The sequence below is a fragment of the Strigops habroptila genome, chromosome 4 (assembly GCF_004027225.2).
Source record: "Strigops habroptila isolate Jane chromosome 4, bStrHab1.2.pri, whole genome shotgun sequence".
NCBI classification, from domain to species: Eukaryota; Metazoa; Chordata; class Aves; order Psittaciformes; family Psittacidae; genus Strigops; species Strigops habroptila.
The window spans coordinates 61692473-61819121 of NC_046358.1; the positions used below are offsets into that span (position 1 = coordinate 61692473).

Sequence of the window (126649 nt, forward strand, 5' to 3'; positions counted from 1 at the left end):
CTCTATTTGATTAGATGTAAAGAGGTTAACTCTGAGTAACTGTTGATAACAGTCACCATTATCAGATGAATATGCCACTAAATCTGTAGTCTTAAAAAAAAAAATCTTCAAGATAACATAGGAGTAATATTCTCTGTTCCACACCACCACGTAAATTGCTTTACTAGCACTGTGAGCTAAGATCTATTTCAGTTTTGCAATTTGCTTTCCATACAGAATTTTTTCAGTGCAATAGGGACCTTCTCTCAGGAACAGAGAGAATTTTTCTCTGTCTGCAGGAATTTCAATTCATGGAGTCTATCATTTGCAGAAGGCACTCAATGTGATATAAACCCACTTCACTGAATCGTCTCTCTAAAGTCAGAAGGACATGGGTAGAGGGAGAGTGTAGACTGGAAGCTGTCTGATATCACTGTGACTGCTCAAAACTCACAGGGACACAGTTCATCTTACATCCAGGAACAGAACTGTAGTGTGGACAGTGTCCGCCACAGGGTGAGATAATCTATGTGATGAAGAGGGAAGGGAGCTGTTGAATAAGTTAAAGGTCAAGAGAGGTTTGTAATACTCTTTACTGTATCACTAAATGCCTGTTTCCTGACAGACCTTCAAGCTTTGGACTTATTTGGCGCAATGAGTTTTCAGTGCCTGAACTGCAGCTGAATTAAACTGAAGGTTTTCTCATGCACTGGCTTTGACTCGATGCAGCGTAAGCCACTTAAGTGATAAAATGATCACTTCAGATAAAAAGGCATCCACATTCTCCTACACAGGTAAATTGATATGCAATAAATAGGATGTTTGAACTCCTCACACTACCCTCATGAATGTGTATTCCCTGCCAGAGCTCACTGACCACCAAAAACCTTTCCTTGTAGTGTGCCCTGGCCTTCAGTATCCACGAGTTCCTGCAGTAATGCCTTTGCAATAACTGCTGTGCACCAAACAGTGCTTGCATCTTTATGTACATACAAAACTGAAGTCATTACCTGCTCTGTTATGAAGGAATATATGATAGAATCATAGAATCATAGAATCATAAGGGTTGGAAAGGACCTTAAGATCATCTAGTTCCAACCCCCCTGCCATGGGCAGGGACACCTTGCCCTAAACCACGTGGCTCAGGGCTCTGTCCAACCTGGCCTTGAACACCGCCAGGGATGGAGCATCCACAACCTCCCTGGGCAACCCATTCCAGTGCTTCACCACCCTCACAGTAAAGAACTTCTTCCTTATATCTAATCTAAACTTCCCCTGTTTAAGTTTGAACCCATTACCCCTTGTCCTACCACTACAGTCCCTAAGGAAGAGTCCCTCCCCAGCATCCTTGTAGACCCCCTTCAGATACTGGAAGGCTGCTATGAGGTCACCACGCAGCCTTCTCTTCTCCAGGCTGAACAGCCCCAACTCTCTCAGCCTGTCTTCATATGGGATGTGCTCCAGCCCTCTTATCATCCTCGTGGCCCTCCTCTGGACTCGCTCCAACAGCTCCATGTCCTTTTTATGTTGAGGACACCAGAACTGTACGCAGTACTCCAAGTGGGGTCTCACAAGAGCAGAGTAGAGGGGCAGGATCACCTCCTTCGACCTGCTGGTCACGCTTCTTTTGATGCAGCCCAGGATGCGGTTGGCCTTCTGGGCTGCAAGCGCACACTGCCGGCTCATGTTAAGCTTCTTGTCAACCAACACCCCCAAGTCCTTTTCTGCAGGGCTGCTCTGAATCTCTTCTCTGCCCAACCTGTAGCAGTGCCTGGGGTTGCCCCGACCCAGGTGTAGGACCTTGCACTTGGCTTGGTTAAACTTCATAAGGTTGGCATCGGCCCACCTCACAAGCGTGTCAAGGTCCCTCTGGATGGCATCCCTTCCCTCCAGCGTATCAACCGAACCACACAGCTTGGTGTCGTCGGCAAACTTGCTGAGGGTGCACTCAATCCCACTGTCCATGTCACCGACAAAGATGTTGAACAGGACCGGTCTCAACACCGATCCCTGAGGGACACCACTCGTTACAGGTTTCCAACTGGACATCGAGCCATTTACCACAACTCTTTGCGTGCGGCCATCGAGCCAGTTTTTTATCCACCGAGTGGTCCATCTATCAAATTGATGTCTCTCCAATTTAGAGACAAGGATGTCATGCGGGACAGTGTTGAATGCTTTGCACAAGTCCAGGTAGATGACATCAACTGCTCTGCTGCTGTCCATCAGTTCCGTGGCTCCATCATAGAAGGCCACCAAATTGGTCAGGCAGGATTTCCCCTTAGTGAAGCCATGTCGGCTGTCACCAACCACCTTGTTGTTTTTCATGTGCCTTAGCATGTTTTCCAGGAGAAACTGTTCCAAGATTTTGCCAGGCACAGAGGTGAGACTGACTGGTCTGTAGTTCCCCGGGTCTTCCACCTTCCCCTTTTTGAAAATAGGGGTTATATTACCCTTCTTCCAGTCATCGGGAACTTCACCTGACTGCCAGGATTTTTCGAATATGATGGACAGTGGCTTAGCAACTTCATTCGCCAGCTCCTTCAGGACCCGTGGATGGATTTCATCAGGTCCCATGGACTTGTGCACATTCAGGTTCTTAAGATGGTCTCGAACCTGATCCTCTCCTACAGTGGGCCTAAGGTCTTCATTCTCACAGTCCCTGCATTTGCTTTCCAAGACTTGGGTTGTGTGGTCAGAGCATTTGCTGGTGAAGACTGAGGCAAAGAAGTCATTAAGAACCTCAGCCTTCTCCAAATCCATGGTAGCCAGTTCTCCTGATAGCTTCTGGAGAGGGCCTACATTGTCCCTAGTCTGTCTTTTATTTGCTACGTATCTATAGAATCCTTTCCTGTTATCTTTTACATCCTTCATCCTTCTCAATTTTGAAAAAAAAATGTTTGATGGAATGTTCAAACCGAAACTAAATAATAGTAATGGTTTCTTCTCTAGGTACCTTGACTAGCAGTTACACTGGGAAGTTTTAGAACGAGAAATGATTCACCTACAGCTTTTTTGCATTACTTTTTTGTTCTTACAGAGGGCAAGTAGGGAAGTTCCAATCGAATATTTAAATTAGTTTAACAGGGGAAAGGCAGCAGACAACCATTACCCTATGACAATGTTCTGGTCCATCGAATATAAAAAGAGTGCCCAGAGGGCAACTAGTGATATTTCTTTCAGTAGTCCTTTCAGTAGTCCTACCTGATGCTCCATCAGCATTATAATGAGGTGCTCCTCTCTGTCTGTAGATTCTGACAGAAGGCTCATTTTCCTTTTGAGAACTGTCATTTTTCTCCAAAAGCTGGGGCGCTTCCACAGAGAGGCCATGGATTCTACCTGAAGATGGAGTGTTGAACAGGTTAGTGTATGGGCCCAGGTTTGAGAGAGAAGTCAGATGAAAATTCCTAATGGTAGAGATTACAAAAATCAAAAGCCAAGAGGCAGTATTTTATAATTTTAATTCAGCTTTTAGCATTTAATTAGCTGCTAGTTCTAGTTGTAATTTTCTTAAGGGAAAGAAGCTCTAAGAGCTAAAAAATCAGTTTGTATCTTCAAAATTGGAATCTTGGGGTTTTTTTCTGTTTGTTTGTTCTTTATATTTAATACTATGTTTTCCTGTGGTTTCCCTGTTGTTGGCCAGCATGCACACTACATGCTTTATGACTTATGGGCTACAAATGGGGAAAGAGAGCAATGGAGAACCTTTAATCTATCCAACTACATTCTGCAAATTTGGAATGTAGTATCTGCACAGGAGGGCACGAAGCCTAAACCAGTTTTCTCCTGTTGTCTTCTGCTCCACAGTTACTGAAGAATTTCTGCTTTGATGAGGGGAATAAGACTACTAAGATACAGTTTTTGGTGGAATCACAGTGGTCTATATTGAAATATGGGGAGTCCAGTGACTTTCAATGTGGAGTGCTACCGGTGGTTGCCCACTGGATCAAACTACTTTCTTAAAATGTTAACAAATCAAAATAGGCATTGCCTAGTACTGTACCAGCATGCCCCAGTCTCTGCAGGTGAAATGCTACATACAAACTAAAAGATAGTGTGAAACACTGGCCTCGCTTTCTCTGAAACTTGCAGCATGCCCTGTGCTGGTCCTAGTCCTGTGCTGCAGGCTGTGGAACTCGCTGCTATGCCAGCATTAGCATTCAAGAGACTGCTGCAGAGCAGACTGGGGAAGTGATATGCCTTCAAACCCTTTTTTTGCCTTTTTGGAAGGAAACTTTTTTAAAAACCGAATCTGTTATTCTTGTTATTTGTATCCCTGAAGTATGGGAGCAAAAGTAAGTGGCAGAGGAGTGGGGCTGCTGTGGAAACACCCTTGAAGTAGCATTGTTGATCGTTTTATACAGTGAGACGTGGCCTTGTAATCAGGTCTTCCCTCCTTTGGTCAGGTGATGGAATATGCTTGAGCTTACTCTGAGAGTACTCTCAACAAGCAACATGCAGCAAATTGTGGAGCGCAGTCATGCGCTGCATGACATGGTACATCATGACCAGACAGGACCTGCAGCAGGGCAGTACTGTGACCACAGACCAATGTCATGATACACAGTTTGAAAGGGGCTTAGGGATTATTTTTTTTTTTAAATCCCCCTTTGTGTAAAAGATCAGGCAACACCTCCTCCCTCCCCCCTTATTATTTAAGGAATAAGGTCTCAAAGGTGGAATTTAAATGATACTTTCTTGTATTGCTTCACAGATACTTAGGGAGATTTTTCCCAAAGTAAAGAGCAAAGCGAGATGAGTGTCCATGATCCCTTCAGGACTCCTCTGCGTGTGTCTCAGAAGTTGTTAGCTCTGCCTTCTGCTTGTGCTAGGAAGTGTATTAGAGATGACATAACTGATTGCGAAGAATCTGTACGCTTTCCATGATACTGTAGTGCTTTATAATTTTTAATGTGCATCTGCTGTGTCTGTATCTTTGATGATACTTACTTTGTATTTGTAAAAGTGAAAAAAAACCCACAAAATCCAGCACAAACTCTCAACATGACTCAGGTTTCGTATATAAAATACGTTTTTAAAAGTAGGAATAGGAAGTATTAAAGTAAACAAAAGCAGCTTGTTCTGTTTTGAATTTTGCCCAACTAGAAAAATCAGTCCTGTGACACTCACCATAAACAGCTTGTTTACTTTTTAGTTTTCAAATTTATCCCTGAGATCCTTTTGTCAAGTGTGTATTAATAAACATACGTTCCAGCCAAAGTAAAGACCTTTTCTCTTCCTGTACTTAGACTTTCATTCTGATGCTGCTCTTGTGAATTAGAGAAGAAGGGTAACAAAATGCAACTCTCTTCCAGAGAAAACTCTCTAATCAATTTAAGGATAATATTTTTTCCTTCTCTTAGCAACTCCAGGGCTAGCACATTTCTAAAGTGGGTACATCTTTGGAAAGCATACTGTTCTGGGGGAAAGGGAAAACAGGTAGTTTGTAAAAAGGAAAAGTTTTGTTCTGTGCTCTTGCCAGAAAATGCTTCAGAGTTTGTCTAGTCATATATTAAAACCAGTCCTCCCAATGGCTGTATTACAGCTTGGTGCTGCTGCTGGACATTTGGTATCGTGACAAAGATGTGACCCGAGAATCGGGTCCCACTCTGGATTTATATGAGCAAACGCGAGGTACCCCTAACTTTCAGGCCACGTACTTCCCTCTATATAAGGACTAGTGAATTAGGTAAATGCTCATTTCAGTACCAGGGCACCAAGACATGGGGGTAGTGTCTGATCTGTGTCTCACCACACAAGGTATTGGACAGAAGGTCTTTGAGCTTTCTAATTCCCAGTCCAGTCACCTACCCAGGCTTCTACCTTGTTCCTCCCTCTGTGCTAGCAGCTCATTTTTGTAGTGCTGGGGACCCTAGATGTGTAAGGACACCAGTACAGGAGGAGTCCTTTCTGACCACACCAGGCTTCTTTTCCCCAGCACTCACTGGGTTGGTTTCTCCAGTGCGGTTCCCTGTTCTCGCACGAGGGCTGAATGCTGGGTTGCTTGTTTTACAGCTGTGTCAGAGCAAGTCAGCTAAAGCTATTTGTGAAACTACGGCCTCAGACTTCATTCCAGGCAAAGATTTCCCTGGAAATGTTGCTTTGATTTGGTGTGGAGGACGACTCATCTGTGGGCCTTTTTGTCTGAAACAGGAATTTTCCTTTGGTGGTTTGCAGTGCTTACTTCTATTGAAAGGGAAAATGGCAACAGTAAAAAAAAAAACCCAGACTTGAAAGGTCTATTACCAAATTTGGAAAAACTTAGACCGTTTATAGTCTTTTTTAAGGTTCATTTTTCTTAATTTGCCATGCTTTTAAATAGGACAATCCATCCTCGCGGGTTTCTCCTTGGCAATACTGGGGACCCTTATTGTTTTCAACAACAAAGAAAAACCTGCCTAGCTGCCACGCATAGCCTAAGGTTGGCCTGAGTCAAAATCACTTATTTAAAATATCTAGGACACTACTTACTCTTAGGGGCCTGTTAGGAGCTTTTATTTTCTGTCAGCTTGATTACTATGAATTATTTGGATTTTTTTTCCGGTTTTTTTTTCTCCTCCCCATTTTACTTGTGACTGTGGAAGTCCCCCCTTCCATTTGCTGCCTTGAAAGTAAAAGAACAAACACCTCTCATCTTTACTTTGCTACTGTTGTGGCTGTTGACACAATTGCTGTGGATTGCGAAACAACAACAAAAAGAAATAGACATCAGCAACCTCCCCGATTCTTCCTTTCCATATATAAGGCCCTAATTGCCCTAAGACAACGCTCAGCCTCAAAGGCTAACCCCGACAGTAGCGTTTCTTTATGTTTTTTCTGGTTGCTGAGGTGAGGTTTTCTACAGAAGGAGCAGAGCACTGCGTTAGTACCTAACGGTGAAAGGTGCGAGAGACATGAAAACCTGTTTAGAGGGTTTGTTTTTGTAAATGGTTGTTGTTTATTTATTGTATTGTGTATTTCGGCAGAGGAAGAGCTGAGCAGCGATGCGCGGTGCGGGGCCGGCCGTGGGTATCGTGTGCGAGCCCGGGGATGGAGGGAGGAAAGCAGAGGAGGAGGTCCCGGACCGGCCCTCCCCGCCTCGGGGCTGTGGCAGCCGGTTCCCCGCCCTGACCCCGGTTGGGCTCCCGCCGGCTTTTCCGCTGAGGCTGTACCGCACTTGGGAAAAGCAGCAGCGATTCCTCCCTCTCTGCCCGGGGGGGGGGGGGGGTGAAGTGCGAGGCGGCGGGAGGAGCTGTGTGTGGTGTGTGTGTGTGCGAGCAGCGCTCCGTGGCCGCCGCGTTTCCTGGTGCCTGCTCCCTGACCCCAGTGGCAGCCCCGCTCACTGCACCGCGCCCGCCCTCGCTGCCACCCCGCACCCAGACCCGGCCCCGGCCCCGGCCCCGCACCCAGGCCGCCGCCGGGCACCGCCGCGGGGTCGGGCGCAGGCTCTGCCCCGGCAGCCCCATGGAGCGGCCCCGCCGCCCGCGCTGAAGGCATCCCCGACCCGCCCGCCGGCGGAGGGAAGGTGAGCGGCCGAGGGTCGGTGTGGGTGAGCCGGGGGGGGATCGGCGGGGGCAGCGGCGCACAAAGCAGCGGGTTAGAGGTGCCGTGTCATGGGCGAGAGCGGGGAAGGGGGGAGGCGGGCAGGAGCTCCAGCGGCCGGGCCAGCCTTCTGCAAACAATAATAAGGGTAAAACCGGCCGCCCGCTCTCCGTGACCGCCCGGAGCCCGCTCGGTCGGGTCGGGTCGGTGCGGCGTTGGCGGCGGCGCTTCCCCGCAGCCGAGGCAGCGATGTCGGCGGCGCTGAGCCTTGCCCTGCCCTGCCCTGCCCTCCTTCCCCCGGCCGTGCCCCGCTGCCCTCCGCCGCCGTCTCCTCTCTCCTGGGCTGGGTGGAGCGGGGGGGTTGCGGCGCTGGAAGCGTGCCGGGGGCGGGCGGCGGTGTGCGGCGGGTGGCCGGGGGTCGGGGCCGGGAGGGTAGGCCGGGCAGCTTTGTGCTGGCTGGGGCTGGCGGGCGGGCGCTGCGCCGAGCAGCCGGCGGGGGACCGGGCTCGCGGGCCGGGGGGACCGGGAAGGGAAGGGGGGGACACGCCGCGAAAGTACGGAGGTGCCGTTCCGCGGCGGAGTTCCCCCCCTTCTCCTTTTCGCCGGCGGGAGAACCCGCTTTGAAACCATGATCCCGGAGGCCCAAGCACTTGGAGACCTTCCGGGGGTTGGGGCGAGGTGCGGGGCACGGCGCGGCTGCAACCGCCGGAATAAACCCCTGCCCCAGTCCCCCGCCGCGGAGTTTATTGCATCCCTCCCCCGAGCATCACACCCCCCCCCCCCCACCTCCCATATAATATTGGTTGTGTGGCGATGGGGGGCTGCAATGTGAACTTTGTTCGCCGCGGCACGTACGGCACAAACCCGCCGCGCTGTCCCCGAGGGCGGGGGGGCCCGGGCCGGTCCGGGGGCTGCGGCACACGCCGGGACGGGGCCGTGGCGGAGCCATTGGCCACCCAGTGCCATCAGTCACCGGGGGGCGAGCCCGGCGCCCCGCGGGGCCGCGGCCGGAGCACAGGTACCAGGGGGGGAATCGCGGTTTGCCTGCAAACTGCAGCGCGGCACGGATGGAAGACCGCGGGGTGACACGCTGTGAGACACCGGGGTGCGGGATGCGGGGGGGCTGCGGCGGGGTCGGGGGATGCGACCGGGCCGGGAGAGGGGATGTGTGTCCGGAATTAACCCTTCCCGCAAGGCTGCCGCTCCACATCCCCTTCCACAGCCCGAAGGCCAGTGTTAAATTCATGAGGGGAAGACGGCGATATATTATTTGGGGGGGACGACGCGTTTTTCGAGGTTGCGTGTGTCCGTGCACACGCGTGTGTAGCGCTGGTGTGCGTAGCGCTCTGTGAAATGTAACGCCACGTTGTACAATTACTTCTCGGCGCCCGTTTTGGTGTGTTTTTTTCGGGGCAGTGGTAAGCTGTTTTAAAATGGGATGCGACCAAGTTGGTGCCAGCCCTTTGGTGGAGAACACGGGTTGTACCTGTGGAACGGAGCAGATGTGGACAGATGTGCACCGCCTGTCTCACCGGCCGTGCGCATCCACGCCGGGAAAGGTTCGCTGCTCCCAGGGTAACAGCTGCGTTTGGGAAAACGCAACATGCTACAGAAATAAAAATAATCTTCATTTAGTTTATTAGTATACTCATAATGGCTTAAAATTGCCACATAAGGCGCAGAAGATACGAAGATACTTATGTCTGTCTTGACAGATGTGGAAAATAATGCAACTTTTATTCTTTTGTGCTCATCTCCTCTATGTAATCTTCAAAGTGTGGTTGCAGTTGGAGAAAGAACGGTAGAGATTCAACCTGTCTTTTCCTTCTTTTTTCTTTTTTGAACCTTGGGCCTACATTAAATTTGTTTTTTAAAGTTTTGAAGCATTCAGCTCCTTTTTGATATCTTTCTACTGAGAAGTTCACAATAAAGAAGGTAATAATGAGGTACTTCTGGTAGGTGAGCTGTAGTACTGAGCACTAAATGGGAAATTAGAGAATTGGCACAGAAGCCAGGTTAAATTTAACTTTTTTTATTCCCTCCGTCCCACATTTGTTTAATTTCACTTTAAAAGGATGCTTTGTTGGGCTTTGTCTTAATTTAAGCATAGAGTTTTATTTTTAAGATTAAAGATTGGAACAATGGGAAGTAATAGCAATATAATCTTACAGAAAGTCAACTTTTAAAGTATTCAATACAGCTATTCAAGTAGCCTCTTATTGTTTGTTTTATGCCAGTTGTAATTTCTTTCTGTAACATGGATTGTTATAAACCTTACAAAATATGCTTATTATCTTTACGTATAATTCACTCTCGTGAACAAATTGGATTTTTCTTCCATGAGTGAACTATAATATGAAATTTAATGTTCTGACCTTTCTTATGCTAGATTAGTGAAAATAGCATGGTTTAGCTTTTCTAAAAGCCCAAGCATATTTTGTTGTTTGTTTAACGTGTGATTTTATATTGTAGCTTTTAATTGCAAAAGAGAAAAGAATATAACGTTAGACATGTAATTTTCACACTACTTCTTAATAGAGTTCTTGCTGTGTAAAAGAAAAACTTAGGGCTTTTTCTCTGGGAGGTTCCCAGCTCTCTGGCTAGCATTCTGGTTAATGACAGTCATTTCTCTAACAGGAACATGTTTTAATTTGTATTTACTTTTCAGTGCAGGGCAATTATGCTGCTCTGTGTTGCACACTCTTGGTAGTTTCTATCTCAGAAGAATTACAGTCCTTGGAACCGGACTGCAGTTTGAAGCAGGTGTTGGGTTTTACTGTTATGCAGAATAACACTAAAATATAATTGTAAGGGAAATTAAGGAAACAGCTGCAAACTTGGTATGGGAACCACTGCGTTCTGATTCGTGAGCAGTTATTGCACGCATTTTACATCAGACAGCGAAGATTTGGTTTAGTAAAGCTCACCTTGCTTAATTTTACTCCTGAAACTATTTGTGCTTATTCTTCTGAGAGGGGGTTAGCGTGGCACAAAGACCAGACCACAACCTTAGTTATTGACATGTACTGTCTCACAAAGGACTCAGTTTTTAAATGGGAAAATTATAGTTTAGCTTCATCTTATTTTTTTTTCTCCTTCAATGCTAAAGAAGATGAAGGATAGAACCCAATTACTGGAATGAAAGTTGCAGAATGTCTTAACCCAACTAACATATGGAAGCCAACATAGGCCTGAGGTTGTAAAATAGTAAAATAAATGGCCTATAGCAGGCCATCTGCCATTTGCAGAGCATTTTTATTGTGCTTCGTGCCAAACTGGAAATTAGTCTTTGCATTAAAAATATATTTTGAATACAAATCAAAGATTCCGAATGTTTAATGTTACACATGGCAAACACATTTCTATCTGGGAGCTAAGAGAAGTCCGGGAAAATCATGCTGGAAAAATATTGCTTAGTTTGATGCTCAGGGCTCGAGTCATTCTCTCCTCTGTCCTGTCTCTTTGTCTTCCCTGCAAGCATGATTTACTTCTGTAAATTACACACCAGATAGGAAAAATCCACTATTGGGTGCGGCAACTAAAGGTATGTGTGGGGGATCAAGTGATGCGAAGTGCCATGATTTCATGCAAGTCCTTGCAGCTGGGATAGCAAGCTCTAGCTGAGGATCTGCCTCCTAAAGAGGCTTTTAAAGAGTTGTTTATCTTAAAAGTATTCTTCGAACATCAGCTGACCAATTCTCACAAAGTCCCTCTGAAAGGAAGGCAGCTGAGGGTATCCTCAGTTTATTGATTGAAGAAATGGAAGCTTGGATTCTGTGAAAGGAACTCAACAGAGATCAGCTTTGGGAAGTTTCTGGCTATTGGGCTCACGCTTATAGAATACTTCCAGTCTTAATGCAAAATGTGTTTAAGAGCACTTTGAAGAAGTGAAAGAGGGCTGTATAGAAAGGGAAGAGCATATTTCTTTCATCTTCTGCAGAAATATTTATGCGTAAAATTGCACTTAAATCTGTCAGATAAATCATTACTGCTTGATGATGCATCCAAATCAATTTAATTGCCAGTGCACTGTAGATATTTTGTTAACATTGTCTAGATGCTTGCCTTTCGCTGGCCACATAAATACTTTGATTCAGAGGTGTTTGGGTGTACCTTTTGCCACTGTAAAATCTTCTGCTTTGCATTAGCTTCTTTTAAGTCTCTCAGATATAACTTATTTTGTAAAGCTGAAAGAGGGCCTTGAAAACAAAGTGTGTGCATGTGTGGAAAGCCATTTGTCCTTCAGGAAACTGGGTCCACTTGTTAATGCTCATGGTTGCAATTAGCACAAGATGTAGTTTAGAATAAAGAGTAGGAGATGTGGAGAGCTTTCAAAATAGATTCTCTCTCCCCCTGTCCCCCAACTCCTTCCCCTCCCCAAGATAAAGCCTTACTTTAAGCATTCATCCTTTGGATGCATTTAATGAAGATAGAGTTAAATGATGTAATTGGAAAAAATGTGAATAGCAACGCTTAGGGAGTTGTGTGATGGGTACATCAAAAATACAGAAAAAGATCTTTGAATGGAAATTGGGAGAGGATAGAGTAATATGTCTGCGTACATTGACATCTCCTTGGAGTTCATAGCAGTGTGTGCCGTCTTTCTCTCCTGGCAGAGGTCTGTGGAGTTGATGAGCTGCTGGGAGTCAGGATCCGCCTGGAACACGATGCCCTACCCTGCTCCTGGCCTTGGGAAGTTGTGAGCTGCTCATGTCCATAAGGAGGAAGGATGGCTCATGGAATTCCTTCACAAGGCAAAGTTACCATAACGGTGGATGAATACAGCTCCAACCCAACGCAGGCGTTCACACACTACAACATCAACCAGAGCAGGTTCCAGCCACCACATGTGCATATGTGAGTATTTGTTGGTGGCATTGCCTTGGCGTGTGTCTGTGTGTGTGTCTGGGTGGAACAAATTGCTGAAGGAGCAGGCTGAGAACTGGGAAAATTGGTTATCATTACATTAGCTAATAGGCGAATTGGTTATCATATTTCTCCTGTGGCATGATTGAGGAGCACCACTCCATCATCTCTTGGAGATAACTTGCCCAGCCGTGACTAGTAGAGCACATTCCCTGAAACTTATCGCTGATGTCACTTCAACTTGCCTGAGGGACCCATTGCTTAAAAATTTAAGCTCCCTTCCCCCAGTCCTTACACTCAGCTGCGAAATAGGCCTAATTGGGACTAATTGTCCCCCCTGATCACTGAATCCTTTGTCCTCGTGGTTGTGAGTGGAACGTGTGCTGCATGCTGCATTCCACCCAATGCACCCCGCAGCACAAAGCAGTCTTTCCTCCCAAGAAATACAAATAACCTCCTTAAAACAAGGTCCCGGGCCCCAGCTTAAACCAACAAAAGCATGGGAAATGGGGGGCTGAGGGCTTCTTACCTCACCTTGTTATTCCTGGGCTTTGTGGGATCACTGCTGCACAGTCCATAGGCACAATAGTTTGTGTTAAGGGCTAAGTACCAGTTTTAACTCTGAATTTCCTTCCCATTGTTCAGTTAGGGTTGATCTTTATCGGTTATTTCTGTGAATGTTCTTTTTCTTTTAGCGTTAATAGAGTGAAAAGCATGTGGAACTAAAACAAAGAAATCTCTTGACCTCCTGTGTGCCATTGTTAGTCAGAATTGTGAAGGATGTCACTCTATTGAATTTGATAAGGATTTTGCACAATAAGGGGGGGAAAGTTGTATGGTACTTCGTTGCATTCTTGTTATGTAGAAGCCTCACCAGAAGAGTCACAGTGTTGGGAGTTCAGCACCTTCTAATAGGATTTCACGTGGTTACAATCTCCCTAAAGGCAACTTTGGGAAGGATGCTGGAGCGGGCTGTTGTGCATGTGTCTTTTCAAGGTGGAAAAAGTTTTCACTAATTGCATTTGATTTATTACCAAAATGACGGTGTAACTATTCTAGAAACATTTCAGTTTCTTGATGCACTTTTCAGAATTTCCATTTCTTGATTCACTTTTCAGACCTTTTGTCAGCTAATCTCTGTTGCACATTTTGCACTCCAGACTGACAATAAGTACAAATGTTTTGTAGAGAATGAATTCAGAACAAACAAAAGAAATGGAGAAAGCAGCTTTAAAGAACCCCTTGTTATTGACATTGATTTGAGTGGGAGTTGATTTTAGGACCAGCTAACTGTGGTGCTCAACATTGCAAAAATAGATCATGCCTGTTTTCAGAAACTCACAAACATTCAGATACATCTCTAGCAATTTGTGTACCTCTTAAATGCTACTGACTTGACATGTCTTAAAAGATATTTTACTTGTTTGGAGAAGCTGTGTAATTCTAGTAAATACTGAAACTATGAAGTACAGTGTAGTGACAGTATTTTAAGGGATTTTTAACTGAAATACTGCAGCTTTCTTAAAATCAGTCATTTGGTTTCACAGAATGATATGGTGTACTAAAAGGGAGATAAAAATTTAGAAAAATTGTGAAGGGATTAGTCTCAGATTTGCAGTGGACGCAAAAAAAAAAGATGTTGCGGTGCAGGAGGCGAGTTCAGGTGTGGGTCTGGGTAGCAGATGGTGGGGTTTAGAAAACCTGTTGAGGAAAAAGTGCTGGGATCCTACCTGGTGTCAAGAGTTGTGGGTAGAGGAAAGCAGGGGAATGAAGATACAACAGTGGCTGTGGGTTTGCATAGTGATAAGAACATAGAGTTATTTCTGGGGAGGAGAGACTAAATGGTGTGGTAGCTTCAGAAGGGGTCCTTATTTGTCTTCCCAATACTTTGTAACAGAAGCATTGTGCACATCTCTGAAAGAGGATGTCATCAAGCCAGAAACCTCAACAGAAAATAAGTAAAAGCAGTATTAACACAGAAACCATCATCTTTTTGCCCTGTTTTATTTTTGCTAGTACCACATTTCTGCAGCTGCCATGATTGTTTAATTTGATTTAGTTTTACAGTCTGCTATGCTTTTTTGCTATCCTAAAGTAATGCATCTATTTATTTATTTATTTATTTATTGTTTGTTGTTTGTTTGAGGATGTTTCATTCTTTTTTAGTGAAAACCTTACTTAAAAATAAATGATATGGGATGATGGAAAATGAGTAAAGCAACACGGGAAGTGAGTGTGGTGATGTGTATGTGACTAGCAGGGCAATATGTTGTTACTAGGCCCTGCTGCATACCATAATCAGTAGCTGGGTGCAGCTCAAGGACAGGGTTCTTTCCTGGAGGAAATAATTTTTTCAAAAGTAATTTCCTTATGGATATGCATCTTCATGTGCAAAGGTGAGAACAGGATTCTTGGTGTATACTGAGCCATTTCTGGGTCTAGAACACCAATTCTGTTAGTTCCTTAAGCTCTGGTGTAGTATGATTTTTGTGTCAGTTTGTCCAGCCTTTGTATTTTATTTCTCTACTAATTAATGTTTGAACAGGTGTTCTAAAGGCAGTTTTTACTGTACAATTTTTTTTTTTTATAAAGAGATACTGTGTTAAATATTTTGTCATCTTGAAGCAGTGCTCCCACCCACAGGTTTCACTTACTTCCTGAAGATGTTACCGCATGTTTGTATTTGAATGCTTTGTAAAAGTAATGTTTACTTTCAGTTTTAATTAACTGCTTCACCTCAGTTCCCTGCTTTAAAGGGCAGCTGCAAAATAGTAACAATTACAATATGCCTCCCTTTGCTTCTTGATGATCGTTATTCTTATGCAAGTCTTTGTACTTTCCCATTTCTTGTCAGGATTTGTGACTTCAAGAAGCAAATGCTGCTTGCTCCTTCAGTGTAGTGCTGCCAAGTATTATGTGAATTCATTTATTTATTTAATTAAAAGAAGGGAAAGAAAAATCTTTTAGGCCTGTTCAGATCCTTGAGATGTTCTGTATGAGGTCGGTGGTGCCCCCAATGCCAGTGAGCAGCAGTAGGATGCAGCTTCAGCAGCCACCACAGTGGGTCTTTAAAGCATTTTAATTAACATGAATTATTAAAGCTCTGTTTCGTGGAACCTTCTTCTCTCACCCATTTTTGTCCTCAGATCAATGGAAAGGAGCTGAGATGAAAATGTGACAAATCCAAATGTAAAATGACTTACTTGGGTTTTAACCAGAGGGAAAAATCTTCCTGTTTGGGTACAAAACGCTGTTTACTTTCGGGGGCGGAGGGGAAAGGAATGATAGAGTGAAATAAACTTTGTGTATCTGTCATGGAAAATGCCTATTTGGACATGCCCAGCTGCTGAGGATGAGGGAGTTTTGTGGTGATAAAATAGCTGAGTGTGAGCTGCTGCAGGCTGAGCCTTGAAGAGGAGTTCATTAGCTTTCCTCTGGTCTCACCAGGATGGCTTGGTGGCTTGTTCTTAGGATACTTGGAGTACATGTTCAAATGCTGTTATGGTTTAAATTCAGAGGCAGGGGAGGAAGAAAGATAAGAGGTTTCTGTGCCAGGCAAAAGTATTCTAAATGAGTTTATTCATACCTGGAGATACACTGAACAATCTGTTACTATATAATTTTACTGCCTTTTCTGTTCTGGAGTAATTCCCCATGTGCATATTCTTATTTTAAAACAGAGAGTATAAACGGAGTTTATATTAGTAGAAATATCTATGTGGTGTTGAATAAAGTATTTAAATATACGAGTGTGTGTAAATGTGCACAATAATAATAGTAATATAAAAATACAGCTTTATAATCACAGAAGAAAAAACTTTCAACTGTGACAAAGCCTTAAATTGATAAAACTCAGAGATCTTATTAGACTACTAACCTTGAGAAATAGGATCTTGCATGTCTTTTTTTCTTGGGGAAACCATCCTGTATTTAATGGGCTTTATAAACTCCCACTGAGGTTAGCAGGAAGTCATGCATTTGATTTGTAATACTCTCAACTTCTGTTTCATATAAGGTGTGTGTGATATTTAGGAGGAGGGGGAAAGAACTGGCATTCATAGAACATGGACTTGACATTTCCTTTCCCTCACCAGTCTCTCAGTGGCATGTGTGGCTGCTGAAGCTCACCAGTTTACAACCCGGTGTAAAACCTAGTTACTCATTTTGCAAAAAAAAAATAATGTAAGCATAAGGTGTAAACATAAATTTTACATGTAAAATGAGAGTAAAAGCTTTTTCATGATGGTGCACTTACATTTAAAACCTTTCGAGATGCTGGAGTGGCGTGTGCTGAAAGTGAAGCGTTCTTACAGTGGGGATATAATAGTCAGGAATCACAGTTTTGTAATTAAACCTCAAATTTAGTCCCCTTGTATTGTGCTTATGTGGTGTAGTCACACTGCTAAACTTGCTTGAAAAATTTAAGTTTCTGACCTCTCTTTTTTGTCATGGTAAAGAGGAATAATACTAACCTACCTTTAAAAACATGTTCTGATGTCCCTGGAAGGTCGATGCTATGAAAATGGAAAGTGTCCCTTTTATTTATTTATCTATCTATCTATCTATTTATTTATTTATTTCTGTTAGCAACCAACAACAACAATGTAGGACAGGTTTAAAACAACTTTTTGTTGCCATTACCCTATTAGTTACATTGCCCTGTCCTAAGATGGAAGCCAGGTCTGGTTTTACTTGGTGATAAAACCCTGTATCTCTAGTGCTTCTGGGAAGAGGCTGCCAGAAATTTTCATTACATGATTTGATTCTTTTTATAAGAGCAAGTAATGATAGAACAAGGGGGAATGGCTTTAAACTGAAAGAGGGGAGATTTAGGTTATGTATAAGGAAGAAATTCTTCCCTTTGAGGGTGGTGAGGCGCTGGCACAGGGTGCCTGGAGAAGCTGTGGCTGCCCCATCCCTGGCAGTGTTCAAGGCCAGGTTGGACGGGTCTTGGAGCAACCTGGTCTAGTGGAAGGTGTCCCTGCCCATGGCAGGGGATTGGAACTGGATGAAGTTTAAGGTCCCTTCCAACTCTTAACTATTCTATGATGCCATGTTAATACTATTACTTTGTAGTTCATTTAGTGGTCAGTCATAATGAATGACAGCTGACTTAGGCTTTCATGTCTTGGTACAATATGCAGTGTGTTCTTACCTTATGGGAGGTGCGTGATGGGATCTGACCAAGGAATGCTTTTTGCAGCAGTGGTCCCCGTTACAGTACCTTGTGCTGGGGCGAGACTGCTCACCAAGGCAGTTCTTTACTGTGAAGGAGTTACACCAGAAAAATGAAGAAACCTTACAATCAGGTTGTTGTATTGTCACTGGAAGCTTGCAATTTCTTTATTTAAAAGGCCAGGGCACTAGGGATATTGCTGTGGAAGCAGCAGAGTCTTGCTTTTGTTTAGTGCTTGAAGGGTGAGAGTGCCATCTATCCTGTGAAACAACTTCTAGAGCATACATTTCCAAGCAGGAAGTTAATACTTCACAGAATTTGCAAGCCCCACACTGCAAATACCATCGTAGAGTTTTGGCTCATGGTTTTCTCCTCGTGGCAGAATGAGGCTGGTCTTCCCTGCTAGCAGTGATCCCTGTGACCCATGGCTATTCCAAGGCCAAGGAAAGTGCTACACCTACCTACCACATATGTTGTTACTTTATTTTACAAATCCTTGTTTGAATATCTTGTTGAACAAATAGGCAAAAGGAAAGCCCTGTAAACACTGGGGATTTAGATGTCTGTTATATGTTAAATTACTATATGCAGCTTACTTGTGTTTGAATCAGGACTATTTCAGAAGTGACTGAGTGTTGGTGGTGATTTTTGTACTCGGTGTTGCACAATGACTTAGAGTTGACATTTCTGATCTTGAGCTACCAGAGGTGGTTTATTACTGAGTTGGTTGCCTCGCATGGGTATCTATCGAAAAATTCAGAAATGGAGAGCCAGCATGTTTCCTTCCCAGAAGAACACTTCAAGAGTTTTGAATTCTGTAAAATGTCATGGCATAAACTGAGAAAATAAACATGCTTATGGATAACAAATGCAGTGAGGCAGGGAGATTGCTTTCAAACATGCATCTCTATAACAGTGAGACGTAACTTGTAAAGCTACTTCTTTGAAGGTAAAGTATTTCAGAAGGTACAAAGAGCTTGTTTGGTGAGATGTGGAAATTCAGGTCTTGCCCATTTACTTTCAGTTTTGATGTGGGCCATTAGGATTGCAATTTTTAGGTGTTACATTGTAGAGGGGAAGTTTTGTGATACTGTGTGTGGTTGTTTTAATTATGAGAAAACTGTAGCCAAAACATGGAATTAGAGAATTGTTTAAGTTGGAAAAGACATTTAAGATCATTGAGTCCAACTGTTAACCCAGCACTGCCAAGTCCACCACAATATAAGCAAATACATGAACTGCAAAAAGTATTAAAAAAAAAAATCAAATCTGCAGACTAAGATCACATAAAATGAAACTGCTAATGTGTGTGTTTAAAAACACTGAAGTCAAACCAATCCTAGTCTGTAGTAAATGTGACTATTCATTTAACAATTTTCGTTTTGGAGCCTTTTTCAAATAAAAAGAGAGCATATGATAATCTTGTACCCAGTAACATTCATAGTGGCTGGTAGTGTGCCTGGAGCAGTACCAAGTGGTTGCAGCAGTAAACTGAAAGTCTGGATTCCAAGCAATAAACTTTAGGTACCTGGAGTTGAGTCATTTTATTTATCTCTTGAAGAGTTGACCGTAAAGTTTGGTCTTAACCTCCGTAAACTTGGAGATTCTCCCAGCACACCAGCTGTATGTGTCCTGCAGGATCTGCTGCATGAAGGGTTGTCTGTGACGAAGTGCTGGTGGATGAGCATTGCAGTTGAATGCTGCTGCTGCTGAGCATTCGGGGTGGGCAGAGAGGATGCCTGGAGAGCAAGTCAACACATAATCCCCAAATACAGTCGTCCTCTTCATCACTCTGATGGATCAAGCCCGTGTTATTACTTTCTCTTAATGCTGCCAAGAGTTCACCTGCGTACTCCCCACGGACAGGGAGATGCTTGCCCCTGTTTTTATGCTCCCTGTTTTATAATGGGGCGTATCTTCTGAATTTAAATCATGAAGTTGAGGGGAGAGACAAATAACAAAATCCCAACTCCCCTGTTTTTACCAAAAGATTATTTAAATTATTGTGCTGTGTGCAAGATTTGTTTTTGTGGCAGGTTGTGGATTTCATATTCCCAGACCCTCTCTTCTTTGCATGCTGCTTGAGATTAGGGCTGCAGAGATTCCACTGGATATTGACAATGAAAAAACAGTACCAGAGGCTTCCTCGCAGCAGAGTCCCCACTTACTGTACTGGGCATTAACTTATATCCAGCACATAAACTTAAAAGCACACGGCCATTAAGTGTAGCACTCCCTTCCCAGGAGGGCAGCAGATGGAGAGGGAATGGGGGAGGGAAGGAGAAAGGAGTATGATAGAGGGACTTTGTCTGATGTATTTGTAAGCCAGGAAACTGGCTATTTACCACGTTTACAATTTCTCTGGTATAAGGAATTGAGTGTAGTGACTGGGAGCATCAGGGTCAGCACATTACTCCTGAATGTTTAGCTATTGTATCAGCTTATGGGAAGGAAAAGGTGGTAGTCCAGTATATCTTTCCCCATGCTCCTTTTATAAAGGGAGCACAAAGGAAAAAGTCATTACTTTTTAATTACTCCAGGCTTCTTTGTTTCTTAAAGCACATTCACTTCTGGCCAGCAGTGAGAATTATCAAAGGGTTATTTTCTTTCCTGTGAATGGTAAAATGGTAGTTTCGGGGAAAATAATTGTTCAGAATTAAAATTTAACGGGGCCCAGCATATTTAATAAATAGGAGCCATGTCCTGTACTTGTTAAATGCAGTGATTAGTGACACTCTGTTGCTTCCAGTGGGACAGGACTAGTCACTCAGAGATGCCAGCTGAAGTGGTTCCCTCAATTTTAGGCTATGATTCTTTCAGGGACTTCTTTTCTCTGGCTATTAACAAGGTACATATAAGATTATTGTAATTAACATAAATTAAGAGGGAAAATTCATCTTTATGGTTTATTGATTTTGTAAATTTCAAGTCAGCCAGGCATTCACTTTTCCTCCTGGTAGAAAGGAGTGAATAATGAAAACTAAATAAATACATAACTATACATTTAAAAAAAAAAATTAAAAAATCTAAAACTCTGGTGTAACCTTTGAAATGTCTTGATTTTTTTTTAATAAATTGTTTTCATTTTATTATCTTTCTCTTGACATTAGTTTGATTTTTCCATCACTTTTGTTTGTTAAACAGGGATGTTTGCAGCTTTGCAAGGAAAGCATGTTTACAAGAGACAGATTTTTTTCTGCTATTATTCTATACCTTTAAAGTTTCCACTTAGGACACCCTCTTAGGGTTACTGGGGGAGAGTTATGACTCATTGCAACTTCTTAGGTATTTTGGAGGGTATTTTAACTGTTTGTCCTCAAGGCAGTTTTTCTGCTAGAAATGTTGTCAGTATGGTGAGGCTGCACAGATCAAATACTGTAATATGAGTGTCAGGCACCCTCTGAGAATTAAAATGATGATGACGATAGTCCTTTACAGTTGTATATGGGTTTCTTTCCCTCTTTTCATCGTGGCCTTTGGTGGTCTGCTTGGCTACTTTGCATGGCTGCTTTGTCAGAGTGCTGCTGTGTTAATGGAAGGATCACACATACTGTTCCTCTCAAACCTGGTACATCATCTCAGCAACAAAATGAAGACCTTTAACTCTTGGAGATTTTTATCATTTCTTGTTAGTTATCTATTACCATAAATACTATGCCTTCAAGAAAACAGGCTGTTTTAAAAATGTATCGAAGTAGAGTAGAGCCTTTATTTTCTCTGAGTCAGAGGAGCAGGGAAATCTCTGGTATTGGTTTCAAGGATTTAAATGGTCTATGTTTAGTGGGATTTTGTTTTCAGGCTCATTCATCTTAGGTATCATTAATATATAGAGCACATTTTCCTGAAAAGAATCCTTGCATTCAGTCTATATCCTCAAGAGGAATATTAATTTAAGTTGAAAATTAACTTTGGATCACGTGGCTTCCTTGATAGTCTGTTCATACCATCATTTAATACTGTGATATGCAAGAGTCACTGTTTTCAGTCAGTATTTCTCTTAGAAAGTTTTAAAGGCATCATTCTACTGAAAGACCTTTTATGAATCATTTTATTCAGTGCTGAACAAAAAAGTATAATCTGAAACACATAGTCCGGAAGTTGGTGGAGGCTTTTTTTTTAATCAATTAGTTCAGATTAAATAGGGGTCTAAAGAAGATTTGGTACAAGAAGTGGCAATTTTCTGGATATCTATTTATAAAGAGGCAATGCAATTTCATTAGGATCCAGACACTTGTCCAATAAAATGCAAGAGGAATGGACTAGAGGTGACTAATACAGAGTAAATGTAAGATGAGAAGTGGATAAATAATCTCAGATAACCAGAGAGAAGATGTTGGCCTGAAGTATAGTTCTTAGCACACCTTGCACATGCAGCAGTATTTCATTTGTTAGGATTTTACTGTCTGCATATGTGTTTAAAGGCAATCTTGCTCTAGCATGAAGCATAGCAGTAATATATAGCCCATTAGTGCTGCAGCCGTAGTATCAGAGTCTGTCTTTCAGGTTTGTATGTGTTTTATTATTTTCCTAACAAAAGCTATTTTAGATTTTGAGCTTCCAGACTTAATGCCTTGTAGTTGTTCACAAGGGAATCCGGCAATGCTGACCAATAGGTTGTACGTTCACATACTGAGGCAAGGTCATTTGAACCTTTTAGTGCCGTGCCCAGAACCTGGCAGCCTTAAAGGCATGCTTTTTTTTTTTTTTTTTTAATATATATTCTTTACAATTTTTCCTCTGTTGGGCTTAGTGTGCTTGTGAGCAGTGTCAGTGCACTGGGAACACATTCTCTTTCTCCACATATGCACACAGAGCTATTGTAGTAACTGTGAGAGCTTCCCTCATAAGTTCCTCACAAATGACTGCCGTCTCTTACCTGTAGGGACTTCACATGGAACCAGGAGGGTAGATTAGTCTCTACCTCCATTCAAACTAGAGTTTCTTACCAGTTGCCGTGGAGGTCTTTGTTACATGAATGTCTTTATAGGAAAGAAAGCACAGTCCTTTGTGTTGTTTTTTCTTAAGGCACCAAACAGCTGTCAGGGGGTAGAATTTCTATTTGTTTAGGATCAGATTAGACAACGAGCTCTAAATGAAAAATCAGGTATCCTGCTACCTATCCCTTGAGTCATCTAATCTTAAAAAATATACTGTGCATTCATAAGGCATCAGCAGTGTCAACAAGTATGTTCAAAGACTGCATGGATTTATTTTTTTTCCTCTCTATTTTCCAAGCAGAAAAAGGCAAAAAGCTAAGAATTAAAATGTTGTTTCCCTGATGGTATAACTTAAGTATATTATGTATTGGCTCCATGGGTGGCTGCTGGAGTTGCCATCCCCAGTGTTCTGATTTTAGCACCCTCCTGAAGGCTGTTACCCTGCAGAAGGAACAGTTGGATGGAGCATGAAAAGGTTTCCGGAACAGCCTTAATTTGTGCTTCAGTGTGTTACTGTAAATGAAAATCAGATTTATTTTACTTGGATACTTCGACTGGAAACAGTGATAGTCAAGAACCATGGTATATGGGTGGCTGTATCGGGGAGAGGTACAAAAGACAGCATAAAATGTAGGCTGTCCTTATTTGTTGACAAGCATGGGTCAATACAGTAGCTTTGAGAGGGCAGTGACACTTGTTAGAAGCGGTGCTCCAAGTACTCTAATAGCAAAGTTACATTAGGCAGCATTTAAACAAATGTTTTTAGATGTTTATCTAACTTTTGCAGTAATTTTTGGTGCAGTACTGTAGAAGGGCTGTGTTACTATACATATATAACTGCCTGTGTTCTTTGAGTGTGGCGGAGTTGAGGTCTGTTCTGCATGAACATTAAATGTTTTCACCCTCTGCCAATTTTTGGTAGTTGTACCATACTATCTCCTAGTTGTAGGAGGTGGTGTGGCTACTGCAGTAGTTGCAACTTGAGATTTTAGCGATGTTGGTTCAGTGGTTCTTGCAGATCTCATAACTGAAAGAGCTTTTAAGAACAGGTGAGTATAGTATTAAAGCAGTGACTACGTAGGGCATATTGAAAAATGTTTTCTGTTTGTCTAACTGATGCTGCTGCCTGTATTCTTGAAATAAAGTCTTCTGATCCATTGCACAGCTACATTTCAGTTTGCTCTGAGGAGCCTTATGACTGTATTTTGGACATGTCTTCTGCAGTGTGTGATTACAGCTGCCAGTGGCCAGTGACCTGACAGCTTAATCAAGTTAGGAGTTCATCTGTACAAAGGAAGAAGAACCCTTTTTCATTAACCCCCATGTATCTTTGGCTAATCAGTAAAGATGGTAGGGTAGTTACAAAAAAGACTTGAGACATTTTAGTAGATATTTCCCCCACTGGGAGAATCTGATTTAGCGATGGCATGGGGGGATACCAGTCCACATGTGCGATTTCAGTAGGTCTGGATCCTGCATTATAAATATGCACTGGATGCAGGGGAGAAAACCAGCACATTCTCTCAGGATGCTGTTAGGGCCAAGCAGAATCTCATTAGGGACAACTTCAAAGATCAGTTCCTCGTGTCCATAAAAACAAGTGTAAATTATCTTCTGTGAGCCTGCTGTTAGCAGTTGCACTGATACATTATGCATGATTCTAGACTGCACATGGTATGAACAAACTGCACCATGTTTCATTAGTGTGCTTCATTTTTATGTAAAGCCTGCCAACTTCTCTGTTTATTGGTGTTGTTTTGGTTAAAACAATGCTTGACTTAAAATTTCCCATTATATTAGCTATTAGTAGTGACACAATGTCTGAAAAGGACTGCTAAGGTTCTACAATGCTTAATGTTTTTACAGAGGAATAGCATATAGACAATTCCCTGTATTGACAGCTTTACTTGCTTTCTCATTCTTCTGCTTCCTGCACTTAGTAAGAAGGTGGCTGCTCCTGACTCTCTTGGAGTGGATCTTAAAGGAGCTTTCTGTACCACTTGGCCTAAATGTTCGTGAAAATAATAAAGAGGGTAGAACTTCAGTAATTGTGCTTTTACTGAGCTATGTACCCCATCATATACATTTGAAAGGATGGTTTGTGATTGCTTCTGGGGAAATGGTTCGAAGTGCAACCTCTGTGCATGGAAGTTTTGCCACAAGTTTCAGTGGGATCAAAAGTTTTTGAGTCTTCATTATCCTTGCAGAAACAGTAAGATGCAGTGGAATGTTTTCCTAAACTGAACTATATTGCTAAAAAGGGATATATACATATATATATACACACACACATACTCAAAAAAATATATATTTTTTTTTCCATTGTGGTATTTTTGCCTTTTTTTATATGGCTTAATCCATGATGGAGCCAAACTAGGAAAGCATTTGCTTGCGCACCCAATCAAGGCTCACCACTTCCTTCACATGTGATATTAAACTGCTCAACAGGTCAGCAATCTGATTTGCTCTGTGGTTTCACAAAGACCTGTAACCTGAGGCTCCTTTAAGCTGCTCAAACTAACGTCCCTTGTAACATCCACTGTAGTTTGAGAGCCGATTCAAGCCACTGCTTATTAAATTCATGATGACAGTGAGTGTGTGGAGCCATGGTTTTGTGAGGGCTGGTTTTTTTGGGGACGGTGGTACTGCCAACTTGAATAGCCCTCACTCCTTTGCACTGCTGTTCTGTTCTCCCACGTGTGTCTGTGTTGGATATGTAACATAACTGGGGTGAGAGGGTGAGATTACTCCAGGGTAACATAATCCCCTGGAGTGAGAGGGTGAGAAAGTCAGGGTAGCCCAGTTGAGTTCTCCGGTCCTGCTCACCATCTGTCCCTGCAGACAGTTGTACTGGCACAACAGAAGGCTGCAGATGCAGGAACCACCCATAGCAAGGTGGGACTGGGGGCTGCAGAGGCTGACACTGCTGCTGAAAGGCAAGGTTATCAGTCTGCATACCTGCACGGATGAGTAGGAGCCTTGTGTTCAGTGGATGGCTTCGTAGACTTCGTGGTTTGTTTGCAGAAGTACTTCATGTGGCATAGCTACGAAATTGTTGGTTTATGTGCCTGGGGTTGAATGGCTTAAAGTTCACTTGTGTAGAACAACGTGCAAGGCACATCTGGTTGGTACCAAGATTCCAAAGAAGGACCCCGTTTTGAGTGGTAGGATAGCACCTCTGACCTTCTCTGGTACAGCTGTGTCTGGGGACGTGTGGGAAGTCAGCATCGTCCCTCTTAAAACTGTGCGGATAGGATGAGTGAAGAATGAATGGTCTTTCTTTGTCACGTGGAGCCCTGGACAGAATGTTCTCTCCTTGAAAATCCTTAATCCTCATTTGAGGCTTCTACCTGAGGCTCCCCTGGAAGAAGGGGCAGTTAGTCTGAGCAGAGGCCAAATCTATTTTGGTGAGGTTTGCTAGTGTAGTTCTAATGTTAATCATGTTAACAGATCCACCTAATGAGGACACAGACTATGCTTACAGTCTTCACAGCAAGCAGCTAGATGGAGGAAAAGCTATGGAAGCAGAAGTCTTGCTCCTTCCTGGGTTTAGTCTTTTTGTTTTGTTTCATATAGATCAGATCTTTTACTGTTATAAAAACATTGCAAAAATAGTTTTCTCTAACTGACATCACTTTCTAATGCAGAGCTGTGTGAATTTTAATGAAATTAAAAAACTCTTAGTTCTTTACTCTGGAAAACTCCCAGCCACTTCAGCTGTGTTTTAAAATCTAATGAGCCAAAAAAGCCTCTTAATTTTTATTTTCCTGCTCACCAGGTGTAATAGAGGAGAATTGAACTGAGCATTTTTTTTCTTATTTTTTTTCCTGTGATTAAAAGAAATGAAAGAATAAAAAAAACCCCACCACATGGTGTATATGTGTTTCTTTGTGTGTGTATGCATGTTCAAGGCCGGGTTGGACAGGGCTTGGAGCAACCTGGTCTAGTAGAAAGTGTCCCTGCCCATGGCAAGGGGTTGGAACTAGATGGGCTTTAAGGTCCCTTCCAACCCAAACCATTCTATGATTCTCTGTACATGTGAATGTAGTTGGTGCTTACCTGTTGCCCAGAGAGAATGTTCACATGCAGTAATAGCTTTGCCGTTCTCTGGAAGCTTGCTTTCTTTTGACATTCTCTTGACTTGGATTTTAAAGCCTGAACCCCCCCCCAACATGGTTTGTTATCTTGCCTAAGGAGTGATGTTTCATTAGAAGTTCAAGACTGCACTGGAAGGAAGTCTTCGTTTAATATCATTGTTTAGGTCTGGCTCTTTGTCTGACCATAGCAGACAATGTTTGAAATGGCGATAAGATAAGAAGTGGCAGTGATAGCCATGCTGCAGGGTTACTGGAAGGGCATGAAACAGTGTCTTGTCATTGGACTTTAGTGGTCTGATTTTTGTAATGAGTGATTGAAACGTTCTTCTCATAGAGTTGGCAGTTAATGTGGCATTCACGTCAGTGTGTCCCTCAGGGAAAAAAATGAAATGGTTGTAGGAAAATAAAGAAAAAAGCAAAGTCTGTGAAACTGGGCAGACCATAACTGTTTTTCGTATGTAGCATGGTCACTTGCTGCTTTTAAAGTTCATAATAAATACCCGAGACCATGTAAAGGTAGAGTTTTGTTCAAGGAAATTACAAAAAGATGGAGTAAAAAAACCCCAAAACCAACAACACCCGTGGATGGTTAGGACTGAGGTATTGGGAAAGAAGGGTGTGAAGGTTGTGAAATACAGCCCCTTGGCACAATAGAGAAACTCGAGTCAGGGCTCTTATCTCTATATATTTAATTCCTTTGCCCCCCCCTTTTTTTTTCCCCTTCCCCCTTCATTCATTGTCTTTGTTTGCTTTTAATTTGTCTGTTTAGGAAGTCTGTTTCATGTCCAAGTTTAGTACTGTCTGTAACAAAAGGATTCACCTAGAAGTTGAACATATGATGCAAGATCAGACTGCGTCTGGATATGGAGAAAACTCTCATTAGAGCAAGGAGGTTCTTATTTTTGTCTTGGTAGGAAGGAAGAAAACCTACTTAACATTTAGGAAAGTTGCTCTGTTGATCCATCATGCAGGTTCTGCTGAAAGGAGCAGCTCACTGCCTTTACTCCTGCCATGCCCCAGTGCTCTCGTTGCTTCACTTTGGGCTCGTACTCACCTGCCCATCCAAGTCAGCAGTGGTGCCATGAGAAGTGGCAAGGTGGGCACAGAAGAATGGCTAGATCTAGGTCTAGGTCTGCATGGCTGTCCTGTGAGTAATCCCTTCTGTGCTGTGATGCCTGAAGTCTTGACTTGTTGGCTCAAGACAGTTGTTAGTGCAGCTGCACTGTGAATGGGGTTGGGAAGAGGTTTAACTGAACACATGCCTGGGAACTAGGAGTGGTTGGAAGGATGTGACCTGTCTGTAGGCTAGGTTCTGGGTTAGTGGGAGAGAAAGACGGCCTTTTTTCCCTTTTTGCTGTCAAGTACCCATGATACGGTTCGTGACAAACCTTTCTGTGCTGACTTTTAAGGAAGAACAAGTCTGTGCTTGTGTATTTTACTCAGTCTTGCAAATAGTGGCCATTACCAGATCTTTGAATGGGATGGATAGTAAAGGCAATTGTCTAGATAGGCTTCCTAATACAAGTTGTTATCTCCCATGAGTCAGAGGTTGGTGGGACACTCATGAAATAAAGAATCACAGGCTGGGAACCATCAGGGAAAATCCAGGAGACAACAGGTCTGCACAGTTAACACTTCCCTCTCTTCTGCTTAGTGGTGTGAAAAATTCCAGCATAGTTTATGCAGTCAACAGCACTTCCCTGCACTTGCTTCAAAACATAAAGTAATCATAGAATCATAGGAGCGCAGAACAGTTTGGGTAGAAAGGACCTTAAAGCAGTTCCAACCCCACCTGCCACGGGCAGGGTCACCTTCCACTCGACCAGGTTGCTCCAAGCCCCGTCCAACCTGGCCTTGAACACTGCCAGGGATGGGGCAGCCACAGCTTCTCTGGGCAACCTGTGCCAGTGCCTCACCACTCTCACAGGGAGAAACTTCTGCCTAAGATCTCATCTCAATCTCCCCTCTGTCAGTTTAAAGCTGTTATCCTGTCCTGTCACTATCTTCCCTCGTAAAAAGCCCCTTTCCAGCTTCCTTATCAGCCCCTTTTGGCACTGGAAGCTGCTCTAGGGTCTCCCTGGAGCCTTCTCTTCTCCAGGCTGAACAAGCCCAGCTCTCCCAGTCTCTCTGCATAGCAGAGGTGCTCCTTTTGATGCAGCCCGGGACACAGTTGGTTTCTGGGCTGCAGGTGCACACTGCTGGGTCCTGGTGAGCCGCTTGTCTCATAGAGTGGCTGCACATTGTATTCTCCTCAGTGCGCAGGTCTGACACCTAGTTAAACTGGTGGCAGGCCGTACTAAATGTCCCAGGGCTGAATTCCCTTTGCACCATACTGCAGTTGTCCCTCCACAAACATGTTCCCATCACTCTTGGACTGGAATTGCATTTTTGCCATCAGGCAGGGAACTGGGAAGTGAGTGGCACATGCCGTGAGTCGGAGACCTTCTTAAATTCCTGAGAGGTTAGATTCCCTTTGGATAGTTGGCTTGGCCAAGTCGAGCGCAGCTAGGCATAGCCCTGCTCACTGATGTCTTGGGGCTGATGGTATGGACACTTGGCAGGTCATGTCATCTTGAGAAATAGTTCAGTGGCAAGTCTGTAATTCAGGCTATTCTCTGGGCATGGTTATTTAGCAAAGGTCAGGGGCACAGTGGCTTATTGGATCATGGAGGTGTTCCTGTCTGTGGCGGGGGATTTTGGAACTAGATGATCTTTAAAGGTCCCTTCCAACCCAAACCATTCTATGATTGTGTTTGGTGTGTGCATGTGTGCAGGAGGGAGAGCAGCATATAAGGAAGGTGACACGGTGAATGTCATCAATCTACATGATAGTGAATGTCAGCCATGTTAATTAGCTGTTCTACAGAAAATACACACCTGTGCTTGTTGAACTAAGTTGTATTTGCCTGCTATCCTGGTGACACGCTGTGAAGGGTATACAGGTATCAGATCGTAGCAGCAGCAAGGTAATTCTTCGGTGAGAAATGGTCTTTGGGGAGATTGTGATGTTTCAGAGAAGAAAATGTCATTTGTGTGGGTGAGACAAGCATAGCTCTTTGGAACTGTGTGATACTCTCTTCATCAGTTAAAGATAAGCATTATTTAAAATAAAAATCTAACATGTTACTTGACAAGGAGAGAAATAGATGTGATCCTTGTTGCTATAGGTAATACCAGTGGAAAAAAGCAAGTGGTGGAGGTGGTTTCTTAATGTACAAGTAGCTGCTGCTGGGAAGCCTCTGTGCGTGTTACCGTTTGGTTTCTACAGCAGCCTGCAGACAAAGCCGGTCTTGAGGAAAAGCTTGGAGCAGTCGGTTTTCCAGAAGGCAGATTGACCAGAGACTCTTAATTCTAGAAGGAGACAATTTTGCGCTTTAGGAGTATGGTTCTTCTCAAGTCCTCACGGTCTGCAGAAGATGAAGGAACTCAAGATTTTACAGGCCAAAGTAAACCAGTAGAGTAGAACTAGATGAAATAATCAGTTCCAGAAGGGATTTCTGGAACAGACTGAAGTCTCTTGCCAGTTTTGCCCTTAAGGGCAGTATTCATTATGAAACAGTTTGTCTGTTCTTGATTGCCAAAAAATTTGGAGGGAGGAAGGAGGAGAAAGGTTGCAGGAAATTAGTCACTTCAGTCAAAGAACTAACAATCTAAACTGCTAATTTTGTTTAATACAGATGCCTGTTAAAGTATTGATGTGAACAAAATAGTGCAACAAACAATAACGAACAAAATAATTGTGCAACTTACTGAATTAGCCTGTTTCCTTACTCAGAAAATACCCTAATAGTTATAAGCCTGTCAAAGATGCTGGGAATTTTTATTTAATATCTTTTACAGAATGTTTAGTAATGATTTTTTTTTCCCTTGAAAACTCATAGAAAGATACATGTTTTAAAAATTTGCAATTCCCCATAGCCGTGCAGAGCTCTTGTGGAATTCTGTTATTGTCTGTGCCTGGAAGGTATCTTTTCCTGCTCCATAATGACAGGGAAAGAACTGGCATTTCATTTGCGTGCTGAAGAAAATTACTGTGGATGGGTAGGTGGATGCAATTTTACACATATTCTTAGGCAAAGCAAAAATGGTTTTGATTGTTTAAAAATAAAAGAAGCAAACCAAAGTTAGTATAGCTGATGGTGAGTGCACCCTGATAATTCCATATGTTTATGTATTTTGGTTTTGCCAGTTTGTCTGTTTTACTGTGAATTTTTACGTAGCTGAAGCTTTCCTTAAGTTTTTATTATTCAAATACGTATTAAAATAATTTAAGTTTCTTTTCCCTTTAAACACTGAATATGAAGATGAAAACCAAGACTCAACTTGTTATCCATGCAGGGAAACTGATTCTAGATAGTTCCTACAGAAAAGGCTGTTCTGCAGCTGGTACTCTCAGATTCCTCTTGGTGTAGACACTCATATTCTCTAGGAAAAGTGCTTTAAGCTAAATTGGAAAACAGTACTATGCCTAATAAATAGGCTCCCTAGAGAGTCATATAGGAAAAGCTATGGTACTTCTAGTTCACGCAGCCTGTCTTATTTCAGAGAAACCTCCTTGTATTCTCAAGCGTCAAGAAACCAGCAGATAAATAAATAAATTAAAAAAAAAAAAAAAAAGATTCTTTTTGCATTTAAAAAAAAAAAAAGGCATGGGGTGTTTCATTGGGTTGTTTTTTATTTTTACTTTATTGGGATTTTTTTTTTTTTTAACTCATGGTCTGTGGGATCTGAGGTATGATTTCTCTTCCTTAGGCTTATTAATGGCAAGTTTGGTGGAATTAATCTCTGTGCATGAGACCTTACGTACCACTGACTACGTGAGTTTAAATGTTGCGTCATTCAGTTTATGCCTTCCCAGCATCCACCACAATAGGATGAATTTCACCCACCTTGGTTGTTACCATCTAAATGTGAAATGATGGTTTCTATTTGTTCTGCTGCAGCTAGGATGTTTTATAATTTCTACACATCTAATGCATTGGTTGAAGTAATGAAATTCCCCCTTTTGTTTGAAAGTGTAATCAGTGGGATTGCATTTGCATCACTTATAACTGATCCACGTAAGTGAAATTACATGGCCCACATCTCATTTTGTATCGTAAAATGTTATGTGGCTCAGCTTGTTTCCCTCCTTCCTGGAGCTTTCCATGGTGATATTCTTTTCTCTAAATTTCAAACTACAAAGTATTTGCTTTTTGTATCTGGCATAGAAATTACTTTCTGCAGTGCCCTTCTACATCTGCCCCGCGAACCAAAATTTTGATAGTGTGCAATGGATGGATGGGAAAGCAGCTAGTTTTGAAAGCTTTCAGGGTCTTGCATTCTGTTGCATATTAACTGATTACTAAGTAGGTTGGTACAATTGGCAACAACATCTGAGTCATACATGATAATACCTTACTGCTATATACATATAGAAGCTGCATATTGAGGGATTTCAGCTTATTTGGCTTCGGAATTGAGTTGTAGATAATACTGAAATAAAAATGATTCTGTTTTTCTTCCCTCTTTTCCCCTGCCTTTGATACTGGCATAGAAGCAAAAGTAAATTCATTTCTAAATTGAGTTTTTTAAAAGTATCCCTCAGGTAGATTTCAGTCTTGACTAATTCAGTTTTGGATTTATTTGATTTTGGGGAATCCATCTTTGGAAAGAAATGGTTTAATACAGAATAATTGCTAACTGCAGAAGTCGGTAACAATTCTGATAAATATGAATGTCCCACATATTCCCACTGAGGACTCTTAAGTCATTAATTTTTATGATGGAAATGTAAGCAAAACCAAAATGTTCTTAGATAACCTAGAACACTGTGGTTGCCCACAAACCCTCTGCCTATTTAACTACATTATTGATAAAACCTCCTGATCATATATGCAGCAGTGCTTCTCATAATATTGTCTTAACGTGATGTCTGTCACATAAATGCCATGGATAAATTATAGTTATGGTGCAGCAAAATTAGTCAGTGCTGGGTTTTACCTATAAGACTTTTTACTTATTTTCTAGAGGAAGGTGCTGAGTTCAGCAGCCTGTATCACATAAGTAACTCATTGCTTGGGAGAAAGTGTATGAGAACGCCAAATAATGAGTGAGATTTGTAAAAGAACATAAAGGGGGAAAGAAAGTAAGTCAGAATGAACTGTGCGTTTCTAAGGGGTATCTCCAGCTGAAGCTACGTTTGTGCAGTGTTTCTGCTAGTGCAGACATGAGATTTTATTTCTATACACACACACACACACACGCTATAGCTTTATCTATCAAGCTTTTTCTCCCTCGAATTAATATTTGTATCTTGAAATATTGTGGAATGCGTACTATTTGACCTGCAGTTTCCTTGTCATAAGTTGTTTAATACTGGAGAGAGAGAAAAGAGGGAGAAAGCTATCTGGTGTAATCTTTTTAGCTGGGAATGTATTTGGCACAGCCTTTTACAAATAAAAGAACCTGTGTTTAGTATATACAGTGTAGCACACTACAGCCCTCTCCAATCAAGTAACCAAGGATTTGCAGTGTTTTGTTGATTGAATTCAGTTCTGTCTGCAGCTGGGTTTCATGTCAGACATGTATGTCAGGGAGATGATGCTAGCTGTAATGAAGACAATTTCACTAGAAAGATAAAGGGTAGAAAGATAAATGTGCAAAATTCTCTTCAGTAGAATTTATGTTTCTGTGTCTCCACTGAAGTTACTGTGAAGGATTGAGAGTATGTAGAAGAGCAGATCTTGATTCTGGTATTTCAAAGAAAATTATACAAAGTAAATTCATATTTTTCTGTAGACCCTGAGACTGATTGAGATCTCTCACCAATCTAAATCTAGAATTCAAGCTGAGTTTAAGATGACTGGTATCAAAAATTGTGGTCATGGAGTTGCTAGGACTATGGAAATACGAGGCCAGCTGTGTGACTATATGACGTGAAAGCTGAATGATTTCAATAAACTGTTTTAATGTAGTACTGAGCTTTTTGGTTACCCGGATGCTGAGTAAGAGCCTGTATTTTGGTGTTGGTAGAAGCTAGTTAATAATCTCCTCTGTTTCTTTAAAAACAGGGACTTAACTTTTGAAGGAGAGCTAAATTGCTGTCTGTATTTTATCATCTTCCCTGCAGAAAGCTGCTTAAACCTGAAGAGGAGCTAGAGGCTGAAACCTCTGACAAGGGCTGAAATAATTCATATACATAAGACTGAGTGGCAAAAGGTCTTTTAAGATAGCAGGGCTATTATGAAGAGTTTTACTTAGTAGAAAAATAGTGTTAGATGCCTGGATTTCGATGGGAAGCATTTTATTGCTAATATCTTAAAAAAGTTTGAGGGAGCTTGGAGAGAATGGAAGAGAGAATGTACATTCTAACAGAGACAGTTTTTTGTACTGGTTCAGATCCACAAATTCATTTTGTAGCTAACATCTGCCAAATTACTTCTTTAAAATAATATCTCCTGCTGCATGAATACTAGGAAATTTGTTTCTGAGTTATACGTTCCGCTCTGTTCACCAATATCCTACTAACATCAGTGACAATTTCATAGGATTCTGATGGCACTCTATGCCCTTAGTAACTTAAAAATGGGAACTGGTGATGTTTGCTTAGCATGAGTTGTCTTTCCTTTGAACAGAATTTTGGACTCAGTTCCATCACCCCCGTGGAAGTCAAATCATAAGGCAGCATGGCAGAGAGAGTCATGATTATTAGCACTCTTGTTCAGGAGAAAGGTAACACTTTTCTTGCATGGAGATGGAATTGCATCTCATCCCTGGAGAGAGTGATACCTCCAGGTCAGAAAGTAAAATGATTGAGAAGGCTAAGTGCAGAGGTTCTTGCTTGCACTGTATACTTGGATTAAAGACCACCACTTGTATTTCCTGAGCTGAAAGTCAATGAAATTTCAAGTAGAAATAAGACTAAATATATACTGGGGGCAGGGGAAATCAGAAGCAACCTCAAGTGGTTTTCTGCAAACACTAGGCTTAGTCCTGTGGGTGTCTGAACACTATTTGTCTCTGAAACATGAAGATAAGATTTTGAATTTGGTAGCAAATTCTAAAATAATAATCAGTTTTCCTCAAAACTCCTTCAAGTCCAGTTGTTTTGTTACGTAAGAGTTATTGTCTATTTGCTGAATTTATCATCACCAAGAAAAAAGTATTGGGTTATGTTTATGAATTCTGTATGAATTAGGGCATTCCAGATTTCATTCTTAACAAAATGGACATCAAAAATGGAGTATATACTGCAATACATGCTTATACAATTATTTTTTGACAGAACTGTGTGATTATAACTCATCTCATGAGTTTTCTGCATTTTTCCCCGAGACCAAAATTGTCCTAATTGCCGAGAAAGATGGCATTTTTGATCTGTCAAGTTAGAGTAAAATTAAATTGAATCTGTCCTGGAGGTCTGCTTTTATTTGTTTTGGGATGGGGTTTTTTTTGCACTACAATTTGAAAAACTGGTATACTGCTGAAGTAAGAGCTCTAAAGCCTTCACTGTGGTTTCCACCCTAGAAGTAAGTCCACCCCATTTTATGACTTGTGCAATTGAAATGTTTGGAGGGAGACCGCACATTAATTTAGCCTTATTCTTGCTGAGATAGAAAAATGTGTATTTTTCAGATCTCATTGTCCTTAAATTAAAATTGGATCTAAAATCACTTCTCTTTGGGATTTGGTATGCCCAATTATACTTTCTGAGTATATTTAATTAGTCAGTGTTTGTAGAGCTTATAGTAGGGAAATAGGAATCTGTTTTTGGTGTAGAGAGCTTACTAACATCCTTTCCTAGTAGGTGCATTTTTATCAGCAAATGAGTTCTTTTGGGGTGAGGGGAAGGCATAGTTTATAGCAGTCCCCCGACAACAACAACAAAAGAATGTGGGAAAAGTGTTTCTTACTGAGTTTTAATTGAAACCATACCAGCATAAAGTCTGCAATTTACTGTTTTATTTAAAGGAAACATTTGCCTGGGCCTTAGAGTGATGCTGATACTGGTATTGATACTGTTTTCAGTTCTGTTTTGCTTCTCTAATCTTTGGAAAGCCACTTACAAATTTTAGAAGGTATTTCATTGACTAAAAAGAAATTTCATCTGCAGTGGGATGATTAATAGGATTTTCAAAAGCACTCAAGCAATTCCCATTAATATCAAGGGAGGTTAGGTACTTCAGAAGAAAGACCAGCTGACTACTTGCCCCCGAAGAACACCATAGAAAATCTGGATTTTAGCTCTTTCCGGTTTTATAACTGACCAGAATCTGGGACTAACAGAGTTTGGACTCCTTAATAGTTGAGGTTTATACAGGGCCGAGAAGATGTATTATTATAAGTTCCTTATAAAGGAGGGTTTTCTTAAGTTTGTCCAGATGGTGACAGTGCATAATATAGGTCTTTTCTGTTTAATCTCATAAATCTCACTGGAAGTAAACTAGCTCCAAAACCTGAAATAAAAAGATCCATCATTTTCCTGCAACTATAATTGCTGGAAACGCTAGCAGTGAGCTGCTGAGTGGTGCATTGAATCCTCCTGTGGGTTTGTAAATGTGATTTTTTTTTTTTCTTTCCACACTGTACCGAGGCACAACTAATGCCATTTCTGAAATAAATCTCAGACCTCTGGTTTACAGTTTCCAGAGCTCTCTCTAACGTTTTGATGGGTGACACGTGTACATGGAGGTGTCCAGAAGAGGTGTGGCTTTCTTAGGTACATGTGCTTGTACAAATAAGGTCTACCAGTGAGAGTGTTGAGAGGTATTTGCATCCCTTTCTTTTTAGTGAGAGCAGACACCAGATGTTTTCTTGGTGTTTGACCATACTGGAAGATGGAGTCAAGTTAACAAAAGCACTAATATCTATGATTTGAACAATTAATGGCTGACAGTGGCCAACTAAAGCAATGCTATATTTTGGCATTCATTGTGTTTACTAAGAGGAAATGAGTATTTGGCTTTGTGTCATTCAGCATGTGTTGTATCACAAAATCAGCTCTGTGATTGTGCATGTATATATTTTCTGTCTGGGTATCTCTGTGATGGCTGAATTTATGCTGTAAGAATTTGCAGACTGTCTACCTTTCACTGTACAATGTGATCAGATAACCTGCCTGTCCCATTCACCAGAGTTTTTGTAGTTTCCCTTTTAAAATCAGGAGGTCAGTTGCAAATACTGAGAAGCTAATCTGTTTGCCAAACCATTTTATAAAACACTCACTAAAGCTTCAAAAATATTTGTAAAAGGCCTGTTTCATTTGGAATTTTAAAATTCCAAGTGACAGTAACTCTTGACTGAATGGAGTGAATTTTCAGGTCCAGGGATCTTTATGCAGTGGGTCTGGAGGGATGCCACCTGCGGGACAGCCAGGAGTGAGAGATGCTTGTTCAGCTTTCCGGTTCCCTGCATTAGCCGTGGATGGGCAACCAGTGAGTTCTCTAGCGCAATGTGGCTGCAGGAAAGGAGCTCCTGGAAGGGGAGGCAGAGGTGCAGGGTGGCCTTGGGGTAGTCAGTGAATTGAACTCATTTTCTTACCTGGTGTCTTGGCTTCTGTATCACTTCTTTGATGGTTAGGCTGAAGCAACCATTGCTGCCTCTGTGGTGTGCTGTTACTGTTCACTCTGCTGGGTTTCCTACCAGGCCTTTTTCTCCAATCTGTTTGCTCTCCTGTTGGCTGAGGAAAGCTGTGGTAACCTGTGGTGGCTGCCTTCACCCAGGGTATGAGGGTCTTAAGAAAGAAAATTGAAATGGTTATTGTCAGCTGCATGTAGTGTTCTCCTTCACCTCCTCCCTGTTTTCCAGGCATGTACTATATTATTGCTTTTAATCAGTTCCTGTGACTGAGCCCTCATTATACAGAATCTCATTGAGGGTTGGGATCTAAAGCTGTGCTTGCGAAACCAGCATCTGCCCTGGCAGTCATGGTAAGATGACTCGAGGAAATGAATCATAGAATGGTTTGGGTTGGAAGGGACCTTCAAAGGCAACTACTCCAACCCCCCAGCAATGAGCAGGGACATCTTCAACTAGACCAGAACCCAGAACCACATTCAGCCTGGCCTTGAGTGTCTCCAGGAATGGTGCATCCACCACGTCTCTGGACAACCTGTGCCGGTGTTTTACCAGCCTTGTTGTAAAGAATTTTTTCCTCACCTCCAGCCTGAATCTCCCCTCTTTTAGTTTAAAACCATCATCCCTTGTCATCTTGCAACAGGCCCTGCTAAAAAGTCTCTCCCCATCTTTCTTACAGGCCCCTTTTAAGTGTTGGAAGGACACAATGAGGTCTCCCCAGAGTCACCATCCTAACAGTCTGATAGCCTCCCCTAGTGCAATTTGGCTTTTTCTGGATTTTTGTCATCTAAGAGCTTTGGTCTTGACCTGTTGGCTCTGGTGTGTGCCCAGCGATGGCCCTTACACTGGTGTTTTCATTGTGGTGGGCAAGGAGCTGCCGTTGCCCTGCCTGCCTGGCTACGGGGTGTTGTAATGGGCAGCATGTGTGGAGAACGTAAGAGTGCTTCAGTAGAGGAAAAGGAAAATACCTGGATCTTCCAAGATGCCTTACAAATTTGGGGAACCACATCCAGAGCAGCAGGCTTCCAGTATCTGAAAGGTGCCTACAAGGATGCTGGAGAGGGACTCTTCATCAGGGACTGTAGCAACAGGACAAGGGGTAATGGGTTTAAAATTAAACAGGGGAGATTTAGGTTGGATATAAGGAAAAAGTTCTTCCCTGTGGGGGTGGTGAGGCGCTGGCACAGGTTGCCCAGAGAAGCTGTGGCTGCCCCATCCCTGGCAGTGTTCAAGGCCAGGTTGGACGGGGCTTGAAGCAACCTGGTCGAGTGGAAGGTGTCCCTGCCCATGGCAGAGGGTTGGAACTGGATGAGCTTTAAGGTCTCTTCGAACCCAAACCAGTCTATGATTCTATGCAGTTGCAGAGCAACCCAGGCACGGAAAGCTTGCTTGCTTGTAGCTTTGGGAGAGTGAAGCAGCTTAAAAGATTTTGAGTAAGTTCTAATGAAGAACACGGGCACTGTGTCTGTTCCACACTTGATGCTGGAGTTTTGGTTTTTTAATCTGATAGTGTGTAAAGTCTTTAGTAATGCGTTCATGTTCATATCAGCTTGATCAACCTACACTAAATGACACTCCATTTTAAGACTTATGCTAATGTTGTGAGCTGAAGATTTGAAATTAAAATATTAAAGTTTTTGTTTGAAAATGTAGACACATGTACAGTTTGATTTTGATATAGTCTTTCTGGTCTGTGGCATTAAAAACTGGTTCTAAAATAATGACCTTGGCCTGATAGTCCTCAGATTTTTCTATAAATAAGAACAATTACACATCTTTTATTTTCATTCCGTTTCTTGACTGTCTGGAGGGCATACAGATGCATTTCATGCTTTTGCTTCAACTGACAGACTTACTGACATATTTTGACAAAAATAATTCAGGCACAGGTCTCACATGATCATCCAATTCCAGGACTTGGGACTGGCTCTAACAAAGATCACAATATAATAAAGCTGCGAGATGTGGCTACTGTCAGTACATTGCAAAGCGTTTTCACAGAAATTCTGCTGAACTTCCCATGCCAGAGGGAGCATGTGTCGAGACAGAGGTATGAATTCAAAGAAAGAAAAAGCTGAAGATGTAGAAAATATATTGCTTTTATTTTCCAGTTTCAACAAAATTAACTTTTGTTGCCCTAGCTGAGGAGGGTGAACTAACAGCACTTAGAAACAAGCTTTTAAGAGTGTTTTTGCAGAAAATGTTTGTATTTTAATCCTAAACTAAATATACCAAGCTAACTGGCTCTTTGAAAAAGTATTTGGTTTACAAATTTTGAAAATAGGTGTAGCAGGAAGAGTAAAAGATTTTGCAAGAGGAAGCTAAACTGTAAATAAATAAAACTGATTATTCATAGCAAGTATGAGTAGGAGGGGTTTTAAAAGCTAGTATGATATGGTTTTAATATAGAAAAGCTAGATAGATTGTGTTTTAATATAGAATAGTTACTAGATAGCATGTTGCCAAATGACTCGCCAACCAGTAAATGCAACAACACACACAGATTTTATGTGGTACACAGGCTCGAAGTCTGTGCTTTAGATGAATCTATAATGAATACTGATTTAGATGTCATAAAAATCCAAACCCACAAGTTCAGTCATAGGTACAATGCAATGGAGAAATGAAAAAGAGATGAAAAGTCAGCATATGATGTGGCACAGCCAAGGGAGGATGTGGGCCTGTATGTCATGGGAATATTTGTGCATCTGGTGAGCCTGGGAAAGATTAAAATCGTAGAATCATAGAATTCCTTCCAACCCAACTGGTTTGGGTTGGAAGGGACCTTAAAGCTCATCCAGTTCCAACCCCCTGTCACGTGCAGGGACACCTTCCACTTGACCAGGTTGCTCCAAGCCCCATCCAACCTGGCCTTGAACACTGCCAGGGATGGGGCATAGTAGATAACTAAGTGTTAGTTACCCGGGTCTAGGCTGATCACCATCTGCTACTTCTAGTCTGTGGCTGTGTAATTTTCTGACGATTGCTGTTAGTTCTGCTTTAAACCAGACAAAAATACAGCATTATGAGCTGTGCTGGTTTTGGCAGGGGTACAGTTGATTTTAAATTACATGGTTTTCTGCATTGACTGGTGACTTGTTCACCTCTAGCAAAGCCAGCAGAACCAGCTTACAAGTGGTGGGCTGTAAGTAGCAGTGCTGGTTTGAGTTGTAGGGTTTGGTGCAGGAGGAGGGTTTTTCAGCGTCTGTAAATGTTTTGTCTGGCATAGGTGCTGCATTCATCTGGGTGATTTATTCAGTGTAAGGAACTGGAAATTCTTTCTGGCTTAATGTTTAAGATTTTTATTCCGTCTTCACAGATGAATTGGTTTCTTGGGAATTGTTCTGTAAGAGGGGATTTGGGGTTTGCATATCTCAAAACCCAAGAGAGCAGGGAAGTGAAAAGGCTGTGGGTTCAGCTCTCTACCCACAGGCATTCCCGGGGGCCGGCTAACCTAGCCAGAGTCCTGTATTTTCAGCATTCAGAATCACCCATGCAGAATTACCCTTTGCAACCAAAACTTTCTAATCCTTCCAGAAAAATGCTGTTTGTATCTTACCTAATTTTTCTGTTGCATAGTGTGACATCCTTCTGTGTTGTTCATTGTTGCATTTTTTACTTCATCTCTGCTTTTAAAGCATAAAGCCATGACAAAATTTGCTGTCCGATCGATGAGGACAGTGTACAACTCCAAATCCATGTGTTCCCTGGGAGCGGTATTCCCTGGGAGCAGCTGTAAACTCTAAATGTGAGGTTTGTACCTGAGGGACTCTCCCTCTAAATGAGAACAACTGGTGGTAAGGGCAGTTTAGTAAAGTCAAGTAATTACCTGATAAACAAAGCCCTTATGGAAGTGTACAATGATTATATAGTCCCTTCTGATGCCTAAACCCTTACCATAAATGCATTAAACGTGACAGATCTTACATTGCTGTCATGATCTTAAAAAGCAGTCATTGCTCAACTGCCTTATGGGATTTGATTCTGGGCCCTACATAAACTTCTGAAAAAACGCCCAAGTGCGTGCTTTTCTAAGGTGCAAGATATCTTAGGATAGAAAAGTACCTATTAGCAGCTCTCTGTACAGGAAGTTAGGTGCCGAAAATCATTTACTAACTTAAGGCAAAAAAATCTTCATTCATTTGATACTTGGCTATTTTCTTAGGTTGTTTTCCCTTTCCTGATTTCTGTATTAATCCAATGTATGAACATATAAATTATTCAGGAGTAACATTTACCGCATCTTTTCACGAGCATGCTTTTCCAAACACAGCCATCAAATCATCTGTAAAGTGTTTTGGTCTGATGGCTCAAGAAGACTGAAAAAATAAAATATTTGTGGTGATGGAGAGTGTCGGAATTAGCTAGATGCACTGTGTTTGGAGCAAACGGGAAAAAATATGTTGAATTTCTTGGGTATGTGCTCTGATTCAGCAAATTGGTGGAGGGCAAGGCTGAAATAATTATTTTATCTCCTTTGTCACCAAAAACTGTGGGGAAAAAAAGAAAGCTGTGCCTGCTGCAGTTCAGAGGCCAGTCCTTGTGATATAGTGAAATGGAAAATCTTGCATTACTGTTTGCCATACTGTAGCTGTGGATGTAAAGAAAACTTGAGCCTTTAGGACTGGCAATAACACCACTTTTATTAAGTTTCTATTGAAGGACTATTTTGAGTAAGATAAATTGACGGGCTGAGCACAATAACGTTCAGTATCTCACTTTCAAATACGTAGTATGCAAGCACTACTGAATTAGAGAAGAAATTGAGCTAAGAGGTAGGAAAAAGGTTACTTGGCAACATCATAGTGTTTGTAAAGAGGAGAAAGAAGGGTCAGGAACTTAATGAATCTTGATTACAGAATTTTCTGTAAGTCAGTCATTGGATGAATAGAAAACTCCTAAACTGGATTTTGGTGTTATACTGTAGTAGGGATTGCCTAAAGTAAAACAGGGTTTGTCTGGAAACAAACTGCAGAGAATAGCAAAAGCATAGCTGCTGCATACAAACAAAATTGGGCTCCCCGGAGGCAGGCAGTGCTGCTCCCAGCTGAGGCAGAGACGAGCTGAACAAGGTATGTGATAAGAGTTAGTGTTCGTTTTTTGTGTCTTTGTGTAAATGTACTTGGAAGTCTGGAAATGATTGGGAGAGACCCCCATGTTTACTCTGTTTCGGCTTACCGTCATTATCTGGGAGGAAGACACCAAACAGAAAAGCACTGTGGCCTATAATTACAGTTCTGCTCAGCTTGCCGGCATGATTTCAATGGGTAAATGAATTTTCCTCTGTAATAATAACCTTATTAATTTCTGACCCTTGCAGAGAAGAATCAATTGATTGTCAGAGTTCTAGTGGCAACCACTTGTATTGCTCAACTAGTTGTACCTGGTGCTTTGGGTGGAATAGGAGGTGCAATGCCAAAACGAGTTACTTATCAAATTCCCCCTTCCCATCCACTGCAGCCTGCAGTAAAATGATCTTGTAGAGCCTTAATTTTGTAAATTAATTCACTGGATCATGGCAACCAAATGTGGTACATTTATGGTAAATACACTTTGACTGGAAATACTAATTATGGTACCTAGGCGAATGCAGTCTAACAAATAACATCTTTCCCCCCTTCTCCCATGCTAAAATTTTAGCTGTTAGTAATCATTCTACCAAATATACAAGACTCAGTAAAATCTTATTCAGTGTGTTCACATGGATGTTTTTTTTCCACTGGAGACCAGTACATATGCAGATGGAGTTTGATTTTTTGAACCACTACAAACTGCTGAGTATATGAGCTGAATTGCTCCCTGGAGGATGTTTTGGTTTTTCTCACCTATGTGGGGGGCTTAAGTTACAGATGCTGGTGGAAGTTTTCACACAGTTCAGTGTATAGTAAACACTAAATACTAATTTAGTTTACTAAAAAGAGTAAATACTGTTCAAGTAAATAAAGGAGTACTGCAACATCTCATTACTACTGTGGGGATTTAAGAAAAACATATTCACAGTGATGTGTGCTAGTGACTTGGTTTTTCTTTTCAGTGTGGAGAGCAAAACTAATAAAACCTGTTTCATTTTCTTTTCACGTTCAAGAACCATTTTTTTAATATCTGTTGTGCCAGTTTGTCCCAATAACTCTTAGAAGAGCATTATTTTAGGTGTTTTAAAGCACTCAGAGCTTGGTTTCACTGCTCTCATGATTTGAGACATAGGTGGACTATTATTCTGACCCTAAATATCTCAAAATTTCTAGGTGAAGCTAAGCTCTAACCGTGATGAAAGTGGCACATCAATGGAATGGGTTGAAGTTTTGTGGAGCTGGGATGAGGTTTTCTGTGGTGTTAATCCAGATGCTGTGCTATTCAAATGACGGTAACCCTACAGAGAAATAATTGCTATTCCAAAGTAGGCAGTGGGTTGGCTTTTGTATTTTAAGTTATTCTGTTAAAAATTACAATGTCTAACCACTAAGTATGCATAAAGCTCTTCTCTTTTATTTTTCTCTATACTCCTCATATTTAATAAAACCCCAGAACCAGAACACCTCAAAACAAAACTTCTGTGATAGGTCATGTATAGTTGATAAAACCAAATTAACAACTGTAGCTTGGAAATTACCAATGGAAATAAATTTTTAACATCATTTGCTTTAAGAAAAAAAAAAAAGTTTAATCTGTGATTGCTTAGTCTCTACCACATCAGTTCCTGCCTTCATAGATTTTGGGAATATGAGCTCAGAATTTTGTGTGAGGGTAAGAAGTTATCATTAGACTCAGTTCCGCAATTTCTGGGCTTCATCCAAGCACTCCTGAATATACCTGATTGTGTGTAAATCAATATTCCTGCTGGAATCTGTAGGAGTGCCTGTGCTCTTGAACAAAATCAGGTGCTAAGCTGCTCAGCTCAAGTGAGAGCCTGTTGCTGGCTCACCTGTGTGACCTGTTATTTAATGGCCCATGCTTGTCCATAAGGCAGGTGACAGAAAAAATATATCTGAATTAGAAGTCTCTCAAATCCATTTTTTTCCAGTGCTTAAGTTAACTTTAGTATCAGAAACTGGCCATATCTTTTGTGTTTTTTAATCTCCCTGTTTTACCAGGTAAGTGTTTAAGGAGCAAGTGCTTAAGTTAACTTTAGTATCAGAAACTGGCCATATCTTTTGTGTTTTTTAATCTCCCTGTTTTACCAGGTAAGTGTTTAAGGAGCAAGTGCTTAAGTTAACTTTAGTATCAGAAACTGGCCATATCTTTTGTGTTTTTTAATCTCCCTGTTTTACCAGGTAAGTATTTAAGGAGCAGCGTGGTCCTTCTGGATTTTTAGCAGTGTTGCATTACAGTCATTTCCTTCAGCATGGTGTGTGTAAATGGATGTATGTCTGTGTGCATGCACGCTTATGTAGAGATGAAATAATAGATGCTAGGGTTTTAACCTTCTAACTGTTACGAGATCTTTATGTGTCTGCTTTAGGGTCGACCCTATCCCATATGACACTCCAAAACCAGCGGGCCACACGCGATTTGTCTGCGTCTCAGACACACACTCCAGAACAGATGGCATCCAGATGCCTTATGGGGACATCCTTCTCCACACGGGCGATTTCACCGAGCTGGGACTGCCCTCAGAGGTTAAGAAGTTTAATGACTGGTTAGGTAAGGAATTACTGCCTTTTGGTGACCCCAATTAACCTCTCCTGTCCAAGTGTCAGTCACTGCCTCCTAATTGAATTAGAGCACTTGAAAATCCCCCCACCTACCCTTGCTCCACTCTGTCCTCCTGTGATGTGCTGTTTCTAGGCTCAGTATGATTCTGTTAATTAAGACAAATTTAGAGACTTTGCTGTATTTCTGCATTATCTTGAGGGAAAAAATTCTGTCATTCCACAGCAAGAACTGTGTAGCTTTATGTTGCTGAGGGGGGTGGTGGCATTGTATATGAATGCATACAGTGTCCCATGAGTTGATGCTATGGGGTTTTATAACCATAGCCGAAACTATTGCTTACTGTGTTTTGGGTTTACCATAATTTAAAGCAGTGCTGAAAGCTATAACATATTTGGAAATGATGAAAGTCCTTCTTCCCACAATATAAGATGGCAAAATCAGTAATACTGTTTGGAAGAAGAGAATTTTTTGGGGGTGGTATACGCATGGTTGCCCCTTCGAGTTAGAATACTGGCATGTGAACTTTGAATGCCTCTTTGGTAGAATGCCTTTCATATTCTGCTGTATTTGATAGCAGTGCCTTGATAATATATTGCTACAGTTGAGGCCAATTAAGTTGCAACAGCAGAAGACTAAAATGAAGGAGGGGAACTTGTGCAAGGATGCTCCTGTTACAAATACCGCTGCTAGGCTGGCTGTGTACTGCCATGTCACCACTTGCACTAGAAATACCCAGAGGTGAGGGTTACTTGAGCAGCTGATCTTCAAGAAACGTTAGAATGAATTTACAGCATTATAGAAAAACTTTTGAAAGCGTAGCTTTGTCGTCAGACTTTACCTCCATCACCGCAGTCTGTCTTGCCTGCTCTGTGATGGCCACATCTCTACATGCCTTTAATAGCATCATTTTATTCCATTGGAGTTCCTTGGCTGACCCTTCAACAGATAAGTAAAAAGCATTTGTATTTACAAAAGAAATTTTTAAATAGAAGAGCTTCCATATTCTCTGTCTTTTCACCCTTCTTTGCATTTTCTCCATCTGTTCTTTTTGTCATCCTGACCTCCTCTGATTTCCACAGCCCAATTGTTTTTCCTTTTTATTACTGTTGGGATTGGGGCTTCCAGATACTGCCATCTTGCTGTAATTTAGTTTTATCATTCTTATTTCTGGAAGGCAGAACTAGATGTTACGGGCCCAAAACTATCCTTTTTCTAGGAATGTAATAGCAGGACTGGGAAGTAAGAAGCAGTAGGAGAAGCAGGTAGGTATGTACACGAGCTGATGGAAGAGACACAGTAGGAATCATCTTCAACTTTTTTCTTTTTACATGCACAGTGTCCACTTGCATTTTTGTATGTGTGACAATAGCAGTTATTAGTTTTCTGGCATAAGGTGAGGCAGCAAATTGATTCCCCTGTGAAATCATGTCTTGTTGGTAAAAACTTGCTCCAGTGCTGTCCTCTCATCTGTAATAAAACGACTATGAAGGCAGGCGTGCACATTTGCCAGTTTATTTCAGGCTTCTATCTGCAAAATGGGAGTAATCATGTTTTACTATTTGCTATGTATATTATGAAAATTGATACCTTCAAGGTAGTGAGGTGATGACATGTAATAGTTTAAAAAATACATACCAGCGGCAGGCAGAAACAGGCAGGATTCATTTTTCTTCTGCTCTGTAGCGAGAGGCATGTTTTTTCATCATATTTGGTAGGAACCTTATTCCAAAGCAGTGTACTGAGAACTCCCATAAAATATAACATTGTCATTATAGAAAGGGGTTTTCATATCTTTTGTGTGCATGGTTTTCTTCACTGGCAGTCGTGTTGTAAAGCAGTAATGAAGACAAGGCATCTGTATCATTTATACCATGAGGGAAAGAAGTCAGATCAAAGCTAGGCTTCATTCTGCAGCTTATTTTACCTACTCCGTGGCAAAAAACCAAGGCCTCATCTCCACTAAGATTATGTAATAGAATAACTGAGACACAAAACCTGCCCATTATTTTCTTGGTAGTAAAGCCAAGGGAAAAGTTAAAAGATGATTATTCTGCACCCCTGCCTCGCTTGTACTTCACTGGGTGTTAAAAATGCCAGAGTTATACAGGACTGAGAGCCCTTGTCCATCCTGAAATCATATATTTTGTGGGTCTTGCATCCTTTGCAACTCTCTGGATATCTCACCTGAGCAAGATGTTCAGCATCCTGTCCACCCATTTCATTAACATTCATCCTTCTTCCTTGTCTCCACCACTGAATCACGGAACATGCTTTCCATGCCCTCTTTCACACTCCTCCTAGGTCTCAGCCCTTTCTGCAACTTTTACTGGTTCTTTTGCCTTTTTTACCTTTGGCTGATAAATTTTCATTATTGGTTTTGCATGAAAGTCATCTGGGCTTCTACACTGAATAACCTCTGTGGTCAGTCAGTGATTACATACACTGGCTGAGGTAATTTATTCACTTTGTTTTGGTGTGAACATGTCCCTTGGGTCTTGTAACTGCTGTAATCACTTGACCTTAGTGACTGTTAAATGCTTTAAACACAGTTATTCTAAATTTATAATTGTTTTCATTAAAAATCTCTTAAAGTAACTTAACTGACCTTGCAGTAAACACAGCATTATGGGCAGAGGAAGAATTAAGATGTTATTCTATGCCCAATATATTTCTTACTGAATGTTTCCAAATACTATTATTATCACTGTTTGTATTTCCCCCATCCATTCTCATTCAGCCATATATGTGAAATGAAATACAGGAATATCTAATTATAGGTCTGTCTTCATAGCGCAATATTTCCTTTCCCTGTGATGGGAAGTGATTGAATAACTCATAAGAACTGAAGATAAAGCAAAGATAAATTCAGGCAGATAGACCTTTAATGAGTGACGATATGTTTATTGTGCTCAATTAGCATGGGCCTGATTGTGCATATCCTTACTTGTGTGAATAATTTGCATCTGGTTTAGTTATTTTTCTCAAATAGCCAGTTTTGTTCTTTTTTATATAGTGGTTATCTCTTATTGTGTTCATTTTTTTCCCCTTCTAATGCAAAATTTCTAATATAAGGCATATTGCTGGATGAGAAAGGCAAAATTCTGCAGTGGAAGATACAAATCAATCCAGTAGGTGAAATTGCTGCTGGTTTGTGTCTGTGGAACTGAGAGCAGAATTTGGCTATTTTTTTTTTTTTTCCCCTGAGTTTAGCAGGTCTGGGATTTAGTAATTTGTCTGTTTCATGTTTTCCCTTTCATGTCTTGTCATTTCTGTGGGATAGTGACTTGAGGAACTTTGTGAATGTTTTAGTGAGTTTGTACTGGAACAAATACTTTTTTACCTGTAATATGTGTTTGCCTTTAGTATAAACATTGTTGATAGAGCTAAAATAAAAATTGACCTTTTTCTCATTTTTTTTTTTTTTCTTCCCTGTAGTGTAGTTCCTCCATCCTGTTAAAGTGAAAACAATGATTACACTGTTTTAATGTTGAGGTTTTCTTGTTACACTCTGCATATATGGATGTGGTCCTCAGAAACATCTTGTCAGTTGTTTTAAAGTTCATTTTTATGTGAATGTTTAGTTATTGAAAATAGCAGCTTCAGCTTGGAATTGCTGGCTGTTACATGGAGTAGATATTGACAAAATAGGAAACCACTGGAAATGTGGTGGTGCCTTCGGAGGTGTGGACAGACACTTGATGCCAGTCTACGCTTAGATTTTTGCATTAGTGCTGTAGAAACTTGAAATTCTATTCAAAACTGTAAGACAGACACCTGCCAAAGTAGCGTTTGATCTTGAAGATAGTATAATTTAATCTGAAAAAAAATGAGCTGTAACAAAATAGTATAATGTTAAGATCAAGCTCTTGTCTTATCACTGTTTAAAAATTCAGGGTCACATTCCTTTTGTATGCTTTCTCAGTCTCTCTGGTCTGGCTCAGTTATTCTCTCATTTTATCTATGCTTTGTTTCCCCTCCATGCATATTTCATTTAGGGTTTTGTGTGAGTGTATTCCTCTTGCTAATGTACACTGAAAAACGTTTCATTGTGACGAAGTATTTATTCTTGAGGACTTTTGCTCTGTAAAAGTGTATTTTTGATGTGAATTATTTTAGCATCTGACATGACACTTTCTTATAAAAACAAACCAGTAAGCTCTAAATTTCTCCAAATTCAGAGGGATATTAGCTCAAAGTATTCTGAACTAATTTAGAACCAGAAGAAAGCTTATGGATAATTTAAAGTAAAATCATGGCTTTTATTATTATTATTTTTTTTTTAAATGGAAAAGAAAAATTAATCTCTTTCTATTTTTATAAATGGATTTATTTCTGATTTGTGTTTTTACCATCTGGAGCATATTTTGAACCTTGTATTGCTCTACTTGTTATAGCCAGAATGAATAATTGACTAAACATAAAATACCATTTGATGAACAAAAAACTCTTAGCACTTGAAAAAAAAACCTGCATTCATTGCAAGTAAAAGAAAATGCTGAGGTAGCTTTAATCCTTTAAGTATGTATGAGTTTTGCACAGCTGTTGTGGGAGAGAGGGAAGCAACTCCCTGGAAAACCTATTAGTCTAATTTTGAAACCAGCTATGTCTTCTGTGAGTGGCTGTGGCGAGGAGCTTCTTTAGGCTTCAGACACTGGAATGGGATACGTGTATTTTAATAAGAGATTTGCTGGCTGCTGAAGACAGTTGACCCTTCTGTTGGCATTCGTCGTTCTGCTGTCCCTCTGATCCCATTGGGAGTTCCATGTGATTTGCAGGATCCAGACCACGTTGGCTGGCTATTTCAAAGATGCTCTCAACTGGAGAACTATGGAGACCTGGAGGTGCCCTAGCAAGCCTGTACAGACAGTTTTATTGTGTCAGCTTATTAATTCTAGATGCTGTATATTTTAAGTTTGGAATGCAGTTTCATTTAAAAAAACCCAAACAGATTTATAAGATGAAATCTAGAACCATCAAGTTTTTGTCATGTGGTGGGTTTTCTTTTTTTTACTTAGTTCTCTGGCTTATGTATCTCACTCTGTCTTTATGGTAAAGTTTTTAAAAGTTTCTTCCAAGTTTACTTAGTTTTTATTGTAGTATCACCACTTTGGTTTTGTTGTAACTTGAACTGTGTTTAACGTCACATTTAATGGTTAAATTCCCATTTGTACTTAGTTTTAAATTCCCACGTGGCTCAACTAAATTATCATCAGTGCTCAGCTTTTCTTTGCATAAACTGTTTTTAGATATATTAATAATTTTATATTTTTCTTCTCAGAGGAATACAAAAATAATTTGATATATTTCGTTGTGTTTATGAAATAGTGGGGAAATACAATCATGTGGATTTTTGGTCATCAGCTGATTAATGTTTTCCTGATGTAGCAATCTACAGTGAAATGTGAAAACAAAAGTGGAAAAATATGCAAAATTCCAATTTTGTGCTCTGGTGGTAATAGCTACTCTTGCATATTTATCCTCTGTTCTGAGACAGATACTAGATGCTTTGTGGAAAACAGAACCCTAGAAGTATAACTTCAAAGGTAAAATAGAAGAAGTCATATAGAAATGAGACAAGATAGTAAATTTTCCACTGACTAAAGTGGTATGTGTGCATGAGGAGTATTGTAAGTTTATTCACATCTGACCAGTTGTTTTGTTTTGCTTTTGTTATTCCTGGCAACTTTCTATAAAGACGTTTCACTAGAAACTCTTTTTACTGTTAGTGGCATACAGAGAAAGTTTGAGGGTTTGTTTCTTTTTAATCTGCAGTCACTAACTTAATAGATACAGTGTAAAAACCTCTATACTGAAGTTGTGTACTACCTGCTATGGTGAGTCAGACCAAATATTAAGGTGTTACTTGACAGCCATTAGAAGACTTGGCTAGGGTGAAATCTGCTTTCAAAGAGAATAATGTTTTCATTGAGTGGCTCTTTGTGTGTTTAAACTTAGCATATTCATTCGGTAATTTCAATGAAAGGAGACGGTGAGCAGTGGAAAGTATTGCATAATTCTTGGATGGACTTTCAATCACAATAATTGCTCAGTCATTTCTTGGATCTGTTTCCCTGGACTGCTGTTGTCTTAAAAGGCGGGGAGGGAGGTGGTCAGGTTTCAAATAACAAACCATAACCAAAACAAATCTATAAAATAACCAAAATAATTCTTCCTTTCAATTCCCTTTTTCCCACAAATCCACTTTAAAACAGAACAGAGATTTATGGTTGTTGTATTGACCAGGCATGAAGCGAGCAATGCCACCCAAATAGGAAATTTTATAGACATTGTCATGAGATTCTTCCTCCAGCATTGCTGCTGCAGCCACATATCATGATATGCGAATGATTTCAAAGGAAAGCAGACAAAGTATGTATTGTTTGTACACCATCAATTTATTCTGTCACTTACTTACAAATTTAATGTTGCATCAAATATACGAAGTGCAGAAATACCTCGGTCTTAAATGTTCATATCATGCACACCATATTAACAATATCTAATTAAAATAAGAAGTCTTTCTGTTAGTAGAGCATCACATTCCTGCTTTGAAAGAACAATGGGGTTGGGGTGGAGGAGTTGCTTTGAGCAGAGAGAGGTTGGGGCTGGAGGGAGAAAGCACTGCAGATTTTAGTATGATGTTTAGTGTTCAAAGAAATTTTATTTCATCATAAAGATTAGCAGGCTGTGTAATTCAATTTAAAGCTGGTTGGCAGTGTCCTGTCTATTACAGAGCCTTTTTTTTTGTTTGTTTTAATCGCTACTGTTTTTTTATGTTGTATGTGACTACAGAACCTAGCAGACAGCAGGAATGATCTTTGGGTTTTGTGCTTCCCACCCCCCTTCCTCATTTCAGTCCTGCATGTTAGGAAATGTGTGAGATTATCTTAAACAGAGCTACAAAACAGTATATCAGTGAAATGCCAGCCTGCGTTATTTTGGCTTGTATAACATGATTTTTTTGTGGCCAAACAGCCACTGAGAGTGGAATCTGCTAAAAATGTTAGATTGAGGAGGCTTGAATCAAGCTTAAAACTCAAATGGTAGCATTTGTTCACACTGTTGTGGACATTGCTGTAGAAAAGCAATATGCAGCAATTTATGTTAATGCAAGACTGACAGACCTTTATCTTACAGTAATTGCCTATACTAGGGGGTTAATAAATGTTCCAAGAATTACTGATGACTTCTTTTTTTTTTTTTTTTTTGTTAAAGAAAAATAGATTGCTGCTTCTTGCTGGCTATAACCAGCCTGCATGGCTTGTTAATTAACCCTCTTGTTGCAGTGGGCTGAAGCTGAGTGTTTCAGCTTGGACAAATTCTGCAGGCATTTTTCTATTGGGAATGATATGTCTTGGCACAAAAGGGCTGCAAAAGAAAGACCCGTGCAACTCCACCTCTCCCACCCACCCTGTTGTGCTTGTTAGAAGAGCTTGAAATCTTTATTGACTGTATTTAGGGGCGTATATTGATTTCCGAGGCTGGGTGTTATATTCATGGGCATTCTGGTACCACTGGTGGTGGTGAGGGGGACACAGGAGAAGAGAACCCCTTCTCCCAGAGCTACAGGGATTTGTATTTTCTTTGTCCTGCTTTGTGTCCTGCATGATGATGTGAATAACAGTGCATGCTCCATGGAATGCTTACAAGACCCCCAAGCAGCATCTTCTCTTGGTCAGCCCCAGTGCAGGGCCGGGAGGACCTGCTCCATGTCGCATGGTGCTGTGCTGGTCTTAGCATGTGGTTTATGTGTGGGCTGGTTCATGGTGGCCCTTCCACAGTGTTGTGGACTGAGTTTCTCAGGACTTGAGATTGCCTCAAGGCTTGGGTCCCTTCAGCGCCTCACTTCACTGAGCTGTTCTGGTCTCTTTTCTCATCCTTCACCTTGCCTATGAGGTGAGGGTTACCAAACCCTCGCTTGCTATTGATGGTACATTTAGTAGAGGGAGGAACACAGCAGCACAACAGGGGACAGCAATGTAAGGAGAGAAGAAAGAAGATGCAAAGCCAAAGCACAAATAAATAACATCAATCTAGAGGAGAGTTGGAGGCTACAAAGAGCACAAAGATGTAAAGTAGTGGAGATTCACCTGCTTTTCCCAGGGCTTCATCCCTTCCCAAGTTAATAAAATTAAGAAATGAAAGCTCAGGAACATTCTGTACTTTGAATTTCCTGTAACTGCTGATAAGTGAACCTTAAAGACCTCAGAATTATGTACATCTTTTCTAATGAATCAGAAGCTTCAATATTACAGGCTGGGCTGAGTATCAGAGCGCAATAACTCCTTTTCTCCTGAATGTTGCCATTAGTTGTTTTTTTTTTTTTTTCTTGTGTAACCAACAAATATTTTAGTTTAAAACAGAGCTGCAAATGATAAAATTACCCATACTTCTTGAATTTTACCTGAGCTGCTCTCCCTCAAATGTTACTCTTAAGGCTTCCCACTCCCTAAGCAGCATTTGACATTTGCCTTCACTACTGAAAAAAGAGCAGAAAGCTGCAAGGCAGCCATGAAGTTTCCTGTGTTTTTTTGCAGGAGATGTCTTCTGAGCATTGTGGGGAAGGAGTTTGTTCATTTTGCTCTCCTCTGTCCCTGTTACAAGATCTGGTGGTTGCTGGGAATAAAATGATGTAGCTGTAGCCATATTTGTGATCCTGTGAGTAAAGGTCCCGGACTAATGTCCTCTCATAAAACCCCATGCAGGGTAATTCTCAGGCTAGCACTGTAGGGAAAGCCATGCACCATTTGCAGTCTCCTGGCTGTAAATTATAATCCCGAGCCATTAGCTGGAGCATGAAAGGTGGGGAGGGATTGCCTGAGCAAGGATGGCCAAGGGGATGTCCTGCTGCGGCAGTTACCCTGGGGGTGGAAGGAGGGGAGAGACAGATCTGATGATGGATCTTGTGCTGGGCAGCACTGGGTACTTGTGTTAAAATGGGTCTTGGTGTTTGAGTGAGCTTCTAGAGAGTGTGTACAGTTCTAGTGGAAGCAATATAGCCATTCCTAAACAAATGCTTCCGGGAAGCCAGCTGGAAAAACACTGATGCTTGCCTTCGAGGTGAAAGGGCGAAACCTTAGCTGAAAGGAGCAGAAATAAGAAATAGATTGTTACCTTTGTGTAAGTGACTGAAATAGCTGTTCTTTTAGTGCTTTATCTTAATGGCCAGCTCTGATTAGCTATAGTCATTCCTTTATTCAGCAAAACGTAAGGTCTGCAGAGCATGCCTTTTTGCAGCACGCTTTTAATTCTTTTTTTTTTTTTTTAAGTCTAGAAATGATGGCTAAAATGGGCAAGTCAAAAGAGACCCCACTCTGCAGAAAGCACACTAGATGAAATATTGCAAATGCTGCATGCCCCAGCAGCTAATGATAGCTTTTAGTTACAGAGAAGTATTTATTCATGTACCACAATCCTCAGTGTGCTTCTGAATACAGAAGGAAAATACAGATGCTGTATCATACAGATTTTGCAGCACCTTGTGAAAATGTTACTGTAAATTCAAATGCGCAGCTACAAGTACTATAAATCTCATGTATCCATTTAACTTGATTTAAAAACACTTTACCTTAATAGCTTAGGTGCTTACTATTAAGGAGATGTGCCTTATTAAGGTGTCTTATTAACCAGACAAGACAGGGCCCATGTGCAAAGAACCTGTGTACGTGTACAGGCATAGGAAAGATGGGAGTTTCACCTGAATACTGTCACAAATAAATCACACACACTCTATGTTGCAGAATGGAATTTACATTACATAGACTATTTTTCATTCATCTGTTTCGTCCGTCCTTCTTTGGAAGGACAATTAGGAGGTATTTCGTATTTCAGCAAGTGCGGTGCCTTGGATGTTTAGGAAACTTCAGTCTGAACTGTCTGTCTTGAGGTCTTGGGATGCTGTAAAATAATATAGTAATTGAAATTCTGCAAAGCCAGGAAGAGAGAGGAGGTGTCAAGAAATAGTAGCAGGAGTGAGATTTGGAACTCAGAAATCACTGCACCGATTTCCAAAGTTATCACTCTAGACCTTTATCAGGCTTAAAGTTCCCTTCTCTCGCTCCTTTATTTTAGTGTTTGGGGTTACTATATGTGCTTAAACCTATAAGGAAGGTATTTGAGGCTATGTGCCATTCTACTCAAGCATTTCTAGATGGCTAGGGGAAAAAAAAACAACCAACCCTTCATAAGAGGAATTCAGTTCGTTGTAATAACGTGATACAGCTGGGGTGATTTGGTTGTCTCTTTTAGTAGCTAAGAAACGTCTCTGTGGGCTGGGTTATTAAAAGGAATTTCCTTACAGGGCTCAGGAGATTCCTGGTATCCAAGTTCATCTTGAAAGACTATAATGGAATGTTTAGGTTTATTTAGAATAATGAATTAAAATGTGGGATTCAGAAAATAATACTGGAGGTTCATAAAGACCTGCCTGAATATTTTGAATTGACTGTAATTTCTCTTTGCATTTGCTGTTTACTTTCTCTTTGGTTTTTATCCTCTGTAAAACTTTCAGGAAAGGACCATGGACTGAAATACAGCACATAGTGCTGTCAAATGGATATTAGGCTGAGTTTAGTTCAGGTTTTAGATTTCTCCTATTCCATCTAGAAAAAGAAAGAAACGATTTCCAACAAACATCAGCATCACCATCCAAAAATATGTTTAAAAATGCTTTTGAAAATCAAACTTGCTTCTTGTATTTAAATTTTTGTAACTAGAAGTACAAAACATGATCACAGGGTAATATTTCCAAAGCAGCTAATTGCTTTAGCACACTGGAGAATGTTGAATTCTCAGTTATTAAAAAGCTGTTGTCCTGCTTTTAGACAGCAGTCCATGCTTTTAAAACCTTTGGGATATTAAAAAAATATTTTACCTTATTTCTTCTTTTTCCTTTCAGTTTATTTTTCTTGTGATTATTCTTGCTGTCCCCTCTTATTATTTTTTCCCTTACAATTATATGAATTAGTTTACCAACAGTGTACTCAAAAATAATGGTTTTGAAAGGAAGGATTTCAGTTCCATGTATAAAAATGGAGAAGTTGCATAAAATATACAGTATGATAGAAATAAATTATGTATTTAAGATTTTTCTTCTCATAAGAAATGCTCTGATCACCTTCCTGAGAGGCATTTGGAGTGACTTTTTTGGAAGTACTGACTAGTCTTTACCAGGCTGCAAGGCAGAGGGAGGTGTGTGCCTACTGCTTTGTGCATTTGTAAGCCTCAAAGACTTTCATGTAAAAATGAGGAAACAAATAATGGGAACAAGTTCAGAGTGGAAAAAAACAGGAGAATGTTTTTGGTGATTATATGTGCTTCCTCATTGTTTTAAATATTTGTTTTGTATTAAGAGTATTAAGATAGGTCCTTAGCATTCACTGGCCTTTTGCAGTGTGAAAATATACGTACATGAAAATACCAAGACATTGTCTGTGGTAATTATGATCAGCTTAATTACTTTCTGTATAATTGTTTCTCAAGATGACCTCCTTTTTGATGGCTTTTATTCATTTATGGGGGGGGGGGAGACTTAATTGGAATTCTGAATTGCAGAGACAAAGGGTATGTTATGGGAAATAGGTCCAGATCTGTTTGTGTCAGACAGTGACTGCTGGGTTTTATGTTCTTAAGATTCATGGAGAAAAATCATTTAAATTGATACAATATGTGTGTGCACAAGGTAATATCAACAGCCTATATATTATTTCAAAATCTGGTGAGTTTCTTTATAGAGGATTAGGTTATATAGTGTGGGGGGACTCCAAAAAGAAAATAGAATTGTGTATTGATGCCTTTAGAAATATTATTTGAGGGCAATAAAATGTTCCCTGAAATTCCCTCCTGAGTGGAGAAAATGGAGTTTGTTTGCAGTAATTGCATTTTCTAGCATTTGCTTTCGCACTTTCCAGTATGAGTTAAGCCAATTGGAACCTGTGATTTCATTTTGCTTATTGGCAAAACTACCATGTAAATTGATCTGTGATGCATTTATAGAGAGTTCTTTGAAAATTTTGAAATAGAGATGGCTTTTTCTTATTAGATGTAGATAGTATTAGGGTTCATTTCTATATTTTAGCTTAATGTAATGGTAACCAAAAATGTTCCTTTTCAATTTAGTCTTAATCAGGTTCAAGGAGCAAGGGTTTCTACTTAGCCCCACTGGCAGAGCTTATGTTCCTGATCCGAGCCAGTCAAAACCCAGCTGAAATTGGTCTAAAACTTGTCAGTCCTGGTACATTAAGATCTTGATCGCAAGAGAAAATGTAAAATTATGTTGGACAAAATATAACATATTTCTATGTATATGCCAGTATAAAAGCGCTATAGACCTTAAACTATAGGGGGTTAGATGCAAATCTCAGTAAGTGTAAATATGGGTAATTCTGTGTAGAGGGACACCCTTCAGCTCTGCCAGATAAAAGATGTTTATGCCTGAAAACCTTAGCTGTTTTCCTAAGTGAACACTGTTTCACTTAAAGGATCTCTTTGGAAGTGTGCACTTGGCACGAGTGCAGTTGTGGTGGTCCTTCGCATATTGCTTTGGCTATGGGAAAGGGGAGAGTAGCAGGAACTGTTATTTCTTCATTTTTAAAAATGAAGGGGAAAAATAACTCTATTGCAGTGTCCAGGGAGGGTGGTGTGTTCAGAATTTGCTAAATTTAAAGGGAAACTTCATAGCTGTCAGCTTTTTTGATGATCTTTTTTTTTTTTTTAAGGTGATTTGTTTGTTTGCTTTTTCCCTTGAAAGCCTCATCTCTTAGGTTACAGAATTACAAGCCTGAAAAGAAAAACCTTTCCAGGGACTAGCAAGCAATCTGTGCTGCTTCTGTTTCAGGTTTCATCATTTTAAAGTCAATTTGGGGGACTTTTTACACCTAAAGTTGGCAGTGTTATGAGCTGCAAAATCTGGAGGCTTTTTTTGGTTTTGAGGTTAGCCTAAACAAAAACTTTGGATTCTGTTTGTTTCAAAACAAATAACCGTCGTGTATTAACTGATAAAACTTTGGTGAAGCTTCCCTTTTTCAAGAAAAAACGTTTCAGTAATAGTAGCCCTGTGAAATTCAAAACAAATTTGAGATCAAATCCAACTCACGTCAGAATAATGCTAAGGAAGATGTGGAACACTGAAGTGAAGCAAAAGATTGCCACTTACGTTGTGCTGCATTTTTTCTTTTAACAGAGAGAAGGGTATTAATCACAAACAGTTACATTAGAATAATGTTATGGTTGAGACATAAGTACGTAAAAGCAAGGAATTGTTACCAGTGTCAGAGCATTGTTAAATCAGACCCACAGATCATTAGATTGTGCAGTGTGTATGGCCCTGCTTCAGGGTTTATGCTGCATTTGGCTACGTTACAGCCCAGTGTTGTGCAAAGTTCCCTGTACTTACCTATGGGAGTGAGAATGAGTGGAAGCACTTGGTTTTGGGTATGCTGGTTCTGCGATGGCTCAGAGAGGACCATATTTGCTGAAATAGCTTGGCACTGCATAGCTGAGTTAGAGGCACTGAGGCAAGATTCACTCAGTACTTCCTTGCTTTCATGGGTTTATGACTCAACCGTGGCATTATTGTAACGTAGTTTTTTGTGTTTAATGTTTCTTAGACTTGGTTTTCCATTGCCAGCATGGAAGAAATCCTAATGCATGAGTTTCAGAGGAGAAGGTAGCAGTCTGAACCTGCTGTGTGGCTCGATCCGCAAGTGTGAGTATTAACGCTAGAGCTGTCAGGCCTTGTGGAAATTAATGAAGCCTGACGGTTACAGAGCGAAAGGTCAGAGGCAGAGCTTGCACTTACCTAACATTTCTGTTTTGTTGTGTCTAACAGCGCTTTCAACAAAGGGGAGCTTTAATGTACAAGCTTTAGATATATCACAGGAATTCAAGGGTCTCAGCCTCTGCTTCTCCCTGTGCTGTGGCCTGATGTTTTCTTTGCATAAAGGCAAAACAGTTAAACTTCCATTCATCTGCTCCTCTTGCTGTGTTGCCTGTGTGTGTTTTGCCTTTATTTTTTCTTCTCCAAAATCTTCTTTTGGAGGGGGGAAAAAAAAAAAAAGAGGCATCCGAACTGATGGTAGTTTAACAAACTGGTAGAACACTTTCCATTAAGAAAATCTTGAGAGATCTTGTACTTCAGTTCTTCATATGTTTTTAGAAGCATGTGCTGGGTTTTGTGCATGTTCTGTCTTTTATTTGCCTGCTATTTTGGTTTTGATTATTTTGTTCTGTAGATTTCTACAGAAGCTGAGGTAAAATGCATAGAAATTCATGGGTTATATTTTCAGCCAGTATGTTGGTTGGCAGCAGTTTTAGCTATTCTATTGAGGACTTTTTATGAAGGCTGTTTGATTAAAATAGCCAAAATATTTTCACAGTCAGTTGGTCAGTCTCATCCTGGAAAAGATGTTTGTTTTTCCTACCCAGTTTTGGATCTCAATACCTGCAGTTGATTGTTGGTGAGAGAAGTCTCACCAAAAGCTGGAGTCTATATAGCTGTACTTTTACAGTCTAACTCTCTTGCTGCTGACAAAGGAGAAATCAGAGCCTTTGAGATACTTTGTCTTTCTTTTAAAAAGATGGAAGAGGCCTATGTATGTTGCAGTTGTGCTTGTAAATGCTGGGAAGAGAGAGTGACCATGCCCATGAGATGCAGCGGGCTTTCCATGACAAATCTCCATGAAGAGTTACAGAGCTGCTGAGCAGTAGCAGGTTCTGCTGGTTGCCCTTGCCTGTTGCCCAGGACTGGAAGTCCATAGGAATGACACAAGGTCTGCTCCTTCAGTGTTCATCTCTGGATGTGTATGTAGTTGGTTATAGGCAAATGCTTCATGACCAGTTTTGCACTTCTGAAGCATATACAATACCCCATAAATTTGAGGTGATTCATTTGTATAGGCATGTTTCCCTCTTTCTGAAGGGATTAAGATTTGTACTTCACTGTTTCTCAGCCCATTTCTCAACATATGGCCAGAGGGTCTGCCAGGCTCTGAAATGGGCATGGAAACACTTTGGATTTCATGGAAGTGTTGTGGGGTTTGAATAGTTGATGCATGCGTATACATATTCAGAGGTTCACATCAAAAGCGCTTGCACAGCATTTGTGTGTAAATACAGGTTTCTACCGCTATGTAGACATCTATGTCCCATTATTTCTTATTCTTTTACTTCCCTGTGGATTTTTTAGGTGACAGTATTTAAAAAATAATGTGATTTTCTATTTTTATAGGGACTCAGCAGTTAACATTCATTGTGAGCCAGACTCCTTTTCATGTCTGGCAGCTCTGCAGAACTTGGGCTGTGTGACTAAATTGTACTCACATGAAGTACATATGAAGCATGTTAAAATGGGAGTGGTTGTTCAACAGATTAAGTACTCCTAGGAACTTAAAAAACTCCACTGGAACACCTACTTATGTAGGTTAAAAAAAACCCCAACAACCCCCTTGTTCTGTCTTTTAGAAGAGAACAACTTGTCTAATTGCATTATTTTCTTGATCGATGCTTGCATCTTGCTTCTACTGTTGAAGGCAGGTGGTGTAACACATCTTAGCCAAAATATAAATATATATTGAAGATACGCACACCCTGTGTGTTCACATACATAAATATTTAGGATTTCAAATACTCCAGTATAAGTGACTCCACTGACTTGGTGTCCGAATCATTTTTAGTAGCTTTAATTTTAGCCTTTTGGTCTCATCTGTTAAACATTTAACTATTTTGAATTTGAATTCAGTTATAACCCTCGGAATTGGTAATCGGGGTTGTGAAGTACTTGTGCTACCAAACAGTTCAAACTCTTTTTCTAGTTTGGAAAGCAATTCTATCTGTTTTCTAGATTCACCGTAAAAATTAGAATTAGTAATATTACTGATGCATGATGGAAAATTTAAAAGTTAGGAAATTAGACTAACAAAGACCAAATGTAGCTCACAAAAGTTTAGTGAAGGAAAATGAAGAAACATCTTTCAGCCTGTGTATTGTGCTACATCATCTCTTTGTACAGACAACAGGGAGGTAGATGTGCAGAGATTAATCTGGTCAAGATGAAACTAAAATATCATGGAGTAGGAGATTTTTGTGTGTGATCATTTATGCTTCCATGTTAAACACAGAAGGTCAGCAGATAATAGACAAAGGGCAGGGCTGCCAAAAGAAAACACTCAAAAATATTTCATGAATTGTATCAGAGAAAATAAATGTTGTTCACTGCCACAGGGCCTTTCAGGGAAAACCTGAATGCTGTGAATAAATAGCTAACACGATTGCAGGTAGTTTATTACTGTGATTAGTGCTATATAGCCTTCCTCAGGGAAGGGGAAAGGAATGGATAGGATTTCCTCTTGCTGCCCCCCTTTGCTTGGCCTGGTTTTTGCTGCGTTTGTGTTTTGGTGGGTGGTGTTGCTCATTGCCAGCAAAATGTGACTGGTTATGGAGTCCGGGAGCTAGGTAGGGAGCTGGGTCAGACCTTGGTGCCCATCCTGTGGTCAGTATTAAAGCGTGTACAGATACGGAGTGAAGCATGTCTCGTCTCATTGCTGAATGGGGGACCTGGGGCTGTAGCCATTGCATCTGCAGCCAGCACTGGTTACTCTCCAGCCCACAGGCAATGGATGTGCTGAGCTAGAGCTTGCACATAGATGTTGATGAACTTTGATCCCCATGGGTTTCTCCTTCAGGGCATGTTTTGCCTTATTCCTCAGTGTTGGTGCTTAAGTTTCATTGGTGGGGCCATGTCCCCTGTTCTCTCTCAGGTCCCCTCATCCTGGCTCTCAAGAGGTGACCAAGTGGAGGCTGTAATTGCAGTAAATACTGTTTGGTTTTCCCTATGGATTTCAGGTGCTTATTTAAGATGCATAATGTCATATGTATATATGTTCTAATAATCACTGATGCCACCATTGTTTTGTCTGTTCATGTCCTGTGTGTCTTCAAGGCAAGCCCTCTTTTTCAAGGTGTCAAGATAAAAAAAACCAACATTGACTTCAAGCAAAAATGTTCCAGACTTTTAATTTATCAAAATAAAAGTGGGAGAAAGTGTAAAACTTGGACGTTTATCCAGTAAGATGAGACGTTTTCTCGTGGCAAGACTGGCAAATGCTGACAGCTTGGCAGAAACCTGAATTTAACTTCTCCATCCTACTTTTCTGAGAATTTTATCACATCTAGCTTGTTTTGGGGGATTGATAGTTACGACAAATGTATCAAATTTCATGCCAGTGGTATCTTTTATGGTTCCTGAGAGAGGAGAAAATAGCAATTTTACCTTGTGCCCAGGAGTCACAGAGAGAAGGGATTGTAGGTACCTGCCGCATCGAGTTTTTAAATAAAAATGAATTGCAGAACAGCCTGTAGCAGAGGGGAAGGGAAAGGAAGAGGGAAAGGAGTGAGGCATAAACTGCAGAGGAGCATTTATTGCATCTCCCCCACCTTTTATTCTAATGCAGCACTGCAGAGTTATGAATATGTATGATCTGCATTTTGTTCGGATGTGAGGTGCCTGTGAAGATTTCTGCTTGAAAGTTTGTTGGGTTTTTTGGTTTGGTTTTTGTTTTTTGTTCTTTTTTTTTCCCCAGGGAATTTGTAGGTTTTTAGTTTTTCTATCTAGAATTAACTAATTTTGCAAAGATGATGTTTGTATACATATCTTGTGTAATTCCTGTTTCCGTGCTGTAAATATTGAAAACCAGAGGGTTTTGACTGGTTCCCCATAAGTCTTATTTAGGGGAAAGTTAATCTTATTGTAAATACTTGCATCTTTGCTTTGAAACTTATTTAAAAAAAAGAAATGAAACAACACAAACCCAGACAGTTTTGAAAGTTGAAAGACAAGATTTAAACTAGCAAAGCCACATCTATTTAGGAGAACCATGTTCATGAGAAATACATGGCATCTGTGTTCCTCAGGGAGTTGGGAGTACCAGAACTAGAAGGGGGTTCCACAGAGACATTTCCACATATATTTTGCTGTCTTTATGGAAAAAACCCCAAACAACAGAACCAGCCCTTTCTAAATGATGATTAGGATTAAACACCAAAATAAATGATTTGCTATAAGACGAGGAGATCAGGCTATGGTGAAGGAAGTAGAAATTAGCTTTGATGCAAACTTAGGTGTGATTTTTGGCAAGTCACAGTGAAACAGGTTTTGTAAAAGAATCAAACTTCTTTGAAGACACCACAGTATGGGACCATATTTTTAAGGGAGCTCAGCACCAAGTATGTTTATTTGGAAGATTTGGCACTGGCTGTTGGTAATGAGTGCTTGAAAATCTGTCTCTGAACTCCAAAAATCTGGCTCCATGAGCCTGATCCATGCCTCCTTCCTTCCAAACAATGGGAATAGTTCCTCTGAATTGGGGTGTTCAAGCCTGCATTCTTATCTCTGACCATCACGGTAAATGAATTAACCACATTTCCTTTTTCCCCACCTTATGTCTCACTTGCCTGAGTTTCATGGTTTCTTCTACATGTGTGCTTCTTACAGAAAGGAGATACTACTATAAACTGAATAATAATAATGAAGTGGAAGTCCATTGCAGGGGAATTGAAGCTTTGGAAAACAGGCTAGGTCTGGAATAAATGCCACAAATCAAAATAATGGCATCATTTAAAAACCAACGGCACCAGATGCCTAATCTTAGGCTAATCTAAATCAGCTGAAAGCAAGGGAGTGGTGGTGGTTTGTGCCATCTTTGGAGCTGGTTTGGTGCCTACCAGCTTGTTTTGTTTAACTCTGCAGTACATGCTTTTTATTATGACATTGCTTTGTGTGATATTACTTTACATTTTAACGCAGTTTCATTCAACTGAAAAGGAGCAGCATTAATAACTTCTGCTCGGCATGGAGATGCACATAGACCTGAGGTATTTCATTCTGTTACTGCTAGCTGTCTACTTATTGTGCCAGCAATGCTGAAGTGGGAGGAAAATGTGCTAATTAAGTCCTCTTTTTTGTTATTTCAGGAAACCTACCATATGAATATAAAATAGTGATTGCTGGGAATCATGAACTGACATTTGATAAGGAATTCATGGCAGACCTTGTTAAACAAGATTACTACCGCTTTCCCTCTGTGTCCAAATTGAAACCAGAGGACTTTGACAATGTTCAGTCACTCCTGACAAATAGTATTTACTTACAAGATTCAGAAGTAACAGTTAAAGGATTCCGAATATACGGTGCCCCGTGGTAAGTCTCAATTTAAACTTCCTTTGCCATTTATTACTTGAACCACAGCAGGAATTATTCCTGTTGAAAATGCATGAAGCTGCTTTGTTGCATTGCCCTGCAGATCAGTATCAAACTTAAGCTGTAAACTACGCTAAAACAATTGCCTCCCCTCCCCCACCCCCCCCTTTGTGGATAAATAGGCTCTATTTAGCCATGTGTGTGAAATAAGATGAAAGGAATTGTAATTATTTCTATTATGCCTGCTGAATGCACTTAAAAAATTGTGGACTCAATATCCACACTGTGCTTGTGGATTAACTGCATCTTAGTATATATTAGCGAAGCTGCATTATATTTATTGTACACTGTTTAGGTATTTATGTCTGCTGTGCTAATAGATCAGTATGGCAGCATTTAACACCCACACAGCACAAGTTACAAGGCAGCAGGTGAGTTAAGCATTATTTCCGATCACTTCTAGGCATTGTTTTCTTTCATTTGTAAGGTTGTGATAAGGAAAATTCAGTCCAGTTTTGATCTCATTCCACCCCTGTGCCAAGCATGTGCTGTCCAGTTTTGTTCTAAGGAGACTCTTCATTGTTTTTTCTACATGTTCTTTAATTGTGGTGCCTGATATCTCTGTGTGGAGTCTTGGGTAACACTTGTTTTAAATTCTCACGCTAAAAACAGCTACAGTCCTTTCAGGCTCTGCCAGAAACCTGAACTTCATTGGTGGTGATAATCATTGCGGTACTTGGCATTCTCAATTGTCAGCTGAAGTACTTAGGTGCTAATTTATGCACGTCTATAAGAAGGGTTTTATTGTAAGCTTATATTTTTGACATCAGGCTTGCTTTAAAGGTGAAAGTAGGAGAGGAAGGGAGAATAGCAAGGGTTGAACCAAAGGATGGAGCAAACCTATACAGATATTAGAAATTTTCCCCTTCATCTCATCTTTATTGACTGTTTGCTTGGCCTGCAGGCCTTGGTGATGCACACTGATACTTCTGACAATGCTTTTTTGAGGTCATATTTTGTACATTAGTGCTGGCTAGAAAATTGTGATCTAGCTCTGTATCTCACATGTTTGACTTAAGCTACTAATTCTTCAAATTTAAGTCATAGCCTTTAGCTAGTAGTTTAAATCAGCCTGACATTGCTTAGCTAAAAAAATGACAAAAATCCCCCCAAAACTCCAGGCCAACCTCTAAGTCCTGCAGTATCAGCTAATTGGGAAAGATTATCTTAATTCAGGTTAGGAATAATCTCTTAAAAGACATTTCAAATGATTTTTTTTTTTAGTAATACCCTATAGGCAGTCTATTATCCCTTTGTCTCTGCCTGCATTTGGAAGTTCTTTCATTTTGCAGGTATACGTGTGGATTTAGAATGTTTGTTCTGAAATACTAAGGGATGCCACGTCAAGGAACTGAGTTGTTTTAACCATAACAAGTGGATAGCATATGTATTCTGACCTAGTCATGGAAGACAAATCTTAATTATTCCTCCATATAATCCATTAATAACTGGATTTTTCCAATTAGCAATCAATGGGAAATGAAGCTAGGTAGCTACAAAGGCATGCAGAGCTCCAACCAGGTACATGCTTCTCCCTCTTGAAGGATGTTTCATTTGTGTTTAGCTGTGAAACTGTTATCAAAGCATGTCTTGAGCAACTGTTGGTATAGGTTTGAGGTTATCATTTTGAATGCAACTTCTTAGATCAGCTGTTCTGTGTTTGGAGCATAGAGATGCAGTCTCTTCTCTTTCCTTCTCCCCCCAGATAATGTGGTTTCCTGTAAAACATGAAAATTCAGGCAGTTTCTGCATTTTAGTTGGTCATTGAGAGAGAGAGGAAGGAAAAGTCACATCACATACTAGAAAAATCTGTTTCAAATCTGTTCTGTGGCTGGAAACTGAGACAGAATGATCAGACAAGCCTGTTAGCACTTCGTAATTTTTTTTTCTCCTTCCCCTCCAATCACATCTCGCTCTACTACTATAAATCTTCAGATTTTACCCTAAAGGAAGAGAACTGGGGGTGGGGGGGGAGGGGGAAGCGATGTTGGTATTGTATATATTTGTGGCCTCCTTACCCCAATTAGTTCTGTCGCAGAAGTGGAACCCTGGTCATTAACCCAGAAGATGCACCAACCCTAAAAACGAGATAACTTGGCATATTCAATTTATGTGCATTTTTGTAAGTATTTCCAGAGGGAAAAAAAAAATCTCATTTGCTGATAAAGCTACTGGTTTTAATTTAAAAAGAGGGATCAAACCAAGAATAACAGCTGTGATTCTGGAGGTTTCAGCCTGTCAGGGGTTTCTAAGAAGTAATTGCCAGAATAGTGGGAAAACTGGCTATAAGTCATCTATCTATTTAGAAAATGTAAATTGCCAACTCAGTGTAACTACAGAAAAGAAATATCAGTCCATATTCATTACATGTTATTACTCATGGTACATCTGAAAGCTTTCTAAAGACCTAAGAGAGTTCAAGTAGTGCCTCCTAACTTACAATTTGGTAGAATTTGTGTGTAGAAAATAACTTACAATACACGAGAGCGTTCATGTGTATTTGCAATTGGAATGTATGGTGGTGCATATCAACAGCCTCTGAGGAGCAGGAAATTTGAATTTAGCCTGATGGTTCTGAGAGTATTAAATGGCATTAGCTGGAGGGAAGTTGAAAACGAGTATCAGCCCCTAAAAGAGAAAAGAGCAAGGGTGGGACATGAATCACATTGGGAGCTCAGCTCATTTTCAGAGCTGGAGAACGTAACTTGACATTTTCACACCTTAAATGAGAGATATTTGATGTACCTCGAAGGAGCAAAATGGCTGAAGGTTTTCCATTTGGTCTCTAGATAACAATCCACAAAAACATTTCTCTCCTTCCTCTTCCTTCTAACTTCGTCCTCTGAATCTGGCTTGTTTGGTAGGGAAATAATTGATAGTTTATGCAGTCAAAACTCTTCTAGATTCCAATGGAAACATTTTCTACTTTGGAAATTTGAGATTGAGGCTACTTAGTGAACAGGACAAAAAATACAGACAGTAATGAATATATGAATTTTTAAATCTCAGTGCTCCCCTTGTGAGGTATACATAAGCATAACTCATACTGATATGTCTGTAAAAGGGTAAGGAGAGACAGTCTGTTTTTCCTGCAGCTTCGAGTGCTGAATATGTATAAGTTTTATTTAAATTCAAATGTTGTTATTTTAAAATATGTGTGGTTTTTTAAATTATATTTGGAATTGTTCATCCATGCTAAGGACTGAATTTACTCAGGTATGCTATAGACGTTTGAATACAAATATTCTAGCAATGCCTGTTTTCTAATGAAACTTTAAGAGTGTTAAAACCACCAGAGAACTGCAGTTAAATGGAGCCAGAATTCGTTTAAACCACATTTTGACAGAAACAATTGTTCAGGGAGAATAATTTTTCTGTGTTTTGTTTTGTTCTGCTGTTCAGCTCTACAGGTAGCTTTTTTTTTTTTTTTGGTTGGTTTGAAGGATAAAAATAGTTGAAATGAAAAAGTATTCCGATAAAATTTATTTTGTGTGTGTAGAAATTGATGGTGGTTAATTTCATTAATATCGAGGAAGTAGGCTTATTTATGGAATTTAAATCCTGTTCTCCATAAAAATGCCACAAAAAGACACAAGCCATAAGTAAAAAATAATCCAATAAAGCAATCATTTACATTATTTTTAGGTATTAATATATGGGCAAATTCCACCCATAGCTAGCAGAATGAAAAGTAAAACTGAAGATCCAAGCTTTCAGCATATATATTTGTTTAGATAACTATGAATAGAGGAATCTTTTTGAGGGAAGAAAATGTTTAATATAAAAGCTAATTCAATATAAATCAATACATTTTAATGGTTAATGGAATCAACATTATGGAAATAACTGAAAAGCACAAACGTAAAAGATTAAAATTGACTATTTAAATGACTGAAATCTGCAATTTGCATCATTGTGATGAAAATCAATTCATCCTGAATGAAGCTAGGAATAAAGCTCTTCCCTTCGGACAGGAACAGCAGCATTGTTCAGCAATATCCTGCACGTTTGTCAAGTTGTAGCTTGTTCAGGTCTCAAGAACAGAAGCACAAAGCTGGCCTCCCAGTTGCTTGTAATGAATACTAGTGGGTTTTTCCTATGTCCAGGAATTTGATCTGTAGGGTGATCCAGAGGTCAAGAACAAACGGCTTGCTGTCGCTCACCTCTGCGAAGCCAAGGCTTTCATTTGCTTTTTTTAATAACTCCAGAGGAAGTACCTTAACTCTTTTTCTGAAGCAAAGTTTTAATTGGCATAGATAATGCAGCCTTAAGAAAGTAAGGACAGGTTCAGCCATCTCCTTAAAAAATACTGTTTGGTGCAATTTTTCTTATTCCCCTTTCAGCCCCATGTAAATTTTGGGGGTTTGCATCAGTTTGAAATTATTTCTAACACTCTTCCCTTTTCTGCTTCATTTGCAATGATATTTTAATACAAGTAGCTCCAAGTTAGTAGCTCTCCCTTGCTCCAATCAGTGTTTTCAGACTTCGTGTTTATCCTGTCAGAAAAGCATCAGATCTTGATTTTTTTTGCTTTTCAATTATAAGTTTTGTAATGCACCGTGGATTTTGCTGACAGTCTTCAAGTTCTTGAAATAGCAAGCAAATTAACAGCAGATATTGAGCGTGAGGACTGGAAAACCAATTGGCAACTCACACAATTCGATTCAGATATACTGATGGGTTGGAATGGATCTCATTTCTTTTATTTTCATAGTCTTAGTTAGCAGTTAGCTTGTGCCTGAAAAAGGGAGGAATAGAAACTGGACTACTCAGCAATAAAGTTCTTCGTTGCTATTTAGTAGTGAGGAAACCAGGGGGAGGCTGGACAGGATTTTTGGTGGTGTACCAGTTTTTCAGCAGTTCTGGCATTTATGCAGTAGACGTCGGCAACTGAGAAAAGAATTGGCAAAGGCTGAAGTCTTCTGTCTGTGTGTTAAACAAACACACCATCACTGTAGCATGATTGTGTTTAAAGGTGCAGGCTTCTGTTTCATTTTTCTTGGCATTAGTCCTTCAGGTCTCTCATTTTAGGATCGAAGAATGTATTCCCCTTGGTCTAGAATTGCAGTGGTTTATTTACATTTTTGCCTTGTTGGGAATGTCGCTGATTTTTTTTTCAGTCTCCCTGATACCAGATTCAATTCTAAGTAAAAAAAAAAAAAAAAGGTCCTGTTTACTTTTAAAAGCTTTCTTTTTCCCTTGTTCTCTCTCTTTTTTTTTTCTTTTTGAATCAATAGTGGAATGTTGTAATTTTAAATGTATTATCTCATAAGTAATTCTTAATACTATGATGCTAACCTGTAGCTAATTCTTTGGAAAGCTCTGCATCCAGGCACTTGGGCAGATCATGAAGCCTTAACTTTCAGAGTATTCATTACTAGTGTAACACACAGACTGTGTGCGTCTATTTGCGGGTGGAAGTCTAGCCAGTTAAAACAGACATAAAACAGTGGCTCTCCTAACTCTTTTGAATCTTTCCTACTGTGGAAACGGGGATTTGAATTCCTTCAGAGCGGTACCAAACAGATGATGGTAGGAATCTGCTTGGCGTCTGTAATTCCTGCTTCATTTTCCTAGAATTCAGCAAGAACTCCAATAGCCATAATAATCATGAGCTGTGCTGTTAAGGGGCTAATTATTTATGGTGGTCTTCTGTTGAAGTGTGGTTTGCTCGGCAGCAAGGTCATTTTGATATACAACTTGTGCATAAAAAACCCCACAACTTGTGCTTGTGTTGGTAGTTGTGCTTTGATTTTGCGTTTTTCACTTGCTAGCTGTCCAGGAACAAGAAGTTTGCTTTCCTTCTGCAGAACAGTGGAGTAACAGAGTGGTCAGAGTTAGGAAGAGTGGGGATTAACTGGGATGATACAAAATTCCTGGAATTTTTAGCTCTGCTGCTACAGACTTCATCTTGGGATAAGGTCTGAACCCCCTGAAAGAATGGGAGCTGGGGAAAGAGGAGGGATGCTGAGAGTTGACCAAAGTGTGGAGATATGCTGTTCCTTACAGGATTTGACTCACTGCTGTGTGTTGATGCTTGCTTGAATAAATTCTGTTATTAGCTTTGACAAGCTAATATCAGAACAGATTTTGCATTGGTGCTCTTCAAGCCCCATTACTTTCTTTCCTTTGTTTTCTGTATATCCTAAGCAAGAAGAATTAGGAAGCAGCTGGGTGCTCCCTTAGGACTCCCACAAGGAACCAAGTGGAAGACCAGGACTTTGCTGTAGGAGTAGATGGACTACGTGTATCTCTGGAAGAACAAGGCCCATCCAGCCCAATGTGTATGAATGTGTGTATGTTTCCAGAGGGATATCTAGATCCAAACAATATATCAGTGCATTTGCTGGGGAGTCATCAGCTGTGCTGCTGGTTTAAAAGCACTGAATGCGTGGATAATTTCTAAGTCAGGAGTTGTGACCCTGAGTGAGAAGAGACTACGTGGGCTGATACCTTCACAGTGCACTTATCAACCGCCCACTTCAATAAGGTACCTAAATGTCATGTTTGAAACGTGGTAGTTTCACTGACTCAGTGAGATTCATAATAAGCTTTTACTAAATTTGTAATTACCAGCTACATCCAGTTAAGTTGTAATCAGAAAAATAGGGATACTTTCAAGTTTCTTTACAAGAATTGGTGGAATGAATGAGAGATTGAGGGGGAAGACAGGGGAGAAGGTAGGTCTCGTCCCATGTACTCAGGTGTATGATATAGGTGTAGTCTGTAGGTGGCTTGCTTCATAGTGCATCTATTCAGGACAAACAGGAAAAAAATTGGAAGAATTTATGTTGCTTCAGGTAGAGCTGATGATAAAGCTCATATGATTTGATGGTGATAGAAATAGAAAGAAAAATTATGTTTGAAAAACTGTATTTGTTTTTAATACAAAAAGTCAGGTAGCAAGTGACTAGATTTTGTTAGCTCCCGGTGAAGGACAAGATTTCTCATGACTGTCTTCAAGATGATTTGAGTCATATTTATCTAATACTTATTGATCAGAGTGCTAACTTTACCCTGATGTGTATAAAATGCTTAAAGTAATTCACAGAGCCTGCGGAATAAAGCAGAAATTGCACAAGCGCTTCAAATAAGAGAACACTGATCGTGAATCTGAGCATAGACATAAAGGTCAAGAGTGACAGCTACATTCGTCAGGTTTTCATGAGAATCCGTTCAGTAGAATAGATCTGGCACCTTATTTCAGAAGTGGTCAACACTTATAGATTCAGTTGGAAAATCAATGAGACCTGTGGATGTTTATAACCACCTCTAAAATGTTTAGGTGCTAATCTATATTATGGTTTGTGTGCATCTGAAGTATGAGACTCGCTGACATAGAATAGTGACTCTACTAGTTAAATATCAAAATTTTAATATGGCTGACAGCTATGTCTGTGCATGCAGAGAGAAGGCTTAAGCAGTGGTTTACAAGCAGAAAGATACCAACAGCCTATCATTGTGCCTTCGTAGATGTGGCTGAGTTGCATAAACCGTTGAGTAAGTACAGAAGGCCTCACAAGCTGCCATGCCTTGCTACCTCCTCAGTTAATTTTGCATAGACAAGGTCATCATTTTGCAGCCTGAATGTGCAGTGTACCTGAGAGAACATAATGGGAGTTATTACCTAGTAACACTGTTCTGTGTTTCTCCTCTTTGGTGTTTTAGATAAACACTGAACACAGTATCCGTTGTGCTTAGCTGTTTGCCTTACATACTGACATGCATGTCATGTTTGGAAACCCTGTGCCTATGGCCACTTTGACAAAAGAAATAATGCTTCCTAGAAAATGAGCTCGTGATTTGAAATCATCTGACAAGCATGGTGGTGTATTTATTTTGCGAATCATGTTGTAGATACTGGAGTGTTGTGCCTGCAGATCTGCCAACCTCTCTGTCTTCTGCTTCTGGAGAGCCCTTGCCTTCCGTTTTGATGCTTCAGCAGCATTTGCTGGATTGGTAGGACTGATGAAGTTCTTCAAACAACCTGTTTATTTGTGTACAAATGTGAATCAATGTACGTTATGACAAAAGCTGGTGTTTGCAGCTGCTGACTGTATTGCTTTCTTGATTAAGGTTTATGGGTTTGTACCCTGGAAATAGGCTTAGGGATTGTGTATTGCCTCAATCTTTATATAAGAAAGTTTTACGTAAGAAGGAAGGATGAATCTTTTCGTCTCCCTTTACTGGCACAGATTTTAACGCATCTAGTTTCCAAAACTGGGAATGTAGTAAAAAGAAACTGTGAGAAAGGTGTTCTCTTTAACACCTCTCTTGATGTTCCATCTGGGCTGCTTGGGACATTTCCATGTCCTGCATCGCAGGAAAATGGGAGAAAAGCAAACTGAGTGCTAGTCTGAAAGCTGTAGTCCTAATATGTTCCTGTTTTTAATATGGGATGCCCCAATACACTTTCATCTCCAGGGTTATGAATACCTGAAATTGTTTTTCACTTCTTAGTAAGTTTCTCTCCCTCTTCTGTTTGTAAATACAACACAGGTTTTGTATTTGTTGAGAAACCTAGAAAGTACCATTTTAAGGAAGAATGTCTTCCCTTGCCTAACCTGAAGATCCTTGTTTATATATTCCTAGATTTATAAAGTTCAAGAATGACATTGCTTATGATCTTGCGTGTATGGCAAAGGAAGAGAGACAGCTTTTGGGGAAGCTTAGAAAATATGAAAATAAGTCAAGTAGAAGTCACTCTCAAAATATTGTTTGATCTCTCTGTAGATAGAGATACTGAAATCGATCCTTCCTGAAGTTAGAAGGACTTTGTTAGTTCATTCAGGTTTTTGGACAGCAGATTGCATGTGTTTTAAGGAAGCACTGGCTGCAAGTGGTGCCTGCAGTTGTTCTTGAACTCTGAAGCAGGCACAGATGAAGCATTCTATGTTGCCATTATCTTCACTACATTTTGTTGTAGCTACTCAAACTGAATACTTTCAAAAGCAGAAAAGTAGTTTTCCTCAGAGGCATGAAAAAGTTCCATCATTTTCCATATGGTGTTTATGTAGACACTGCACATAGGTCATGCATAACTTCTAATTGCTATTGATCTTCAGCAAAACCCCAGGTAGTGGAAAAAAGGTTCTTTATCTTGCAGTTTGTTTCAAAGGCATTTATTTGTGGAACTTTAACCTGGCTGAGTACGTTTTCCTCATGCAGTGGAATGCTGCCAGGGCCAGCAAAATCTGCTGGCCAGGATGGCACAGCAAGAGCAGCACACCTTCTCGCAGAGTCAGATGGGATATTTGGGATCTCTGCTGGGTCTTAGTATCTGCTACGATATGGCAGTGGCAGCAGTGTTTTGAGTTACAGTCTTTCATTATATGTCAGTACTGTATTTGCTGATCCACATACATATATAGCTGAAAAGTATATGTCCTGCAAATTTTATAATCCTTTAATATCAACAGAAATTTAAGTTGAATACTTAAAGTGTGAGATGAAAGTGTGCTTTGTTTCAGAGAAGGATTTTGGGTTTGTTTCATAAATCTTGGAGGTAAGATACAAATAAAATATTCAGAGATGCAGAGGCTGATTGTCCATCTGGAAGTGTGAGCTGATTTAGTGCAGAGCAGAGACCTCACTGTAAGGTTGTGCCTGTAGCTGATAATTACTAGCAGTCAAACTACCTAGAGTGTACACCTTCTCTTATTTATATTCCAGTCCTGTAACCTTCCCTATTCTCTTGTGCCTTTGTTCTATTAATCTACAAAACAGGGCTCGACTTGTGATTAGTCCTTGGAGGTTGTTTCTATTAATCAGGCTGCAAAACAGGTTTACTTGGATGTTCTGTTGCAAGTGCTTACTGTGCTTTCCTCATCAGTCCATGGCACAGAGCTTGCTAGGGTTGTCTTAAATGGCAATGAAATCAGTGATGTGTCTGCTGCACTTTCGTTGTGTTTACGTCTTGATTGTGTTGTTGTAAGATGGGGAAAATAGAAAGAGGAAAATAATTGCAGTCCTATAGAAAATGGCTTAAGTTAGTGACATTTGTGGCTGCACACTGACAGAGAGCGAACTGGAGCTGCAGGATGGATCCTGTCACAGCAGACCACTTGCCAGGTGTGTCTTGGATGAGAAGAAGCTGCCCCACCTTTAAATGCAAGCATTAAAACTCAATGTTTGATCACAGGGGGCTGTTTTAAACTATTTTATATAGAGTTCTAAAGATAGATCTATCCCCATAACTTTTAAAGAGTCATTTAAGATAGTGTATATTTTTCTGCAGTAGATAGAAAGCCAGGCAGATTTCTGCTGATGTATGTGTAAAAAAAAAATCTAAGAGTTGGTGGAATATAAACAAAAAACCCCCAGTGGTAACACTTCCATTATTAGAACTTACCGTAAAATTTGAACAATAAACAGTATATGTAGTGAGAATCCAATGTAGCTTCATTGTAGAAGATATTACTTACTATAAAAGCATAATGATTTATGCTTCTAATTAAATACCGTATTTCCTCCCTGTAGGAGGAAAGTATCTATTTTTAAAATGTATCAGAAGAAACAAACCAGATCCCTAGTTATTTTTTCTATACCGTTCCTTTGGTTTTATTTCTTTTTTGTTAAGTTTTCATAATGTTGATTATGTATTTCTTTGCCAGGTCGCTAAAGTCTGTCACTGAACTAGAGAACTTACGCTTCTGTCTGGGAAAAAACCCTGGTCCTGAGGCAGCAGGGTTGGTCTCAGCTGCTGTGCTGGCCTCTCACTGTGTTCATGCCTTGGCTTTTCTGTATTCCCATGGCACACGCCTCAGTTTCGTCAGTGCACAAGTTTAAATTCCCAGCCTTGGCAAAACTGGCCTAGTCTTGACTTCCAGTGAAGTCCTGACCTGAGTTCTTGTTGACTACACTGAGAACTGGTCCCTTTCTGCCATCATTTAGCCACTCATGTGAAAGGCTTTGTGCTTAAGGAGAAGGGCTTCCCAAACTCATTGTGCCTGCTCTTCTCCTCCTGTGGCTTGAGGAGAAGCTGGGTTGCTGGGTTACCACCTTTTTCCTGCAACAAACCTGGGCTGTTCCAGAGGGCTGACCATTTGGAGGTGCCGTATAGTAAAGCCATTTTTCAGAGGTTTGCAGACTACTAAATAACATCCACTTAAATTAGTAATAGCTTGCACTGTCTAAGCTGATTTTCTTTCCAATTCTAGCCATCTTCAGATAGTGCTGTTTCAAAGCCACCACGGTGAAATTTTACATATAATCTTCATGTTAGGAATTCAGAAGAAATAGGCCCTCAACGTGTAGTCCTCTTTTGGTAATTTCATTTTCACCAGCTAGTTCTACTATTTTTTTTTCTTCTTGTCTTATTGTTTCCTCCTTCCTTATCATTTCCCCAATTATCAGAGAAATCACTCTTCCTGCATTGATTCATTTCGACCAGAGTCTGGAAGGCACAGAGAATCAAATTAACTAATATTTTACTTTTGCATGTGATTAATGTTAATGCTTACAAAGAAGAAAATACTTTACTGTGATTTAATTTTCAATCTCCAGTTGATTCCTGCTGATTTAATTTTGCAGAAGGTTGTCTCTCTGCTTATTGTCTGTTATGGAATCATTGAAGTTAGAGATGGAAAAGACCTATTAAGTCGTTCTGCTATTGCAGGATTGTCTCCTATGCTGTATTTTTGAATGTTTTGCCCAGTTTTAATCAATGAAGGAGTTTTAGTTAATTCCTTTCAAGATTGTTTGTTAGTGTAGTAGGTGTTAGTAATGGGAACTAATATTCTGTGTATATTCTTCCTATGTTCAATTTTTTGAAAATCCAAAATGTGCCATGTTTGATGAGATGAGCCTGAAGGTTTCTTGTACTTTTCAGGCCCTGTGTCAATTACAGTATATATTCATTGTTTGTAATCCTTTCAGATTTTTCTTTGTTATTTCTTATTTCTGGTGAGGTTTTTCTATGTTCCTGGGTATTAGGTTTTGGCTGGTTGGTTGCCTGGTTTTGGATTTGTTTGGTTTGGTTTGGGTTTGGTTATTTTTTTTTTTACCACAAGCCAAGCCACACTATTCTGCATGGTTGTCACTAACATCCTGGATGTTGAGTGGATATAGTTGGCTAGTTGAAATAGTGATGTAGTTCGGCAACCATGTATTTCATGGCTTCTACAGAAGGTCCAGTTGTGTGTTGTGCTGTGTTTTGATGTCTTGCAATACACATCCATGTATGGAGCCTAGATTGTTTCCTACTTTTTCCCATTCATGTTGCAAGCTCATACATAATTTGCTGTCAGCTGCTTCCCCTAGGTCTTTTGTATTAGCCTAGTGGGCTTTGGGTCTCTTCCTCTCACTGATTATTTACATGTTTTAATTCTTCGCAGATATATTAGCCTGCATTTTTTCAGAAGGAATGCTGTTTTCTTCTCTCAGTGTTTCTAACCTCCTTTTGCATAATTTCTTTCCCCACTGTCATGTTTATAACACCTCTCACTATATCGAAATCTGCGAATTTAATTAATGTACTGTTTACCCGTTCTTCCAGATCATTAATAAAGATGTTAAACAAAACTGATCCTAATACCAATCCCTATGGCAATCTACTAACACTTCCCTTGTGCTGCTGCACTCTATTTGTTTATAGCCCTTTAACCACTATTCATCTATGCAATATTCCTCACAGGCAAGCCAATTTTAGGTTTTTGGAAAGGGTTTTTATCACATTTTGCCAAAGTCTGGTCTGATACAGTCTACTATATTATTTTAATCTACTGACATGACTGAATTTAATATATTTACAAAAACTAAATGTGATGAAATAAAGCTGTGATTTTTGAGCACTTTGAAATCTTAGCAGCTGAGTAGCTATAATTCTCCTTTCTTAGAGCAATTACACCTCCTCCACCCCCACCCCAATTACACTGTAATTTTATTCTGTGCTGAATTTAGACTTACTAGGAGGTAATTCTCACTATCATTCCTTAATTCAGGGTGTGCAGATCAGCACCAGGTTTCTCACTGCTTCTCCAGGATCTGGTTTTAAAAACAAAAGCACTCCAAATAGAATTCCTCTCTTAATATTTCAGGCTTTGAGTTGTGTGTTGCTTGTTTGTCAGCAGTCATCATGGGCAGAGCTTTGTTATTTTGTAATTTTATATTTATATAGAAGTATGTCTATTTGAAATGTCATTCACCTGTTTGCCAAAGCAACAGTAAACTCTTGCCTTAATCTTAAGTAAGTGCACACTTTCACCCTTGTGAAATTTGTAAGATTTATGTGTCTGCTTAAATTCAGCCTAGATTTAAGTACTTTCTTGCTGTATAGCTTGGGGGTATGCATCATTCGGTTAGTAGCCCACTGAATTTATATTTCATTCAAATTCAAAGATACTTTAAATTGCAATGGGAAAAAAATCGTGCATCTGTATGAACTGGAATAACAAGCTGTGTCATCCGCAGTTGAATAAAGACAATCTTGGGAAATTTCAGTTTCTTTTAGGTATGTTTGGATCGATTTTACAAGCTCTATGCAAAAATCGATTTTTACATTATAAAACATAGTGTGGAGAGTTTATTTCTCATAGCTTGGTTGGAATGGCACGCTGTTCAAATCACAACTGAATCATCATAACAGTGAGAAGAAAGGGTATTAAAATATGGGTCACAGCCCTTATTTACACCTGTGCTAATCCAGAGCTTGGTACCATAAAATGAGAGGACTTGTTACTATCTTTTGGTTTGTTAAGGCTGGAGAGTGCTGAGGTCTGAATGAAGAAATCACTTGTGTGTGGTGCTCATGCATTGCTGACTGCTCTGAGCTGGGATTTCTTGCTTCTCCTTGCTGAAGAGGGCGACTTCCCCAGTGACACTAAGCACTGAGATGCTGTATTAAATGACTTTAAACGCAGTGATTTTGATGTCACCCTGCAAGCATTTAAATCCCACTGAAATTGTGGAAGAGAAGGGCAGCTGGGAGATAGCTTAGTCTCAGTTGCACGACACAGGGTCTGAGCTCTGCCATATTACCCTTTCACACAGACTTTCTCCAAGTCAGCTGGCTTTCTGATTCATTCCCTGGAGCATAAAAGAGGGAGTGTGTGCTGCTGGCAGGAGGGTCTGGGTTACTCCTGCAGTTGTGCTCCAAATTTTGAACTGGCCAAATTGATAGTGGGTGGATGCTTTGTATTTTCTTGCAGCCGTGCTTCGGTTTGGGGGTTGAATCGAGTTTTGATCTAGTGCTAGGTACACTAAAGTGGGATTTAGTGCCTTGTTGAATAATGATTTCAGAACAGAATTAGTAAAATCTGCTAATAATGAATAGTGAGAGATGGATCGACAGGCTTGGTATGCATCCTTGTACTTGTGTAAACACAAGGATGTCCCATTTGAACTGAAGTGCTTTCTGTACAAAGCAGGTAGTGGAAAGAGGCCATGATAGGGTTTCAAACAGTGTTACTAAGCTGGTGTTATCTTAGTGCGCTGAACTCTTGAGGAGAACTCCATTGCACCTTCTCATTACAAAGCCATGTGATTTGTGCTTACGCATGTACATGAAAGGCAATTGCACATAAGTGACTGCTGTGAAATAATCTTAATTCAGCTGTATTTTGGAAAGAGAAGTGGATAAGAGGGAGATACAATACATGCATTGGTTTCTTCAGGAGGTGAACTTTTGGCTCATGGGTTCTTGATGTAGAGGAGAGTGAGTGCTCTAGAAAGGTGTCTAGTTTGTGAGAGCTGGTTGCATATGTGTGTCAGAAATGCCTTCAAAATTAAGAGAACAGTTACTATGCAAATAAAAGAATATGTATCTTCAAGGAGATCTGTTCCTTCTGCTTTCTGAATGACACAGTGCTGGTATGTATCACAGTTGAATTATAGGACTTTTTAATCATAGTATTTGATCTGTATTAATTGCTGCAGACCACAGAACTGAGTTTTTAAAGTTTGTTTGCAGACCTGCAGACTGCTAGGCAGCTGCTGCGTATGCCAGCTGTGCTTCCAGTTAGAGACACCTGCATGACAGAAGGATGGAGCATATGGGTGAGGGAACAGGGAAGGGGAGTCCTGACTCTGACACTGTCTCACTGTACAGGGAGCAGGAAGTAACTGGTTTCTTTGCCTTAATTCCTTCATGTGTAAAATGAAGCTGGTAATATTTATATGCTTTCTTCACTGCTTGCCATGTGGACAGTAGTTTCAGCCCATGAAGCACTGTGGAAGTGTCAAGTATTACCATGAACTTATTTTTAGCAAGATGGTCCACACAAGGTAGTGAGGAGATGCAGACTTACTTTCCTGAGTTATTTCAAAGGAGCCAGCGGGACTGTTTGCATGCTTGGAAGTTTCTGTGCTTGCTTAAGTACTTGCTGGATCACTGCACTGGAAAGCTAAGTAGGTGTCTTACTTTCTGCAGGATAAGAAGGGGCGTATTTGAGATACTGTTGAAGTGGAATAGATAGCTGTGTTACTTGAAGTGGGAGCTGATAATGTGTGATTTCAGGACACTCAAAGCCCTCTTCTCCAAAAAGAGGAAGGTTAATTAAAACTGCACTGAGTTTGCTTCCTGAAATTCTTCCTAAATTCCTATTTGGGATAGTAAATGCATCACTCATTAATAATTATTGAGAAGGATTAAAGGAATGCAGGCAGGCTTCAGTCTGTACTGCAGTACAGTGGGGTCATGGAAAACCATCTGGAATGATTTGCTGCAAATACTGTGTTCTCTTGCCGCTATCCAAACCCAGCAATGAGCTGGCTAATGTGCCTTTACTCTTGAAACCACTCCATAGACTAAGTCTGTACCCAAATGTCAGTTGAGAACAAGTTCTTCCAAGGAAGGGATGAGCTGTCAAAGACCTGGGCAATCCCAGCCCTCCTCTCCCCACCCCAAACTCCAAGTCCAGCCCCTTTGTTTTCCACAGAGCTGTCAGGATGCTGCTTATTTTTCCAATAGACCCACTGTGCTGTTGAGTATCTGTGGGGAAGATATTTGGACTTCAGAGGACTTTAGACCTTCATTTGAACTTGGGGGTGGGCCATACATAAGCACCTGTGGGAAGAAATGCACCTTTGTACCTCTTCAAATAATACTAATATTCATTCTTACCTATTATTAACCACCTCCTGTTCTTTATTTAAAAAGACTACAAGTAGGAGATACAATCTTCAATCAAAGGCACTTCCCAGGTATTTGAGAAAAGAGTCCTGCAGTCCAGGCAGTGAAAACCAACACTACTTCTTGCCTTCTATCAAAAGCGGTGTTGAAATGTAGGTCCTGTTATTGTATATTTATTCAGGCATCAATCACAATCAAGCCTCCTGCTAGTTCATCTGTAAGGGCATTGTAATCCTATTTTTATCAGTTCCTTCCTGTACAACAGACAGTTAAAATAGCAGGAGCAGGGGTCAGAAATATCTTAATGGGTTCGGTTCCCAGAGATATCAGTGACCAGAGGAAGACTTTTGCCCAAATTTCTTCCTGAGCTGATAAGGTAGATAAACAGGGGCAAGGTGCAGAGCAAGGGCATGCTGTGGGAAGGAGAACGTTGGATGGCAACATAAAGAAGCTGTAGAAAGACGAGGTAGACAGTATTACTTATGGAAAACCTCAGGAGCAGATGGAAAGTAAATGTTACCGATTTGCCAAGTTACCCATTTGTAAAAGAAAGTGTTTGATTTTTTTTTTCCAGGTTGGGCTGATTTAAGTCTTAAGTGATTTTTATAATTAGCTCTACTCTTGGTTTTGCTATTATACTGCTTAAAAAGCTACAAAAGCTACAAGTAATTACTTACTTGAAGGAAGTTGATTGTGACTGATTGGTAATGTTCTTGTTATCTTTGGAGGGTATGCTGCTGTCTCCTATTTAATAACAGCACAGCTTACTATATATCAGAGTAATTACATTTTAATTTTACATTTTTACACTTTATATTTCTGTATATACATTTAAAATTTTTCTGGTTACAAAGTAGCGAATTGTGCTTTTTAAACTTTTTTTGTCATTACTTCATTTGTATGCAAATTATTAGAATTAATTTATGAATGAACACAGATTTGTTCTCTTAACAGAATAAAACTTAGCTGAATAAAACTACCTTAGAACTTCCAAATACATAAAGAAAAAGTAAGTGCATTACAGCAAATTTTTTCTTATGAGACAAAGCATTACCTTTGTCTCAGTTTTTCAACTGATCTATTGTTCCTGGTCAAGCTAGTCTTTCAAGATTGCAGAGATAATAGACCTAGTCTTTCATACTTAGTTTTTATTCATAAATTGCGGGTGCTCTCTTTGATTTTCTGATTCCCAGCTTATTTCTTTTTTATTTATTTCAATCAAACATTAAAATGAACTACTTGTATGGACTAAAATTAAAAATGCATTATATTCTCCAGAAGCAGAAATTAAGCCTATAAAAATCTTTTTCAGCAGGCTGTGATTCTCAGAGCTTATCTGGGGACTTCTGCCAGTTTGGTGGCTTGAACTTTAACTTTGGGAGCAATTACACATTGCTTATTTTTTAGGATAGTGATAATTTTCATATATTATAGAAAGTGTAGATTTTGGGTGGGTAGTTACAGATTGAGGGTAAATGTTAAAATTAATGGGCTGTCCAAAACAGTAATAATGTACTTGATATAAACTAGAATTTATTATATAAAAACTCAAAATAAAGGTCTGTGTTAATTAAATGAGAAATCTAAGTTTGTCCCCCCACCACGTGTTTGAATCTCAATAATTTCTGCTGTAAGTCTGTGCTAAACTTGCTGAAGAGAACAGAGAAGCCACGTGTTAAGCTACTTTTCTACTTGGTAGAGCCTTTCCCCTCCCTGTTGTGCTAGGGGTTGCAGCTGCTTCTGATACTTACTTTTATGTTTAGTTACACAATATGAGAAAGTTATGCCAGGAATGTGCTGCAGATTTTTGAATGGCATTCCACCATGGTTTTATTTTAATAATTTTAGTTGTTAATTATTCTAATTGTGTATGCCAAAATATCCTTTCCCATGGAAACTTATTATAAAACATAAAATAAAATAAATTGCACAAGAAAGCAACCAATCAGTAAAGCCAAAACCATTTTTGGAAACTGAATGCCTTTTGCAAGCAATAAAAGAGTGAAGCTGTCAGCGTTCTTCCATTGTGAATAGTGAAAACTATTATATACAAACAGATAATAAGCCATCCACTCACTGCAAACTAAAACTATATCTCTAGTAAGCTAAACTTCAGTATTTTCCTACTTCTGGAGTTGTGTAATGCTTTCTGGAGCACACCTGATGTGCACAGTTAAAATAATCTAGGTCTTTCTTTTGTTGCTGTTCTTAACTGTCCTTTCAAGAATAATTAATCATTTTTTGGAGGTGTTGTACATAAGTTAATTTAAAAGTTGGTCTGGGGTTTTTTTTTTTATTTGCTCTTCAAATGACTGTGAGATAGATACTGGTGTGAGCAGAAGATGTTATTCTAGTTGGAATGAATACTGGGGGTGGAGGGGGTTGTGACTTTCATAGCACAACTTTTCACACTTCTGATTCTAATTATATCCACTTTCCTTTCACCCTAGTCTGGTGGTTATAGAATCATAGAATAGTTTGGGTTGGAAGGGACCCTCAAAGCTCATCTAGTCCAACCCTCCTGCAATGAGCAGGGACATCTTCAACTAGATCAGGTTGCCCAGAACCACATCCAGCCTGGCCTTGAATGTCTCCAGGGATGGCGCGTCCACCACCTCTCTGGACAACCTGTGCTGTTGTTTTACCAGCCTCGTAAAGAATTTTTTCCTCACCTCCAGCCTGAATCTCTCCTCTTTTAGTTTAAAACCATCACCCCTTGTCCTATCACAACAGGCCCTGCTGAAAAGTCTCTCCCCATCTTTCTTATAGACCACTTTAAAGTACTGAAAGGCTGCAATAAGGACTCCCCAGAGTCTTCTCTATTTGGTAGCTCTAAAGAAGATGGTGCTTTGTAAGCAAGGTGTGATCCAGACCTCACTTCATTTTTCCATTAACTTCAGTGAGCGTTTGGTCTGGTCCTTCTGATTCCCCCTTCATGGATTTCCAATGTTTTAGTATCATTATTGATGAAATATGTTTTGCAGTAACTGAGCAGGAAATGTCAATAGTCACCTGGAATTAAATCTTGTTATAGTTTAAATCAATGGGCAAACTTCTTGTTTCAATGGGAGATGAATTTTCATGACTGTCAAATCTGGCATGAGAAGACAGGAGACTGTTGTTCCCCCCAGTACAGATAGGGACTCACTCTGTTTTGATATTTTTGCAGTCAAGCAGATGTGACTGTATAAACCTTGCATTGTATGCTTAATATTCTCCAGCTAAAATAAGACATTGTGCTTGCAAAGGCTTTGGTAAGCATATGTTTAAAGGTTAAACGGTAGATTATAAAACATTAAAATGGCAAATCCTATTTACCTATGTGCATACATAGCTCTTGTGAGACCGCAGACTGACCTGGGTGCCTTTAGACAAGCAAATTTATTGCAGTTGCTGTGCAATATTGATACAGTGAAGAGAAGTGTGTGTGGATTTTAACAACATCACTGGAGTAACAGGTTGCAGTGATTTTCAAGGTGCTGGTGCTGACGGAGGCTTTTTGGCTATGAAGTGGTATCTGATTTTGGTACCATGTTATAAAACATGGCGCTTGTTATAAAGAAATGTACTGTGGTCATTTTAATGAACTATCAAATAACTATATCTCTGATCATTACCCTGTGTGAACTGTTTTTCATAATTTAATATCTTGAAATATGCTAAAAAAGTATCTGTTTCCATTAATAGACTGAGCAAAAGGCCCTGATAATTAAGTAATTTTCAGAAGAATAGAATTACCATCTAAAATATTTATAGGAAATATCTTAATGACCATATAATGTATCAAGTCCAGTTTGAAATCACCATTTCCTATAGCTTGAGTTCAACAGAAGTTAAAATATCTTTGCATAACACGAGTAAAATTTAAAAATGTTATTAGTCTCTATTTTATCATGTAATTCTGTTGTTAAGGATAAAATTCCCAAGGGTACCAAACAGAGGGGGCAGAAGGCGGCGGGGGAGAAGGAGAGCAAAAAAAAGGCACCAGATTTCCAAAGAAGCAAAGAATAAAGAAAATGTCTGATTAGTACAGTTTGGGGTAGGAATGTAGAAAAGTTGAGAGGAAAACTAAGATAATGAGAAGTTTTGATGCTAAGCTAGCAAAATTGGCATAGTTCAAGTGAAAATCTGTTTGTTTTCAAAATCCATTCGGACAGCGCTCTTTCATAAAAGTGTCTTCAGCATCTGCAGAAAGGCTACATCAAGTTCTTTGGAAAACTCACTAGCTGCATTTTTAGGCCCCAGATAAAACTTTCTTACTATGGTCCTCTGAGTTTGATCCAAAGTGTATTGAAGCCAGTAGGACTTTTTTCCACTGATCTCAGTAGGCTTTAAATTACGTGCTTGATCTCGGACAACAGATGAGAAAAATTTAAATAATGCACTTGGAATTCTGCCTGATTAAAGACTGCAGATTTGCATTATGAAACACAGCATACAGGCTCAACTGTATCTCCATCTTGATGCCAGCTTTGGCATCTAAATAGCTTAGAAAATACATTGATGTCTCCAGGCCTGTAAGAATTTGAAAATGATTTTTGCTTTATGTCTGTCTGCAGAGTCCTTCATTGCACCTATAGTCTGAAAAGTTACGTGGGTGCTGTGTTTTCCACAGCTTAGATGTTTTCCAGTATTTCAGTGTATTATTTTAAGAACTTCCTTACGTTAATCAGGTATCAGTTCATTATGCAGATAAAAATAAAAGACATGGGATGAAAGCCAGCTCCCCCTGAAATCAGTGGCCTTGGCTCTCCAGTTCTGGATTTAATTTTGGAAGTTACTTCAGAGGACAGAAGCCTTCCGAATGAAAGGCATGGCCAAAATAGTTTCATACTAGAGGACTAAATAAATAGAGGACCCTTATAATTCCAGCAGCTTCTCAGCTGTACTGTTACTTGCTGGAGATGTAAACATAAAACTATTAAAAGTTTCTCTAATGATCTTGATTCTAAAAAGAAATTATTTTCAGTTTTTGTGTTTGTGATGCAGTCCGATATTATCCTGTTTTAGAAAGGCAGATGGAAAGGATAAAGGAAAGCATCTAATCCACACACCACCTTTATAATAACCCTACTTATAATGTGGGCTGAACACGAAGAGCTTTTTAAGTTGAATTGTGTGGACTTGAAAGCATCAATGCTGAATATTTTATGTGAAGCTTGTCAAGGGCCCTTACTAAAATAGCTTAAAAGCAGTGTCACAGTTGCCTTCATATAAGCATTGCACACTTTCAAAGAAGAAACATGCTGAAGGGTTTTCAGTATTGCCAGAAGTTGGTATATATATTTTTTAGGTGTCAGATTTTATATGCTGTATATATACATGCTCACTCATGTGAACAAACACCTTTCTCACCACGTTTTCGCAGAAGCTTTATTTTATATAATGCATGATGTTCCTTAAGGTGAAGTAAATTTGCTGTTGTTTTTTGGCTTTGGAGGTTTGATGGGGTTTGGTTGTTTGAGGTTTTTTGTATTTAAAAGCTGAGAATTGAAGCTAAGCTAGAGTTCTTCAGCTCCTTTTCTTAGTTAAGGGGGGTAGAAAGCAGCCCCTGCAATGCATCCCAGCAGCTTTCAACATCAGTCTGTGAACAAGTTGTACCCTTTGCAAGGACTTGTGTCTCTCCATTGCCTAGCAAACTAGCTTGCACCAAACATTCGAGTTTTGAATGGCTAAATTTAGCTGACAAGGACTCTAGTACTAATAGACTTGCATTCACTGTATCTAATAATAACAGGTCATATTTGTTCCTAATGCATTGTAAGAAATAAAGCTACAGCAGGGGTAAACTTTCCTATGGATAGTGTGACAGTGATTTAGGCACTGAGAAGTGTTCATCACTGTGGAAAACTCACTGCTGATGACAGTCAGCAATAGCTTGTGTTTTGAACACTTTGTCAATTCATCTGTCTGAATACAAGTTGCAGTTAAGCAATTAGATACTGAAACAGAAAGTCAAATACTGCTCTCCCTTTTAAAAATTCATAGTTACAGATAGAAGTTGAGCTGCTCTAGCATTTGATGAACCAAGTTTGATACAGGCTTGTGTGTTTTGATATGCAACTATGTCAAACTACCTTAACACGCCAAATCATGCTCATTTTCTATGCACTTTTTTGCTTTATTATAACTGTGTAGCATGTGATACAGCATATCTTGTTCATATATATGTGTGTGTGTGAGAAAATATATATGGAATACATTACGCATATGTATGTTTGTTCATGCATGCACAGAATTACTGGCCTTGCCTGTAGGGGATGGTGAGGCTGTTCCTCTAGTTTTTTGTTTGGTTTTTAAAGAGTATTTAATTCATGCCTGCTGAATGAGGAAGACTTTCTGAGGAAGTGGGCTACTGGTCTCCTGGGGGCAGGTAATCTCCTGCATCCCTGAAAGAGGAAGGTTTCAGGTGTACCTCACTGTTGAGCACTGAAAATATATCCAAAATATATGGTATATCTCAGTCACGGAACATTCTGATCATTTGGGGCCTCAGTTGTGTACTGTTGAAGAGTTGTATAGATTTACATCTTCAGGGAAAACTAGCCAAAATGTAGTGCGGAACCCTATTTTTGCCCTACCTCTACTACTCGAAAGTTAGTTTCTAATGCTTGTAAGAGAGGCTATGATGACCTCTGGTTTTTTTTACACAGAAGTACTTGAAAGTTAGTTTCTAATGCTTATAAGAAAGGCTATGATGACCTCTGTTTTTTTTTTTTTTTTTTACACAGAAGGTATTGTGATAGTTAGAATTATTTCTTAGGAGGATAAAGTCAGGTGAAGGCTGAGTATCAGCTTGTGTCAGGGAATGGATGGCAGCAGGCTGTATAAAGAGGGTAGAATGTGAAGTTTTAAAGTGGATGTTACTGATAGAAATGCACCTTTTCAGGTCTTCTGTGCTCTCAGAAGCAAAGCAATAGCAAAGAGCAGAGCAGTGAGAGATGACTTATTGAAAAAAAAATCGTGAGTGAAATTTTGAACATTGACTTCAATGAGGCCAGTATTTCACCCACATTGGTAGAGGTGCTGGATGTTTCTAGATGGAGGTTGCGGCATACAAATGCTCGCTGCTCAGTCTTCAGCATTGCTCAGAAGAAGTCACTGACGTGAGTGGTGAGTCTTGCTGTCTCAATGAGGTGAATGGGAGTGTTATTCAGAGTGAGTAGTTACTCAAATGTATGAGAGTAAGCAATATTTAGGAGTTAAGTGGTAATATAAACCCATCTGGTTTTCTTCTAGCAGTTACTAGCTCTGGGGCATGAGCAAGCCTATATAAAAAAGTTGACTTTTAAAGACAGATTATTATTTCATTACAGCAAGAAGAAAAGTATTATGAAAGAGAAATCCAAGTTCAGAGTTTGATCTTGAAGTTGTCCTAGAACAATTCATTGTAGTGCATAGAAATACTCACATATGTTAGGGTACCGATAAATGTTACCATGGTCTTTTCCCACTCTAACTGAAAGGAAGTCATTGCAGATATTGAAATCCTGGTGAGCAAGAGGCATCATCTCTTAAACAAAAGCTTTCTGAAGGATATTGCCTTTATTTTATCAATACTGTCCAAGCCTCAGTCTGTTAATGCACACAAAATATGTATTATTGCCAACATGGCTCCATCTTCTGTATTGCAGATTTTTCTTATTGCTGTCAGTCTCTCACTTTGGTGGGAAAGTAAAAAGCATTTGCAAGATCTGGCCCTTAGTTGTGGTGTTTTAATAATTTGTGTATTTATATACATACATACATACATAAGTTTTCTTAACCTGTGCTCTGTATTTCAGCCTGCACCAAGTCACATTGCAGAGTTTACCCCTGTTATCATTAATACTTGGGAGTGCACCAGGAGCCAGGGGCAAAAGTAAATTTTCACATTTGCCAGGCACGGTTCCTTGGAGAAGCCAGCTCCGTTGTTTTCTTGTGCCCTTCCTTGTCTGTTGTCGTGGCAATACATAGTGACATTTCAAACTGCTAGCATGGAAATAAGATTAAAAGTGTTTGGGACAACTGGGAAATTCCATTAGACAGAATGTCAGGCCTTAGTCTCTGGTGAATATACTGTAGGTTTACCATGTCCAGCTTTGTGATATCATTTGATGTGAAATTAAATCAGAGGCTGGCCATGAACAACAGGAAAGCAGTTGAGCCTGCTCAGTTTTAGTTTGTCATACAGTTCTAGTACTCCTGCTCTCTGTTCCTTGCAAGAGTAAGTTAAAGTGGCTGTTTATGAAGGTGTTTTGAAAGCATGATTCCCACAGAAATGTAATTCCCTGCATAACCTTAAAGTTTGAAAAGTTTAAGTCCCTAAAAATGTTGTTCTGGCCCTCATTGTTCTTGCGGATTGAGTTCATGCTGCCTAACAGTCATTTTGCTTTGCACAGTAACCTAACACTGATATTTCAGGACAAATAGGCACCAGTGTGGCTCCTGAATGGGTGAGTTACATGTATTCATAAACCATTCCATTCATTTCTCTGACATGGAAAAAAGGGTAGGGCTGCTTTCATCCTGCTGCCAACCCTTTTATCTCTAAAGAATCAAATTTCAGGAAACCTTTCTGCCTAGGTCAAAATTTCAAAGGGAGTCCTGTAATATTTTAAAAGTTTAGTATCTTGATTCTCATAATTTTAAGGGGAATGGTTTCTTTGCGCACTAAGAAGACAAAACAAAACAGAAACCAATGAAAAAAACCTAAAGCAAACCACAGGTTTGGAGATGTGTGGCTTAGTAAAAATGTGTTTAGTGTTACTTCACTTCCTACTATTCAGGACAGCACATTGTTAATACTGATGCAGTGTTTATACACGCTGTGGTTATGGCTATAGTCAGGGCTATTGTTGAAGAATGTTATACAGACATTTGTCATAGTATGTCAGTAAACCCATTGTAAAAATGTCCTAGTAGTTAAATGAGGTTTAGATTTAATGATGCTGTAAGAAAGGACCATTTTTTTTATTGTACTGTAAATAAGGTTCCAATAGCAATGTCATTGGGATTAACATCCAGAGTTTCTTTTGTTTCAAAATGAAAGCGGTGTCTCCGTGAGGTTAGGCAGGCAATTTGAGGAATACACTTCTACAAAGCCTTTGAAGAAATAGTTGCTTGGTCGTACTCTGATTACACAGTGATAGTAAATAAAGGTGTGACATTATAAAAAATTCAAACCTCCCCCACCCCAATAAACTAATAGTACAATTTAGGTAATAAAATACTAACGCTAATAAAATGCTATGTTAATGGCTAAGTAATCCATCAATGGCAGAAAAACCCTCTTCACTTAACGTTCCAAATTTTTGTGCTACTTCACATGGTAAGGGTGGACTTGACTTTAATACATGTTTTCACCACTGCTGTCACTGAGAAATGTGCAAATGTGGCTCCTAACCATTAGGATTTTACCCACCAACATTTATTTTTCTTGTAGCTGTGAAAACAGCCATCTAAAGCTCCAAAAAGTAGTCATTTGGATCACAATTTAGCTTTCTGTTTTCAATCTGACGTATTTCCAGTGAGATATAGTGGGAGAGCCTTATGTTTAAATTAGAATGTATGAAACTGTAAGGGGAAATAAATACAATTTTAACTATTCAAAAGGACACTGTCAACAGCAGAAGATTAGGAAGGGAAGAGTGTCTTAATTATTCTTCATGTTTCTTTTATAGTATGGGTGCATTGTCATCTTTAAAGCTGTAGTTTGATGGTAAAGCTTTAAGTGAGTTTTACCGTCAGAGGAGCAGTTCTTGCCCTGAATAACCAGTCTTGGTAATATTGCTGGCTTTAAGAGGAAGATCCAGTCAATGGAGTATTCTCAAGGAAGAAAAAAAAAAAAGATCATTGAGGATTGGGATATTTGGATCCATGGCAGCAGCCATAAATACAGCAGCTTTCCTCTTCCACGAAGAAAAATTCCGATTTAGGCAGGGACTTGCATACCCCATCAGTGTCCGAGGTTCCCTTTCGGCTCCATTTCCTTTCAGGTGCAACATTATTTGCTTAAACCTTTCTGGGGGCACTGCTAGGGGCATGATTCTGAGTGCTTTATCCTGCAAGAGTAGAGTCCTGCAGCTCTCTATTTAGAAGGCTATTTAATGTTAGCTCTCTATTCATTCGGAAATGATGGTGTTGGGGGAAAAAAATTAATTAAAATGGCTTCAGAAAGTAGTTAATTATAAAGCCTACCATGGCCTGAAGTATAAAATACATTGCAGACTGAGAAATCACGTAGGGGTGCATTACTAAAATAATTAATTTAAAATTTTACATATATCACCCACACAGCAAATGCCGTGGCTGCTGCTAAAATGAGTCCAGTGCCCTTCAAAAACTGTGAGCATCTTATTTCTCCCACTCGCTCCCTTTTAGATATGCTTATTTTCTTTTTTACTATGGGTATGCACTTTGTGTTAAGAACATCAATTTTATGCAAAGGCTTTGGGTGAGAAATGAAATCTTCACTGCATTTTTTTTAGCGTTATCATGGTGTTTTCTGAGGCTGGGGTTTAACTCATTGAGGGCCCAATCTAATACAGGCAAGAGGTGCCCAGACCTAACTGCTACCTGTGCCATGCTTCCTCCATCTGGTGTGGCTTCTGCATTGGTTTGGATCAGTTAATGCCAGCTGGTAAACTAGGCTTAGACCATTTACAATCCTGCCACTTCTCTCAAAGGGTAACAGAGATGTAGGGTCGCACCAATGTGCTGGCCTTATACCACCATGGGATCCCATCAAGGTAATCCTTCAAGTTCAGCACTGTTGTACCAAATTAAGGGCTTTTCTGTGCTTAATTCCACTATGTTTGTCTATGTGTGCCAAATAGGAGTAAAGTACTGCAAAGCCTCGCCTTTAAGTGCAGAGAAAATAGCTGGTGCGTTTGGGTATTTGGGTTTGGGGGATGGTTTGGTTTGGTTTTGAGGGGGGGTGTTTAGGGGTTTTTTGCTTGACTTTTGAAGAAACAAGAACGTGCCCTGTGCAGGTTCTGGTTTTGTGATCACATTCAAACCATACCTGTTCTCTGGTAGCTATCAATACACTGAGATTCCTGCCTCTCGTCAGTCTAATTTCTAGTTGGTGCAGGTTCTTGACATGCAGCACTTTATCGAACATAGGCTGCTTGGCACCTATTACCACTGATCTCAGCATTGCTAATAAACAGCAACATCAAGGCCATATTTTCTGGTTCCTGTCAGACCACTGCTTTCCTGGGTGAAATAAAAGTCCTATTAACATGCTGCTCCTCATTGGCTCTGACAGTTTGATTAATTAGGCCCCCTCTTCAGATGACCTCTGCACTGACATGACAAGGAGGTGAATATAAAACGAATAGTTTGCCCATATAATGGCCTACTGCAAGTTTCAGATTTTCATCAGATCAGGCTGAAGTCCAGGGCCTGTATTAAAACCTACAGTGTGGAGCAATATATGGCTGTGGCTTTTGAACCGCGGGCTTTACAACATGGTTAAAGAATTAAAACCAAACCACCATTCTGATATATCGACTTCTCCTTGAAGAATTAATCTCTCCTTTGCTCTCTTGACCATACAATACAAATCTAATTCGTTTACATTATCAAATAAAATGACCTTTTATTTTCAAAGGATTTTTTTATTGCCAGAAAATACAGTATGTTAACTCTGTGGTTATTCAGCCTCCCATAAAAAACTAATGTAAAGCTATTATTCTGGTGCCACTCTATTTAAATGTCAGTCTGCCTTTCTATTATAAATGCCCAGTTCACGGGCTTTGTAACTCATCAGTAAAAAATCTACTTCAGGTAAGAACTCGTAATACAAGCTCACAACTTTTCTTTGGATGTGTAATTTTGAAAAATACGAGTGTGTATGATTCCAAGGGATCATGTGAACCTATAGCATGGCATTTGTAGCACCAGAAACATCAGATCATGCTGGCACGTTACCCACTGAATGGTGCCTCTGACTGGAGCTGGTGCTTTTTGGTTCCAGGAGTAGTTTGGTCAGTTACAGTCTTACTAGGAGGCAACTCAGGCTTATCATAAAACCTGAAGTTTTAACTGGTGGTCAGTGAGAAAGACATCTTCCCTGCCTCTTTTTTCCTACTGCTTGCTTGCACTTAATTATGTGCCATTAACACTCTCTTGAGAAGAATTAGATGTTGAATGTGGCCTTGGAGAGATGTGGGGGTCAAAATCCACTCTCCATCAAGGTGAGAACTGGAAAGAGCATGAGTAGTGTTTTCTTGATCAGTTGGAGTCACTGTTGCTGAGGTAAAAATTCTACTATGTTGGTTTGTAATTAAAGTTTTCAGGTTAGGGTTTTGGGTTTTTTTTTTCACCAGAAGAGTCAAATTAACTCTCAGTCTGTGACAATCTGTATCTCCCACAGACCTGTTTGAAGGAGCAACATGAAGGTGGGTGAGCCTAAAATTAAATATTGTGTAAATTGACCTGCATGTAATCTGAGCTCCTTGTTTAATGATCTTGAAGCCAGCAAAAGTGAGTGACCGATGCTTAAACAGATCCTTTTCAATTACAGTAATGCTCCTTTTACCGCTGTGATGCTAAATGCTTCTGCTTCTCTTTTTTCTTCTCTCAGCCTCTTCTGTCATTTTTTCCCCTCTTTGTGTTCATCTGTTGATCAAGTAACTGCATTACTTTAATTGATTTGCTAAATTGGCTCATACATAAGACAGCTCCTCCAGGTAATAACCTGAAAATGTTAAGCTTATTTTACTGGGGTCAGGCTTGAGCACTACAGCAGTTGGAGTTTTCATTGGCTTGGACGTGGATTGCACCATTTCTTCAAGTTATTTGTTGGACTCCTTGTCACAGGCAGAGCAACAGGAGATAAATGTATTTTCATACATATATATACACATACATGTTGTACGCACGTAATATCAGGTTTAGGATTTTTATAGATGTGAACTTCACTTGCATACATGTCTCCTGAGGTTTCCTGAGCTGGGAAAGAGGTGTGACATGCATTTGGAGATCCATAATCACTCCTTTCTCCAGATGACTTATTCTTTTTAGTTTCTTGGTTGGCAGAATTTGACAAATAAGTACCAACGTTTTTTGATGGGGATTGAACAGGAGTTACTCACTTTCCCTTCCTGCAGACTCCAAAGTAGGATCATGGTTTTCAGTAAAGGTAACATTTTGAGTAGGTCAGATGTTACATTTCTGCACAAAACAGACACTGTAATAAATTAAGAAAATGAAATAAATCTGCATGTCATTTTAAATAAATGACATTCTGTAAAACTTTTAATTCAATGGTAAACCAGTATTATTGCTTAAAGTCCAGATGTGATATTTTATACTGTACCTCAACTCCTAATAAGCATGTATTGTAACACTGGAAACTCTTTGATTGCTTTGGCTGTTTTCATCTGGTTAGTGAGGGTAAGCGACTTTATATCCAGCTTCAAGAATAAGCTGAAACGGAAGGTAGCACAGACTTCAAACAAACAAGAAATGCTGGGAATATCCTGTGGCCTAATTATAACTAACTGTTTCCATTCTTTTCTGTAAATTTTCAGAAGATTATGTTATGAGTTCCTACAATTAAATATTGTGGGCTGTGTGTGCATGGAAGACTAATGCATGTGAACCTTGCTTAGTTTTCCTACCAGGTATTCTGGCAAGTTTCAGTTTCTTCTTGAAGACTGCCAGGCAGCATTTTGAGCAAAACATAAATAAAAATAGTGAGGGTATTTATAGGTAAACAGCACCATCTGGCAATAAGCAATCTCAGTGTCCACTTTGAAATCATTGGAGTAGATAAGAATAATTGACTGACTTATTCTTGTAAGACTAATAGTGAAAATCATGGAAGGCACATTCAGTGTCTACCCTCTGATTCACTTTAAGCAAGTTATTTAGGCATATATTCTAGCAAATTTACTCTTGGTGTAGTCAACCTAGTTCTACACAGTACTTCTATAAACGCTGCTCTACCTAGGGTGTTCTGAGGTAAATCAATTATTACCTGTAAGGTACTCGAAAAGAGATTTTGAAAGCCTTTGAGTTCCTGTGGTTGTGATGTAGGTTTGTGTTTACTAGATTTTTTTGTTTGTGCTTTACTTCTCATAAACAACAAACCGGCTTGTTAGCTCTGGAAATTAGATGTGGACAAGCAAGGGCAACTCAGACATCCAGAACATAAGTGCATGAAGATCAAAATCTTTTCTTCAAGAGCAGTATAGAGTGCAGATGTACAGTTACATAAAGGTGCTGAAACTACATAAAAATACATATCCGGAATTCCTCTGGTTTGTAGCTTTGGCATCTATTAATAAATAAGCATCATGTTGTTTCTCTGACCAGCACAGGCTTTTGGAGGAACTACAGAGAGTCCCTAGCGATGCTCAAGAACTCTGGTTTAAGTAGCATTCAAAAAGATGAAGTTTCTAGAGGCTGTTCCTTAGGAGCAGGAACCAAATTCACCCAAAAGGGTAGGCAGGCATAACTTCTGCTGAGTGCTTTATTTGTTATACTAACTTTTACAAGTTATTTTCCAAATGCTGGTTTTATACATATATGAAATATTCAACAAAAGCTACTGGATGTAATTACACCTGTACAGATTTTGCTTTTTAACATGTGAAACACACACACTACTCCAGTGGAATGAAAATACATACAAATCAGTGTGTGTTGGGGGAGAGGTCTTCATTTCCCTTTTGCTTGTGCTCTACTTTAATTTGTGTTGTCATTGCAGAAACAGGTCTACTATTCAAACCCTCTTACAGATCTACCTGGGGTGGAAGCTTTGTCAATTTACGTTTCCTGCATGGATCTTAAGAGGCATGTAGGAAATCAATTTAAGATGTAACATAACTAGAGTATCATGATCATGTTTACTAAAAGAAACCAAGCATTCAGGCATCATTCTATAACATGCACAGTTGTTGAGCAAAACTAAATCAAGATTTCAACCAGCTTCTATCTTTTTTCTTTTTTTTTTTCCCTTTTGTTTCCTCTTCCCCCCAGCCTGTCCCTCAGAATGGGCATTCTGTTTATGTCGTGGTGAGCTTCAGCACCAGAGAGCTCCTTCATCTAGATAGATGTTCTATGATTCTTTCTGTTTCTACAAAGGCCACAAATCTCTACCATAACAAATTGAGGCATTCAGTCTCTTTTCAGTACTGCACCATCCTTTGACACTTCAAGGGTGCATGTACCCTACACAGGGATGCAGTAGGGGAATGAAGGGGTGAATGTGCCTGCTCTGGAAGGAGAAGTGGTGCTGCACATCAGTCCAGCATGGTACTTTGCAGGCCTGAGTTGGCTGTCACAGTGCTCCCATCACCATGCAGGGAAACTCAGTGTGCTTAGTGTATGGACCCAGCTGAAGCTTGTGCTAACTTAGACTAGGTCTATCCTTCAAACCATCCTCAACTATACGCAGCACAGAAATATACAACGGCTAATACTTGGTTCTAGTGGTAGGCTTTTGTAAATCTGTTCTTTTAAAAAGTAGAATGAAATTAGCCCTTGAGTCAAGTTTTAATTATTTTCATATTTTTGAGATATTAAAATATCTCCCAGATCTCATTAACTAAAGCCCTAAATAAAATAATTGCAATACAGTTAGGGATTGGAAAACCTCAGAAGGTTTGGAGGAAATTTCCTCTTTGATGAGTAGTTCAAATACTCAAGCAAAGGTTGTCAGAGTCATAAACTTGAGAACTTCGACTCCCTACCTCTCCTTCCCAGCATCCACTAGCTTCCTGGTGCTGTCCTCTCCTCTGCTTCACTGAGTATTCTTTACCCCTATTCTCAGGGAGCCCTGTGCTCTGAATCCTGCTGTCCTCTGTGTCTTGTTATCCTCCATGATGAGCATAACAAGCATTTTATAATCAGCATTATAAAATGCCAGCATTTTATGATCTTCTGTCTGTTTGCTCCTTTGCTCTCGTGTTTCTTCACTCAACTTCCTTCTGTTTTCTTTAAAAAAAAAAAAAACAAAACCAAACGTCCTCCCCGCAGAAGATTGATGGTCTTAAATACTGTCTGTGGTGTTCTGGTATTATTGTTAGCACAAAACATGTGAACTGAAGGAGCATTCTTCTGCCAAAATGCATCACTAAGCATTCAGGGCACAGGATTAAAGATGCCAGTGGTTGATACAAGCCATGAGAGAAACCAAATACTGAAAGGTATCCATAGGGGTAGTAGGCTTTAGACCAGAGCTCAGTTACTTGTCAATGACAGCTGGGGCAGCCTGGAGGCAGCAAAGGCAGAGGTATGCAGAGACTGAGAGAACTTCAAGATGCAGGAGGCGGTTCTTTTCACATACCATTTTCTAGCCATATGGATGGCTAAAGCTCTTCTTACCTCTGTATCTCTCCCTGGTTTAGGTGACCATCTGGTCCAGATCAGCACATCCATGGAACATGCTGAATGGCAGCAGTCAAGGTCCTAGCTCTTTCTTTCGTACCTCTCATGGATCCAAGCATAGATGTCTATCTGACAGGAGCCTAAGATAAAACCTCCACTGATGAGTTTCTACAATCTGAGGTAGAGACTGAGAACAGCTTGGTGCAAGGAGCATACCCGGTCACACTAGCTTATGGTGATGAGGTGGTTGCTGCAGGTTTTCATTGTGGAGGACTGCTTCGTAGTGAAAACACACAGTGTGGGCTCTTTCCCTCCAAACACTGTGGATGGGAGGAGATTGTCTTTCTCAACGAAGTTTTGTCATTTAGACAACCAGCAAGTGTTTAGAGGTTGTAGTATGTAAGTTGAAAGAGAGAAAACCGGGGGGGGGGGAGGCGGGAGGGGAGAGGGGGAGAACCAACCCAAAAAAACCCCAACCACCCCCCACCCCCCAAAAAAACCAAAACCAAAACAAACAAAACACCAAAACAAAACCACACCAAATCTAGCAGCTGCTGAGGCTTCAGATTTTGTTAACATTGTAAAAGTAGCTGGAATATGTTTTAGAGACTTGCTGACTTCTGTGCAGTTCAGTAATAAGGAGATACATGCAGTAACACTGCTAAAATGATGACAGTTCTGGTAACCCACTTCTGTGAGCGCTTCAGCTGTTTAAAGGTGCAGCGTAAGCAAAATCCCAAGGAACCAGACCCCGTGATGCTTCTTTTGTCTGTGTATTATTGTCCTCACTTTCTAAATGGGACACTGAGGCACAGCAGGCAAATGCTAGTGGGAATGAAAGACAGCTCAAGCCACCAGACTTCCTCTGCCTTTTACTGATATCACAACATGTCATATAATGAGCACAGTTAGGAAATCATTTAGCCTTTGAAATTTCCTGGTTGTTACATTATGAAACAGCACTTGGATATTTACTATAAGAAAGAGGTTAAAAAAAATACCAACCAAAAAAGCGCTTTTGTTGCACTGAAGGCAAGTCTCAGGGCCTTTATAGAAGCTCTTACCTTGTAAAACGTGCTTCCCTAATACATGGTACACTTGCCCTACTCAGCCTTTTGTTTCCAGGCTTATGCAAGCTCTCCTCCTTCTCCTTCTCCCTGGCCCCACGCCGCAGCCCCTTGTTGTGTATTCCCAGGAGGCACACTCTGTCCATTGACTGCACAGTGACAGGCACGTGTGTGCTGCTTTGCCTAGACAAACACTGGTGCGGGGCAGAGGGAGGAGGATTGAAAGGCTTTGCTTTTCTGGGCACAAAGGTCACTTCTTTGTTTTCCCCCCTCCCTGTGTGGTTTGTTCTCTGCTAGTCCTGCTGCAGCTTTCCTCTAGGACTGGAGCAGATACTTTGGGGGGGTATGTTTGTGAGCTCATCCTGTAACTGAACAAGTCTAGGAGTCCCACCATTTTTTCTTCTGCTAATGGAACTCTTTCCCACCCGAGCCATGTCTGTGTGTTCAGTTTGAATGCTGAGAAAAATAAAGAGCATTTCATTATTGTTACTAGTCTTGTAGAAGTGCTTCCTGCTGCGGTGCCTTTGAGACACTCCCTCCCTCGGCTGTTACGGTGTGTAAGGAAAGAGACAGGTTTTTGCTTCCTGTGCACTTTACTCATTGGATTAAGGGTAAAATTAAAGCTTTCCTAAAAGACGGGGTAGCCTTAAAAATTAATGAATACATGGGATTAAAAACAGTGAGATAATTTATTTCTTCTAATCCTGTTTAGAAGCAACTATTGAAATAAATGGATTTACTGGTGGAGGTAAAACAAAAACCTGAACCTAGGAGGTCTCATTGTACATTTACCCTTTGAGTTGCTGAACTCTGAGGATCAAGTAATTAAATTCATGAGCCAGAGAAGAGATGAAAGTAGGTAGTAGGAGGTGCCATCCTTAAAAAATGTTAAGGTTCCAGGAGTTGTAATTTCTGTATTACCTGGATGAACTTGGCCGGGGCCTTGCATCTCCTGTTTGCCCATGTGCCTGATGTGTACACACCAAGGAGTGGTAGTGATTTTGTGTCATAGAATAATGCTCTTTTTTCCCCCCTTACTGTAATATTAAAATAGTAAACCCATAGAGAGTTACTTGGGAGAAGGGAGATCTGATCACCTGCTGAAGAGGCAGTTGTCTGCTGCTAAAAGCAGGTGGATTTTTGTGTTCTCCCAAAGCACCTCCAAAAAGAGAGTGAGTTTTGTCGCGAAGCTGAAGATCCCCTCCTTCTTGGTATTCTGTCAAGTGATGTCTACGTCTCTTGCAGCACAAGGTGTGAAGGTAACACGCAGCCTACAGCATAAGCATTCTTTTAATTGCAGAAAATGTACCTTCCAGAACACCAGGTGGAGGGGCATCTGTGGGAATTCCTGCCTAGAAATGAAGAACAGAAGAAAGTGAGGATGGGCCAGGTGCCTGCCTTTCATGAGTATATTCCCTGTGTCACATCTGGTGCCAGCATAACTGTTATCCCTAAGTAATAAGGAAGCTTTGCAGGCAGGGGAGGGCTGAGCTGTCAGATGAGCTGGGGATCAGGCTTTATCGTGAGGGTTTGATGGCACATGAGGGGTTCTGTGACGTTGCACTGAGCATCAGGTATGAGCAAGTGTTCTGGTCCATCAAACGTACAATGACAAAATCATACGTAATCTTTCATTGCTAATCCCTGTGGCTTTTACGTCTACACCTCCCTTGTGGCATTACTTAACAGCTGATAGCTTTCTTTTCTTGCCAGCTACTTAAAAATGAAGTGTTCATGTAAAAATGAGTCGTTTCAGGAGTTAACTGAAGTCTTCATTAGAGCTTCATAGGAAAGAAGAATAGGTCAGAACATAAATATGGTTACTAATGACTAAGTAGCCTTCACCAATTATTTGCACCTGATTGCAGCTTACCATGGGTGGGTGCAGCCAAACTTCATTATAGATACTTCTTCCTAGGTAAGAAATAGTTTCTCTGCGTAAGTAATCAGCGTGAGAATATGTTGCAGAAGGCTCATAATTACACACATTTTTTTCTCTCTAAATAATTTAGAAGTTGAGAATGACTCTATTTAACTCCTACTTACACAAAAAAAAGGGGCACTAATAGGAGTGGAATACACCTGATACCCCTTGATAGGATGCTACCTGCCTGCAGTGCAGGCTTTATCTTTCCTGCCCACATTTGTAGTTGGTGAACAGCTATTCCTCTGGGCACTCATGGGATTCACAGTACCTCAACTCCGTTTTATCTTCGCTGCAGTATGGCATAGTGCAAACATCGGGTGACCTTCCTTGTTATCGCATCTAAACCCAAATCCATGCTATAAAGCTGTTCTTCGTCTTGGTGATGTTCTGAACGTGTCCTCTCCTTTCGGCATTCTGGCCTGTGCAATGCAGGGTCATGTGTTAAATGTCTGAAACCTAATCTGTAATCCAGCTGTTCTTCCAGTCATGCCTGCTCTTCATTTTATTGATTTTGTATGAAAAAATTTAGTATATTAAAGAACTTGACCATCTTTTTCTGTGCACATGCTGCGTAATCGGGAAGGTTTCTTGAAAGTTTTCTTCCAAGTGGATTCCCATGTGGTGCCTGTTAGTCACAGCTAATTACAGAGGCTGGTGAATGAAGAATATTGGAGCTCAAGTTCCCCTCCTCCTCCTCCTCCTCCTCTCGCAGTGCTTCAGGAGAAAATAAACTGAGAAACCTGCAGACAAATCCAGGTTTTTCTGTAGTTGTAGTCTCCAAAGAGCTCCAGCGAGATCACAGATGTGGTTTCATGTTTCAGGTTTAACTATGGTGTAATAACTACAGTATTATCTGCAGGAGAAATGCAAGTGGGGAAAGAATCATTAATTGACAGTGAAAAGTTCAACCTGTGTGCTGTGTGTTTGTTTTTTTAAGCAGCTGAAAGTTTAGCAAGACCATATTTTAACTTTAAAGTGCAGCCCTGGAGGTTACAATAATCTTGATACGGTAAAACCTAGGAACGTTACAGGAAAAGACATTCAGATGCTTGTTCCAGAAAGGTCAATCATAGAAAAGCAGAAACACTTGTGATTTAGTTAAAGATAAGACACATGCTTCAGTTTCAATTCAGTTGCATGCAAACCTCCTGTGAGGTACACTGACCTTATTTACAACATAGAAGCTTTTTTAGGTGAAGTGAGGGGGTAAAGTTTTATTGCTGTGCACATGAGGAACCCATAGCACACATAAAATGTTTAACTAACATCTAATTTTCCCATCTTTTCTTAGCATTCATCCAGCATCCAGGGAGTCTGCTAATTTAAACAAGTTCCTATATGTGTATAATTATTAGTTCAGTAGGACTATATGGGATATGTCTATTAGTTGTGACCTTCCTGCTCCTATATTAGCAGGACCTGCTGTTTTCCCATACTGCTGATTGTCAGGGATTCAGACCGTGCATATAACTGGGTATAATCTTCATTGGTCAAATTATTGTCTCTGGAAAACAAAATAATTACAAAAAAATAAAAATTAGGGATGTAATCTCAGCAGGAAATTTCCATTTAAATGTGTATTTGAGGCTGAAAAAAATTGCATCACTAAGAGGGTACTGGAGGCAGATTACATGTAATGAAATGATGTAAGACTCTTAATAACCTCTCTCTTTTTAACAGGTATGCTTTTTCTTTTTTTTTTTTTTTTTTTAAGGTTGGTTTCTGGTTGGGTTTTCCCCGCAAATTTTGTTGCCCACAGCTGGCTAGGGCTAGGACAGCAGTGTCCTACCTAGAAAATGAAGTTTAAATCTAGTTTAAATCCTAGTTGCCTGAGCTCCAGGAAAACACAATCATGGATGAAAACTCTTAAAATTAATACAATACTAATAGATTATAAAAAGTTGATAGTAATGGATGTAAATATTACAGTATCTCTTCAGAACAATTTCTCTGTGTAGTTACCTGATAAGGAAAGGCTTTATTGTATTGCAGCTGCACCAAAATTATTCAACTTGGCTGTTATACCTTGAAAAAGTACTCGTAGCAGGTCTGCTTGTCATCACTATGTGCTTAGGTTGATGGATATTGGGTGACAGCTAAATCATATGGTCTAGTGGAAGGTGTCCCTGCCTGTGGTAGGGGGTTTGGAACTAGATGAGCTTTAAGGTCCTTTCCAACACAAACCAATCTGTGATTCTATGGTATGTCTCAGAACAAGCCTATGCTATAGTGGAGGAGACTGATGATCTCAGTTTTCCTCTAAATTAATTAAATTATTTAGAAATACTAAATTAATTTTAAATGATGACATCTCTTAAAAAGGTTGTTGTGAGGCTAAACATGGGTGTGGTTGAAGACCTCTAAGAGGCTCAGGAGTTCAAAGCCAAGTTATGTGACAGTGTTCTAATATTAAAAGTGCTAAAAGGAGCAAGTTTTAGTTTAGTGATACACCGCAGTACAAATGGGGCTTATACCCACTGCATCATACAGGCTTCCAGTGGAACTGCTGCTCAATCCTGTGCAGTGAGAAATTGAGTCTTACCTCCAAAACCTGAGATTTTGGGGTTTTTTTTTGGTAGGTAGCATAAGGAAAAAATTCTTATGTATGAACATCCCCAAACTTTGAAAAAAGCCTTTAGATTCAGACTGTTATTTTAACTATTTTTCCCTTTCTACCTAGTGAGTAAACACCCCCATGTCTGAATACTCCTGATGTACAAAAAGAGCGTAGAATATTAATCTAAATTCAAACATACAGATTAGTGTACATATATATTTGAACCAGTTTGTATTAAAGGCATCCCGTTTGAAAAGGCTGTCTGCAAGTAATCTCTGAAGCACACAAATTGTTTTAATGCAGAAAAATGGGAGAAGGGAAGAAATTTTGATTTTACAGTGATGCAGTTCGTCTTCTTTTCCCCCAAAGGACACCGTGGTTTAATGGATGGGGCTTTAACCTACCCAGAGGTCAGTCTTTGCTAGACAAGTGGAACCTTATTCCTGAGGGAATTGATCTACTAATGACACATGGACCTCCCCTTGGTAAGTGAAACAAAAGCTGTGCATGATTTTTTTGCATAGGAATTTTACTTGCAAAATAAGTAAAATTAATAGTGATGTAAGCTGTACTGTAATCACACCTGCCTCAAAACTATGAATTAAAAAGCCTTTCTGGAAGAAGTGTAAAGTGATGATAAAGTTTAGCAGATCTGTTGAGCTTCCAGGTGTTTTCTTAATAAAAACTAAATTTTTTGTTAAACTCAAGCTAGGAAAGATCAAATATCTGACTCCATAGCCATTATAGTTTGACATTTTATTTAAGAACAGTATTCACCTGACAAACAGTTTCCAATCCCTTATGATTTTTCAGAGTTTGACTAAAACTTTTAAAACCTTTTTCTACTACGATGACATTGTTACCTTAAGGTTTTGGAGGACACAGCCAAGAGTTCAGAGTATGTAGCCATATACTCTCCTTGATAATGTCCTTGTAAACTTAGAATATGTAACAGTAGTTTTAAAGGTACTAATTGGCTTATAGCAAATTTGTGAAGGAATAAAATTTTGTTGTCTGATAATTCAGTTCCTTACTTGAACTAATGACAGGTGAGCACAGGTCTATGAATGCATCATTTGTTTTTTTATTAAGTAGTTGAAGTTTTACATTTAGTTAAATTTTGCTTGCCTTGTAAATGTAGTTCAGTGATCCATATTTTAAATCTAGGTCCTAAGCTAAGTTCTGATGGTCTCAAAAAGGTACTGGGATGATCATTCAGCAGAGGCAGGAGTACTCAGTTTCGACATACCTAAAGTCATTTAAGCGTACTCTAAAATAATTTGAAAATTCCCACTATTTTTTCCCTATCCTGTATTCCCCAAGCTAGTATTATGTATTATTTACTGCTTTTCCTTAAGATACATCTGGCAAGCAGTCCGGGACCATATTTTAAATATTTCAGTTGGTTTTGCAACAACTGAGCTTCTGCCTTTTATAAATATGGCTTATCAGGATAAGAAATGTTTGTAATGTTTCATGGGTGCTATTTTAAATGGGTTGCTCATCTATTTGCTCTGAATTGGTTTCATACAGAAATATTGTGATGCTGCAGACACTAATGAGTGCTTTAATTGAATAAGTGTACTTAAATTTTGGTTTTGATGGAGATTATGAGCTTCAGTTTGGAAAGGTTGGCCACTGTTTTTTAGCTACAGACACAGATTAGGCATTAGTACTGTGCCTAAAAGGATGGGGTCGAGGTTTCAGCCGGCATGATAATATAGACAAAATGCTGCTTTCCAAATGATATAAATATTAAGGGAGGTAGAGCTGTAACTGGACTTCTTGCTCATTCCAAAATTCAGTCAGGTTGATGCCACAACATGTTTTTACTACTTGGTTTAAAATTGGCACAGAGTGTAATTACTCTGAAGTCAGTAGAATGGTGCTATAATTGGATGTGGCTCCTGATTTCCCTTTTATTCCTCCTCATTCATCTTGCCCTGTTGATCCTTACCAGTGGTAGCCCAGGCAGCAGACTTCTGTAATAACTGATGTCAAGTTTTGTGCATTTTTCCTTATTACCCATATGGCTAAGGGACAACATAGTCACTTATTAGCTTGTTGGAAGCTGTTTCACTACATTGCTTCTTGTTGGTGACTGCGGCTCAGAAGTAACGTGGCAACTTGCACACTGGGGTCCTCTGGAAGTTGTGGGAGAGTGTATTTTAAATCTTTGGGGTGGCAGAGGTATTGGGTTGTAGATCTTCCCGAGGTGTTTCATTTCTGGAGTAACCATGTAGCTGGCTTGAGAAGCTGACTGCTGTAAGGGGAAAGGGAAGAAAAATCTGTAGCAGTGCCGGGAATAAATGTCCCAGGGTTTCAAGGTGAAAGATGAGTTTAAACCCATAGTTTAAAAAAAAAATTCACATCCAGAAAAATATTAATGCAGATGGAGAGAGGAAATCTTAAGGAAGACAAAGTGACAATGAAACATTTCTTAAAAGCCATTGTGTGCTTTAATGGAGAGATTACGACTACAGATAATGTAATAAACTTTCTGTGAATTACGACTTCCTGAAAGACTACATGAAACCTCACCTGAATAGATAAAATTAATAGTAGTGACTGCATTTTGCCATCAGGTTTTCGAGACTGGGTTCCAAAGGAGCTGCAGAGAGTGGGTTGTGTGGAGCTGCTGAACACGGTGCAGAGGCGAGTGAGGCCCAAACTCCATGTCTTTGGTGGGATTCATGAAGGTAAGGAGCAGCACTACTCCCCTCTTCCATCTTGGGCTGAGTTCAAAGCAGCACATTTTGATGGTGTATTGCAAAGGATGGAGCCTTGGGCAATATGGTCTAGCGTGAGACAGCCCTGCCCATGGCAGGGGGGTTGGAACTAGATGATCTTAAGGTCCTTTCCAACCCTAACTATCCTATGATTCTGTGATAATGGCATACTAGACTAAAGTAGGAAGGGAGTTGAGGGAAGTGATGGCATGCACAGCACTTTGTAAATTTATGCCAGAATTAAACCAGACTGTTTCAGGAACTTGTGCTACATTTAGGCTAATCCTGCAGATTAGCCACCTACATCTTTCACTGTGCAAAGGTTGTTCTCTACAGGTTATTTGAAAGCAATTCAAATTTTGACAGAAACAGATGAAATTCCCCACAATTGCAAGCCAAAATGAAAATTATTCCCATTATTCCAAGTACAGGAGCCAAGAAAGGTGCTAGAGAAAAAAAAGAGAATTGAAACAACTTAGTGTCTCAGCTCACCTCCTTCTGAGTGTAAGGAAAAGCAAAAAGGAGGGCATATTGAGTCAGACATCAGGAGGGGACATTGCCAGAACTCACTTTGCATACATTTCTAAAAGCATCCTGTAATACAGTTTGTACTGTGTAAGTTACCTTCCAGCAGTCTCATTTCAGAAGAGGTATTTCCCCACTGTCAGTACCAGATCAGGCAGAGTGTGAAGCTTCAGAAACAGTAAACTCAGTTTGTGGCAGTGGAAGAGACTGAGATACTAAATACATATAGGAGATACTTAAATATTTAATAAAATTTTGTAGCTTTCATGTGGCTGAGAGACAAACACTAGGAATTCTGCCTGGGAGAGAGTGTAAGACACTGTGACCCTAGAACTCAAAATTACACATTAAATACTTTATATAGTCCCCGCTGGAGGTTTCTCCATTGACTCTAACTAGATTCTCTGTAGGCTTAAAGATTTGGAGGGCTTAAAAGAAAAATAAAAAGGGACAGTTTCTCAACTAGCGGTGTTGGTTTTTCTGAAGACCTTATGACTTCATACAATGAATTTCATAACTGGTATATGTAAATAAAGAGTTTATAATGACCTAAGTATAGTGGCATGAGTAGCAGTCTTTAATGCACCCAGGAAAAGACCAGATATTTTGTATAAACATTAATCCTCCCTATAAGAATAAATGAATACAGCAAGACTTCCAGCTAAAACATGCAAGTTGTCTACAGCCTTCATAGGCACATTGGACAATGAAACTCCTAGTTGTAATAGTGTTAAATAATGGGACAGTAAGGTATTTTACTGTACAAGATCATTATCATGAAGAAGCACTGAGGAACTACATGGCACTGTAATGTACATCTCACAGTAAAGGTGGCGGCTCATATTAAAACTGGACATTCATATAAATTCTTACAAGAATGCTAACAAAAAAGTTAAAATCCCACTTAGTGCTTACACAGAAGACATAAGAAGGGCTTGTTTCAATACAGAAAGACATAGCCCAGTGATAAGAGCATTATCTTACAGTGCAATTAATTCTCCTCCAGCTCCAGCTGAGATGAACATGCACCACATTCCATTAAATCGACAAGAGGATATCCACACATTTTGGTGATACAGGCTTTTTTCCTGGTTGATAAGCAGGAACAACTATGAACAAGATTTTTCCCACCAGGAGATGATCTAAATCAAAATTGCCAGTCTAAATAAATAAAGTAATACAGGCGGACAGTGCAGAAATTCTGACGTGATTATTCTTTCTGATAGACACGGTGGGTAGCTGTATTTATCTTAGCTTTCAAACAGCAGTGATCCGTACTGTATCATAATGATTTAAAAGAAAAATATTTTTCCCTTGTGGGTTTGCAGTGGGAAGTTCTCTTCCTCCGTGAAACTGTTTTTATTATTTACATTTATTTATATTTTAAGTACATTTGGTGCCAAATTCTTCCTAGATTTTTTCCTAGCTTCTTTGTTGGCTTTTTGTGGATGTCAGTTGAAAACAATGGCAAAGCTTTGTTCACCTTTTACACTGGTGGAATGGGAGCCCCTATCTCCTTAGCCATGAGAGAATCTCTGTAAGAGGATTGCTTCTACCATCTCAGTATCTCTGTACTTCTGTTAATTCATTTTCTCACATCACATTTGCTGAATGAAGGCTCAGGTGTAACTCAATTTGTGGCTTACTATAGTTTGCTCCACTTGTCTAAAATTACTAGACTGCACAACCCTCTGTTACATCCTATTCCTGTGCAGCAAGTGGGAGACAAGATAGAGGCCAGCAGAGAAGCAGCTTTGCTGCTGGTTCCTCAGACACACGCAACAAGAGCATTGCTGACCACATGTTCAGAAGGTCGAGAGCAGTCTTTAGCCTCCTAAAACTGATGCCATGGTGTTACTGAGGAGTCAAGTCCTTGGCATGCTGAAAAACCTGTGATTAATATTCACTTCTTTTTTTTTTGTTTTGGGAATGAATTACCAAGATCCCTTCCTAGTAAAAAGCAGTCATCTGTTTAACCTTCACCTCAATTTTCTGCTCAAGCTAGGGTCATCCGTTGACCTCCCGTGCTCTGTTGTATTTATAGCAGCAGATTCCTTTCCTTTGTCATGAATTTCACTAGTAGATAACAGATATATATGTGTGTGTGTGTATAAAGAACCATATATATATATGTTGTATATGTATGTGTGTGTATTTTTAACCTGCTAATGAGTTTCTGAGGTTTCACAAGCCAACATGAACGTCAGCTTGGCAGTCTTGTGATGAGGAGCTGGATGATAAGGGCTAGCATGGGGTTCATTGCACAGAGAGGGGTTTTTCTACGCAAAACCAAAGTTAATTCTAAAGCTTTTGCTCCTGATGGGTCTTTTTCTTATACATGCATTACAGGCATGCAGACTCTCACTCACTAATTAAGTAATTAGAAAAAGTACATGTGTGGTTTTGTCTGTTTCTGATTCAGTTGTCACAGAGGATTTTCCACTGGGGAAAGAAGGTTGTACATAAACCAAAAACATCAGCTCTTATTTCAAATACAGTACATTGTAGCTTTTATTTTTTTTCAATCAAGCCTTTGTGGCAGCTTTCATTTTGAAGGGATTAATTTAATTTTATTCCAGAGCATTGATCCCACAACAAGCGCTCAGTGCAGCTGCCCACGGGCAGTATCACTTGTTTATATTGCAGTAAGTGTGACACGTTCTCCCTACAGGTTATGGCATTATGACAGACGGTTACACAACGTACATCAATGCTTCAACGTGTACAGTCAGCTTTCAACCAACCAACCCCCCAATTATATTTGACCTTCCAACCCCTCAAGGATCATGAAGCACTACTGCACATTTGGAACTGGGAAGGTCTATAAACTGCCATTTTCTAATTATAAAACTTACATTCTGTTACATGCTTATTTCAAAATTGGGGGGAGGGGGAGAATTTGGGGGATGGTGGGGTTTTTGTTTTGGGGTGGGTTTGGGGGTTTTATCTCTTTTTTTTGTAAATTGCTGGTACAAAAGAAGAAAAGTTAGAGGTTGTGCTTTTTGGAAATGCAGCATTCATTTTGAATTGATGAAGCATTGTGAATTTGTAAAATGAATTTTGTTTTTTCACTAAATTTGCCATTGTAAATTGTTATAGTGTTCTCAAAAGGACAGCCAAGCTTTCTTTTAATAAGTGAGAGACCTTATTTTAATATTATATTATAAGCTAAAAAATAGGCAGCATTTAAAAACACCCAAATTTGCACAACTTATGTTATTGTCGGGGTTTTTTTAAGTGTCTTCTTTTTTTCCATAGGTCTAAATGTTAGCTTTTCATCTTCATTTATTATTTTTTTTTTAGTGGCACAAACAGTATTTTGAGGTCCATTTCCCTCTTGATATGTGTGCATGTACTGAAATTTGTTTCTGTTAACAGTAGAATGCAGCAAGAGGTAAATAGACTTCTCAGTGGTTTGTTTCTACCTGCTTTATACGTTAAAGACTGATATAGATAGCCACAGCCTGTATGTGATATCTACCTTTTATTGTTTGTTTTTAAATTATTTTAGCTTTAAAAGACTGGGGGTGAAAGCTGCAAAGAGCAGGTATTTCATGCAGTAAAAAAAAAAAATGTAAATGCGGACTCCTTTTAAATATGAATTTATATATATATGTATTTTTTGTGCATTATAACTAAGCTAGGATTTAATATTGCCAGTATAGCATCTGCAAAATTATGCTGTACAGCACATCTAAATTATGAAGGATGTGACACATTTTCCAAGTGCTCAAGGCCTTCAAGAGCCCGAGTTAAATCTTTTTCGTAGTTCAGGCATGTATAGAGTCAAATGGATACAATCAAGCCTAACTAAAATAAGGCTTAGTTGTCCTTTATATTTAAATATTCTTCTTGTCTTTTTATTTCCTTTTTCTTATTTTGCACTGTGTGTAAATGCATTCTCGCTAGCACAAAATATTGTTGCAGATAGTTATTTCTGTTCTACCACTGTAAATGCTATTGAGCTTTGTTATGTTTTATGTTACCTTGTTAATGGAATTTAGAAAAGCAGTTGTTTCTTTAAATTTATTGTGATATTATATCTAGCGGCCTTTATATGCAAATAAAATTGCAAGATTTTTAAATATGTGGGTTAAGGGAATTCTGCATTTTTCTGTGGCATTAACAACCGGGGGGCAGTGATAAGGGTAAGTAAGAACTTTTCTATTTCTCAATAAATTTTTATTGCTTACCATTCATAGGATGTCAGTTGGGTCGATAAAGCACTCAGACTTTTCCTTCCGTTTCTCTGCCATCCATCTTTCCATTCCTTTTAGACAGAACGGATTTTTGTCTTTGGATGTTGTAGTTCAGTGCAACCAAGTTTGCACGTTAAGCCTTGTAGGATGCTATTCCAGATGACATGAGGAAAAATTGATTAGGCAGTCGCCTTTGTACTTCCTCACTTGGTCATTAGTACCGAGCTGCAGGTGCCTTGTGCTCATCCACTATGGGTTAACAAATGAATAGTCATAGATTAAATCTATCACTTTTTATCTGGATCTGTTGTCAGTTTTGTGGCTACAGCAGGATCCACCCCCAGTGAGAGAACGGCAGGGGAGCAGTCTATGCCAGTAGAATGACAAACACAACGGGACCTCCTGTTATTGCTGCAGTACAGTTGAGTATATACCAGCAGAATCTTGTTCCAAAACAGAAGTTATGGCTGTGAAAATCCAGTTTCAAACATGAGAAGGTAAGGCACTGTTTTGATCTGTAGTAATGTGAAACAAGACCTGGAAAGCCACAGAGTGTTCCCATTTATCTTAGCAGGTTATTAACTTTTGACATTATTTTGATACAAAAGTTGTAAAGAAATTCTAGACTTTGACATCAGAGTGCTGCTTAGAGGACTGCTGCTTGTGTATTTTGATGCAGTGTGCATTAAACATAACTATGGAGTTAAGCTGAAATTTTCAGATGGATAAGCCTGCTATACCAAAAGTCTTTTCTGGGAAAGAAGCTGCTGTACCTCTTAAATCTAGTTCTTGATTTGTAGGTGGACTTGCCATATGGAATAGTCAGGATATCCACCCTGCTTTGCTTGCAGTGCTGGTTATTTTATCAATTGAGCCAAAGGGAAAAAAGTCACCAAATATCAGTCATTCTTTTTGGATGTAGATGCAGGATCTGTCTTTTGGGATTTTTCAGCCAGCAATGGGAAGACTAGGGAATTGGTTTTGGCAACCACAGCTGTTTACTGACAAAGAACATGGGTACATTTAAGATGTCTGTCCTTCCACAGATAAAGCATTTTCTTAGAGCACATAGAAATCACATATATAGCTCACCTTAGATCATTCTCTTCCAGTGATCTGTTGTTTGTTGTCACTGCATAAGCAGGAATTATCCGTTGCCTGGTCCGCTTTGTAATGCCAAGACAAGCAGAGAACAGCCACTGCATCTGGATTGCTCTTCAGGCTTCTGAAAGACCTGGTGCCTCTTCACTAGCTAGGACAGGTACAGTACATGGCACCACCCTGTCATTCTCCACTTCAGCTCTGCCTCTAGTGAGAACTGGGTTATTCCTAAAGCAGAAATTTTAAGCCAGCAGCTTTGTTCCAGGATTTGAGCAGCCCGAAGCCTTCTGGCAGCAGACAGAGCCAAATGAGTAAAGGCTAGCCTAAGTTCAGCCAGGCGTCTGCCTTGGGTAAGACTGGTAGTGAGAAAATAACCACAAGCAATGCCTTGAAGAAGCAGAAGTTTGTACCAGACTCTGCAGTAAGCTATAAACTGGTACACGTAGCTGTAGGTGTGCTAACAGGTGGTTCTGCATTGGGATGTGACGGCTTGGGTTTGGAACAGTGGACTAAGATTCTCTACTTCAAGTTAGACGAGCATCAAGGATAGTCACTGTTCTGTCAGCAGTTGATGCTGGTGCTGAATACAGCTGTTAATTTAGAGAAATACCTCATCTTCAGCAGTGCTTTCTAAGCATGCATTTTCTCCTGTGTTTCGTTCTTTCTGGCTGTCAGCTTCGCCTTGCATACCACTGGTTGTTCAGCACTGAGCTTATTCTTCTCCATGGCAGGATCTTTTTAATTTTATTCCCTCAATTTTCCTTCATCCTTTCAGAAATGGATCTGGCTTTTCCTCTTCTGAGAAATCCATCATTTTGGCTAGCAGCAATTACAAAAAGGCCAAGAAAACATTGGCAGTTTGGTGTTTTTTCTTTCTGAACTCTTTAGAGATTGTGAAATGTATACATGTCTGTCTGTGCTGTCACAGGCAGGTAATTTTCCTTTGCTGGATGTCAGCCATATCTGACAATCAGAGTAAATGGGACACAGTATGATTGGAAGAAGTTTGATTTCACAGGAAGGCAAAAGTGTGATGAATCTGCTGCTTTTCAAGGATCCTTCACTACTAAAAGTAACTTGGTATCTGTATGCAGAATAAACCTTGGATAATAAGTCTTTCTCTGGGGTCTGATCCAAGCCCATTGAACTCACTGGGAGTCATTCTATTGACTTCAGCTGGCTTTGGATCAGACACCTGGCATCTATCTGGATTGTGTTTCTGTCTATTACTCATCCTTCAAACTGGAGGAGATGGTCCCTGGTTAACATGCAAGAACCTCTTGGCAGGAAGAGGGACCTACCTATTGTAAGTGCTGAATCTTTCCAAGTGATTGATTAACAGCAGCGTAGTCGATTAACCTTTCTTCTTCTGAGAGCAGCTTTCATCTAGTCATCTCGATAAGGCTGAAAGCAGTCAAGGCCTTTATCAGGGAGGGCTGCAGAACAGGATGTTCCCCAGAGGTGATTGGTTCCCAATTCTCTGTGCATAGTGAATTTAGTGAATTCAGCAGACCTTGAGGTCAAGCATTTATTAGGCTAAGAGACTGTCAAATCAATCTGGTCTACTCCAGGCAAGTTCTACCAGGAGAATGGGTTTTGCCAAGACTCTGTCTAAGAAAGAGATTGATGGCTAACTCCTGGTTGAATCTGCCTTTCTCTTTTCCATTTTCCGCGAATCAGACTTTTTCCCCTCACTGACACCAATATTTTCTCCCTAGACAAATTTTATTAAGGAAACTCCTGGAAACCATCTGTAATTTAAGTCACAGGGAGACTTCCAAACTCTGTAGCCCTTCCACTTTCTGTTAAATTGACCCAAGGGCTTGCTTTGAGACCTTGCTTTTGACCACACCTGATTGAATTACATTTCTGGAATTTTCACCCCATTTCTCTCACCTCTCCATCCCCCCACCTTTTTTTTTTTTTTTTTTTTTAAACTTGGTATTTCCTAGCAGTTACAGACAGGCAGGGATCCTGATTTTCCCTGCCCAACATGATAACTTCTTACTAGAAAAAGAAATTGTAAAAGCTACATGGAACAAAGCCTGCAGCACAAAGCAGTATATTTTGTCTTTCCTCTATTTTGAAATGTAGATCCTAATTTCTTCGCAGATTCCTCATTTGCAGTAACCAGTCTTTTATGCACCATCATCACCGTTACATTCACGTGCTACTCAGGTAAAATCATGTTATGATCAGGCTTGGACAACTGTGTCAGCTGAAAGCCCTTATAGGACACTCTGTGCACTTCTGCAGGAGGACCCAGCCATGAAAGCGCTCTCTCACCTGCACAAAGAAAGGGACTCTAATAAATGAGTGCAGCATAAGTGCAGTGTAGAAGACTATAAAATCGGGTTTTAACATTTTCGTCTTCGGGTCCTGTCAGCCTAATCAAGAGAAAATGCAAAAGAAATCTGGGCGAGTTTAGTGCACCAAATCGGTTTTCAGTCATCCATATTGATTTTTTTTTTCCCTATCTGGTTACTGTTTTCCGTACCTCCATCTCTGGCTTGAGTTAGCCAGTCTCGTAACGATTCAGTTAGGATGTGGCTATAAAGATGCATCGCATTTTGGTTTAGCTTTTAAGATTTTCTAAGGAAGTTTTCCTCAGGCTTGATTTGCTTTATATTGATTATAGAGAAGATTCAGAGGAGTCCTTCTTTTCTCTCAACAGTGTTTCTCTGCAATTCTTATGACACAGTTTAGTCACTTACTTTTTACCTGGGGTTTACATTGATGGAGGAGAGTGACAAAAACGAGTACCTCAGAATAACTGAATGAATGGCCTACATTCATCTTTTCCTCAAACGGTGGGTAGTATTTATCTAAGTGTATGGCTCAATGGTACAATAAGACTTGTCAGCTTTACAAACTGAGGAGTCAGGACTGCAAAAGTCCTAAGAGTTTAGATAAACTACAAATATTCAAAGGCAGACTTGAAAGTATAGATTTACGTGTACAACATAAAAGACTTAAAGTCTACCTCAAATCCCATTAAAATGTGTTTTTGTACAACTATTACTACTAATGTGGCTCAAGCGTGTCTGTTGCCAAGAGCTTTCAGTGATGGTCTGTAAGAAAAGGAAGACCATGACAAAGTTTTTTGCACCCTGGGTACAAGCTTTTCCAACGTTCACTGTCATATGAGTATTTCAGCAAAGTATTTTTTCTCTTCCGGCTGCTGAGAGCCACTGCAGATGGAGGAGGAGTGGAACTTTCCTTTTTTGTTAATTGTCAGTACAGGTATTACTGACCAAAGTTAGCATGGGGCTGGTTGGTTTGGGAGCTCATTGTGCACATAACAAGGGATCTCCTGTGTAAGGCTGAGTCTAAAGGGGTGGGATGCTGAAAAGGCAGGAGAAAAAGGATCTCTTCGGTTAAGAGATTGAAAAGTGACTGACTTACCCAAGATCACACAGGGCATCTCACAGTCCTAAGACCTGAATCTGCATCTCCTGGGCAGTGTTCAAGCTCTTTAATTAGAGTTTTCCTTTTTGTACACTTTCCTTTGCAAATAGATGGAGAAATCAATTCCTTTGTTTTCCCAAGAACAAAGCTGCTGCTATGAAAATCATGCCAAGATCCTGGAATACAGGCTAGTTTGTGACAGGGAGACTTCTAGGTAGACAGAAAGCAAAAATCAAAGCCAATTCCTGCATTTTTAATCAAGCGAGAATAGAGGGAGGATGAACAGGTAAAACCAAGCTGTTGGTAACAGAACAAGCAATCTCTTGTTAGATGTACAGCAAAAGCTTTATCAATCATCTTAAAGCGTTAAAATGCATCTTAGATTTTTTTCTTCAGCAGGCAGATCAGTGATGAATTAGGTCTCTGAAGATGATCACTATCATAGATTCTTTAAAAGGTCTGAAGCAGGTACAAAATCTTTACATTACTGTAAGATACAGACTACAGCTCTGTCAGTAGCACCACATTGTTACTGGTTTTGTGTTACAAGGTATCTAGAGAGTTCTGGAGGCAGCGTATATGAGCATGGTATTGACACTACAAGGCACCTGGCTCAAGCCCAACTCAGTGTGAGAGTGGCAGTTCCTACGAGGAGCTAAATTGTATTGACTGAGGTCTCCTAATCAACAGAACAAGTTCTTGTACAAAGTGCTATTGAATTTACTGTAGACTTGAAACTACAGAACATAGGCTTGTTATTCATAATCAATTATACTAGATATAAAACTTTGAAATTCAATAGCTGTATCAGCTTAAAATGCAACTCAAGTGGTTTATTTTTATCTTTGATTTGGGTTTCTATTATGAAACTGAGGCCAGATTTTCAGATACCTTTATGTTGCCAGGGGCATTTGAAAAATCCTATTGGACACCCCATCACTTTGATGGCATTGAAATCCATTACCTTATGGTATATAGAGGTATGTAAAAAAGAAAAATAATTCCAGTTTTGTGACATATCCTATGCAAAAAATCTTACCTGTTACTCCAGGATTGCTTTGGAGCTACTTGGTAGAGTTACCACTTAGGCTTAAGCACAGTGGATAGTTGCAGGTAGAGTAAAGAATCGGCTATGCAAATACCTACTGGGAAAAGCTGCTGCTCTCACTTGCATGACAGTGGCGCTTCAGGTAAAAGGATAAGACCTTCTTGACTTGGTGTTAACATCCATCATGGGAAGAGAGTCCCTTTACTGTGAAGCCCAAGTCAAGCAAGGATCAGGGAGAGCAACTTATACTGTTTTTACTGTTGGAGCAGCCATAAGACAAAAAATAAGCTAATGGCTGCAGTCACAATAGTGACCTGTGGCCAAAAGAAGAACTGCATCCTTATTTCTTTATCTCACAACTTGCTGCTGTTTGATTCCCCACAGCTTTTTATTTGGCAAGACTTTTCAATGAGAATGCACCGTCTTCCTAGTCCTAATTTGGAGAAACAAAATAATTTAAAAACCTACAAAGCATTTCACATTAAAGCTATGATTTGAACTAATGATAACCAATAGACACCAGAAGGGGCATTCTAAAGACATACTGAATTTCCAGGCTTAAGTACGTGGGCTGTAACTGCGGCAAATGATGGACATAAAAAGTATTTGGTGACTTGTTTGCTGACATCTTCCTTCTTCTGGTAAAGCCTATAAGGGTGTGTGCCAGAGTGCCCAGGACAGGAACAATTTTAAGACCATCCCACCTCAGACTGGTTTTTCGTTAGGGTTGGGGCTGGATGATGTTGGTTGTGAAGTAGTTCACAAGGGACTATTCCTTGGTTAGGAAGTGCTCTTTGTTGAAATCTTAATCCCGGTTCAGTTATTTTCAGAACAGCCAGTCAGACTGCTATACGCCGTACAGTGAATTTATTTCTTAAACTGTGTTTTGCTAGATTTAGCTTCCTGCTGTAAAGACATGCTTCAACAATGGGGGCAGGTAAGCAGCATGGTTGCGCTGATGATTTAGAGTTTGCTGGCTTTTGTGTGGAACAAGAGGAAAGCTGGCTTGGTGTCAGTAGTCATTACCTTCTGTGTGTGATGTGCTTTCCCAACACTGTGGCACTTGAGAGGTTGTTTTGTAACTACACTACTATGAAAACAGACTTTTCCAAGGAACGAATTATCGATCTGGAGCGTAGTAGCTGTGGCTGTGGCTTTCACTAGGATCATTTACAGGCCTGAATATTTGTATCAATGCCAATTAAGCTGTAGTAGCATTATTTGTCACAGAAAGCTTGGCTGTACCTCAGTTTCTGTTTCTGGACAATTCGAAGAGGATTTTTACTGCAGTGAATCAGCGTTACATGATTGCAGAATTGCAGGAAGTAGTTTCAGCATTTCTGTGGATCTGATTTTAGGAAGTTGGTGGTACTGCTCATGTGGGTTAGGGATGCAGAGCTGGGTGCTGTGAAATCAGTGATGAAACAACAAGACCTGACAGATTGTAAGAGATGGACAGATTGTCTGATGGAACAATCTTAAAGCCCAAGAATATGGCAATGGAAGAAATGCTACTGGAAATGTGTATAGGAGATAATGCTAAATTTACTCCCTTTTTCAAATACACATTCAGACAAGAACATCTTCTCTGAAGTAAGTTTGACCACCAGCAATTATAGCACTGATTTTAGAAATTTATGTGAAACACGGTGCATGTGCCTATGAACCATCTGAATCATCCTGCTCGTTAATTTGTATATCTAGTTACTGAAATAGCTGTCTATACTTTTCTGGCCTCTAAAATTGGTGTGTTAGCCATGCTATTTCCTATTTGTTAGTACACGAATAGGCTGACACTGTGATAATAATTTGATACATTAGTAGTAGAGTATCATTTGTAGATGACCTGCCATCTAGGTCAACTGATTCTTTTTCCTTTGAGACAAGATACTAGCTCTTCATAGCAAATGAAGCCTCTCTAATCTTCAACCATTGTCCATTTACACGTGAGTAAATAGGTTAAACTGTTCATAAAATGACAGAATCATACCAAAGAGTAATACAAAGTGGCAGTAGCAAAACTGAAAAGCAATCCATTATATTCTGCTTGGGATAGTATCTGCCAACATACTGAAGAGTGAGTACAGTATTGGATAACGATCAAGTTAATGGGTATGGGGAAATACGGTTATTCAGGAGAGAGTGTTGCCCTCATTCCTGGTGCCAGGGGACACGAGCACTCTTGTGTTGGCCCTCCAGAGCTCAGTGTAGCCATTCACCAGTCTCCTGCGAACGAGGACACTGCACCGATGACTAAATGGCCATAAGGAAGTACAATGTGCCCAATAACACTATGATTGTGTCTCTGCATAAAAAAGCAGTGAGTGTCATGACATAGTCCTTATTTTCCTGCCTACTTTTTGTGGTCTGGATGGTACGGTGTCCATTCAGTGTTAGAGCACGTTTCCTCCTGCAGCAGTAGTTCTGAGGCTTGCTCCTGCTGGCCATTGGGCTAAGTGCTGGGGAACACCACGAGTTCCCCTTGCCAACACCCACTGCCCCACAGGCTTCCCTCCAGCACTGACATGGGCAGGAGAGAGAACAAGTAGAAGGCAGCAGCAGTATGTTTTACAGTATGTTTGCACACACAGCAGCATGGTACTCCTCTAGGATATGAATAGGTGTAAAAGAGTATTGGTATCACACTATCAAGCAGGAATGATTAATTGAACTAGGCAATTTCCTAAGACCATCATTGTCCCCTACACTCAAGAAAGCTGTTATGATCCTACAATAATCACTGGATGTTACCTTTCCATTTGCGTAGTTTGTCCAATATAATTCAGCCAGGACTTAAAGCTCATCCCTACTGTAATCGGTCCCCATACACTTCACATCTGGTCCTACCAAAAAAAAAACCAAAACAATATTACACATACAATGGCAACTATTTTAGGAGATGATCTCCAGACACTGGTAAGTGTACCTAGAAGTCTTGACAGTTTAGCAGTTTCATTAATCAGCATTAAAAACTCATTTTACTATTACAGGCATAATTACTACTAGTTCAAATGATGACTAAAATAAGCAATTTCACAAGTTTTGTTACTTAAAAAGTTGATACAGGCTTCCCCCCCCCCCCCCCCTTAAGATGTAGGCACCTAAAAAATAGACAATGGCAAGTCCATCACTTTGTCTCATCAAAAGTCATTGGACCAAACTAACTCCATCAGTGATGATAGAGCAGAAGTGTATTTAATCAGAACACAAGAGAAGGATATAGACTTCTTCTTATTTATGTTTCTCAGAATTCAGATCTCTGGTTTGTCACAGGAAAGCGCTGCATTAGGATTGCCTGGAATATCTGAATGCCTGCTGTCAGGTGAATATTTCAGTTTACAATTGGCATCTAACTATAGCTTTTATCTGAGAGGGAGAGAGAAAAGAAAAAGAACCCAGTTTGCAGACAACAGTATGCAGAGAAAGTATGATGTCTTGTCTTGCTTCGCACCCCACATCCTGGAAACCCTGTGGTATTTAAAGCTTGAAACATTTAATTTTCTATAAATTTTCTATAGAGGATTGAAACGTCATACCAATTCTTTACTTGAAATACTTGAAGCTTCCAGAGAAGCCTGGATTGCACACTGACTGCCATATCCAATTCCATTCATGTGTCTGTTGTTCTTCTCCAATGTCCTAACAGCCTTTTCTTAACCTACGATCTTCTAAAACATTTACAGGAGGAGGGTATGCAAGGTGGACAGGTACGTTAGAACTTTTAACAGTTCGTGTTGTGAGACAGATGCCTGCAAGAAGTCAGCCTGGCAAACTGAGAAAAATGTCCTTAAAAAGAGCCAGAGAATAATAATTTGAGTCTCTTCTCCATTACCCACCAAACCAAAATTCATCCTGTGGTCCATACAGCATGGTTGACAGCTTTTACCTTCGGCAGCTCCAGGTCCTCACCCTTTGAGAGGACTCCATTGTATGCCACCACCGAATGGGCCAGAAAAAGCAAACTCCATCCTCTCTAAGTAAAACACTTTTTTCTTCCCTGTTGAAAGACCTACTTTCCATCAATTTCAGTGAGCATTTGGGATTTCTGGACCCCAGATTCAGTGTAGCAGTAACATACATGGGCTGCCTTAAAACCTTGGCAGGATAAGGGCTAATTTCCAGGGGGTTTGTTATAATGGGAAATCCTTTAATAGTGCTCTGGAATCGTGGAAATTTCTCTGCTCTACATATGTCCTGTGGGTACCTGTTCAAGAATAAATAACTCTTTCAGCACTTGCAGCTGAAATTTCCCTTTTCCTGGTGATGACCAGAAAGTTGTTTCATTTTCCAACACAAGGGTGACTAAATAAGTTTTTGGTGGGCAGCTTTTGGGTACTCCACATTGCAAGGTGTGCTGTAACCATTTTAAATGAAGTATGTTACAGCTACAAGGCAAGACAAGACATTTGTCCCAGGCACTGCAATTAAATTGGGGTTACTCCATAGACCACCTTTAAATAAGCTAGATATTGGGGTAAATGAGCAGGGATGCTGCTCCCTTTAAAGGCCACCCACTGTCTTTCCTGCCTGGCTCCCTGCCAGGGTAGAAACTGGAGTAGGAGGCATTGGAAATCCCTTGAAAACTGTCATTTTTCAAACTGCCAAGAAGTGTGATGCTAATCAAGGCAAACACGGGAGATGTACTGGATTCCTTACGGGAGCGGGTCTCCAGGGTTGAAATGTATTTTAAGCTTGTGCTTATTTTTAGAGAGTTTCTTGCTGTTGTCAAACCTATGCTAAAGCAACCATTGTCTGTGAGGGTCACCCGGAGTTCAGTATCACTGAAAAACTTAAAAGCAGGGCTGTGAATGGCCCGAACAGCTCCACAGAGCAGCCTGCACAGGCTCTGTCACTTAAAGGAACAGCAGCTTCTCTCTGCCTCCCTCATTTCTTCCTTTTCCTCCCTTTTTTTTTTTTTTTTTTTTTTAAATGAGAAGCAGGATTGAACCCTTTTCCTTAATTGCATCAAGCCCTGCTGCTGACAAACCTCTTCTGCTCCCAGCAGCCGTCTCCTTCTCCACATGCAAACCCTGGTCTGAACTAGGGCAGGAGCTCCATTCTCCTTTTGCCAGGCCCCTCAGGGGGACTGAACAAGCCCTCATTAGGTTTCAGAGCAACCTGCTGAGACAAGATCTCTTTTGACATACGGTCTAAAACAGATGAATCAAGACATAGACAAAGTTACAGCAAATGAAAGCCAGAACAAACATAGCCATCTAAGGGACCCCCTCAAAAGTGTTTTTCCCCCCTCGATCAGCTCCTTTTCTGTCCAAAGAGGTGGGTATGGAGTTGTGCTGCTCCATCTCATGTGTTACTGCTGTCCCAGTGAAGGTCTGCTGCCTCCATGCAGCTTCATTTTAATTTTCACATTTTCCAACTGTTACACAAACTCTGTTCTTAAGTAACATCTTTTTTACATTTTAGACGAGTTAATAGGGTAATTTTTCCACTCAGTCCATTGGCTGGGGAATTACCAAGTAATGCAAGGCAGCTGTTCCTGCATTTGAAAGCTCTAATACTAAGAACTTGCCCAGAGAAGAAGTCTGTACTAGGGTGGAGGAGTGTGACAGAAACAGCAGGGATCCTGGGCTGGCTGTTTGGAGGAAAGATGAGGATTTTATGAAGCTGCATCAGAGCACTATAACCATCCTTTTCACCACAGGAGGAGGACTCAACACCCCAGGTAAGTACTATATTCCTTGTGTGAAAGCCATATGCATTGGTTTTCTCCCTGCTATAAAAAAAAAAAGCAGAATGCATGTAGGGCTAGAGCTGTCCCAAAATACGTTGTATTTTGACAGTTGTGCTCCAGAGAAAAGTAGGATGGATGTAGCTGTTGGTTTGGGAGAGGGAGGAAAGATTTAAAACAAAGAAATAAATCAGAAAACTGCCTTCTTTATGCATTTGTTGAAGCAGACCATCAGCTGCTGCGGATGTGCACACTTTGCTGAGGGCTGAGGAGCTAAACTTCCTAATGTATAGTAGCTGCAGGTGGAGGGCTGCTTTATGTGTGTGTATTTTTATATGTGTGTATACGTATAACATCATCATGTTTTCACTTTTGTGTGTGTATATACACACGAAAATGAAAGCGTGTTGATGCTTTGTGTGTTGACAAGCACCCACAGGTACTAAGGCAGATGCCTTTATGGGGTACTATGCACACACGCAGACTTTGAGGACTGTTTTATTAATATCCAACCAGGAGGGTTTTTAATAACAGGGCCCAAGAAGTTGTAAGAGATATTTACTTTGAACTTCTCATTCATGAAAAATACCTGCTTGCAGATAAACCTATGTATCGAAGAGTCGTGATTATAGGCAATCCTCAGTACAGACCTCTTACAAAAATGCTGAAATGCTGCAGTTTTCATCAGGATTTGATTTTATGCGGTACCGTAGAGCTGCAGAAGAGCAGGTAGAAGCCTGATCCTGCACCCAGTAGAGTCAGAGATTTTGTTGCTAATCTCAAAAATTGGAGGAGAGCTCTGGTGCTGCTAGCACTAGTCAGGCACAGGACTTGTTTGGTAACAGAGAACTGATCATCATTCTCATATTTAATAACGAGAAGCATGTGTACTAGGAAAGCACAGCAGGATCAAAATGATTCCCTGATGGAGAGACTGAGGCCTTCAGGAAAGGGTCAGTCTTTATTGTCTGTGAGGGTGCCGTCAGCATAAATAATTATAATGAACTTCAACTTCAAGTAGTCAAACTTCATCGTATTGAAGGAGTCCCATTAAATGCTCAGATTGTTCTTAATTTGATCTAGTGCAGTCAATTCCTTAGGGAAAGAGAGACTGCAAAAAATCAATACAGCATCACAAAGGAAGCCAAGGTGTCTTGGTTGTGTCTGCCAGAGGAAGTGGAACAGCCTGAAGGAGAAGAGCTTGTCTCAGTCGTGCTGAGACACAAGGGCAATAAAGCTTGTGAACTGGTCAGGAGCTCTCGAATCGCTTGGACCAGATAGTGAGTTTTGAAGACAGCTGTGTTAAATCTGACTCTAAACAGCATTTCTTCTAGAGCTCTGCTGCGGTGGTACTAACTTCCTCTTTTAGGTTTCCTTCTTTCCCAGTTCTTATCCAGCCAGTTTGCATGGTCTGCTGTGAGGATGCTTCTCAAACATCCGCTGTGTGCAGTTGCCAGGCTGCTGAGGCAGTGCTGCTGCCTTGCCTCAGTTTAACTTCCTCTGTCTTCAGAGACAGGCAGAGAGTGATGCAGGCTTCAGTGCACCTTCTGTTCCCTCTCTGTTTATAGTTCTGGAAGTCAAAACACACTGCTGGTTTCAATTTTTTTTTTTAATCATTTTCACTCATAATTTCCTCAGAGGAGGTAGCGATATACTGGACATTACAAGGGAAAGATCCTGGGTTTGCAGGCAAAACGAAGAATCAAAATCTAGCCCACTGGACTGAGCTTTAACATTCATTACATTTAGAGTTTAACTATAATGCCCAGACCTGTGGTGTTGTGGTTTAACCCCAGCCAGCAACTAAACCCCACAGAGCCACTCACTTGTTCCATCCCGGGGGGGATGGGGCAGAGAATCGGAAGGGTAAAAGTGAGAAAACTCACGGGTTGAGATAAAGGCAGTTTAATAGGTAAAGCTAAAGCTGTGCCAGAGCCACAGTAGTTGCATATGGAGCTCCCAAGTCAGGAGGAAGGGTGGGAACACAACCAGGTTATGGTCTTGGCAGAAGCCTGACAATAACACGATGTGCTTTGCTGGGCAAGGCAGAAGATGCGATGTTCCCAGCTGGCAACTGCTGGTAACTTAATACTCCCAGCCGGTGACTGAGGGTGATATGATATTCCCAGCTGGAAGACAAGGCCTGCCTCAGTGCATTCTCATTCATACGTGTGGCTTCTCTATACAATGAGAAGGGGTAGGCAAAGTGTAATAAAGCAGCTGGTCTATTAGACGATAATCTTTGTGGAGAATAGCACAAACATGCAGAATCCCCTCAATCTTAAACTTTATTACCCCAGATAATAGGCTTTGGTAGTGACAACAATCACTTGAAATGCAGAATTGTCTTGGCTCCCGTGGCACCTGCCATGTCAGTCAGTCAGTCAGGAGCCATCTTCTGCTGCACAGAAGAGTGGCTGCTTGGTATGAGTGAGCTAAAGGTTTTCTTCATTTATTCTGAAAAGAAAGGGAGGGGAAAGCTGGGCATCCTCCCTTTACAGATTTAAGTGTGCACTCTGAACCTGCTGCAGGGGAAAGGCTAAAGCAATATGAAAGCCCGCTTGCTTGCTTTACCTCTCAGTAGTAGGAGCAGGGCATCTTTTGTCCGCTGAAGCCCACTTGAAAGAGTAGAGGCTGTTATGGCTGCACTGAATTAGGTCAAGTTTCCCAATGTTCAACCAGCAATGAGAAAGGGAAATAAAATGAAATCTGTTTGTAAAATCTTTATCTGTGTCATTTGCAGTACCTCTGACATGCAATTAATTTAGTTATCTGAGGCACCATTCAGAACAAGCATCTCTCATTCTGGTTTTGGTGGAAAACTCAGCTCCCCAAAGCCCAATCCACACTTGATACCCACTTCCAAAAGTGGGCAGGTACAGGGAGCTTTCTAATGAAAAGGTATTTTACTTTATAAATGGCCTTGGCTTTATTAGTTTTTCTGGGGTTTTTAAGCTGCTTTTTTTTCCACAAATCAAAAAATCAATGATCAAAATATGAGGGGGGGAAAAAAAATCTGCTTACCACAAGCTGTTCTTTTGTTTAGGAATATTTCAATATGAGCTTTAGTTAAAAGAATAACTACAAAGTGACGGAGGGTAATTTTTAGATCACGAGAGATAAAAGTAGCTCTAACAAAAAATTGTACCAATTACTTCAACTTTTTAGTGCCCTCTAACAATAGCTGCAACAGGTAGTGGAGCAGCAGCTCACAGTGCAAGATAGATACAGTAGGAAAAGGGGCTCATTTAGGGAGGAGGTGTTTATACATATGCTGGTTTTGCCTGGGGTACCTTCATAGTAGCTGGTACAGGGCTGTGTTTTGGATTTGTGCTGGAAACAGTGTTGATAACTGAGGGATGTTTCAGTTCCTGCTGAGCAGTGCTTACACAGAGCCAAGGCCTTTTCTGCCTCTCACCCACCCCCAGCAGGCTGGGGGTACACAAGGTGCTGAGAGGGGGCACAGGCAGGTCAGCTGACCCCAACTGACCCAAGGGATGTCCCAGACCATATGGTGTCATGCTCAGCATACAGAGCTGGGGGAAGGAGGAGGAAAGTGGGAACGCAGGTAGTGATGGCATTTGTCTTCCCAAGTAACTGTTACGGGTGATGGAGCCCTGCTCTCCTGAAGATGGCTGAACACCTGCCTGCCCATGGGAAGTGGGGAATGGATTCCTTGGTTTGCTTTGCTTCTGTGTGCGCAGCTTTAGCTTTATCTATTGAACTGCCTTTATCTCAACCCATGAGTTTTCTCACTTTTACCCTTCCGATTCTCTCCCCCATCCCACCAGGATGGAGCAAGTGAGTGGCTCTGTGGGGCTTAGTTGCTGGCTGGGGTTAAACTGTGACATCTTGGACAAAAATGTTAAACATCTGTAGCAGAAAGTACTGAAATGAACCTGCCAACCATTCATCACTCAGAGAATTCATGAATGTCTTTTCCTCGAGTCTTAAACCTTGCATTCACTGAAGGCCACAACATTGAGACATTATTGCCACATATCTTGTACCAAACAGGGACTCAACTAACCTCAAGTCAGGGCGGGTGGGACAGGATGGAGAGAGATTCTGTGTCATTGTCACACACACATACACCCCTTTTTTTTTTTCTTCTCTATGTATATCCTAGATGCAATTTATGAAGTAGGATTTGCCAGTGTGACATCCTGCCTTCCTCACAGCATATGTGGGAACATTAAAAAAACATTAGCATTTCAGTTTCAGTCCAAAGATCTTGCAGTGTTTCAGAGGGACAGAAGCAGACTGAAAGACTGGGCCAACAGGAGCCTGCTGAAATTCAGCAAGGACAAATACGAAGTTCTGCAGTTCAGAGGGACTAACCCCATGGTACAGCACTGGGGAGCAGCCATGCTGAAAAAAGTGGTGGGTCATTGGAGGCAATGAGCTGAACATGAGCTAGCAGTATGCCGTGGCAGCTAAGGTGGCCAAACCATGGGGCCTGTGTCAGAGCACAGCCAGTAGGTGAAGTGATTAGACTCCTGTACTCAGCAGCTGTTAGACCACATCTGTAATATTGTGTCCAGTTCTGGAACCCCAAAATAAGGAAGACTAAGAAGCTATGAACTGTTTCTGTGTGACCATCTCATTCTGCAATAGGAGAACACAATGAGCAGAGTGCAAAGGAATGTGCACTCCCAAAGCCCCTGTCCTTGAATCAGGACACTCAATATCAGATCTTATGATACCTTAGAGCTCCAAAATGAAGACAAGGGCTAGGTTTTGGTCTCTGGGGATGGTGTTATCTCTAATTAGCAAAGACTACCGCTAACTTAGAAACTGAGTTGTCTTTGGAATTGACATGGCAAAGCCAGAATAAACTGTCTTGAGGTTTGAGAACAGCTTCAAATATCACTTGCTTGCATCTCTGATTCAGACATACTGTCTTCATATTGCCTCAAGAAAACAAGCACATCAAAGATCAATATACTTTAGGGAATAGGTGGGAGAAAGAGAGGAAGAGTAATGGTGAGACGATTCTCATATTTCTTTGAGGTGTATTAATTTTTCCTTGGCCACAAAATATAGATCACAAGTGTCCTAATCTCCAGAATAAGGCAGGTCTTTGCTGCAAGATGCATAATACTTGTATGAGCTGGGAGCCCTGCAGGTGTCTTTAACAGGTACCAAATATTTATTGGTAAGAGAGGAAGAAAAGAGTGGCAACTGTGGACTGAAACACTCTGCGTGGACAGGAGGACTTGGGCTCTTCTCCTGTTAGGGGATATCTGCAACAGTGATCACCCTAACGAATGTGGGCAATGATGTGCATCACTCAGCAACTCAGAGGCAGAGCCAAAAAGACTGGGGCAAGTACAAGACAAGTATCAACGAAAAAGCCAGAAGAATATCAAACAGGAGATTGTCCCTTCAGTAATTCATTTTTGGGAAAGCTCTAGCCAGTCTGACTAGAAACTGAGCTCAGCACAGAGTGTACATACACAGAAGTGACGATGCCACAGTTCACGCTCCTGTAAGCTGCTGTATCATAAGGTAGCAGCACTTAATTTGGTTCTTAATAAAAAGTGTCAGAAGATGAAGACCAAGCCGAAGATTTCTACTGTCATCCTGGGATTTAGAGGTTATGTTGAAATCATTAATACAACCACTATTTGAACTCTTTTGATTACCAAGTATTCAACTCATCCTTAAGTACATAAATCCTAGGAAGCAGGAAGGCAGAGCTACCCAGCACCACCACTCCTTTTTCACTTGCTTTTCTCATCACTGCCAGTGGGTATAATGTCTTTGAATCATCTCCTGAACTGCATAAAGAACCAATCCTGCAGTCCCTCCCCATAAAATGCTGTCCTAAATTCCATTAGAAGCTCCATTTTCTTATTTCAGACTCTCAGAGCATGCGTTAAAATCCTAGATGGCTTAGTTCCCTCCTCAGGGGTCCCAGGCATGGTTTATGCCATCCCTGAGCCCAGAGAAGCAGCCTTGACTTT

At 40.2% G+C, this 126649-nt stretch overlaps 1 protein-coding gene and 1 long non-coding RNA gene across 2 annotated transcripts; one reads left to right on the plus strand and one right to left on the minus strand.

The window, feature by feature from the left end:
- The first annotated feature begins 7191 nt into the window (after positions 1 to 7191).
- On the plus strand, positions 7192 to 109326 carry MPPED2 (metallophosphoesterase domain containing 2). The gene is made up of 7 exons (XM_030484665.1): positions 7192 to 7483; positions 12117 to 12357; positions 44593 to 44774; positions 63753 to 63978; positions 102351 to 102466; positions 104567 to 104680; positions 107907 to 109326. Exons 2-7 carry the CDS (start codon positions 12230 to 12232, stop codon positions 108023 to 108025), a joined length of 885 nt encoding a protein of 294 aa, XP_030340525.1. The 5' UTR covers positions 7192 to 7483; positions 12117 to 12229; the 3' UTR covers positions 108026 to 109326.
- On the minus strand, positions 54517 to 58280 carry LOC115607404. The gene is made up of 2 exons (XR_003991225.1): positions 58180 to 58280; positions 54517 to 54683 (listed from the first exon to the last, which is right to left on the minus strand). It is a non-coding gene; the product is annotated as an uncharacterized LOC115607404 (long non-coding RNA).
- Positions 109327 to 126649: the final 17323 nt, after the last annotated feature.

Coding starts and splice junctions, on each gene's coding strand:
- MPPED2 (XM_030484665.1), top strand. CDS start 12,230: ATGGCTCATGGAATTCCTTCACAAGGCAAAGTTACCATAACGGTGGAT. Junction 44,775..63,752: donor GAAGTTTAATGACTGGTTAG/GTAAGGAATTAC, acceptor TTGTTATTTCAG/GAAACCTACCATATGAATAT. Junction 63,979..102,350: donor CGAATATACGGTGCCCCGTG/GTAAGTCTCAAT, acceptor TTTCCCCCAAAG/GACACCGTGGTTTAATGGAT.